At 44.6% G+C, this 144,179-nt stretch overlaps 5 protein-coding genes and 1 long non-coding RNA gene across 7 annotated transcripts in view; 4 read left to right on the top strand and 2 right to left on the bottom strand.

Annotated features, from left to right (window-relative positions):
* Positions 1-13,441, bottom strand: part of LOC126527082 (uncharacterized) — a 19,013-nt gene extending 5,572 nt beyond the window's left edge. Inside the window, exon 1 of the long non-coding RNA XR_007598722.3 lies at positions 13,176-13,441. This is a non-coding gene — a long non-coding RNA (uncharacterized lncRNA). The remainder of the gene's footprint in view (positions 1-13,175) is intronic.
* A 262-nt stretch (positions 13,442-13,703) lies between these two features.
* Positions 13,704-44,794, top strand: LOC126527081 (F-box/LRR-repeat protein 5-like). The gene is made up of 9 exons (XM_050174799.3): positions 13,704-13,914; positions 14,901-15,038; positions 17,314-17,511; positions 21,560-21,701; positions 22,655-22,849; positions 24,562-24,821; positions 30,582-30,664; positions 31,768-32,232; positions 35,126-44,794. Exons 1-9 carry the CDS (start codon positions 13,831-13,833, stop codon positions 35,352-35,354), a joined length of 1,794 nt encoding a protein of 597 aa, XP_050030756.1. The 5' UTR covers positions 13,704-13,830; the 3' UTR covers positions 35,355-44,794.
* A 9,324-nt stretch (positions 44,795-54,118) lies between these two features.
* Positions 54,119-57,095, top strand: LOC129383699 (uncharacterized). Of its 2 annotated transcripts, none has more exons than XM_055068368.1 (2): positions 54,119-55,470; positions 56,204-57,095. In XM_055068368.1, the coding sequence occupies exons 1-2, from the start codon at positions 54,485-54,487 to the stop codon at positions 56,778-56,780; spliced, it is 1,563 nt and encodes a 520-aa protein (XP_054924343.1). In that variant the 5' UTR covers positions 54,119-54,484; the 3' UTR covers positions 56,781-57,095. The 2 variants fall into 2 exon arrangements, with proteins under 2 accessions (XP_054924343.1, XP_054924344.1); XM_055068369.1 differs by having other exon boundaries at positions 54,120-55,470; positions 56,312-57,095.
* Positions 57,096-60,997: 3,902 nt separating this feature from the next.
* Positions 60,998-87,560, bottom strand: LOC126527080 (alpha-1,6-mannosyl-glycoprotein 2-beta-N-acetylglucosaminyltransferase-like). The gene is made up of 10 exons (XM_055068548.2): positions 86,909-87,560; positions 85,084-85,173; positions 84,164-84,373; positions 78,985-79,082; positions 78,540-78,639; positions 73,587-73,717; positions 71,360-71,435; positions 69,000-69,089; positions 63,776-63,900; positions 60,998-61,756 (listed from the first exon to the last, which is right to left on the bottom strand). The coding sequence occupies exons 1-10, from the start codon at positions 87,233-87,235 to the stop codon at positions 61,549-61,551; spliced, it is 1,455 nt and encodes a 484-aa protein (XP_054924523.1). The 5' UTR covers positions 87,236-87,560; the 3' UTR covers positions 60,998-61,548.
* A 1,614-nt stretch (positions 87,561-89,174) lies between these two features.
* On the top strand, positions 89,175-116,372 carry LOC126527539 (uncharacterized). Its single transcript, XM_055068547.2, has 6 exons — positions 89,175-89,585; positions 93,517-93,616; positions 94,751-94,812; positions 97,993-98,121; positions 105,511-105,627; positions 115,836-116,372. The coding sequence occupies exons 1-6, from the start codon at positions 89,574-89,576 to the stop codon at positions 115,860-115,862; spliced, it is 447 nt and encodes a 148-aa protein (XP_054924522.1). The 5' UTR covers positions 89,175-89,573; the 3' UTR covers positions 115,863-116,372.
* An 11,269-nt stretch (positions 116,373-127,641) lies between these two features.
* The window catches only part of fw (CUB and Sushi multiple domains furrowed), a 252,255-nt gene continuing 235,717 nt past the window's right edge, over positions 127,642-144,179 (top strand). Inside the window, exon 1 of the mRNA XM_050174796.2 lies at positions 127,642-129,199. Within this exon, the coding sequence (XP_050030753.1) occupies positions 129,094-129,199 (106 nt within the window). The 5' untranslated portion in view covers positions 127,642-129,093. The remainder of the gene's footprint in view (positions 129,200-144,179) is intronic.

Raw genomic sequence — 144,179 nt, 5'->3', positions numbered from 1 at the left:
CACATGCACGCATGCGCACGGACATCGTGCAACAACATATACAGCGTTCCGAACTTTCATTCTAACAAAGCCAAAGGAAGTTTTCTCGTTCACTGCTGATTCGTCATGGCTCAGATTTCGCAGCAAGATTAGACTCTTTAATTTAATAAAGCACTTTAAGTGTTTCTTTACCTGGTTCGTCGAAATAAATGGAATACCAACGTTACATGCGCATATATCAATGGGAGAACTGAACTTCGGCACGGGCTGGTCTCGCCCCTGGAGGCGAATAAAAGCACTGACAAACCAGGTAAAACAGCGACGTGCGCCAAGTCTTTTGCTGAAAAATGCTCAGCAATAAATGCAATCTTGTTCGAGCAATCTGAGAGATCACCAAGCAGCGGTATATGCTGGGCGCAATATTCTCTCATAATAGTTCTAGAAAAAAAAAAGGTAAGAAATATTGAGAAACGAAGGTCACATTGCACGTAGCATGCGTTGTTATGTAGCATAAATTCCCATATATACCTAAATACATCTTCCACACAGTGTAGCCAAGAAGAATGCGACCTCCACGCCTTTTCTTATCTTTCTCTTTCTCGCTTTGCGTACTTTTTTTTTTACTGCCATGGCATGAAAAATCGCACACATTTGTTGTTAAACGAGCAAACAGCCACACTTATTCTAAACACTGCCCTCAGCCTCCACATCTTCGACCTCGTCGGGCACTTCACATAACTTATGCCATTAATACTGCATGCATCCCTGTTCGACAAGCATTCCGAAAAATTCGGAGTGGCCCATGATATGGCCTCCTCGGCTTACCCTAGTTCTTAGTTGCATCTGCGTAAATGTAATGCACACTTCCAGACGTTAAAAGCAAGATAAATAAATAAATAAAATTATGGGGTTTTACGTGCCAAAACCACTTTCTGATTATGAGGCACGCCGTAGTGGAGGACTCCGGAAATTTCGACCACCTGGGGTTCTTTAACGTGCACCTAAATCTAAGTACACGGGTGTTTTCGCATTTCGCCCCCATCGAAATGCGGCCGCCGTGGCCGGGATTCGATCCCGCGACCTTATGCTCAGCAGCCTAACACCATAGCCACTGAGCAACAGCGGCGGGTATAAATAAATAAATAAATAAATAAATAAATAAATAAATAAATAATAGAAAGAAAGCGAACAGATAAATCTAACTCTTAAAAGTAAAGCTTTGAAAGATAAGATCTAGCGACTGTTCCAGTCCAAAGTACTCCCTTCCCGGCTTTTCAATAACACATTACAGGAGAGGTAGCACCAGTCCCTCCTCATCACATGACAAACAAAATGAAATCCCCAAAAGCGCGAAGACCGAATACAACCAAGGACAATGAACTCATACAAAATTTTGGGCACTAGTCCAGGAGGCCGCATACGATATAGTACAGAAAAATACCACACAGTTTAATAAATAAATACTTGAAATACTTAAAATTGTCTATTAAAACACACAGTTCACAGTTCTCCAGACGAGCGGGCAATAATTACATAGCATACTACATAGCTGCATAACACCGTATGACTAAAAAAAAAAAAAAATTCATGACGCATATATATAATCTGTAGCTGGTACACTTTTGTCCGGTTCATCAATGTATGTAGAAACCACGCGGTAAGCGACCGAAGCGGTTATATATATATATACCCTTGCATTCGGCGGTGTCCGCCATCTCACGTTCTCCTGCTCATTCAGTCGTCCCTGTTCTACCCGCGAGGGACTTTCGATCGCACATTCTTCGGCATCGGATTTTTTCCACTCGCCTTTCCGATGAGACGTGATATCCTGGACATTTCTTAGCACCCGAACCCCTTCGAGCAGGAATGATAAAACCTACATGTGCGGTTTACCAAGTTGAGCTTACTGATCAATTCATTCATTCATTCATTCATTCATTCATTCATTCATTCATTCATATGCGTTTACTTTTGCCCTCATTGTGAGTTTCTATCTGACTCGCGAACTGCTTCTGGGACGACGGAGATGGTTAGACGGAGATCAGTGTAATTTAATGAATTATTAACTGATAAAGAAAGGAATGAGTGAATGAGTAAGTCAGTCATTCGGTGCTTTAAACACTGTTATTCTTGTTCTTGCCTATGCGTATCGACGTGTGGACTTGAATTCGAATAGAAAGTTTCAGCTGTAGCAGTGCTTGTTAGCCTTCAGTTCTGACACAAAAGTAAAATGAGAACTTTTGGTACGGTGGCTTTGTGCAATATATACTAAGAAAAGTTCGCCGAAAGAATCTGAACCCCGAAAAGCTTCAAAGAAAGAAGGAAAGAAACAAAGAAAGAAAGAAAGCTGTGCGGCGAGAATTCATGTGGCAATTATTCCGCAGGGAGGCTCACAAACTCTACTTTGCTTTAGCGTTAATCTATACAGCCCTAATCTGTAGTCGTAACCTACCTTGCTTCATAGCATGCGTGCAAATATAACCCACTGATAAGAAATGTGTCCATTGTTTTCGATATAGAAGGGCCACAAATAAGGCGTAATGACGCGTGAGGTTGTGCAAAGTTATCTAGCAGCTTTGCAGGGTATTAGACAAAGGTCAGAAGATGACGTACCACCTAATTTCTGTGCCATTTCAACCATATCCTCTCCACCACCCGTTCACAAACTAATAATCATAAGGAACAATAAAGGTTGTTCAGGCGACAATTGTGTGTATAATTCTCTGGGGCTGCTTTGGAGGAAATTATCATTCTTGCTGGGCGAAATTGACAGCAGATGGAGGACATCGAAATTTGTGCCTGCAAGCTCTTCAGTAGACTACATTTTATTAAGTAATTTTCCACAATTAGTATAGCGAAAATATTGAAGTTGCGGGATTGAGGCAGGTCAGTGCTAAAGACACGTATACGTGGCTTTGGAATTCTGATGCCACTTTAGTACTCGCAATTGCAGTATGTCTTGTACAGTTATAAATTTAAGAGATAATTCATGATATATGGCGAATAAATAGCTTTATGACTATTGTTGCCCGATTTTTTATGTACTCCACTGCTGTGAATTTTCAGCCAAGAGAAGAAAAAGGTACGCGTAAGGGGAAAATCGTCATTGACCTGGTAGTCATAGCCACTGCTTCTTATCACCTACATTTAATGACTGGAGATGGCCTTCCCTGAAGCACTCTGTATACTGAGTTTCGTAGTATGTTCACGTCGGATTTACTGTGCCACATGCAGTTTATGCTTCCTTTCTTGACGCGAAAGCGTCAAATGGCCCACTGAGCGAAAACTTCCTATTTGGCTGCGACGCCACGTCACAAGCGCGCCTCGCGACGCTGGCTCGTGCTTGCTGGCTCGGGCCTCGGCGGAGAACAGGGAGTGGAAGGGCACACCTGCTTCCGCGGTATTGCGTGAGGGGAGAGAGCATCGCCGCGACGCCACGTCACCTTCGCTCTCGGAGGCCTGCGTTATCCGCGCGTTCATTGCACGCGCAAGCTCTCGCCTGCGTTCCAACTGTGCCTCGGTAAGGCCGGATCGAAGCGCGCCAAGCGACTCAACGCGCTCGCTTGCTCGCGAGGAATCCATAACTCGAACGACCGCTCAGCGGCGTTCAATTGGACATTAATGCTTCCGCATCTACAAAAACTCATAAGAAGTGCTTAGGTGTCCTCGGATATTATTTTTTTACATTCATTCAGTAGTCAAGTTGAGATGCACAAATTCATATGATCACCCGCCATGGTGACTCTCAGGGAAATGGCGTTCTATGCTAAACTCGAGGACGCGGGCTAAATTTTCGGCCGTGGATTCCGCATTCCCATCCACTGTACGCTCGTGCAGCGTGCGTTGGGTGAATACATAAGACTACCCAGAAGGTCAAAATTAATCCGATACCCTCCACGATCCAGCTGTTCTTGCTTTGGAGTGGTAAACCTCCTGAATCAATCGACCAGAATTAAGAGGAAGCTTTAGCTCGGGCCCAACTCCGACACGGCCTATTCAAATACATGTAAAACACAAAAACGTTTTTTCTGAGACAACCCCTGGACTGATTTTAATGAAATTTGTTGTATTTGCGAGAGAAGGTGATATTCCAGTGACTGTTGAAGCGGAATTTCGATTTAGGGCCTGAATTTTATGAAAATGATTTTCAAAAATTCGAAAGTTTGAAAAAAGTAGAGGCATGAAGTTCGTAAATTAATAGCTCTGCATCAAAAACCGATATCGCGGTACTGTAAACGGCATCCATTAGATCATTCAAAGCGGCCAAATTCAGGACGTCAATTTATATCTTAGGTGAATTTATTACGTTGTGTACAAGGGTTTTGCAAAAGGTATATTTCCATATTACTCCATTTTTTTAGATTCATGTGTAACATATTAATTTTGTCCGCTTTAGACGTACTATCAGACGCAATTCACAGAATTGTGATATGATTTTTTCTTACTGAGTTAGAGAGATGTAAACTTGATAGTTTCGTTTTCTGGAAAGTTTCAATTTTTACCAATTTTTCATAAAAAGTAGACGTTTTAAATCGAAAATTCGAAACCAACAGTCACTAGATTTTAAGTTTTTCTTTTAAATGCAACAAACCTGGCCAAATTTGGTGCTCTGGTCGCCGAGAAAAACGAATTCTCCTTTCACATGTATTTATATACGAGCACCTCTTAACGATTTAGAACGTGAGAATGACATAAAAGAGAAACTTGTTTTTCTCGATCACGTGGTGCGAGTTTGACTGTCATCAAAGGAGCGCACTGCTAACAAAGTCAGTTGGCCTATAATTGGTGGGACATTGCGAGTAAATACAGCACGCTGCGAGTACAATGCGCCATAAAATTTTCCGGGGGGCATCATTTGCGAGAAAAAAAACTGAATTGCTAGAATGGGCAACTACCCTGAAATTAAATGTTTCCACCACTATAATAGCTTTAGTGGCCTACATGGATTGGAAAAGCGGCTGTGACAGTGATACACGTACCACGCAAGAGTGATGGACTCTAACGGACGATGTGTGTGCTGTGCTATGTGCTCTTTCTCTCTCTCTCTCTCCTTTCCCCATCTTTCATCCCCCCATCCCGCTCCCATGTGTAGGGTAGCAAACCGGTTAAGATAAACTGGTTAACCTCCCTGCCTTTCCTTCTCCCCTTTTTCCTTCCTTCCTTCCTTCCTTCCTTACATGACCATCTATTGGAAACGTCATGCTTTCACCGAGGAGAAATTCCCCTTTTCGTAGAGGCTGTATGCCGTAATCTTTTGGCCGATTGTGCATGTTCTCGCTGTGTGTATACACAGTGCACTCCCTTTAATTCGACCCTTGCGGGACCGCAAGATGTCGTCGAATTATCCGAGAGTTAAAATTAAGAAAAACGGTGGCAAAATGAACCATCATAAATGGATTTTATTGCTTGAAGTAGTCTGTAATGTCTTTCTGCTTCTTGCTGTTGTACTAGAAAAAAATAGTTCTCGCAAGAAAGCTCCTACTGGATGCGAACTCACGCTTTATACCCCAAGCCGCCGGACGTACACCTCTGTGCGTCTTGTATGCAAATCTAGTCTCGCCGATGTAAGGCTATGTGGTTTGCTTTCCCAATGAAAGGGGCGAAGCTTCCACAAACGCAAAACGAGGCGGCAGCACTAGCGAGACAGATAAGCGGGTGCTGATAAATACGACGGTGACCAGCCTCAAAGAGGAACCGGCGACAAATAGGGCCTCATGGTTCTCTTCGAGCGGGAGGAGAGGGTGAGTCGGGGCCTCCGCTGCTATATTCAGCAACCAACGATCGACGACTTCCGCGTACATGTAACGAGAGATAACGCATGCACGCGGCGTCTTCTTCGCTCGGAAAGAGGTCAGGACTGAACACGATACGGGAGACTATACGCCATATAAGTGCCTGGTTAACGCGTGTTTTCCGCATCTGGCTGATAAAGCGACGTATAGTGCCGCACTTCCTGTCACGGGTTTCACGAAGGAGTATTACCAGCGAAAAGCGCGAATATATATAGTGTACTATATATTCGCACTTTCGTGAGTTTCGCTGCTAGGCCCCTGGAGTCAATATCGACATTTTCGATTTATTATTGTTTAGTGTTTAATGAAAGCACACACCCTCTAAACGTTACAAAGTATAGCGGCAAGTGCAGGAGCGCCTTGTATAATTTAGTTCAGCCCCTACCAGGTGGCGAGTGTGTCATGACGTCACGTGCTTGCTCGTTCTTGTGATGATCGTTGCGGCTGATACGCGAGCGCAGTCATAAGAAACGCGCGCGGTGCTCTTCCTTATTTTTTTATGAGCAACGTCATCATAGCTAGCCTTATTTATACTTGACGTCATTAAATATTGCTCTGTGTCAATACGTGACTATACTTAAATTAATTCAAAATGGAATGCTGGGGTTTTAGGTGCCAAACTCCCGATCCGATTGCAAAGCACGCAGTATAGTGGGGGACTCGGGAATAATTTTTCACCAGCTGGGGATCTTTAAGGCTCCTTCTTTGACCCTGTTGATTCGTTCGCGCTGTAAGAAACAATACTGGTGTACCGAATCGCTCCAGCCAGCTACCGTAATTCTTTAAGGTGCACCTAAACCTAAGTAAACGAGCATTTTACGTATCGTCCCCACCGTAAAGCCTGTTCGACATGCAAGCGATTTCGGCCTAGAAACGGCGCGGTGGCCGTCGCGGGAACCAACCTCCTCGCCCATAACCTGTTTTGGCGAGGAGCTTTTGGTGTCGGTGTCGGACGTCATTTCGCCAAAAGGTTTTTCGAACCACCCAAACTCAGGCCCTCCATGTGGCGCAAGGAAATTACTGAAACAATTGTATTTCTCAAGCTAAAATATGTAGAAAAATCGTAAAGTACGACTTACACACAACCTACAAAAATGATAGCGTCGGATTGTAATTTTAATATACGAGAAAACATAATTACGTTACGCGAAAACTCAAACAAAACCTTTTTCCAGCGTTTCTACCATGCGTAGACCAGCCACGGCGTCCGCCATTTGCGCGCGCCGGCGCGTAAATATCTCGGAGTCCACGGAGCGGCACGCCCGTTTTCTTGAAACACTTCCAGATGGCGCTCGCGTTCACCGCATTGCGAAGAAGAAGCAAGAAGAAGCATGTGCTTGCTGCGGTAAGGCTAGAGAAACGATGGAGCAGGTTTTATTAGAATGTGAAGACATCCGCCTAGCGGTTGATATAGGCACCACTGGCCTCCTTGAAGCCATTGGGTTTATCAAGAGCAGGGGAAAAGCAAACATGTCCGCAATAGAGAATAGTAAGAGGCGATTGGAAGATTAGTGGAAGTAGGGAAACGACAAAAAACGGAGACGTACAAAAACAAAGTTCGCAATAGGGGGTCAGAAAACTTGGTTGTGGGAGTTCATAGTGTATTTTGTATTGATGTTATTTTTCTTTTTTAACCTAGGTAGGACATTAGGCAGTATAACAGCGAGAGCTTGGTGGCGCAACCCACCGCCTCGTTTAAAAGGGGACGCTCATAACATCCATCCATCCATCCATCCGTCGCGACCAACGCAAGAGGCCGCTTTTCTACCAAAGCCCGCCTTTGTGCACAGCGTTCACCGCGAGCGTTTCCCGGTAAACATTATGGTTACATACGTTGGAGTTGCCGGGAAGCGTGAGAAGCAGCTAGGGATATTTTATGATATCGCGTTTTTTAAAGGCGAAGCGCGTCGTACAAATGTTTTTAGCGGTGCGCGCGGCTGCGATCAAGATGGCGACAGTGGCGCCCAATGGTGGAGCGTCCGCAAGCAGTGAGCACGTGGCAGGGGCGGTGACGGCGCGCGGAGGAGCTCGCGCGCTCGAGCTGGCGACGCTTTTACTAGCAGACGACAATCAATGGCGTACTTGCAGCAGTCGCGGCCGGGATCGACCCCGCGACTTCGAGCTCAACAGCACAACGCACGGCACGTCACGACACTGTCGATGACGCCAAGGCCAGCATTTTACGACAGCCAGCTTTTATACTCGCTTAAAGTAGAAGCGTTCTGCGAGAAGCGTGTTGTAGAGTTTCTACAATTTCGAAAACATGTCTCACTGCTACTTTAGAAGTCGTCAAAGTATGGTGTTTATCTAGGACTTGCTAGCCTATTTGGTACGAGTGCATTTTTGAAGTATTGACACAAAAGAAGACTTTTCTCTTATTAGAGTTTGTTCTGAACACACACCGACCACTTGTGGGATATATACGCACTATTAGCTTTATTAGCGAATAAGCGACCTTTATACGCAGCAAACTTGGAACAGCTCAAACTGACAAGCAACGCACTGTCTTTTTTTTTATCTTGCGCTGACAAACAAGTGCCTACCTATCGGTACCTCGAGCCTGGCGGATTATAGGTCCTATAAGCGTCCCCCCCCCCCCTGCCTGCAGCTCGGCGAGCCTTTCAACGTCAACGAGGTCAGGGAAGTTCTCTAGAACCTCAATGGCTGATTTACGCCGGGCCCCCACGGCATCTCCAACTTTGAAACCGAGAAGACGGCTCCATCGAATCCCTCACTGAAAAAAACCAACCGCATCTGGGAACAGGATTCCGTCCCAGAATCCTGGAAGACGGCGTCGGTCGTCCTCATCCCCAAGCCGGGTCGGCCTCCGGTGCTGGCTAACCTCAGACCCATCTCCCTCACGTCATTCGTGGGCACGGTGGCAGAGTACGTTATACACAACCACATCTCAAGGCACATCGAGGGGAAGAATTTGTTCCCGTGCAACATGATCGTTTTCCGCCCGTTCCTGTCGACGCAGGGCGCGATGTAGTTACTCAAGCCCCAAATTATTAATAAGAACACGAGGGATGTCAGGGCCATCCTAGGACTCGATTTGGAAAAAGCCGTCGACAACATCACCCACGCGCAGATCCTGCACTCCATTTCGGAGCTCGGGCTGGGCGAGAAGTTTCATAAGTTTGTCAGTTCGTTTCTACGATCCAGGAAAGCCACGCTCAAGATTGGCGATCTCAAGTACGACCCGGTTGAGCTGGGCCCGAGAGGTGCGCTGCAGGGTGCGGTAATCTCTCCGCTTTTATTAAGCATTGCCATATGCAAGCTATCCAAATCACTCTCCAGAGCCGAATGCATCAACCGCACTCTCTGCGCCGACGACATCACCATCCGGTGGGCCGGCGGCAGCGAGGGCGAGGTCCAAACTGCGCTTCAGGAAGCCGTTGATCAAATAGAACGTTTTCTCACCAACACGGGCCTTAAGCGCTCTTGGCGCAAGTCGCAGCTCCTCCTATACAGGCCTGCCAGGAGGGGGCCCAAACCCAAGGGCTGTATGCCGCTGTCGGCAGTCGACATAAACATCCGCGCGAGTAACGGTAATCCCATTCCCAGGGTGGACTTCCTTAGATTTCTCGGCATGCTGATATAGTCGAACGGCTGTAACGGTCAAACGATCAACAAAATCCTCACGAAGATGGAGAACATGACCAGACTAACCAACAAAGTCTCCGACAGGCGGGTAAGTCCCAGAGAAGACAACCTCCTGAGGCTCTTTCCCGCCTTCCTCGTGAGCCACATCACGTATGTGGTGGCCATACACTGCTGGCACGGCCACGAGAAGAAGAAGCTGGATACGCTAATTCGAAAGAGCATAAAGAGCATGCAAGCCAGCATCGAGCGACTCAGGCAGCTGTGGGTTAACAATACCCGGAAAGAGATCATCGATGCACAGGAATCTGCCTAGGTAGCTCCGCTGTCGCCTACGCCGGCCGGAAGGGAGATTTTGGCCGTATACTCGGCCTCAACCCCACGCTCGTTGGGGAGCGGCGTCATAGCTCTCTGACACCCAAAGGGCCAGCATTCAAAAAAATTATGGGGTTTTACGTGCCAAAACCACTTTCTGATTATGAGGCACGCCGTACTGAGGGACTCCTGAAATTTCGACCACCTGGGGTTCTTTAACGTGCACACGGGTGTTTTCGCATTTCGCCCCCCTCGAAATGCGGCCGCCGTGGCCGGGATTCGATCCCGCGACCTCGTGCTCAGCAGCCTAACACCATAGCCACTGAGCAACCACGGCGGCTAAAGGGCCAGCATTCAGGCTTCTCCTTTTCATCGTTACGTTCATCCACAGCACAACGTCGACAGGCGCAGGGCCAGGGTCGTCGTGCTTCTCAGACACGTTAGGGACGAACCTCGCTCGGTTTGTTTCGTAGATGCCGCCCAGTATGGCCGCTCGACCAGGTTCGTTGCCGTTGTCATCGATCACAAGGGTCCAATCCTCAATTCCGCATGTTTCAAAGATTCTATTCCCTCGAGGGCCAAGCAGGCGGCCATAGCTCTCGCCTTCCTGGACGATAATAGATCGCAAATATGTTGCAAGTTAGCGCTCTCTTTCTCTATTCTTTCCCCTCTGCTGTCCTTGCGCTGTTATTCAAACTTTAAAGCGTGTTTCACCAATAAGCCCAACCCTACAGAAGAAGATAAACTGTTGGAGGTTAGTGCTCTGTTCTATCTTCTGTCCCCTTTGCTGTCCTTGTGCTGTTATCCAAACATTAAAGCACGTTTCACCAACAAGCCCAATCTTACAAGTTGTCCAATTGAACGTCCAACGTCGTGCGGAACAACGCATCCATCTGCTAAGAAATCGTGTTTGTTTCTTAGCAAACGGGGCTGACTTCGACCAAAGTTGAAGATTGCAAAATACCTTGATTTTTCAAACTTGATTTTCTGGCCCCCACAAGGAAACTTTGCCCACAATTCAAACAAAAGCTTCCGCGTGTCGACCGAAAGGGCAGCTTTTTCGTAATTTGGTCGGTGTCCGTTTCATTTCATCGTGTTTCTAAGTGACGAGGCGAGATTTTGTCAGACTCTGGTCTTTGTGTTTCTCTCACCAAAAAGGAACGAAGCGTCCACGTTCCAATGGAGACAGTTTTGTGTGAGGAGGAGGAGGAAAAATGAAGAGAGAGGAAAACGGGCAGGAGAGCCGCGTGGTGTGCGGACATTATGCGAAAGAAAATTAAGCGAAAGACGAAAGAAAAAAAAAAAAGGAAGAGAAAACAGATGAGAAAAGGAGTTCATATTCTAATCGAATTCTTTCTCCGTTGGTAGGATCACGTGTCCGTAACGCCTGGTATTCCTTCCTCGGCAAATTTTGTTCCGGGGCGTCAGCCCTGCGAGAATGGAGAATTTCAGGTACCTGGATGCCCCCGCAGGCCCCGGATGCAGTTACAGCGTCACAGACGCAGTAATAATGCACGCATCGGTAGAGTGTCAGAATGCTAACGACATCAGAACTTAAGACATTAAAAGATGAATAAATTCTAGGGTTTTAAAAAGCCAAAACCGCGATCTGATTGCGAAGCACGCTGTAGTGAAGCACTCACGATTAATTGTGACACTGTCTTGCTCTTTAACGTTCACGTAAATATAAGTACGCGAACGTATTTTCATTTTTCCCTCACTGCAATTTAAACCACGACCCCGAGCTCAGTAGCGCAACGACCCCCTGCGCGACCGCAGCGAGGATTATATATGTATATATATATATATATATATATATATATATATATATATATATCAGAGTTACTGTACACACACACACACACATTTCACACACTATTTCGTGAAGTAAGAAAATATTCGCATTTTATTCGAAACTCACTATTTGCACCAACGACAAAATGAAAAGAAGAAGAAAATAAAAAGAAAGCAGGACACCAAACAAAACAGAATTATGAACCAAGTGCATGTTCTCGCTAATGGAAAGCTGTCTCTCTCTATATGTACATATATTGTGCAACATCTGCGATGAGGGCACGAAAGCTCGCTTTGCGCTAAGCCTCATGTTCCGTGAAATCCATACCAGTTGCACGCGCCGAAAGGCAACAAACGTCGCCATGACAACGTCGGAACCGATATAGGCCCACGCTCTTTATTAATGAGACGTGACCACCTTTGACGGGCGAGTCAGCGTCCTTATCATAGACGACCCTTGCATGTGCATGGGAAGTAAGGATTTCTGAAAAGCTCGAAGCGAGCTGAATGTTCAACGCGGGTGGCTTGTTTCTTGTGGATTTAATATCATCTGCGCGCCAGCCAATGGTGAAAGAACTGTATGCATAGCGTTTTCATTTTGCTGAAGGCAACCCGCCTAGGGCAAGATGATCGCAAAGAGAATAACTAAAATAAGACAACTTGGGCAGCAACAAAGACTAAACGTGGATTAATGCCTTGGCTTTGCAACTGCTTTGTAGTTCATCCTGCATGCGTTTCTTTCCAATCCATTCTTTTTACTTTGTCTGATAGCGCACAAAGGAGATGACACGTATTTTTGCTCTCAAGTATATAAAGCGAAGTCAACGATCCCACTTTTTGTACATATCACCACACGCACGGACTTGTGGGAATTAAATGTTAATAATAAAATTATGGTTGCATTCATTTGTTTAGTGCGTTGGAAACTGCATATGTACTGTACAAATTCTTAATGTTTAGCCAATTTCGAACCAATCAATACAGGTCAGCAACCACTGCGTGAGAGTGTTCGTAACTACTGCATGAAACTTTCTTAACCATGTGAGCAAAAAGTAGGTAGATTTACAATCGGTTTTACTTCGGCCATGTTGCCTTTGTGATGGACGTGATATGTACGAACATTAAGTATTTCTATACACATTATATATAGTTTCAGGCAGAGATAACTGTGTCCTTCCTTGAAGGGATAATCCTAACTATGTTTTATTGATTTTTTTAACGGTGTCGACACCACCAAAACAGCAGAAGGCGTTCGAAACGCGTGCACTACACTAATGTTGGTGCTGGCACTGGTAAGTGTTCCGAGTTATTTCTTATGTATTACTCTCCAAGGAACTTGTACGCTATTTCGATGTCATCGCACATTTTTTAAATACATTGATAATGCATCTAAGCTACGTTGTATCGCGAGAGAATTCTGAATGCCCATAATGCGGTATCAAGAATGAAGGTCATTAGCGATTTATAATCATAACTAATGAACAAAAGAAAAAGAGCCTCGCAAGTTGCATGTTGGGTTGTTATAGTTATTTAGCAATCCTTTGAAAGCATATCGCGAAACGCAGCTGTATATCATCCGTGATTAATGATCCTCGCATTTTCCTTGTGCGCACACCACATATTTCAAGCGTGGAATCTAGAATAAGCATTGCGAATTTGTCCATTATTAGCTTGTAAGAAACATTAACTTACCTGCATGGCTGTTTCAGGCCCGTATTTGAGTAGTACACCTTGTGACTCCACTTTCGAACTAGTTCGTGCGCCGGTGAGGTCGGTCGCGACCTCAGGGTTTTCAAAATCGAACCGACAATACGTCCTTGGACCCGAATAGCCTTTCATGCATCAGTGCACAATCGATAAAGCCACACAGGCTCGTCAAACTCCGCACGACTGATGTTCTCCGCACTTAACCTATTTTGCCAATGTTATAACGAAATCGTCGAGAAGCGGCGGCAGCAAGGCGCGCGCGCGCGTTGCCGAAACAGAAACCGTCTCTGTCTGTTGCTATGGCGACAGCTTTGTACTGGTGTCGCCATCCCTCGACGATTTGCGGCAAATCGAAAGTGCGTGTGCGTGCGCCGCGGCTGCTTCAATGAAACGGCCAGCTGTCGTCTCTCTACAAGCGCTTCCGTTCGTCTCATTCGCAATACTGCAGTGTCTCGAGCTTTGCACAAGAAATCTGACCTGCTCGAGCATAAAGCCAGGACTGTGATCACTGTGATCTCTCCGAGCACCCATCGACACGTCCGGTGGCCGCCGGCAAGCCTGTCGCGAAGCGAATCTGCATCAAGGTTGTTTGGCGCGCATCGAAACACAAGAAACCCCGCATCTTTTGCGGACGGTCAAGATGGCGCCTTTTCCAGAAGAAGTAGATGTGTTTTCGGTACCGCATTCGAGGATGAAGCGGCTCGTCGAAGTGTATAACGAGAAGGTAGGGTGCATACACTTGCATGTTACGTGCCGCCTGTTCTCGCTTGTCACGCCAGTGAGCTTCGATTCGCCACTTGGCAACGCGCGCACTGTAGTCGCCTTGGTGGGTGAGCCGTGTGCCGAACACAGATTCCGTTTGAAAGCTCTCAGAATGGGAAACGGTTCCATAAACATTCTGTTCGTGCGTTTGAATACGTGTAATGCCGCGCGCGTGTGATCTCCGCAGCTTCGTCCCTTTGGCGAGTCCCGCAGGTCGTAGCTCAAGCGCTCGCTTATGCGGCGTGCAATCGTTGAAAAACTTGAGCATAGTGCCGAAATTCACTGCTGCAGTCTGCGTAGCTTCACGCTGATCCTTCTTGAGCATCCCCTACTCATCACACTGCTGGTCTGTACGGGAATTAAATCTGCCGTCTTGCTTTACCATTGTGCCGGTGCCGAAAATCGTTCACCGCTTTCGGTTACAGAATCCGAATTTGCAGTTTGTCCAACACAATATATTGCAACCTTTTACATCTGTCAACATCGAATTTCTGGTGTCACTACACGCACAGCCTTGAATCGAGGTCTTAAACAGCCTGAAACCTGCTCATCCCAACCTACACGCGCCGTACGCGCATGCTTGTAGAGGTATATCGCCGCACCGTTAAGTCAAGCGTTTACGTAGTCTCCTAATTCGGTCTTTCCGCCTTGGATGTATGCAGTGTTTGGGCCATGGTTCGCGGAAGCGTGCCGTTGTGCAATCGCCTAAATTACCCGGTCGTTCCTGGCGAAGCGTCTGCGTAGGCGTGCCGACTTGGCAGCACCATAGGCAAGCGCAGTTCGAACAGGCCTTCGAGGTTTTTTTTTTTTTTTCTTCGTCCCCCCACCCTTTTATTCAGTAAGCGTGCGTCGGGGCACGTACCGTAGCTCATCAGACGCGCTTTTTTTTTCTTCTTCGTGTCTTTGTCAAGTGAGGTTTTGAACGTTTAACGTCGTCTTTCTCCGCAGCTGGGCTGCACGGACTTTGCCGACTACAGCGCTCTGGAGTCGCTCTTGCACGAGTTGTACCAGACGTTCCGCGAGTTCCGGTGCCACGAGCAGATCGAGAACCAACTCATCATGACCAAGTTGAAGAAGAAGCTGAAGGTGTGATAGGCCAATTTCATCAGCCTAATTTCATCCAAATCTTGGCCAATCCCCCACAGTGGGTGTGCGCCATCGCATAAGGAGTACCATACCATACCATACCATACTGTCATATTCTTGCCTGTTTGCCTGTAGTATTCGTGGCCATTATCCCACTGTGGGCTTGTGCCGCGGGCAGTAACAACAACAGGAACAACAACAACATTATTTGTGCCACCCATATTTTTTTTTTCCATTTCCCCACTGTGATGACATGCCATCTCTGCAAAATAGACCACATGTAGTGTGTTATGTGTGCTACATAGACAGGGCAATTACTCATAGTAATGTGCTCTTACTGTTTATGAAGACAGCCGTAACAGGAATGTAGCCTATTTTAGGCATGCCATCTGGTGCACTGTTAACAATTCTTGTTTTGCGGTTCTTAAGGGGTTTGACTGTAACTGCATCAGATGTGGCAGTATGATGAACCTGATGGAACTTGAGATAATGAAAATGCAATCCCGGATGTCTGCAGTAAACAGCAGACAGCTCTTTGATGACACGTTAGACTGTATGCCAAGACTGTTGGGTCAACTACATTTCACACGCAGAGACCTTGTGCTATGAGCAACTTGAAAGATTCTCTCTCAATAAATAATGCCCTTGCTGTTTGCTTCACATAAGGCACATGTCATTCCAATTTCCATAGGGTTAATTTCGAAATACTATTACCAGTGTTTCTGACGTCAAAGAAAGCCAGACATCTTCACAGAATTTTAATTTCTGGAAAATTCTGGGAGAAAGCAGGATTTTCACCTCGGTTTCGTTGAATCAGGGAAATTGTGACCCAAGACAAAAGTACAGATTGTTATTGCAAGCACAGATGTTTGCAGAAAGTATACTTTTATGGTTCCTTGTACAGAACACACAATAAAGCCACGTAATACAGGCACATAAAAGCAGTGGACACATTGTAAAATAAATTTCTATTCAACACTCATCACACTTCCTAAAATAGATGTGTGCGGGCTGTAGCTTTCTCCGCTTTCTCTGTGCTAAGGTATGAAATCAGAATAGTTACTTTGGGAGCCACATTATGATAGTGCGTCATCCAATCTGTATTGTTTCCCTTGGGTGCCTTTTGCTTTATAAACTGCATTATTTTTCGCTTTCTGTTTGTTGTTTTTTAGGAAAGCAATAAACTTGAAGGAGATACGGCATGTTAAAAACCACGCGGTTATGTAATGCACTAGAAACATAGCTGGCCAGTGAAAACCTTCAGAATTGCTTTGACCTATCTGAATGACAGATTGTGTGTTTGTATGAATGTTCTTTTAGCGAGTGGCCCCCTGCAGTTACTTTTGATAACACCGTCATTTTATTTGGTAACGCTCCCAAATACAAGTTTTTGTGTGTCGCCATGGTGCTATTGGTGTTGAGCTCAGGTGCTCAGTTGTAGCTTGATTATGTTGTGGTTTTGCATTTGTACCTTAGTTTTATGTGCTGCTAACATATAGAAATAAAGTGGACAGGGCAGACGGTGGTGTGTCTTATGGATGCTGGCCTATGTCAGTCCTGCCCATTATTTTCCTATGTGTTTGCATTGTCATCTGGTACAAATACTGAATATATAATGCTCCTTGTATTGCCGTAATAACACATTAGCTTCTCTTACTTCTGTTTTGCATCAGCCAGATGTAGAAGTCTTAAAATCCACTCATCACTTAGCCTATTTCAGTTTCAACGAGCAGTGTTGATCTTTCTGCTGTGATGGCTGCATGAAAAAATTTGAAGGAGACACAACACTGGCTGTGTGTCAGCAATGTAAATTTTTTTGGTCTGATGTCTTTTGTAGTATCAAGCTTTATTTGCTTCTTGAGGATATGTGCCTGCCTCTTTTGTCAATGCCTTTGCTAACCTGTCATCTGTAAGTTCGCATTGATGTCCGCCCTCTGAATGATCAACTCGTAGGTAGTACCACGTTGCACATCCGAGGCACTGTTTCTAGGTGGTTGGATATAAAGTTGCATTTTAATATCGATGTTGGCAACTTAGTGAGAAAGCTGAAAAATTCGATGAGCTTTTGGTCAACTTATTGACAACTTTACCTCTTTGGAGTCATTAGCTACTTATGACATCATAACTTAATGACTTAGCTGAAAATGGAGTATTTTGGGTTGCGGCCTGGCAACTCTGTTCAAGAGCAATGTTTGCGATGGTGCTGAAAATGAAAACAAAAGCAGTGCCTGCATCTTTTTCTTTTTGGACCTGTAGAAATCTTTGTTCGTTGCAGGCGCTCTCTATTCACGATTCGGCCGTCTGCAACTGCCACAGCGACAACCGTCTGTCAGATATTCTGGCGTTGGTTCGTGATGGCTACTCTTGCACCAACAAGTCAGCAACGGAACGTGTCAACTATGGCCTGAAGCTTCAGCATGCCCTCATTGAGTTCACCGAGAAATTCTTGCCGCACATGAAAGAAGAAGAGGAGGTGAGTTTTCATTTTATAATACACACGTACAGATTGTATGATGAAGGTGGGACTGTAAAACTCCTTCCATTACATCGACAACCTAGATATGGACACTAAAGGCACTCATGGTACAAAATATCAGGCATGCAGACACGAACACAAAGCTCTGCTCTCCTTTTCCTTCTTTTGCCTTCTTCAGTACTGCATACCAACATGCTGAACTTACAGTCGTTTGAAAAGGAATTATTTAAGATTGATGTTGCAGTGGATTAATTGCGCATACTTGAACTATGATGGCTTTCCCATAAGTTCTCAGCTGGCACAGAAGCACATGCAAGGGCACGGGACTGTCTTCATTTACAGGCACTCTTCAGATGCTGCATTCTAAAATGCGGAGCGTTCTGGTTGTACAGTTTGATTGCAGTGGCCTTGGACGGGTGGCGGTGCACACAGTCTAGCTATAATGAAGAAAGGATGAAGTGCTTATGGTCGTATAATTTTTTACCAATGAAGGCTCAGAAATGTTGGGTTTTGATAATTCTTCAAGCTTTCTCAAACTTAATTCAGTTTGTTGTTTGCAGCCAGGCAGATCTCTTCGAAATGTTCGCCTTTAAGCAGTATTTATATTGAACTTTATGGTTTTCGACACAAGAGGTAAAGTCTTATCAATGCAGGCACAAAATGTTTCTTGTCTATCAGAAAAGGCAATCTTGGCGTCTTTTGGCAACAAGGGCAAAGTGATGGCCACTTTTGTCTAAATTTCAAGAAGCATGTTGCTCAATGATTATCTACGAACTGAAAGGCCACTGTAAAACAGTACATTGTAATTGATTCGCTGTCTATAGGTTGCTACCAAAAGTATCCAGCATGTGAGCATGGGCAAGAAGAAAGCCCTTCTGTGTTAGCATTGGGACAAGGAATTTTTTTAATTTAAAGATTGCAGGAGGAACTTCTGTCTGCTCCAGTGGATTTTTTATCGTAAGCCTTGTAGCACACTGAGCAGTCTGTGTCAATCAGGCATATCAAGGTTCCCTGAGATTAAAAAAATGGCCGTCTGCTATAGTGACAATAATCAGTATGCTCACACTCCAAAGCTACGGCTTGTCTATGAAGGATGCTGTAGTGGAGGCCTCGGAATCAGTGTTGATGACGAGTTTTTTTTAAGGGGTACTGAAACGCTTTTCTAGCACTATAAAAAAAACATTTCTGATCTGTACTCAATGCTGCTGTTAACATGCTAACCAACCATTATGCTGCTGCGTACAGCAGCAATTTAAAGTCTTGCGAAATTGATCGCTTGCTCTCTCCAGCGACATTCCTAAGCTACACCTTTCTTCTGCCTTAGACAACTCGGAAATGACATTATATGATGTGTAATAACCCTTAGATGCCAGTCATAAGGCACGTGTGGACACCCTTTTTGATTTTCAACAAAGTGGCAGTTATTAAAGGGACACTAAAAAGAAAAATAATTTGAGCTGTGCTAATAAGTTACCCTTTTGCCTTTCTGCAATACAAAAAAGTCACTGTTACCATAAGAGGAGGCTTGGTATGCCAGAAAAGTTACAAAAACAAAATACATGTGGCCTTGAAGTTCCCGTGCCTGATCACCATGATGTTATTGATTCTGACGGCATCTGCTCTGCCCTAGTTAAATTTTTATTGGTAAAGGTGTGCTGCTCTGTATTCTAAATATTCTAAAAGGGACAAAGTCTGAACTTGGCAAGCTTCATGAATGGTTACTGAGCCAATATGGCCCAAATATGAAAAAAAGAAGAAAGTCCGAAATCTGTCACATCACACTGATGTACTGGCACTGGAGTTTTGGTGTGAAACTTAAAAATTTAAACTTTGACTTTCCTATTGTCTTCTAGTAATCAACTTGCAACTGTAAAACTTATGAAAATAGAGTTTTGAACAAATAATGTATTAGTCTCAACAGATTTAGCATTTCTCTTTAGTGTCCATGTAATGCCATTTAGGGACCCTGAGGTGCTTTTGTCAGATACTGTATTGCACAAAGAAGAAAAGAAAGAAATGACTGACAGGCAGGGCACTCCTACTGGGAGTGCTCCATTGAGAGAATTCATTGAGTTGAGGGGTAATGAGTATAGTAAACATTGCACTTTTTATACTTCCATTCATACTAGGTTCCTTTCAAAAATTTCCTTAAAACGCGTCGCACTCATTCTAGTGTGTCACTCAATTGCAAGAAAAGGCGTAGCAGAGCCTCCCCACCCCTCTTTATGTTCACCTACGTGATCTTTTAATGAGATAGCATTATAGGCAGAGTTCACCTATTTTGGACGTGTCACATTCCTCTGATGAAGAATATGGGCTGATGCATTCTAACACAGCATCTCGAAGCACTACCTCTCACAAGGGAAGAATCTGAGAAATTGGCATGTGACGCACATGTCAGGCGTTTTGAAGAGAGACTTTGACATGAGAAAAGCATGTGTGCAATCGTGGCCTAATGGTTAGAGCCTTAAGCTGCAGCACTGGAAGACAGGTTCGATCCCACCATCGATCACTCATTTCCCTATGGCTTTACATGTGGACTTTGCTCACTTTGGAGGTATCTAAACAAAACTCAAGGTATGCTGAGCATACGCGAGCGAGTCAGTGTTTACAAAATTGCAAGTTTGTAAGAGATACGAGGCACACAAACGCCACTTTGATAAAGGAGAGTGTGTGAAATTGGCTGTGACGCACACATACACCACTGTCAAGACATCACAATCGTCACATGTTGCATCTCGGTATGTCCCCACTTATTTAATGCCTTCGGGCCCTTAAGGAGAAATGAATGAATAGATGAATGAATGAATCAATCAATCAGTCAATCACATTGGAAGTATGTGATAATACTTCGAGAGTTAGCGATGCTAAGGTCTGGCTTAGTTTGTTGCTCTCTACCTTCATCAGGATGTGGATACTGCAGCTGTAGTCGAACATGCAACCTTGTGCTTAATGAGGGCGGCAAGGCCACTAAGCCGCCATGCCTACAGTGGCTAACTTTCCAGCCTACACTTTTATATTTCTGACAGTGTGATTGAAGCTGTGATTGTTATTTTTTTCTGGACTAAGTTTTCAACCTTTTTTTCTACAGTGATTCAAGTGCTCAAGCATCATGGGGCTAAATGTGTGGACATTGAAGAAGGCCACAGCAAAAAGTAACATTAGTTTATTTGCCTTCACAACTTCACTCCGAGTTGGGCCGAGAACTTATGGGAATACCTTCATAGAAAGCTTTGCAGCTTTTAATGAAAATGAAGTCTCGGTGACAAAAACAGTATTGTAATTATGGCATGGGTGTTGACTGCTCATTCTTCTAGAGTGTGGGCGATGACACGATAAGTCTTTGCATTTGGATTTGTGGAGGCTTGATTGTAAGCAACGGAAAATAACTACATGAAACAAATAAGCAAAACGAACAAAATTTTGCTTTTAATTTGATGTCTTCAAGTATCTGTTGTTCATGTGGGTGCTCACTTGTGCGTACATGAGTTCTGTGTTGGGCCACCTTATATTGTGCTCTAATATTATGAATTATTGTTTAGCGTAAGCAGTGGTAATATTTCCTTATATACCCAATGTAGTAGTATTAAAGTGTTGTGCATTCATGTAGAACGGTTAGCATCTTCAAGAGACCGAACGTGTAGTGCCGATCTTCCGTACGGCATGCTTCCTTTCAATGCTTTCAGTTAGCTAAAGCTGCCTTGATTGACTGGGACTGCTGCATGTACACGGAGACCTGTGTCAAATGCACTTCACAGACATACTATTTAGACATTCAGGCACACTACTGGGATGAATTGACGATTGCTGTCACCCGTAACATACCATCATGTATACTGTATCTCTGTCCAGATCCTCTAAATGCAGCACTTTTCTATGACATCTTTACACTCAAAATTATTTCTATTTGTGTCTACTGTGACATCTTGTTTTCATCTGGAAGTCTTGTGCTGAGTCATGACCAACGGCAATCATAGAAGCGCGACATCTATTGCTTTGACTGCTCACATGCCACAGTGAATGACACACCTTGTTCGTGTACCAGGTCTTTCAGCCCATGCTGATACAGTACTTTGGGTATGAAGAGCTCAAGTTGCTGAAGGAGCGAGTGATTCGTGAGCACACCAAGTGGCAGCAACAGTGTTCACAGGAGAAATGCCATGTGGAACTTGAGAACATCGACCAGAGTGAGTTTGTTAATTTGCCTTTATTAATGCAGCAGACAGCATTGTACTGTAATGTACTGGGCAGAAAAAGACCTCCCCAGGGCTGTAATACACGGTATGGAGTGTGCTGAAGACCTAACACTCTTACATTATTATCACGTTTCATTTGTTTGCTGCTATGCATTAAAGGTCAGTAAGTTCCAACGTGGAAAGAATGAACCACTCTAGATAAATTATATGTTTGTATGTGCAGGGAAGAAAATGCAAACCAAACAGTGCAGTAACATTTTAGGATGGAGCAAATGCTAATGTAACTACTGAAGATTAAAATTAAAAAATTACCGCCAACACTCTGGAATCGAGTGGAGTTTGAACTTCACATCACATCATACTCATTATATCTCTGTTTGTAGTATCTCTCTGAAATTTCTTCAGAAATATATTCCTTGAATGGCATTCCACTAACTCCACCCTGTTGATCAGGTTTCAAAAAAAAGTATTAGGGCCTCTTTAAAGGCCAACTTCAACAAAATTTCACCTTAGCTAAGTTGGTTACAAATGAGTAGTGTATGTTAGTGAAGTAATATTGGCAGAGCTGCGGGGTTGGTAATCTTATAAGTTTATCACTAGCAGCCTTCCAAACAGCACCTAAGCAGACTACATGTGCTACATGTGCAGACTACATGCGCAGGAAGTCACGGGCAACAACCAATCCCGGTGACTTTCCTGCAAGTGCTAATGACAGCATTTTCTTCAGTTTTCGTCTGAAAAAAATGTGCTTTTGCGAGTCTTTTGTGACTTATCCACTCATATTTCACATTTGAAATTTTGCACGAAGGCTGCTCTATGTCTACACTGTCTGAAACTAGGCTGTTTACACAGCCCAAAGTTTTGCTGTAGTTGGCCTTTAACATTGTGTAATGAAAGGGAAAGAGCCGGCTCATTATAAAGCATCTTTTGTGTATTGTACACAGAAGCGGACAGCGATGAAGACGACTCTGACGATCTCCCATCATGGGCTGACATGCCTCAGGAGATTTTGCTCGACATCTTCGCACGCCTGAACGCCCGCGACCGCTCGGTCTGCGGCGGCGTTTGCAAGAGCTGGTACAGCATCTCTCGGGAGCCGGCCCTCTGGAAGGACCTGATGCCCGTCCACTGGGCTCTGGGTAAGCTGTGCCATTGGCTCTAGAATATTGGTTGTACTGCTTCTTCACAATACTGCACATAATAATCATTCACCACAAGTTATGACTTGGAATCTGCTGCTGCTGATAACTTATGATGGGATATTTTTAAAGCTGGTTTTTAGCTTTCAGAGCTGTTGAACCTTATCGTGTGCTTTATTGCAGTGTCGTGTTGCAAGACGTGAAGAAATCCTATGACACCTCAAAGAATTAGTTTCTTGACTGCATGGAAATGGCACAGAAAGATGCAGGCACTGTGGTTCGAAGTGCTGAAAAGTTGGCAGTGAGATGTCTGTATTATTTTATCATTCTTTAAAGGAGTATGGCACAAGAATACTGTGTCCTGCTTTTCCCTTTCTTTTTGTAGAAACTACCTGTCAACTCTATAATTACGGTATGCAGCCTAAATTTCTTGAAAGCACCACACATAATTAATTGCATCACCTTTTATGCAACTAGCGCAAAACTCAGAACAAATGCAATGCACCTTCAAACATAAAGCAAGGAATTGTACACCTCTTTCGGAAACACAGGGTAACTCACTCTCCCCTCTTGTTCCCTTATGTGCTGATTGTAATACGACGGTCATAGTGTGTGTCTTCTTGCATGTGTGGGCATGCACTCACACGCAGTGAAGTCTGGTACCACGAGAATGTCACATCAGGCTTTGGTTATGTGAATAGTTTCCTGGCTCATGTAAGAAGCCACGCTGTACTTGGTGTAGATTTTAAACTGTTCTCATCAAAAGGTAACAAAATTAATTATTTGGCAACTTCCCTTCTGAAATTGATGTTCCGTAGTGTAAATACTCAGTCGAAATCTGTACAATACAGATGCAAAAATGAGACAATTTTTGTGCCAATACTCTTTTGACACCTTAATAGGCCAATCTCACCACGAGTTGTGCTACGCCACTGCAGCCATGGTGCACTAGGGTTGCGAACCGTCCGAATTTCGAGTAAATGTTGAAGTCCTGGCTTAGCATAGGAGGTATAAGGGATGAGGGTGGCATGACAGTCGGACTTCAACGTAATGAACAGGGATATAAGGAATGAAGGTGCAGGCTCGAACAGCACCAATTTCTAGAGATTTTGGTGTGGTGACTGGTACGTTGCACTTGGCCATGTAAACATCGCTCACCTCGAGTCGCTCCGTGGTCACAGGTTGCAGTTGGCTGTGTGACTTTTGTCAATTGCTCGCATGAATGCATCCTAAGGTGGCATTTATAGCGCCAATTGAAAAAGGTTGCTTGACCGACCGCGACTTGTGGCCAACGAGTACCTTGAGGCAAAAGATGTTAATACAGCCAAGTGTGACCTGCCCATCGCCATACCGAAATGTCTAGATTCGTGCCGTTCAAGTCTGCTCGCACGACCATCGCCACATAATATAACTCTCAGCGAATTCCGATGTCCGGCTTCTCTGACGCTGATTGGTTCAGCAGCATTGACATTCCAGCTGCGCAGCAGAAAAATCAAGCAGTGAGTAATTGAGCCAGTACAGTCACTTCTTGACCAAACTGACCCTCTACGACTGTCACTTCGCAACCAGCATGGTTGCGGGATTTCTGGGACTCGCCAGCATGAATGTTGCCTAACACTTAGTGGCAGGGTTGTGGTTGATAGCACTTGACTGGCTTGTGTAGTGCGAGCTTTTGCTGATATTTGAAAGGGGTACCTAATGTTTACTTCCAGGGTTATGGGACCACGTACCACTGTGGCCAGACCCTTATTACGAAAGCAAGCACAGCAAAGAGCATGCTGATGAAGACGCAGATTTTGACGAATCCGGCGGGAGCTCCTCCGATGAGGATTCGCCTTCAAGTTCATCTGCAGACACCTTGAGGCGGGAGGCGAATGTGCTGAACTGTCTGGTCAAGCACCTGCTGCCCATCGTTGGCAGTGGAGTCCGAAAAGTTGTACTTGCCACTTCTCATGCCCTCAACAGCCGCTTGGTAGGTGGCTCTTGCATAAGCCATATGCAGAGTGTTTTATTTTACCAATAACAGAATTTTTAAATATTATTCAGGACATGTAGCAGAATTCTACTTTCTGATCTAGATTACTCTCAGAAACAGACATTATTTCCAGAATAAATGAAAGTGAATATTTGACTAACTGCAAGTTTCTTGCTAATTAACATTTAAACTAATTGCTTCATGCCATATGTTGCAGTTTACAAATTCTAGCTGGTGACTTTTGAAGTTGTATCTACTTTGAAAGAAGTTTGAGGATGACACCAGTTTTGAGGTATGCATTCCCAAAGATTGCAGCAATATGCATTGGTGTACCAGTTACTTTTGAGCTTGAGTGCTTAAAAAGGTGCTTTGTTACAAAAGTAAGTACAACAACAGTGTATTTTTACAGCAAGTTTGACTGTGCTTATTTCAAAACTGGTGCTGGTCCTGAAATTCATTCCAAGTGGATGTGCCTTGTGAATTCACTGGCTTCAATTCCTGTACAGCAGATGGGTACTTAATCAGTTGAAAACTTAATTACTGTATATTTATTAATTAGTCAGTTAGGTATGTTGATTTCCAGTGTAAATATTGTATATCTCTCCGAGCATTCCAGCTAATTAAGTAAATTTGTGCTAATGGAACAGGCAATTTTTAAAAATGATGTTAATGTTAAAATAAAGCACCCTATGTGCACTAACTCAAGTTAATTCTCTCTTGAAGACTGTGTTGTGTTAGAATTATACGAAGGTTGAATTATTCAAATTTTATTGAATTATCAAGCTAATATAGAGCAGTGTGACGTCTTCATATAGCTTGACCATTGCAACAATCTTTCAGCTTTATGGTATAGCAACACAACACGGGCAGCTGCTCAGAAGTCTTCAGATGCCTAACAAGCCTCCAATCCATTGACTCCGCAGTGGCATCATTCAGCGACGTCCACATTGGCCATGCTTTTCTCAGGATAGGCGATTCTGGCATTAGCATCCGTTTTGCAGAGCATCATTGATGGCGCCCTTCACTACGTAGCGCAGCCAAATGAGGCCAGGCATGGAGGCAAACTCCATGTCTCCAAGCGGGGAGTAGTAGTCATGTCACCCACCACAGCCACATGAGACCCGGTGCCTATGCTGCACCAAATCTGGTGAAAACCGGTGGTATCATTGGCATTTGTTCTCGCTGGTCGGGTTTTACACTACTAGTACGTCCCCTATTCATGGAGCACTGCTGTCCTTCCTGTGAAACGCTTGCTCACTAAGAACAACTTCGCTTTTTAATTTTGATAGCGATTCTGTGGACTGCTCGCAGGCATTCCGATTGGTCGGTTTGTCATCAAAGATGGGCCTCTCGGGAAACCTTCATTTTAGGAGAGAGAGAAGAAAGAAGATCCTTATCCCTGATATGCTTCGAACTTACAGCCAGCTCAAAGCCAGCTCTCTAACACTGCACCATGGCAGTTCCATTGAACTTGCAGAATAACAGCAGCAGGTCGTGTAGCAATGCACATGTATGCAGAGGCAACGAGATACCTCACATTGCACACACTTCACAGAGTACTAGAGCCTGGCATTGCAATAATTGGAACACTGTGTGCTACAGTGAAAAGGCATGTTTCTTTATGTATGCAGCAAGTTTGCTCATGTGGTGGATAACTAACTAGAGAGATTTGTCAGGGAAAACATGTGTGAGCGAGCAGTGTGCCCACGTTAATATACTGTCCATGCCATTGACAACAGATCCGCATACAACATAATGTATTTACTTGCATAATAATCACACTCGCGTAATGACCTCACCCCCGAACTTTGTTGTCAAAATCAGTTTTTTTCTTTCCCGCATAATGATTGCACCCCGAACGTGTTGCAGCGATACGTTGTGTGCCAGGTCTAGCTAATGATGATCGCGCTTACCCTCTGTTGAACACTACGCAAACGACTCTTCAAAACATACCAAGCGGTCTGTACACACCAAACAGATTCTTAAGCAGATGCCCCATTTCATCCCCTTCATCACTTTCCGCATTTCCACGAAAAAAAAAAAATCTACAACCAAACTTGCCTTAGCTTTATTATGTGTAAGCTTTATAATAGTTGTGGTCAACAATAAAAACAACAAAAAAAGGCGCCTTTTGATTCCTCTTGTCAGCATTCGTGGGCACGCAACAAATCGCGAGCGGCAACGATAGTAGCCACGTTTGCATTGATACATTAGAAGTGTACCCTACTCATGCGCCGACGCTTGTAACACAGCTAAAATATTCGCCCACCCTTAGCGGAGACATGCCGTATTAGGGTAGTAGTGAAGATAAATGCCGCAGTTTTTGCAGCATGCCTGCCATGTGTTTATGTCTCTGGTAGCTAAGTGCGCCCATCTCTGTTTCTGTCCCCTCAAAGTGGGCATGCTTATGTTATTGCCGCAAACTTGCCAACATTAACAGTATTATTCATTACTGATATGGAAGAAACTGTTTCAATGCACTCACGAGATGAAAATGTACTCACAAGAAGAAAAAAAATCATGTTAGGCTTGGTCCACCGGCCGCCATTTTTGTTTTGGTGCTCCGCACTGTTATAGCAGCAACCACCTGTTTGCTGCTGTTGTCATCCCACAGCAAACGAGGGATGAAAAAATTTATTTTCTTTTTGCAGAAAATTTAACCAACATAATGATTGCGCCCCTGAATATACATCAATTTTTTTGAGAAAAAGTGTGATCATTACGCGAGTAAATACGGCATTTCTGTATATAACAGACTATTTCTGCTCACTTAGTTTAATCTGCCTATATTATCAATGCAACCAAATCTGCTTGCTGTTAACGGAACCGGCTATAAAGGACTATCTGCTACAACAGACAAGTTTCTTGGGAAGCTTTCTCTACATGGTGTAAATACAACTTACTTTGATGCGGCTACATGGGCATGCGGCAGTGCAATGCACTGCATGCATCCAATGCGTGGGGCAGTACGCTGCCTGCAACTATTTTCGGCCGCTTGTGGAGTTTAATGCACCTATTCTTAAGCAACAAAGACACTAGTAGCAAGCTTCCCACAACAGCATGCCATGCAGTGTCCCGCTGGCGGAGAGTTTTTGTGTTGACCACCCAAGCGGACCACAGCTGCCTACCAGCCGGCTCAGCGCCGTGCAAATGCCGACGGTTCCACCAGGCCTAACCAGCTACTAAGCACAGCCGTAGCACATGATGCTTGAAAAACAACTGCCCACGATCGGAAAATTCACTGCTTGGAGAATGATTTATTTATAATCGAATTCATTTGCACATAAGCAACTTGGGATGCGCTTGAACTTCACCTTTATGACTGGAATGCGATAGCGTTATAGTTTTCAGTTGACGTCGACATCGACATTGGATATTCTGCAATGCAGGGCCCGATAGAAAACAATGGTGGGCCTATCTTGGTGGCAGTGCAAGGCAGAACAATGTCTCATACCCCTGTAAGGCAGAGGCTACAAGCAGTGAGTTATCAATGGTCCGTAACCCCGTAAGCAAGGAAAGAGGGGTTTGTGTCTGAGTTTCCGTGTAACAGAATTATGTTTTCTTGTACACTCAATTTATTTTCACATACATTCAAATTACAATCCGATGCCATCACGTTGGCAGGTTGCGTGTATGTCGGACTTGACAAATTTTTTTATGCATTTTACTTTAAGAAATTCCATTAGTTCAGTTCCATTCCATTAGTTCCACTAGTTCTTCTATTAACACTCTCGTGTTAATAGAAGATATGCGGCTATTCGCAGCGTCCAGACTTCAAGGTGCGGGATCCGGCCAAGCCGCATCCCAGGCACTGCAGCAACGGCCAGATGCAGGCTCCAAGTTGAACTTGCCTTGTACTGCGGCTTTCCTTCGTGCAACACATCTGACAGTGGTCGTCACTTGTTTCAAAAGATAAAATTAAGACATAGGTTTATACTACAGGTCACTGATTTGCGTGAACTACAAACTCTAGCTGTCATTTGTGTCATCGGCAGTGGCACCACGCTCGGGCTGGGCGATCTGCACATCAGCGCTGGCGAACCAACTCCCCGCTGTTGCGCCGGCTGTTCTTGCTGTTGTGCAAGTGTATTATGCTCTAGTACGAGGAAACTGCGATTTGACTGACAGGAAGGCGCCATGCCGCGTGGTTGTTCGATTACCATGTAAACCTGTTTATATATAGTTGACTTTTTTTATTTCCGATGTTTTTATCATTTTTGCTCTTGCTTACGTGTTAGACAGTGGTATCACGAAGTTTCGTCACTTCACGACACGCTGTGAACCTAATTTTGGATAGAGCTCACTTTGGATGTAATGAACATTTTTCGCTGGATTATTACGGTCCGTTGCAATGAGCGTCAGCTTTAGGGGTAACATAGTGTAAATTAATAAATGCATTATTAAGTGCTCGTGTAAGTGAATGTTTATCAATTGAAAATGTGCACGCCCCTCAGCTATCACCAGTAAATCATGTTTCGCACTAAACTCGATGCCTGATAGTGTTCTCTTCTTTTCTTGCCCTTGTTTTCTTTGTACCACATACACACATAACACCTGTGGCACAACAGGGACAGCAGGCACTCTTTTCCCTATTGTGCATTGTGAGTCATCTCTCTGGCCGGCTACTGTCAACGTAATAATATACTGATCTGGCAGCTCTGTCTACGTTCTTAATTTTTTTCCATTTCAGTGTTTGATGTAATTCTGCACTGAAATCAGCCATGGATTATTGTAGTAAATTATTGTCCTATTGTCCAAATTCATGGCACACCGGTGCATGCAAACACTGAGAAACACGTTATTTGGCAACCGAGCTCCTCTCTTGTGCTTCCTTCTGGACACGCTGCACCATCTAGTGGTGCTGGTGGTAGGTTCATTGAAAAGTGGCCCATACCCAGCGGTGCAGCCTGCAAAAGCTTCAGGTTGCTGTACTCGAGGAACCCTTGTGAATTGGGTTTGATTCTGCTGAGCATCAAAAAAATTTAAGATATCTTTTTCGTCATTGTAGAGCAGCCGCACACCTGCTGGTACATACTCCATGACCCAAGTTGAGATCAAAGAGGTTCGTTGAAGACCAGCACAGACCGAAAGGCACATACTGCGCTCTAAAGTCAGCGTGAAAGAGTTTCATTGAACAGTGGTACCTATCCAGTCCTGTATCGACAGTGACCCTTGTCGGTGTGAAAGAGGCTTGTTGAAGAGCGGCACATATGTACACAATACCACATACTCGGTGACCCAAGTTGATCGGATGGTTAGTTTCGAACCCTGTTACATCAGCATTGCAGCCCGATGTACTGCCCATTCGACCGCGGACTACCAAGTGACAGGTAGCTGAGAAAACAGTTCGAGACGAATGTACACTCGTACATAGACAGACAGATAGCCCTCGGAAAGTATGTGAAGTACCCTAAGAATGCTAGCACATTAAAAGTGCAAGCACTATGCGAATAAATATTGTGGTATGTATTCCTTCTCTTGGCACAAATAGGGTTAGTACTGTGGTAGACCATTGAGCATCTGTTTAATACTTTACTGGCCACATGGGCATCCGCAAGGGGGGCTGCATAAAAAATCACACATTTTATTTTTTATGAACCTTTCAGTCTTTTTATGTCTAAAAGTCACTAATAATTTTTCATTTTCGTTGCTTGTCGTTGTCTAGTAAAAAAGGGAATGCTTGTGTTTTTGAGCCATACTCTTGAAACCAGCTGCTTTTACATGTTAATAAATGATGCAAATTGTGTTTGTTTGCAGTTAAGATCCATTCTGAAGCTTTGTCCCAAGGTTTGCCACCTGGACCTTTCTTACACCGACATTGGGGACACGTCTTTCAAAGGGTGGGTGCTTTTTGCATTATTTCAGTGTACGACATTAGTGAATAACTTCATTGTACATTTTGATTTGTAAATAATTTTATTGTACATTTTGAATAATAAACATTGTTGTACTGTCAGTGATTCATATTCAAGCATTTTTTGGAATGAGTCAATTTTTTCTCAGTGCTGTTAGACTTGATGGAGTAAAGTAGGCTTTTAACATTCTTGCCTTTGGAACAACTCTGCGTGCCAGCTTCCCAGCAGGCTAAGTTGTATCATTTCAAGATACTGCAGGTTTATTTTTTCGCAACCACTGGAGCTTTTTCTTGAAAGAAAATTACTTTCTGCGATAATGTTTTTAGATATTTTTAAATGCCAGTACTACGCCTGCACCTCCTGTAAGCACACTTCCTTCTAGGGTTCCATTGTCACTTCACCATTTTCACCAATACTTTCACTGGAGATAACAGCTATATCACGATGCCTTGCTGTAGTCTCAAGCATCTGTTGACCTCGTAGTGTTTAGGTTTAACAGCTATGTGATGTAACTGTTGGTGGGGAGTGTACAGTGCTGAGTGATTCAAATGTGATAATCGGTCCGTATGGTGGCCAGCGCTTCTTACGCCACTGGTGGACGTTGGTGACACCAAACTGATGCTTTGTAGTATACGATGAAAGCTAGCTCCTTCGTGATGCGTTGTGACTGCATTTGGCCCTCCAGCGATTACCCAACACTTTCTGGTGCTGAAAAATTGCCCGCCTGCCATGTAGGCTGATTATCACATTTGAATCACTAAGTACTGTACAGTTGAAGTGTAGCAAGACTCTTTCATAATGTCCATTTCTACTCATTTAGTCAGTTGGTGTGAACTGAAAGCAACATCCCCAGAAGTGAGGATCGAGTGCAAATGTTGCTTATGTTATACAGTTGAACACAGATATAATGAATGGTGCTTATTGCTAATATCAGCATGTAAGGAATATTTGCGTGTAGTGAATGTTGGATATAATGAAGGTATTTTCATGTCATATGAAACTTTGTTATAAGGAAGTTCTACCACACAGTGCACTACACGTTTGGTGAAAGCAAATGTTGAGGTGTCTCTGGCATGTCCTTGTTGCAGGCTCGAAGAGCATGGTGCCTGCTCCCAGCTTGAACACATTGACCTGTCTGGTTGCTCTTGGCTGACAGACGTTGGCCTGTCCCGGCTGGCACGGTGTCTGCTCCAGCGGCGGAGAGCGTTGTTGGACGGGTGTTCCGCAAGTTGTGACCAGTACAGCACCAGTTCACTTTCCTCAAATCTGTCCTGGAATTCCCTGGATGCATGGGATGACCCTGCAGCAGATGTGAATCGGTGCACCCCTGTCGTCGTTCATGGCAGGAGTCGCTTTTGTGATGCTTGCCCATTCCGGAGCCATTGCAGTGGCATCGTTAACCTCTTGTCGGAGCCGGATCTCTCCGAGTCTGGGGTAGTGTCGCTCAACGCATCAGCAAATCGAGATCTCACACAGGAAGGCTCAAGCGGTGTCGGAGGATTGAGACATCTGAATCTTTCAGGGTGCTTCAGCATCACAGACAGTGGGCTACTGTAAGTTTTTCATTTTGTGTGTGGCCTTGCGAGTGAAAGTAGATGTCAACTGTTTTCTTTGTATGAGGGAATAACCACTCAAGATAGGAACAAAAAAGTTATCATTGGGAAACATTAGTATGGAAAATAATTTACTGCAGATGCTGACCTCTCTCTAATATTTTTGGCCACCTGTATAACTTTCTTTCTTCTAATGTTTAGGTGCAATCAAAAAGTAGATTTTAGTTATTCTACATTTTTTAAAGGAACCTACTGCAATTTCTAAAGTGTGGCATGGTAGCATTGCATGTCACTTGCCAAACATTCAGGCACATGTGTAGTTGTAAAACAACATTTTAATTATAAGGTAGAATTGACCATGAGACGAGAAGGGTGCCTGTTAGAGCACTCTGCATTGAACTGTCTATGCTATACAATTTGTGGTGCTTTGTGCAGAGTACTTTATAGTAAAAAATAAAAGCAAAAATTAAAGAAAGCTAAGGCCTCCTATGGCGCATTAGTGTACCAAGTGGTTCATTTAGCCCATACTACCTTCGAGAGTGGCCCATATTTTTCGTTTAGTAAAGCTACACTTCTGGTTCCTGTTCTAGACAAGCGCTGTTTGAATGAGCATATCCAGGTTTAATTATGGTCTTTGTGCACTGATTATGCATTACAATCGCCGACTGATTTTTTGGCAAAAATTCGGACCTGCTCGATTATTTGGTCTGCTTCGCGGTACCGCCATTCTCCTCATAGACCATAATGTATAACAACCACCGAAAGTACGGACACCTTGCAACCTCTCGTCTGATTTTTCGGACACTCCTTGTGCCAACTATATCGAGAGCACCATGCACCGACTCTGACTGGTGCGTGGTTCGGCTTGCTGAACGCCATTTTTGTTTTGAACGGAGCCTCCTTGCTGCCCCACGAAGTGGCGCTACGGCAAATCCTCGCTCATCATCTTCGTTTCTGCCTGGTTCGATAGAGTGGCTACAGCAGTTCCGGTCTCAGCTTAGTAAGCCATGTCAAGACAATCCAGCAGCTTGTTTCTTTCTTCGTGCACGATGCTGCAAGTAGGCCGCGTTTTTCATTCGTGCGACTGCACTCTTAGACAAAAGTACACCCTTTGGGGTGTATATCTGCCACACAACAGTAATTCTCATCTGCCTTGCTTGCGTTTCCTTTCTTGAAAACACCGCGCCTGCCACTTTCCTGTCGGGAATGCTAAGTCATGCTGATAACGCGCTTGCCGTTTGTTACTGGTAAGTACCGGGCTTGCAGTGTTAAAGAAAGGAAATGCGGACAAGACAGATGACGTTTGTTGTTGTATGGCAAAAGGGTGTAATCTTGTTTCAGAGCGTGGTGACGGCGTGGTGGTGTTTGCTTTGTGTGCTGTGTCGAGGTTGCGGTGATGCAACGCGGCATACGGAAATATCTTGTCAAGTGTCTAATGGTGCCGACAGTGCCTGCGAAGACTGCGCTGGGGAATGCTGGCAAGCAGGTGCCGGGAGGCCTAGGATTTGTCGCCTTCCGATGTGCTCCCTACTGACGCCAAAAATGTTCTGCCGAGACCTGCGCAGTGGTTGCATTGCGATTGCAGACACCGTCTCATTTGACAGTTTCACAGGACACTGCTGTACTGACATGGGCAGAACTCTACGACGACGAGATCATTTGTCAGATTTCTGCTGCACCACTGGACCATGTGCTACGCTGCCGTCACATGCGGAGAGTGTACAAGCAGTGACCGTACGACCATCTCCGAGATTCAGGCTTATCTGATTGCATGTAAACGGAACAGCGTGCAACGGCGCATTCATGATTTCTTCAAGCCTACTGCCGAGACCGAATAAGTGCGTGGAAATAAAGGATTTTCTTTTTCTTAATCTGCTTTTTTGGACACCTGTTTATTCGGACATTTCTGCAATCCCCGTGAGGTCCGAATAAACGGTCGGCGACTGTATTACTGCTTTGTACGTACTTATTTCTACACTAACTTGGTGTGCATATTTTTCATTACAGTCTTCATTTAAACGCCTTTTTCGTTGTTCTGTGTGCACTAGAAGACCTCAAATTATTAAATTTATGAGACGAAAGTGGCCAGAGACCCAGATGCCATGAACATCAAATCAATCTGAAGTCGCCGAAGAAAACCTTGTCTTCAAAAGCACAAATGCAACAGGCAGGCATATAAATAAATAGTCAATATGACCACTTACTCACAACTAGATATTTGGTGAAAGTAGTACATAGTACATGCAAGTGTAGAAACCAGGTCGGCAGAAGTATATAAGAAAGCAACATGGTCACAAGAAGGCAATGCCAGGATGTCCTATTCATTCAAGAAAACGAACTTGTTTGTTGAGCTGTTTGCTTTTGTTGCCAGTTAAACTAGTTTCTGTGTGACTGCATATAGACAAGCTGTAAAGCTTGCCGTCGCAAAGACTCGGGGGTGCCGCGGTCACAGTTAGTGCTGGCAAAAAAAAAACAAGATAGGCCAGTGAGCTTATTGCTTGAACTTTATCTGAAGGAAAGAATAGTAAAACATGCATGTGGCTGAGTCCTCTAGTAGCTAGTACTTTGCAAATTGTTCACGTCGATGACCAGCAAATAAGAAAAGTGGCGTCAATGTCATTGACTGCTATTTTTTTCCAACACTGCACCCCTTTGTGTACAAGCATGTCTTGTTTACATTTTGCATTAGTTTTGATGACTACATTTAGTTGTGGCAGAAGCATTCGCTTTGTCTGTTTCTTCCCATCCCTCTATGTTCCATTCATGCTGTTGACCTTTTTCGCTATGACACCTTACCAAGTCAACCATCCTCTTATACTGCCAGTGTTCTCTTAGTGTCCAAAACTACTTGCATTCTTTTAATGCCGAGCTACATCTATGATTGCTGGTACAGGTTCCTGGCTAACTGGGACCTGCTCAGTCACCTCGAGTACCTTGACGTTTCCGGATGTTTCCAGCTGACTGGCGAAGGCCTGAGGGAACTCATGTTGGGCACACCACGTCTGCAGCCCACGAATCTCTTCTACTGTGACTACGTTGATAATGGCCCGTTTCAGGACTCAGCGAACGGCTGCCAGAACTTGCAATGCTTTTCGCGAGCCTGCTGTCAATCGGGAGAGTAGCCTACTGCGAAGCACTTCCCTGGAAACAATCATCTGTCCTTACCAAAGCTTTACATGTGATGCGGAAAACCTGAATATTAACCGATGTGGCGTAACCTCGAAATGGCACTTGCAGGTAGGCGAGGGTGATGAACAACTTTTAGAGTTCTAAACGAATGACAAAGTGGGATAGTATGCATATGTATGATATAGAAGATGTGTGCAAAACAAAGTATGTGTTAGAAAATGTGGACACTGAACATGTGCTGACTGGCAGCTGAGCATAAAAGCAGTATTGTGTGCATATTGTACCCAGACGTGCACTCAATATTGCTTCGCTTTATGTTCTTACACAAGGAAACATACAAAAAAATTATGAACTGCTCAAACCTTCATGGTGTTACATGAGAGTGATTTTAACCATTTCGGGCGCCAATCAATTTTGTCCATTGAAAACTTAGTATCACCACATTCTTTGCGCCTTCACAGTCATTAAAAGCATATTGCGGCAGAACAGATTAAGAATTTTCGATAATTCAGTAAGTTCTGTGAAGTTTACAAAATATAGGATTCATGTGTGAGCCCTCCACAAAATTATAACATCCGACATGTGAACGTCAACCATTACATGTCCAGCAAACTTGGAAAATACCCATCCAGCCACTTGTATAATATGCCTGATTTAAATCATTGTATGGAACAGCGAGAGGAGTTAACCACTGCTTGATATACTGGCACAATTGTGTGCACTGCGCCTGAAGTGGTTAAGCTTTTAGGCACCTTAACATTTGGTCAGATAAACATTTGACTAGGTGCATCGAATGAGGCATATAAACATTACATGCCCATGTGGTGCACGCACATGCTTTTCTGTACTCCTTCTATAGCATTTTGCACGTTTTTAGGAACCTGCAGTTGTTACTCGGCACATGTGTCCCGTCTTTTCCACTTTGCCGTTTGTTCCTTTGCTATTTCCACACAGAATCGGAAAGTTCACTTGCAAGTTTTTGACACGACCAAGGCTTTCGTATAGGGGAACTAAAAGGCTGAGCTAGATGGTGCTAGTTCGTTCCGCTAAAAGTCAAAGGAAAATTACAAGGACCAACAAGGGCTGTAGAAAGGTGCTGACCTTTGCCGGGAAGACATCCAGTTTGAATACAGGCATGCGCGAGAAAAGTTGTAAGAAGTCTCTCGCTTGATTTATTTGCGAAGTATTTTTGCTCATGCACATATACCGGATAAATTCGTGTAAGGGCTGCATTCATGTAAGGGCCGAAATTTTTTTGTGCTGTGTACTTCCGCGTTTCGCTACTAGGTGGCGAGAGCTGCACATTGACCTCTGATGCAGTGGCACACCCGGGAATCCGGGATGTGTACAAGTCACCGGCTGTGCCGGAGCCAGTTTGAGTGAATTGTTTGGTGTTTCTTAAGGGCCACACCTCGTCAAAATTGTGAAAGTGCGGCCCTTACATGACTCTACGGTGATGTGAGATGGGCATCTTTCCTGTACAAGCTCGCTTCACAGTCGGTGTTTGTATTGAGTTCTTATTTGACCTTTTCTTTTCTTTTTTCATGCTATGGTTGTTTTGTAACCAAGAGGCCTTGAGCAATGGTGTAGCCAGGATTTTTTTTGGGGGGGGGGGGGGGGTAGGGGAGGCGGGCAGGGGCAAGCAGGTGTTGTCACATGTCGTTTTAGACCAAGTATCGGTGTACATGAGATTTCAGAAGGGGTATGCGTGTCCGGTGTGCTTACCCCTGCTGGCTACACCCCTGGCAAAACAAGGAGGTGAATCAGACAAATTGGTGGCATTTGACAGTTGTGGCAATGTAGAGACATAAAAACCAGTTGACAGATATACATTTTTAGCGCTCCTCACATGTGTATTCTGGGCGTAACAACGAACAGTTAAGGATGTTATGTAGAGGCAGCTTTCTGAGGTTGGAGCTTTTCTAAAAGCATTGGCAAAATTTTAGCATTGTTTCATAGTCATGGGTGCATGTGGTTGAGAAGTGCAGTTGCTTTGACTCCCTTTGTTTCCTTGTGGAAGTCCGCGTTGGGGTGCCAGGCTATACTGTTGATCTTGCCCCTTCCGCAGTCAACTGTAAATAGGTACTGTATTGACAGAAGGTAGATATTCAACCACCTCCCCATCTACTCGATGGGGAGCGCAACATACGATGATGTGGTGTTCTCGTCAGCTCGTGTTGTCACGTGAACACTCCCAGCAAGTGGGTATCATTTGTTCAAGAAACGTGAAAGCTCCCTTTGGCTAATGAGTGATTAGCTGCTGGGATTTTCGTGGGTGCATTGTTATGGTAATGTCCTGGGACTTTGCTTATTGTGGTGTAGGGGATGAGCATGTTACTGGAAATGACGTCGCAGTAACCCCATCACTCCCTTCAGCAAGGTTGAGATTTTGTCGAGAGGGTTTCGATCCATACTGAAGTAGCATGACAGATAGGGACAAAGAAAGTATTGACATCACGAACGCTTGGGTTATTCGTAATATCTATTGAAGTGTTTGGGGTGTCAAGTCTTTCTTTGACTTTGCCTGTTGTGCTACCCCACCTCGCAGCGCCAACCTCCTTTGATTCCTGGATAAGCCCCTGTGTGAATACCCCTTAGTCTACCTGAATATTCAGATTATAATGCAAGGAGCTAAACTTAAAGCAACAAAAGGTCCTTCAAACTTAAGGTGGCTTGTCTGGCAGGTTTCTTTCTGAACAAATCCTGGAGTTGGGAGCATGAGGCCCCAGTTTCTACTTTTACTCTACATTGTAGGATACTTCAAAACACTAGGCCTTTCTTGAAACTTGGGGCACTGTTGTTTTAATGACAGGCTCGAAGCGGGCTGTGGGAAATAGTACGTAAAAAGGATGACATTGTATATACTGTATGTGTATTTTGTGTGCCTGGAGATGCACATAGCAAGTGTGGCTTCTCTGCTAAGCTTTCTGGTCATTAGTGATGTTACTCAGCATTACTGAACTTCAAGGAAATGATACTTCTTTGAAACTCCCCTCTTCTGTACATATCAGTCATTTCTGCAGTGCAGTAGCTTTGCTAGAGAGATTGCTAAATGAAATGAGATAGCTTACAGTAAAGAAAAAATTTCAAGGCTATGCATGCCATTGGCATATAACATGAAATAGCATACATAGTGGGCTTACATAAGGAATGGACCTAATGTAGTATCTTGAATTGGTGACCACATTCCAAATGTACAGTTGGTCACAGAATATTACAGGACTTGGGTTCCACGATAAATGTGAATTGCTGCTCTGTTGAGGCATGGCACATTTATGGATCACTGTGTAGGTTGCAAAAGCTTCTAGAGATTGAAATTTTCTATTGGAGACAACATGCACAAGCATTGCATGAATTCAGCCTTTTCTAATCCCAAGCCTTATAAACATTTGTGGTGGACTGTAGCTAATTCAGAAGAAAGGTTCTCAACAATATTTTGTTGGTGAATATGAATTGTTTAAAAATATTGGCAAAATACACATTTAGGGTTTATCAATATTTGCTGTTGCCATTTCATTATGGCCTGTATATATATACCCTCTAAAGAAACACATTTAGCATGTGTGTGCTGCAGTGTTTGATAATAGACAAGTATCATAGCCAGGTCAGTGCGGCTTTTATATGATGTCACGAGTGAGCATACAAGTGCAAGCATGTTGCTTGGCTTCCTTTCCAAATATTATCGCTCCAGTCTTCGCATTTTTAGTCTCAACCAATATCTCGCTTTTGTGCCTGGTCATTATCTGTAACTGTTTATTTGGTGGGCCTATGTATGCTGTGGGAATGCCCAAGATTTTAGGGGGACAATCATTCAGATTTAGGCAATCGTTCAGAATTTTGCATTAAATGTGCAAGTTAATCCGCAAGTTTTGTCTGCACCTGGGCAATGGAGGGAAGAAGTGAATATTATTATTACTGCATCAGCATGACGGTGCTGGCGGTTTGTATTGGTCAGCTCAAAAGATTTAATAGCTACTTCACTGTTGTTTATGTGTCATAGGCCACTTTAGTTAGTTTTTCTGAAGAGGTTGTGCTGTGCACCAAAGTTTTCCTGTTGCGTGGTTAAGTGGGCCTCGAAGTACTAGTATATATTGCAGCTTTTTCTTTTGTGTCTGGGACATTGCCCTTGCATCATTTAGCATCATTTCACTTCTTTTACTATACTGCTTATCTGAACACAAGAACAGAATGACAGGGAGGGGACACACACTAAGCGTTTGTGTCTTGTGGCTTTTATACTTGCCTTTCAGCATTAATATATATTTGACATCATTAAACCAGCTCATCCATTTTCCCACCTCAACCTGTTATCTCTCTTCGCTGATGCTAATTTTAGCATACTGTAATGTTGTTGCAAAAAGTTGCAGTTACTAGTGGCTATCCATTTGAAGAAAGATTATGAAGAATGGTTGTGCAGAAAGCAATGGACAGTGGTGCTTCGGGGCCCCCTGTGTATACAGGCTACATTACATTTACGTCTTCATAGTTGTGCTGTTGTTTGTACAACTTTGTTCAGTTGACGCTAGCATAGCATATAAAATTTCTCAGTTTCGTCGAAGATAGCCATTTTTAAGTCGCAAGCATTGGCGACCTTTGTTCTGGCCCAATCTGATCTCTTGAAAATACAGGCATTTTTAACTGTAGCATGAAGGTAGGTTTAGACTTGTCATCCTGAACAGCGGTATTGAATAGAGCCCTTGTGTAGAGTAAGTATTGCAAGGCAATCATTGATAATTTTTCTCAGTAATAAAGATCTTAATGTAGCTTCAGTGAACAGTGTCGCCAAGAGTGCTGGACATCCATGCGACACCCATGAACTCCTTGTAGAAACACTTTTAAAAACCTTTCATTGTGGTGTTGTCACTTCTTATTTTCTTCTCTTGATGGCTACTGGGATATGACATGCATTGTTCTATATGCACTATGCATTTGTGCTATTGTAGTGTAACTTTGTTTTTATATAATCTATTTTAGTGTCATGCATTGTGCTGCAGGCCACTGGTAACTCAATGCAAGTGAGACTTGTTGGTTTATAGCTTGGCTAACAATGGGTATTTATAAGGAAGATTTTTTATATCAGTGAATATCGATGTAGAGAAGCAAACACATAAAAGGCAGCGTAGGTGACCGTGGCTATTATAATTCAGCTTCCTTGTCTTCTGAACATAGGAAGGCATATTTGCCCCGATAAATAGTAAAATTCTGATGTCATTTGACTGTGTTTCGAGTTCAATTCAAGGCTTATCAGTGGTCTGCAGGAGTTTTCACCTTCTAGCACTTGTATTGTGCTTGTCCTCACATTTATAACATGGAAATGTTTAGTAACTCGCAGAAGTGTCGCTCTAGTCTGTGGTAGTGAAAGATTTCTCTTTCTGAAGTGTGTTTTATGAAGAGCTCATGACCAAACTTTTCTAACCTTGCCGTGCTGGTCTGAAAGTGTTTTTTTTTTTGCTGTACATAGTGTACATAGCAGTGCTGATGCGTTATGAGCTATCTTCTGAGTCTTTATGTTTGACGCATAATCTTGAGTATTTTCTGTGATCTGTTAGCACAGTTCTTGCTACAAGTATCTCTTGTCTTATCTCCCCTCTCTCCCTGCTTTTTTTTTTTACTAATTCAACTTGGTTTAGAATGCTGCTTCCTGTAGTGCCACTTGGGCCCATTTACATCATATCTAATTTTCATGAATATAATGCGAGTCTCTATTATATGCCACAGCCTTAAAAGCACCTCATGCTTTTTAGAAATGCACTCCTGTTAAGACGTCATATTCTCCTTTTCCTCCAGTTTCATGCTTAAATGTGCCATGCTGTGGTGCCACTAGGGTGGCAGGAAAGGCAACCTCACAGTAGTGGGTGGGGAATATCGAGAGGTGAATGGGGATGCAGACTTATGGCATAAAGGGGTTCCAGCCACAGGGAAAAAAAGTTTTTTTTAGGGATTATAAACACACACACACACACACACACACACACACACACACACACACACACACATATATATATATATATATATATATATGTCAATAACCTGATCACTGTATCAGCAATGTACACCCACAATGTGTACATGTGGGTGTACATTGGGTGTATAGCAAACGCAGTTGTCTCGGTGCTTGCATTTAAGACCCTCGTTCAAGGGCACTGCACTCCTTTTGGGTTATTTCAGCTTAATTGATGGGTTATCTGTTGCTACACTGTGTGCCAGCTGGGGCACCAGCGCATACATAGTAATGGATCATGGTATAATGAATTGCCTGTCCTGTAGTATAACAGGCACCTTTGTAAGTTGACCAATATGGCTGCATTGTACTCTTCATTGTTCAGCATTATAATCTTATTTCTTCATTTTGTTAGTGAGCTAAAGTGCTTGTTTCACATTGTATTCGTGGTTGCATTTTATTTGGGAAAATGTAGTGCTTAAGCTGTTCAGTGCTCGGGACTTCGAGCTTTGCAGTGTTGGCCAAAAAAATGGAACCTAGTGTATAAGTTACTGGTGAGCAGTCACATTGCTGTAGTCCGCTGAGGGAGTGTTTGGCATGGCTCAAGCGGCACCGCTGACTGATATCGCCATACGCGGTTTAACCCCTAAACTGCTGGGACAAAATTCGAAAATTTTTTTAGAAGTGCAGAATTTTCTTTTAGACATGCATATTTAGCATCAGTTCTTTCTAAAATAATATAATACGAGACATGTCTATTGTATATTTTACCGGTGTTATTGAAAAAAGAAAGCAAAAGTCATTGCGTATTATTTATTTGTCACTTCAAAATTAGAAGAAATTCCACATATATGCATGTGGAGCAATTGCAGAAAGTTCATGACGAGTTAACCCATCATTAGTACCAGAGGACGCTCAATGTGACAATGAGTTACCTCGTCATTGGTAGTTAAGGGTTTAATGTCTCATTGAAGTGTCATGTAGGGACACATATTCTGCGAGTTGTTGGATCCTGCAGCAATCTGTTTTTTTTTTTTTTTTGCTGCCACCATTTATTATCATTGGCTCACATTGCTGCTAACATATGTTAACTCCGATGTTGCTCCCGTCACTTTGACCTATCTTGTCCTCTTCAACCTGATTTCTGTCAGGCCTATGTATGATAAAGGAAATGTCTATCAGATAAATTTTTGAATTGGCTAATCCAAAATAATGCTACAAAACTTCAGAATAAAAATAAAAATTGTTGTAGATTGATAGGATAGAAACAGCTTGAGGTAGGTGTTGTTGTCGTACTGCTGTTAAGGAATACCGAGGTATTGGTAGCTATGGGGCATAGCCAACACATATTGCTGTCTTTGACCGAGTGATGGAGAAATCTTATTGCGATGTAAACTGATCTGTTTACCAGTAAATGTAAAGGTTTTGGCATGAGTGAATCATTGCAGTACTGTTATTTTTTCTAGTTTTCATTCAAGAACAGTTGTGCAACACATGACTTCTCATGCATTATGGTTGAATGCAGGCTTCCAAGAAATTACCTGTAGTGCTGTGGCTCACCTGTATTGGCATTAATACTTCATTGGTGATGTTTGCATAGTGTACTTGCTGATACCTTTCTGTTGGCTAGAGAAAGGGTGCGACATTGTTTGTACGTGACAGTTCAGCTTCTTTTGTTCTGCCTTATTTCTTGTTGCTCTGCTACAATGGCCATTGCCGTAATATGAAGTTCACCAATTGCAATGGGGCTGCACGCTCATGTTTTAAATGAATACACTGCTTATACAGCCCTGTGCATCTATGCAAAAGCACTGTGAAACATCGTTCCAGCACACAAATAAACACGGACGAGCAGAGATGGACAACAAGAACAAAAACCTCCTCTGCTCGTCCATGTTTATTTGTGCACTGGAATCATGCTTTATAATGCTATTCACAGCCAACTAGTCCAGCTGTCCACAATTGGCATCTATGGAAAAGCACTGCAGTGTCGTGTTGAGATCTTTCGTGATGCTCACCAAGACAGTGCTGTGGTATGGGCTGTTCAACTTGTGTTTTTATTGGCTTCTTTGTCGTATTAGGCTGCGGTTGTTCTTTACTTGCAGTATTTGTGCCATTGCTTCATTTATGCATTGGATACAGTTGATCCTGTGAAAGGCTTGCGATGATCAGGAAGCTCCTGGCTAAGTCATTGTAACTCTGGGTGCATTAAAGGCCCATTGCAATGAAATTTTGCTTTGGTTAAATTGGTTATAAATGGGTAGTATATACCACTAAAGCAATCTTGGCAATGCTGAAGGCTGGTAATTCTGTAATTTTCTTATTACCAGCCCTTGAAAAGTACCTAAGCAGATGGTGCTTGTACCTCGTGGTCAGTATCCATGAAGGAAGTTCCAGCACATCGCCTCCGAGATTTCTTGGTGCACCGCGGACACCCTCTGATCTTGGAGTTCATGCCGAAGAGCTGTGCATTGTAGGTCATGCATCACTTTTGGCAAGCTATAATGGTGCCATTATTTTTTCGTTTTTTTTTTAATGCTTTCACTCATACTTTAAACGTCATATTTTGCATGGAGGCTCTTCCATACGTACACTTATCTTAAACTAGGCTTTTTTTAGGTCCAATATTTCATTGCAGTTGGTCTTTTATAGAAAGTTCTGTTAATGTTTAGCAGCAGCTCTTTTCTTGTATTTTCTTGCATAACTTACTGCTTGTGTGGCTAGTTAGCAGAGAAAGACGTGATATTTTCATCTTATTTTGCGGAGCACTTTAATTCCTGTATATTGTTGGCATGTATATGGGTTGTACTTTGCTCATTTCGCTGCTTCATTTTTCCTGTTTTATTGTTTCTGGGTCTTGTATATGCACCACTGAGTTTCGCAGTATGTAAAGACACTACACTGCTACACTGTTAGTAATCCACCGTACCTTTTACAGATGGCTTCATTTTCTGTGCATTGTGTAGAGGGTGTTGTAAACACAGAGTCCCATCATTGACTATATTCCAGACTGTACTAGATTGTGTTTGCCTGCCTTATTAGACAGAGAAGCACATCTTTTTTAGGAAATCTGCTGGATCACTATCACATTATGATGTACACTTTCATATCCTGAATGTGGGTCTGCCAAGGCCTTTTAATGTGCTTTGCAGAGAGTATATTGACACAACACGAGACATGGTTGAACTGGGACATGAAGAGAAGTGTGGCGTGGAATTTGCGCTGAGGTGTTACAGACTTGGACTGAGCTCAAAACGAAGTAGAAATTTCGTTCTTGGGCTTTGGATTTAGCGACACCTACTGCTAGCTATGTTTGCTGGACACTGTATGCAGAATCCGTTTGTAATGACACAGAGTTTGATGCTGGTTGCAACGTGTTGTTGGTATAAGTTACAGGGGGCTTTGTTGTAAAGCTGCTTTATGAGTCCTTGTATACTTTTTATGAGTTTCTTGACCTGTTGCAATAAAATCAAAACTTCTAATGAGCAATAACTGATGTATTGTGAAGCGAGCAATATCTGACAGCTGGAGCAGATGGCTTCGTACACTCTGTGCTAATGGTGTGACGAAATGTACAGGCATACTTAGCATTAGGCCCTCTGAAATGAAATGGAAGGGACCATATAATGCAACAACTCCGTCACATAATGTTATAGTTATTCCACATGCTGACAGATAATTTTGGTATTAAGTTTGAGAAGGTGGTGATATGTGTATAACAAAGAACCTCATAGTCTGTCTTGCATGCAGAACACGTTGCACAAGAACTGATGATATGGCTCAAAAGGAACACTGAGCTCTATTTCACACTTTGTTTCTTTGATTCCATAGTGTATGACTTGCTAGCTCATTCATATCTGAGGATTTATTTTTGTGTAGAAAATGGGGGTTGAGAATAGGATGTGTGCATAATCTGCATCTATGAGGATTTGTAATGTTATACATAAAGTACAGTGAACAAGCTGCCGGTGATATTTTTTGGAGTAAGTGTTAAAGGAGCGCCATTAAGGTTTCTCTGCTTATTTAGCCCCATTACATTGGCTTGGCTAGCTTTCTAAGCTAGGAAACACAAGCTGCTTTTTGTTCAATATGAATGTGATTAGCTAAATGTACAAAATGTCTGGATTTCAGTGAACATACTGGCTGCCAGATCACATTATGTCCTTGTTCTAGCATGTACGAATGCAGACTTCTGTGTGCCTTCCTCCATGGCGTGGCTTGTTACATGATTTCTAATTTCTCTCTGGATGGGAAGTAGCTGAAAAGAATGCGTATTTATGTCTAGGTTGAGGATCGGATTAGTTGGTATTGCATTCTAAAACTGATACAGCGCAACATAGAAAGGAAGAAACAAGCCGAGCCGGCTAGATGAAAGAACAAAGCACTGTTCAAAAAAAAAAAAAAGAAAGAAAGAAAGAAAGGAAAAAAGTCGGAGGAAAAAAGTCAGTGCTCTGTTCTGTCATCTGGCTGGCTTGGCTTGTTTCTTCCTTTCTGTGTTGCGCTGTACCAGTTTTAGGAGTTGTGTCGGCGTCTATAGGCCGGACTGTGCACCACAGGAGACAGTACTTAAAAATAAAGTCCAGGTCAAGTTCAAAATGATAATGATGCTCAGCGCGTTACGTTGGAGAGCTAACAATACTAAGTTTTCCTTTTTGGACATACATTATCACCTGTAAGCCTGGCAAGAACAGTTTCTATAAAATGCCCTGAAGCACAATTGTACTGAACGTCGGCCTAGTTGTCAAAAGAAATGACAGAAATCAGTCGCGTGTGTTTCATTTGCTCGTAGGTCGCGGCATTTGACTCGAGTGCTGACGGAGCCGCCAGAATTCTTTATTTTTATGTTTCATAAATAAATTATAGCTGTGAACTTGCCAGATTGGTGCGCGGACCTAGAAAAAAGCTCCTTGACCTATAGACAACGTGTCCTACAGCCCAGTGGTGCAAGACTACCGATATGTAACAGAGAAAGGCGGGCTAGTTGGTGGTCGATATTTCAATGCGTAATGTAACTGCGCAAATGACAACAGACGTAGAAGGAAGCATACTGCGCTTGTCCGCGCTTGTCCAGTGTGCTTCCTTCTTCGTCCGTTGTCGTTTGCGCGGTTACATTACGCATTCAAATTTCGACTATCAATAATTGAGTCATTATTGCAATATTGCTAATACAAAAACCATCGACAGCACATTAGGTTATCTATAGACTTGCCATACAGTAACATGGCACTGTTAAAACTCTAGTGTAAAATCACATGACCGTAGGTAAAAATTGCTACAAGAAGTTGGCAACGTTTCCCTGCTACCAGTTGCATAAACCGAATATTGCCGATGGACAGCTATAGCAAAATTTCTGGTAGTATCACTAGCCAATAATTGGAAAACACGATCACGCTGTCAATAACAAAATATCACAATTGTACCGATAGCCTAGTTTTTTATTACACTGTCAATAGTTTCATAGCGAAATGTCGCAATACTATCGATAGTCAATGCAATGATAATTTTCATTGTATAATTAATTTAATTAATGATAATTTCAGCAATACTAGAATACGAATACTATAATTTAGCTGTTTAGAGTACTTTGTACGCGGTGGCTGCAGATCACTGGCACCGCAGATGATTCTGTGCACAGTAAACGGATAGGATTCCATTGTTATTCAGTTCGCGTTTCTCGAGATGCCCAGCAAGGTGCCGTCGAAAGCGGCGTGAAGAAGCGGGTTGTTACAGTGCGTGAAATATGCGGCAGTGACGCACGTGGAACGCTTAAGTGCGTGCCAAGTGCATTGGAGAGCAGAAGGGATATGCCCGATAAGGCATTTCATTGGCATTTATATAATGCTACGGATCTGTGCGCAGCTTGCTGAAAGCGTCCCGTCAAGCTGGCCTCTCCACACTGGAAGGCATCATGTGGAGAAGCTCACTTCACTCGGCGACTTCGTTTTATCCGCGGAAGTCTGTCCAGTATTTGCGAGGTGTGTGGACGGCGACCGCCTCGACTCTGTGACTGGCGATGAAGGAGATGGCACTTTCTGGCCACCTGAGAGCAGCGTGCGATTGGTGGCGCAAGCCACCGCCCCGTTCCAAAGGGGACGCTCGTAACATCCATCCATCCATCCATCCATGCGTCTCGTGACGTAGCATGCGGCTTGCGTTGGATTGCTCATCACTGGGGCGTCCAGTACTGGAGAACTGAGACACGACGCGCGCGAGCAGCAGTGAAAAATAGAATTCCAACCCGCATGCTGCAGTCCGTGTGCCGCGAAGCTTCGGGGAAACTGTTAAAATGCTGTACAGCTAACGGAGATGCGTACAGGTGTGTTTACTTTCCTCCTATGCAACGTGCAATCCCGCTAAATGAATGTTTATGCACCGCAAAGGTCACAACTTCTTTAACTTTTTGTCTCACATTGGCACATACATATAAGTACAGTTTTGTTTTCCTTTCGTCACTATGGTAACCGCTTGGCGAATTACGTGGGTACGTTGAACAATTGGTCCCGTTACTATAGCCAGCCAGGCTATGGAACCAAACAAATTTTGCGAAGTTTTCTCTAATGTAAAGATCCAAGTTGACACACACACACACAAAAAAAGAGGCTTCTGTACCCCTGGAGGATTTGCCAAGAATTAATAGGCACACACACGGTGTCACATATAGCAAATCAAAGAAATCAAAGAAGGCGTCGAATATAATACGCTATTCCATTAAGATGTCGGTGTGCTTTAGAGGTGCCTAAGAGCGCACATTATGTCTTACAGTTTTACATAGGAATTCACCATTTTCGTATTGCACGCAACGCAAATGCGCTTATTCGCACTATGTCTGTCAGCATACGTGATTTATGCAAACCCGTTTGCTGGACTTTGCATTCGGAGCACATATACGTTTTCTGTATATGCATCCATAAATATACCCGGCAAGGAAACGCCGAACGCCAAACCCCTCGGAAGAGACAGAGGAAACCTCACATAAAATAAAAAATAATACATACGTGCAGTTAAAGACAACCGCAATAAAATTTTGCTTTGGCTAAATTCGTCGTGAATGAGTAGTATATGCTATTAAAACTGTCTTGGCAGCCTGGTAAGTGCCTCATTTGGTTATTAGCAGCTTTTTATAGCACCTAACCAGACGACGCGTGCACCTGGTGGTTAGCGGTATGATATAAATCCCAGGCCATGGCCTCCGAGATTTGCAGCTCCCCGCGGTCGTCGTCTGATTTCGGTGGACATGCTAAAGAACTGCGCTGCGTTGTCAACGTTTTCGGCTGTGCGTTATCTCCGGCAAGGGGTAACAGGCGACATTTTTTTCCTATTTATCAAGAACGCCTATTTTTGCGAGCTTTTCGACATTTACTACATTTACGAAGTGTGAAACTAAGTGGGTTTTTTGTAAGCGTCCACCTAGTGGACATTCTTACTTCGCCTGCTGCTGAAGTTCTGATTGGCTGGGGGTGCCTGTCTTATTTTCGATCACGCGTACCCTAGCCCAGCCAATCAGAACTTCAGCAGCAGACGAAAGGGACACGTCCTCTAGGTTAGGTGGACGCTTACAGTATGACGCCCACTGCCTCCCGAGGCTTCTTAAGTGGTCTAGAATTTCTGCCATCACTTTCATACAGGAGCTGCTCATCATTTATGATGTCGTACGTACAAAGCGCATGACTTCCCGAAAATAGAAAAATATTCGCTAGAATTACTTTAATCATAAAAACGTAAAGAGGCAGGCACGTGTCCGAGAATTCCGTATTGAGATTCAGCGGCCAAAACAATTTACAGAACATTAAACAAAATACGTGACACTAAATACAATATTTACTTTAACTCTGTGCTGGTGGTGGTGGTGATAAACTTTATTGAAAGGGGGAAGGGTAAAGAGGGACGTGGCTGAGGGTTAGGGCTCAAGTAAGGCCCTGGGCCTGCTTGGCCTTTTCCGCCCAGTCCACCAGTTCAAGTTGTCGGTCGACGTCCCCGGAACTGAGCCAGGCTGTGTATCTCTGTGTAACTCTGTGTTTGTAACTCTGTGTATCAGTAAGTAATCCTCCTACAATGCCAAAAAAAAAGGAAAAGAAACAAGAAGCTCGCTTTTGCTGTGAGAAGAGTCCTCCTAAGCTAGACAAGACGCTTTAAATGAAAGACTGCTGGTGACGCCGTCTTCAAGTTTCGACACTAGTACGCCGTGATGTCACGGATTTTTGATGTCTGCTTGAGGCTCATACATTTTTTATCGGTATCCTAAAGTGTGTATCCTAAAGCACCCATAGACTGAATTTAGCAAGATTCAAGAACTTTTACTCAGCCGCAGTGCCCCAAACGCAACCAAATACTCTGAAATGTCCGACATCACACAGACGTGCCGGCGCTGGGATACCGGTGCGAAATTCAAATAAACTTTAACCTTCGTTTTCTCTTTTAATCAACACGTTACCGCGAAATTAACTTGGATAGGGTTTTAAAGAATACTTTATCAGTCTAAGTTGATTTCTATTTCCTCTTTACTGTGCCTTTAAGCCCTTAACTGTCATAAAAATATTACAAAAACTAATGAAAAATGCTGATCTTATTTAAAACCTGTATTAAGCCTGTTTCACCTAAATATATGGTACGAGGAATGACTGTATAGCGCTTTTACTGCTGTTGTAAAAAAAAAAAAGAGCAAGAGACTATTATTTATGTGTCAGAATTAGAAGGTAGACGCACCTTTGTCATGACGGGTTAACTCGCCATCGGCAGTTAAACGCTTAAACTTGAACGCTTCTACACCGCTGGCAGAGTATGAAGGAACTCGAGCAGGGTTCTGCTTATTTTAACGGACTGAAAGAGCAACGTGTCTCGCCTGATATTACGCGCATGATAAGAGGGTAACTGGAGCCGATAGAACATGTTATGGATCTCTGATGACGAAGTGTAATACTGCGTAGACGATTCAGCGGCTGATCACTCACGTGTCGTATCTTCCAGGTTTATGACTGTTATATCGTGCATATTATTCAGTACGACAGCAATGGAGGCATTACTCATTCTCTGCCTTTATTCCACCCTCTTTTTCCTCCCCCTTGGGCGGCTCCAAGCACGCGCCTTCTCATGGCGCTGTGGTATATAGGCAGCGACGCCTTATATAACATATCCCCTCTTGAAAAAAAAAAATGGCTGTGGCTTAGCTAAGGTTAAGCCCAGGATGCGAAGCATACTAGCCTTTATTTTAGTTGTTGAACCACTGTTTAGCCTGGTGAACTGCTGTTGCTTGGCTATATTTGGTTCGGCTAGACGAAGAAACAACTCATGCGTTACTCTGCTTCGCCTTCAAGAGTGGAACGCGACAGCGTTCCCGTCGACCCGCCAAGGGGTGTAAGACAATGGGCTACGGCGCAGCGACTACGCGCCCCGCATTGGACGCGGTGAGCGTCGAGCAACGCAGCGTTCGGCGCGGCAACGAAATGTGCGCCTGAGCAAGCGACGCACGCCTGAGCCTTAGAAACAGCTCGTTTCTAAGGCAACACCGCATTCACTAGAGGCGCTTTTGTACCGCTTTGAAGCATCGTACTCGTGGCTCAGTGGTAGCGCCTCCGTCTCACACTCCGGAGACCCTGGTTCGATTCCCACCCAGCCTATCTCTCAAGAGTTGAGCCAAAGCCACGTAGAAACAAGCGCAGCTGCTTATATACCGCCGCGACGCCGCGAGCGACGGCGCGAGTTGGAGCCCCGATTCTCCTCTGTCGTGACGTCACGGTGTCACGTGGTCAGCCTTGAAGGCGACGCCGCGAGCGACGGCGCGAGTTGGAGCCCCGTTTCTCCTCTGTCGTGACGTCACGGTGTCACGTGGTATGGCATGGGGTCACTAAAGGTCATTGAAGGCGACATCGCTGCGCCTGAGGAGCTGGGTTGAGCTCTAGTAATATGCTTCGCATAAAAAATGGTTGTCCATTACTTCCTGATGTAGTCCTGCAGCTTCTTCGGTGTCTTCTTGTTGCGGGTGCTTCTCCTCGCGCGCTCTTCGTATCTTGGCAAATTAAATGAAGCTCGTGCAGGGTTCAGGGGTGCATTATCTGCGCTTGATGTGTCAGGTTGGGACGAATGGCTTACAGCCGCACTAGTTGAATGATCGGACGCCGGTGAACAGTTCATGACAGCAGTAGTACCTAATTGTAGGTGATGGTGCCTTGGTTATCGCTTCGATAGATGACATCAGTGGGAACAACCCTAGCTGACAACATGGCCGAGGAAAGTCAACTCTGCGACGTCAAAAACACATATATAGTTGAGCCGGATGCCAGCGTCAGAGAGCCGTTTCAAAACAGTGCGCAAATTGGCCAAGTGATCCTCTCTGGATCCATACACGATTATGTCGTCAATGTAAAACAAGACGCATTTGCATCCTTGGAGGATCATATGCATCATTTTCTGAAACGCTGCCATGCTGCCGATGCCAGCCCGAAGCAAACCCTCTTAAAGCGAAATAGTCCGTCGTGCGTTATAAGATCACGACTCTCTGGACTTAGTGGTAACTGATGGTATGTAGAAGCTAAACCTAGCTTGGAGAATCGCTGTGCACCAGCCAAGCTGTTCAAAAGTTCAATTTGTGGCAGGGGAAAACTGTCCACTACTACAGCTTTGTTTGGCTCTCGTAGGTCTACGCACATGCTAATCGAGCCATCCTTTTTTCTGGCTATACGACAATTGGTGAGACCCACTCTGAAGAATCGACGCGCTCAATGATGTCCTGAGCTTCTAATTTTTGTACTTCTGTCGAGACTTGCTCACGAATGACGAGTGGTAGTCGTCTCAGTTTGCTGGCCACTGGTTGGACAGATGCGCGAACTCTGACCTTGTGAGTGAAACCTTTGACAGTTCCTAGCTTCTTTTCAAACAAGTGCTCGAACTCGGAACGTAATTCAGGAGGGAGCGAGTTTCTTGCCTCATTAGCAGACACCTGAGAGGTGACCCTTGAATCCTTATATCCAGAGCCGCGATACCATATAAACGAAGAATGGTTGTTCCTCCCGACACAACGTACAGAAGGACAGAAGTGCATCGGCCATGAAATGAAACTGGAGCAATGAAACATCCTTATATAGGAATTGCTGACTTAATAATCGAGGAGCTGGACGGATGTTGATGTCAGAGGAAATACAGTATGGAAATGACGTCGGTAAAGTTCTTCGGCTAGGATTGAAACCGATGATCCAGTGTCAATCAGGAACGACACAGAAATTCCTTCAATTTCCAACACTGCATAAATTCCCTTCTTACGGCTCCAGATGTGACAAACACTTATGTGATCGTCCGTATCAGCTGTATCAGTGTCGTCTTCTGTGACATGCTGAATTTTTTTGTCAGACTTTCGGAAAGACTTGGTCACCCTTTCCAGATGGCCAGTCTTGCCACATCTGCGACACTGATGTGTCTTAGCTTTGCAGTGAGGACAATTCGCCAGATGGTCCAAAGAGTCACAACGATAACATTCTTGCTCTTTCAGAGCTCGACGACTTTCAGTTGGCGTCGTATAGCATGTGCGCGTGCCACAGTGCTTTTCCCTCATATTTGACGTGTTTGTATTTTTAACGTGCTGCACTTGTGCTTCATGTCGTGCAAGTTCTCTCGCTTCTCCAGCCGCCTGATCATGCTGCCTCGCAATGGTAAGGGCCCGGGAAAGCGTAAGAGACTCTTCCAGTAAAAGACGTTCACGCAAGTATTCGCTAGTAGTTTTTTCTATAAGCTGGTCGCGCATCATGTCGTCCGCCAAGTCACCGAAGTTGCACGCTCTTATGAGACTTCGTAGAGCGGTGACGTAATCGACCACAGTCTCAACTGGGGCTTGTGCACGTCGACGGAAACGGTGACGCGCTGCGGTGACATTGACAGAGCTCTTGTAGTGACTTTCAAGCGTCGCAATAGCTCAGTCGAACTCATCTGGGGCAGGAGTCGTCAACGTCCCTCCGGTGGCGCTCGAAGCCAAAAAGCGCGGGTCGTCCTCCGACGTAAGAGTCTGGAAGATACGTTGTCCTTCCAAGCCCAAGCAGTTGAGCAGAATCGCCTTCCGACGCCTGGCAGGTAGATCAGAGGCGCCCGACGCCACCATGTACTTCTTGAACGCTTGAATCCATTGCTCCCATGGGATGACCGGTTGTCCAGGTGACGACAGGAACGGGGGTGGCGGTTGTAGCCCCGAAATACTCATCGTAGAGGATGATATGCAGTAATCGACGGCACAGATGAAGGGCAAGGCGGTAGCACATGGGTTGTTAAATTCTCATCGCCAAATATGTTATATCGTGCATATTACTCAGTACGAAAGCAATGGAGGCATTACTCATTCTCTGCCTTTATTCCATCCTCTTTTTCCTCCCCTTTGGGCGGTTCCAAGCATACGCCTTCTCTTGGCGCTGTGGTAGGCAGCGACGCCTTATTTAACAATGACCATACGTGAGCAGAGCACATCAGGCACAGTGCTTAGTAAACGGTTCCCTGGCGACGTATCTTGCTGCCTGAAGCTCATACTTATCTCTTGAGGTTTAGGCTGGGGCTTGTCTTAAACTGTTTACGTTCCAGATGAGGTCGCTACTTGGCTTCCGAAGAGGATGAAGAAGGAAGCGCAGTCATAGATCGTTAAATAAAGAAAGATGGGCTATTTTATCATCTTGCGTTTTGTATTACTGTTCCGAATTATCGTTTGAAGCTTTAAAGTTTGGCCGCAGCCACAAGGCAATTTTCGATGATCTTCATAATTTTGCAGAAGCACCGGACAGGTTACATTACTGATGGTGCCGGTTCTGCTTCGATTCCTTTTTTGTCACATGGCTTTTTTATTACAACTTACTTTTAATCTTGTAATGCCACAGCAGCTGCCGATTTTATTTTGTTGTAGATATTGAGATTTAATTGCAGTTATAGTTATTTAATTTCTCAGTGACTGGTAGATGCTTCTTGTGGGTATGTGCCGTGTGTTAAAAAATCGATATCAGCATGGGCAACGGGCTCGCGCCTCGAAGAGAATGACGGGCGCCTAAAAGATTCTTCCGGGCTACAGGAGGGGCCAGATTCAGGGGCCCCCCGGACTAAATTACGTTAGACCATCCAAAATTTGTCGCACGCAACGTGGCGAGTAAGTGCGACGCGCGACGGGTGTCCAGGCAGAGTGTCAGAATCTTCTGATAGCTGTCGAACCAAGCAAGCGAAGAGATGGCGTTCAATCAGGCGCGACGCGAAGAGATCTGCCGCCTGGCGCGCCAGATCAGCTGCCAGTCTCTTCAGCTCAAGGACATCGTCGACAGCATCTACCAGCGCGGCCAGAGTCCCGCGAGGCCCTCTTCGGCGGCCGCGACCTTCCCGAGCAATCCTCCGGATTTCACGGTACAACAGTCGGTGGCAGGAGGCAGCAGGGGTAGCGGCCGCAAGGTCTCAGTCATGCCTCAGATCGGCAAAGACTTCTCTGTGAACAGCAAGGTCACGACCGGCGCTCCGGGGCGCAGTGGTTCTGCGACGCACTTCTTGACGGTCCAGGTGCCCGTCTCTATGGCGTCGCAGTTCGTGGCCGCGCAGAAGTTCAACGACGGCGAGATCAGCGCGCGCCAGACCGTGTCCGGCTCGCTGGGCTCGGACGAAGGCCTCAAGCTTCCCACGACTAGCCACATATCTCGGAGACCCAAGCCTCCGCCGCCTCCCAAGCCCAAAGCGGAGGAACCGGAGCCCGAGCATCCGCGGCCCTACGAGGACGACCCGATCTGGGAGGTGTGGGAAGGCAACATGCTGCGCTTGATCCAGCTGCTGAAGATGCTGCTGCAGGAGCTGCGCACCGTGTCCGATTACACCAAGATCGACGAACCGACGCTAATGGCGGCCGCGAACGTGGCTGGGAGCGGCGTGCCATTGGCCGAGGCCATGGCCTCAGACGCGTTCGCCTCCAAGGTCGCGGCCAGCAACATCATCGGCGGCATGCACAACCGAGAGAACGTGAGCAACGCGCTCAGCCACCCGGCGCCGTTCCCGCAGCTGTACGCGCCGCCGCCTAAGGTGGAGTCGGTCGAGCAGCTGTCCTCGGAACCGGTCCGCGAACACATAGACCTGAGCGTCTACTTCCACAAGCTGGCATCGCAGATGGACGCGCTCACACAGTCGCTTAAGCCTAACCCTTTTCCACCGCACGCCGGAGCTCCCATGGCGAGTAGGTACGTTGTCAAAAAAATTTGCAGGCTTGTAGTATCATGCAACATATTTTTTACTAGTGTCGCTCTTTCATCATATCCCATTCAGTCGCATATTATCTTATATATTAGTTAAACGTATCGAATTTACATATATTTTTAATGTGGCCCTGGGGAGACTACCTTGAAAGCAAGTCGAGGTGTTGGGATGGTGCTTTGTGGATTTTATAGTGAGCCGATATCCGCAATTACGGACTACTTAAATGTTTATTTGTTGTGAAGTCAGCCAACGCTGCGTTTCTGTATACAAAGAATTTAATTGCCGGCTAAATATATCTACGCATCAGCTAATTATTAGGTGTAAGCATTACCAGATTGGAAAAATAAATAGCCTTTCGTCATTGCTAACGGAACACGGCATGTCGAACGCCCCGTGAAGAATGGCAGTGCCTTCAGCAAAGAGGTCATCCGTAGCAATACCTTGCACTTTGAAGTGAAATATTTATAAATTTCGGCAGAACCCATCTGCAGATGGCTGTCTTTAATTGTTAACCGAGCATTATCCGGAAAAGCTAGAGCATAGAGGAGGGGAGGATTTGGTTCATTTTGCCAAACACGTCCGTGGTTTCTCCAAAAAATAAATAAATAAATAAATAAATAAATAAATAAATAAATAAATAAATAAATAAAAATAAAAACAACTTAATGTGACGTTTAGGCCCCTCCTTTATTTTTTCCCTTCCTCCGTGCTTCGTAGGCTGATCCCTCTTGAGGAAAATCTCGGCCGGCTCGCGCACAATATCGCGGGTGTCTCGAGGGCCATCGCGAGACCCGTTGACCCACTCGATGTCCTGATGTCCTCCAGGGCGGCGGAGGCCAGGACTGGAAGCCCGACCGGACAGCAGATGCAAGTCCGCGCCCAGGCGGCGATGGACAACGGCGAGGGCCTCATATCCATGGCGAACCGGGCCAACGTGAGCTTCCAGATCGACAAGTCGCCCACGCAGCCGTCTAGTTCGGGAACCAGCGGCAGGGGCAGAGCAGGCGTTCAGTGTGACACCATGGCACCGCTCGTGGCGAGCGTCAACCAGCTGACGGCTCACATGAGCGAAGTGCAGGACTTGTTCCGGCGCGCCATGGGTGCCAGGCCGCTGCCCAAGAGGAAAGAAGGCCTGAGCATCTCCGAGGAAGAGGACCTGCGATACTGCATCACCAAGCTCACGGACAACATGGCCAACATGTCGCGCGATCTGAAGAAGGCTCTAGACGAGCACACCGTGGTGCCCGTAAGCCGGCTCATCGATGAACTGGATGACGAAGAAGAGGATTGCTAAGGCCTGCCCGGTGCAGGTTTTACTGTTTAAGTAGGCACAGGGAAGTGCTAGAACTGATTTGCCCATCGGCTGCTGGGCTGTCAGTGTTGTACGGACTGAATCGACGTGAACGATCACCGCCTTGCTGAACTGTATTTCTTTCCCTCACTGCCCTAATTGTTGTAGCTAAAGCTTCAAAATTGGCAAGATGTACCGCGAGGTCAGAAGCTTAGTGATCGACCGCTGCCTGTACGGAAATTCACAGAGCGACTAGTCTCCAGCGTCAAATGGTCAGCAGCGGGATCATGTTGATTAAAATATTTGGGCGAGTCTGGACGGTGCAGCTTAAAAAGATCGATCGCTCAGTATGTGGGTTGCCCATAAGCGGGGCGCCTTACGTTTACTGCTCTCTCACTTTACACTATCAACACACACAATGATGTGGGTGTTGTGAAATCGTTCCCTTAAGCATTAGGACTTGTTAATTTACATAGTTAGCTTCTCTGAGACGTCCTATTTTCATTTAACCTGGTTATGAGTGATTATCGTGCGCTCAGTACACGGAGTCTTGTTTATCTTCGCCGCCGCACATGTATATTGGAGATTCTTTCTGCACAGAGCGCAACGCCACGTACTGCACAGGAGATATTATAGGGATGTGCAGTTTTCGAAAAACGACGGCAGAGGGCGCTGGCAACAATACTGCTGGAGAATCAACCGCGTACTTATTGGAATTTGGCAAAAGTTGCCCAAATCAAGGGGTGTGCGAATATTCGAAATTTTGAATACGAATTGAATAGTTCTTTCTATTTGGTTCGTATTCCAGAATTCACTATTCCAAATAGTTGAATATTCGTTTATTTTCGAATGTAAGGGGACAGAACAACACTCAATGTGTACAGGGTTAGATACCATGCAAGGGGGGCTATTCCGGATAGTGCTAGTGCAGGGGAGCGGCGATTGTTGTGCACGTATCAAAATTCCTGAGCGATTTCTTAACTTCGAAGCTGCTCAGTAATTTACAGTTTTTCAGGAAGAAGTATCCAATTTTAGTCAGTTTAGCCAGTCTAGACATTTGGGGTTTCGACTCGGGCAAATCAATCACGATTTTTCGGTCTCACCAAGTGTGTGTCCAAACAGTAAGCGTTATTGTAGAATTACATTTAGCTTCTTCAGCGAACGTAACACTAACACTCGAAGTGCATCATGTGAGTCGTTTTTTATTGGAGTAGCGTTGTCCTGATGCACCAGATGCTATCTCCTTTGAGTTGTTCCTCATTTACACTCTCCCCTTGTACATTGTATATTGTACAATACTTTCGATCATATTTAAAATTAAGCGAGAAGTGATTACGGGAGTTATCTATCCAGGATATTAAGCCAGATGCCTGACAAATTGCATGTATGAAAGTTTAATGTGATTCTCGACACCGGATTTCGCAACAATTCACATTGATTTTATGTAGCGTGCTGCATTGTCACAGACGACGAAAAGCACCTGTGAAGTACGTTTCGAACACTGCAATATGAGAAGAAAATTGAGGATGTAACACTGACATGCGGAGCGGCTTTCGCCTTAACGAACACGAGGAATCGGACAAGTTTCTCTACGTACATGAAAGTAGTGCTTTCAGCACCCAACAATGGTACATACACAATTTCTTTTAAATTTCGTAACATGTTGGACCCACTTGACATGCTTAATGTCGTAAGAACCGACTTAAAAAAATTAAATTCTGAGTTCTTTCGTGTCAAAACCACGATATGATTATGAGGCACGCCGTACAGTGAGGACCTCCGGGTTAATTCTGACCACCTGGTTCTTTAACGTGCACCAAATGCACGGTACACGGGTGTTTTGAGATTTTGGCCCTATCGAAATGTGGCCGCCGCGGCCGGGATTCGATCCCACAACCTCGCGCTTAGTACCTCAACACCAAAGCCACTACGCCACCACGGCGGGTGAACCAACTTGAAAAGTGATTATTTCTGTACTTCTACATCGCAGCCGTAGGTGATAGCATGCAGTGTGTGCACCTGCACGATCTGTCGCAATCCGTTGATCCTATCAGCGCATGATGAGTGCGGTACGACAAGTGGTGGGACCTTGAGCACTCGTGTCAGCATTGAGAGCGTCCACTTTTGATCACGAGTGGCGTACCTTTACAACAACTAGGCGTAAAGTTGCTTTCATGGTAACGGGTACGCACATTCTTATGACACGCTGGGTATCGCCAGTAAAGCGAATGAAATGGCAGAAGCGCGCTTTTACTCTCAAAACAGCTCATTGCGGAGAACCATGCTTTAGAGGGGCTTGCGACACACTGACTCATTAAAAGCACGCCGTGGTTCGCACGTTCAAGCTGGTACTTGCAGGATGCCCGAGCGTAACGCTTGAAACGTAGGATTTCACTGAAAAGTGTCAGTGGAGAGTGCCTATACGACCTCGCAGAACGGATGCCTGGGCGATAACGTGCACATACACCACTGTCGCCGGATAGCTTAACTAAAGCTTTCATAAGCTGGTCCGCAAAGAAATCCCACAAAACACACAAAGAAGTTTACAGACTTTTGGGCTAGTTGGTGTGATACAGTTATTGGGACCATAGCGTTTAGGTGGCGCGGAAAAGGCAGAACGGCAAGGACGGGATTTCTTTCCAAGCCTGAAAGAAGCCCGCAAAATCAGGCGAAAAATCGGCTTGCGTACGCATGAACTAGGGGCGAGGGTACTGCGCACGCGCAGATGGTTCTGCGCATGCGCATTGCCGTGGCCCCTAGTTCTTGGGCACGCAAGCCGCTTGCGTCCCCTAAACTAAAACTCCCTATTAGAGAATTTTAGTTTTGGGGACGCAAGGCGTAGGGGCCCCTAGCGCTTGGGTGCGTTAGCGTACGCAAGCAGAAACAGGTTATAGGTTAGCGGCCCCAAACGCAAGCCGCAGTGAGGTCGCATGCGCTCGCAGTGTCATCAACGTCTGATCGTTGCTGCGTTATCATTCTTTAAAATATGAAATCAAGCATATGAAGTAAAGCACAATAAACCATATTTATTAAAAGCAGTTAATAGAGAGGTTTAGCGTCTCCGGTATTTGGGTAAACGCAGGCGGACGTTGGGGTGGAGCCGTACACGGGAGCGCCCTGCATTGTGCCGCCACCTGGTGGCGCGAAGCACAGACGGACAAGAACAGCTAATATTGGAATAACCAAGTGTATTTTACTCTGCTGCGGGTGTAAATTTTTGGCAGCAACATGATTACGCCAGTGCCGAAAATTTACCTTCCTCCACGGGGCAGCGATGTTTTCGGCCGCCCCAACAACCCAATGACGCAAGTAGACGTAGCGGTCTGCGCATGCGCAGTACCGTCGCCCCTAGTTTTTGCGTACGCAAGCCGCTTGCGTCCCCTAAACTAAAGCTCTATTGAGATCCACTGGGCTGGACGCACGGCTTTACAGAGGCCACAACTCTGTGAATTTGTATATACGCATCTCTTCCTTAATTATACCATCATCATTCATCAGTCCTTTCCCTCCCCGTCCCTCTTCCCCAGTGCAGAGTAGTAGGCCAGAGCAAGTTATAGCTCAGGCCGACCTCTCTGCCTTTCTGTAAATAAATTTCTCTCTCTCTATTGAGACTGCAGCGCTTAGGTGGTGCGTTCAAGGCAGAACGACAACCTTTACATCCATTTGGATGGATAGTTCGGCGTGTTGGTTAAGCATGATCTGAAGTGAAGGCGCTAAAACGACGGTGGACAAAGAAAGAACACACAAACACAGGGCGCCCTGTGTGTGTGTGTTTTCTTCGTCGACCGTCGTTTTAGCGCCTTCGCTTCAGATCATTTTACATCCATGTAATGAAGGGGAAAGAAGGCAGAATGGCTGAGAGATAAAACCACTGATTACTACTCTATGGGACCTGAGTTTTAATCCAATTTGGGCACTTTTCTTTTCAAAATAAATATCTCGCAAAGCACGTTGGAATTCCTGCGACGGACGCCGGGGGATATCAAAATGACTAGGGAAGTGGGCCGTCGATAACAGCTATCGCTGCAAGAGGAAACAAATCTGGTACGTAGATTTTGTGGCAGTTTACATGGCCTCATTTTGCGGGTGAAACGGAAATTTTTGTAATTTCTAAAGCTTAACGTTGTAGCAGACAAAGAAGTAACGAAGACAACGCAACAGACGCGTGCTTCGCTCCTTCTATCAGCTCCTATCAGCCGTGTCGACGGTTATGCTTTTTATTGAAATATTTTTCCTCGTATGGTGAGGGCATGCATATTTTTCGGTATATCAACCAGTTTCCGAAATAACGCAATCTTGCGCTGTTCCCTGCAAGAGTGCGCGCAGAAACAAGATGTAAAAGACACCACGCGAAATATTTATGACGCAGGGAACGATATTGTTTAGAAACAAACCAGAAGTTAAAACGAAGCGATAAGAAGTATGTGCATAACAAAACAATCGTCCCGTTTTACGACAGAGCTGTGTCTTCCTTGTGCTCAGACGATGAGATCATGCTCATATAAAAAAAAAGAAGCCATGTCCTCAGTATTTACCCCAATGTCCAAAAGGATGGTTACGATACCACATGTTGAATATGGGAGGTCATACGATTGTGATATCGATAACTCATGACCATGATGTTCATTCGAACGTATGAAAAAGAATGAAAATGAATATGATCGTATGTGGTTCTATGTAAGACTTCACATGATCACAGCGAATTATTGGATATGGGGGTCATGAGACTTATGACTGTTCTTTTTTTTTTAAGTTAGGGTTGGATGGGTGCCTAAGATCCCCACAGCGTCATCTTGACGCAGAGCTGGTGATCTCGGACGTCGGCCCATCCTCCGCTGATTTTGGGCAGCCTGACGACGCGTGGCTTGATGGGTCGCAGATGGCGGATGTGCTCGGACCCAAAGCCTTCCTTGGGAATCACCAGGCGAGCCTTGCGGAGCAGCACCTCTCGACACTGTTTGGGACGACGGTGCACACCACTGCGACACGCGCGCAAGGTTACGTCACGTTAAAACAGTTACGTGCGGGCAACGTCGTCTAACTCTCAATTTATTTTCGTCGTTAGGTTTCTACATTTGAGAATCAAACGTAACCTGATATAAGGTGCACTGATGTTCTGCACTGCTTTTCGTCATCCGTATTGGGTTGCGGTACATACTAAATTTGAATGAATGAATGAATGATCAGTACATATTTTCGCACGTTTACAAAAACATTGTTGCAATAAGACCTGGGCCGTTAGCACCACGTGACCCTTAGCAATACTGTCAGTTCTCGGCGCATCAATTAATAGAAAGCATCATCGCTACTCGGGTTTAAAAGTAATGCGAATTCAAATTTTTAGGTTCTAACAAAATAAACAAAATTGTCATTCCACAGAAGAAAAAAAAAGGACCAACAAATGACAAAACACATACACTACTATATACATTATTCGTTCCCTTCCTTTTTGTACCTGCTTATGCTTTGTAGTCGCGTATGCATTGTTCTTTCTCACGTACTGTTCTTTTTGTTCCAGAATACTTGCAGCATTTATTACTTGTCTTTATAATGTATACGTGTCAACTGCGCTGTACTGCGTATGCAGACGGGGCCTGTCAAGATGGTTTCCGTAAGTTCTTTTCCTGTGAAACACAGCTCTTATCATTTACTAACGATCTCTTTGCAATTTCTGATCTAGGTACCCACATTGACTGCGTATTTCTTGATTTGGCCAAAGCCTTTGACTTTGTGACCCATGATTTACTTCTGCTTAAGCTGACTGAACTTAACTTGGACGTAAATGTACTCGAGTGGATAAAAAATTTTCTTTCTAACAGGACTCAGTTTCTAAACACTAATAACTGTAATTCTAGGTTTTCTAACGTACCAGCAGGTGTTCCTCAAGGGTCAGTCCTGGGTCCACTTCTCTCTCTAATCTATATTAACGATCTTCCGAACTGCGTTCTTTCCTCTTCCATAAAGCTTTTCGCGGATGACTGTGTTCTTTACCGTAAAATTACTAATCCTTCAGATTCCCAAGAGCTGCAGGACGACCTTAACCGCGTAATTGAGTGGTGTTCTAATTGGTGCATGCAACTAAATTCATATAAATGCAAGGCCATGCGTATATCTCGTAACACTGCCACACACACGTACTTTATTAATGGTGCACCTGTGACGTCAGTTACCTCTTACAAGTACCTCGACCTTCAAATATCAAATAACCTTTCTTGGCACTCGCATATTGACTATGTTACTAAAAACGCTAATCGCATGCTTGGTTACTTGCGCCGTAATTTTAGCTGTGCCCCTTCTTCCCTGAAGCTAACTCTTTATAAAACTTTAGTTCGCTCCAAATTGGAATATGCTTCAGCCATTTGGGATCCGACTCAGTCTTCATTAGTTTCTGCTCTTGAAAGTATTCAAAACCGCGGTGCACGCTTTGTCTTATCTAATTATTCTCGCTATGCAAGTATCTCTTCAATGAAACGAACTCTTAACTTACCTGATCTTTCGTCACGCCGCAAATCTTCCCGTCTCTCCCTTTTTCACAAAGTTTTTCACTTGAACCCCCCTTTAAAAGAAACCCTTCTTGCCCCTGCGTTTTATATTTCGGCCCGCACTGACCACAGCCTTAAAATCGGGGTGCCCTTGTGCCGGACAAACCGGTACACGGACTGGAATCGCCTTCCGGCATCAATCGCACTCATCACCCACCCTACTAACTTCAAGACCGCCGTTCAGCAGGCCTTTTGTTAATATTTTTTGTTGATACTTTTTGTTTGTATTTTTACTGTATTACTTCTTGTTTTGACTCCACTCCTTTCTGTAACGCCTTCGGGCGTTGAAAGTACGTGAAATAAATAAATAAATAAATAAATAAATAAATAAATAAATAAATAAATAAATAAATAAATAAATAAATAAACTGTAGAAGTGAGGATTGTGTGCAACATTTGCGTACAATGGAGGGACATTGTTCATCCACGGTTTAAGGGAACGCGCAATGCACTCACCACTCTCCAATGTGGAAGACCCTGCTGACCCTCAAGCTGACGGTCAGGCTGCCGGCAGGGAGACACTTGTTCGCCACCGCAGTCAGCGTCAGGTCCCAGTTGTAGTCGTCGTGCATGCAGAATTCCTGCGCATGGGTGGGAGGGGACCAGGAGGGGTATGGACAGTGCGGCTGGACTGAGCGCTTCCGACTGTTAGATATTTTATTTATTTGCTCTAGTTACCCGTAAATGTCCTCCGGTTGAGGTATTACATAGGGGTTTGGTACAAACAAAGGTATAGCACTGTGAATACGGTTCCAAGCAAACGAGAATTCACAAATTAACAGTGCAGGCCTATAAAAAATTAGGTACAAAGTTCGGTAACGAATAAAGTACAGAGCAAGAGTCTAAAGCACAGCACATTGAATAAAAGTGCAAAATACAATTAAACATATAGAAGAGCGAACTAGTTATTTAATACATACTGGGAGAAGAACGAACCAGTGGAGTAATAATCAGGGGTGGTTGCCTATACGTTATCGTGAATGAAGTTTGCTGATGTTAGTTTCTGCAGCGATGTGCAATGACAACTGGTTCCAATCTTTATTGTGCTCGGTATGAAAGATTCAGCGTAGTGTCTTGAGCGGCACGTTATCTGTTTTACTTTATTAGGATAGTCCCGGCGAGAAAAAAAATATAGCTGCTAGTTGCAGAAAAGCTCGTCATGCAGGCATGTGTGATGATAAAGTTTATGGAAAAATGATAAGCGAGCATACTTACGACGAGGCTAAAGCTCTTGCAAATGAGCGCTATTCACTAGAGAAAGGTGAGCACTAGAGAAAGGTGAGTATTCAGAGTAGCTGAAGTGAACAGTACGGTTTTTAAGGTCTTAAGGATCTATAAGGATCCAGTGTCTATAAGGATCCCAAATGGCAGATGCATATTCAATTTTAGGTCGGCTTAACGTGGTGTAAGCAAGTTTACGAAATTGAATACGGGCTTGCCTCATGTTAAGTTTAATACGGCTGAGAGAACGATTAGCGGAAGCAAGGGTTGCTTTAATGTGGTAATCGCATGATAATTTGTATTGTAAATAAAGGGCCAAGCTACTTGTACGTTGATGTCAGTTCAAGAGAGCTATCGTTTAATTTGTAAGACAATGTTACACGGAAAACCCGATTAGTAAATGACATATAGGCTTTGTTTTACTATGGTTAAGTGGCATTAGCGGAGATGAGCACCTTGAACTTATCGTGTTCAGGTCGGATTGTAATGTCAACTGGTCGGTGCCGCACTGCAGGATACGTTACTATACAGAGTGCCCCAGCTATCATGCACCAAGATTTAAGAATATGCAAATGCCACGTAACTGGACAGAACCAAGATAATGTTATTTGTCGTCGCTTGGAAATAGTCAGATTACTTTTTGCATACCGTCTAATTATATAATTACTCATTAATTTATCAACTTCTGAACTATTATAATTAGATGAAAATTGTAGAGCAACATGAAAAACTCCGACACAGCTTTTTGTTGCTCAATACGTGCTACATAAAACTTTTTTCCGAGTGCGAAAGAAGCCCGCGAATGCACGCAAAATTGTCGCGTGACTGGCCGCTTGAGGCACGCAGGACAGAACGTTAGCGTTCTTCCTGTGTGCTTTTCGCTGTCGTCCGTTGTTTTTTCGCGCTAGTTAACGATGTCTCACGTCTGTAATAAGCACCAAGTAGCCCAAATGTAAGTTATTAGTAAGCATAGATGACAGGTCGTCGTTAAAAAAATGGCGTTGGGTGGTTCTGAACAACAACTGATACTCTTTATCGCATGCTTTGTAATGCTTCCGCGAATCAGAAAGTTGGTGCTTGTCTGACTGCCAGTATAATCTTTTTTCTTATTAAGGCGCCGTAGTTTAAGTATAAATCATGGCACACTTTGGCGCTTTTCTATGTGTGGATAGTACTGGTATGAACTTATCGAGTAGATTGGTTAAGACCTACTAGATTTTTAAATAACATTAAAAAATCATTAAGTAAATTCCAGTTTTTGTCAACAGTGCGCGTTAGATGTCCAGTGAGGAAACTGTCGGAAAAACGAGAGAGTTCAGAATTGGGTCCAGTAATCCGGAAACAAAGGCGCCAGTGCAAAATATCCTAAACCTGCCGCGGTGGCTTAGCGGCTGTGCTGTTGCGCTGCCTAAGCACGAGGTCGCGGGATCAAATCCTGGCCGCGGCTGCCGCATTTCGACGGGGGCGAAATGCAAGAACGTCTGTGTCATGTGCACCAGCTGGGGGCACGTTAAACATCCCCCGGTGGTCAAATTAATCCGGAGTCCCTAACTACGGCGTGCCTCAATCAAATGGTGGTTTTAGCATGTAAAACCCCAGAATTCAATTCAAAATATCGTAAGCCAGCTTTTCCACACATCCTGCCCTAACACAGGTGGCTCCATTGCCGCTATTTTCACCGATAAAGCGGAGACATACGTTTCGAAAGCTTGGAAGAAGCTGGGTATGGAAAGCTGCAGGAAGGATGTAACCAGTCCCCATGTAGACCCTTATAAAAAGAAGCTTTAGCGCGGGGTCAATTCCCATACCGCCTATTCAAATACACGTAAAACGTAGAATAGCTTTTATGATACAACTCCAAGACCAATGTAAATGAAACTTCTTGCATTTGAGAGGAAAAGATATTCTAGTGACTGCAGGAAGTAATATTTTGAATAATGGTCCGAAAGGTTTTACAAAAATCGTCGGAAATTGGTTTCAAATGAATAGGAGCACAAATACAACTCCGTAACTCTGCAACAAAAACCTATATTGCAGTTCTGTAAACGGTATCCGTTCGATCATCTAAAGCGGACCAATTTCATTTATGAATTTACCTCCTACGAGAACCTTTTACAATCTTCACAAAAGAAGTCCTACTCACGTATTAGTGGTCTTCAGTATATAATTTTTGTCTGCTTTAGACGTATTATAGGTGCAGCTTACATAATTGTAATATCGCTTTTTATTGGTCAGTTGCAAAGTTATAAACTTGATAGTTCCGTTTTTCGAAATTTTGAAATTATCGAACAATTCTTGTAAAAAGAAATACGATGATTTAAATAAAGAATATACTCGTTGCAGACACTAGATTTTAAAATTTTCTTTCAGATGAACAAACCTCGTGAAATTTGGTGCAATGGTAGCCAAGAAAAACGATGTCTCCTTTCCCTTATATTTTGATAGGAGCCCCTAGCTAAATTTTACTCTTAATATTTAGGCCATGGTCCGCCATCTTGTTTAGGTGAGCCAAGGTGTGTAAAGAAGCGCACTTGCGGGCTTTGTATATTGTATGCTGTTCCAGCTTTGACAATGCAAGGAGACAAAAGCTTCAACTGGGGGAACAATTGCTCTGTTTTCACTCATGTTTCCTGTTCACGCAGCACCAAATGACCGCAACACTTTAGATGCTCTAACAGATGTAGTTTACAAATCTTCAGTCTCCCTTTTTGGTGCAGAATTAACGAACTTGTAAATTTCATTTTCAATGCTTTTTTGCATTATCAAATATTGGCATTTTTTTCTAAAGCACATGAGGTCATAAACAATGTTACTTGGTACAGTTGCTAAAATTAAATTTATTTCTCTATTGCAACAAGTTTCATTCAACTCGGTTGAGCGATTGTTTCATGGGAGCACTTCTGCATTTTGCATGTGTTTGAAAAGAGAACATTGGAGTTCGCCCCAAGCTAAAGGTTCCTCTTAAGATGACTGCGTTAAAATAAAACGTGGTGGAAAGCTGGAGATACAAGTGCGGTAACGTTTTTGCGTCTGAAGTGGAAGTGAATAGCATCCTGTAGATGGCGCCACGTCATGTTTGCATTTTTTGGGCCCCTGATGAGGCACACGCGGTAGTGGTGGCCGTTTCACATCTGATGCGGCCAAGCCGTTTTTTTCGTCGCTTCAGGAACTCGACCCTGATTTATTTTATGCCTGTACGGACGCATTGATGTAATACAGATTGAAGAAATCTTTGGTCAGCTAGCTGATTACATGGAGGATTAATCTTTACCTGTGTCTGAACGAGGTAATGCGTACCCGTATACCTATGGATAAAGTTATCTAACAGAGCTAGTTACATCACTTTTGAGCCACCCTTATTTTGTCCCAGTGTAGTATGGCAAACCTGCGGTTCGCGTCATTCAATCGGTAGACAGGTTCGTTCTTTCTCTGTTGCTAATTTTTCCGGATGCCATGTCGGCTAACTAGAAGGATAAGCAGAAGCTTGATGTGGGCGAGTTGGTTTTGCATACTTGATGAAAAGAGCGCTACGAAGACGCGGACTAAAAGAAGAACATGTACGACGGACAAGGCGCTACTTCCAACTAAATCTTTTTTTGAAGAAACAGGACTTTAAATAGATGCAACCAAGAATGGCACATCGTGATGGAGGTCGTGATGTCACGATGGGCCATTCTTGGTTGCATCTATTTAAAGTCCCGTTTCTTCAAAAAAAAAAAAAACACATTTAGTTGGAAGTCGCGCCTTGTCCGTCGTACATGTTGTTCTTTTATTCGGCGTCTTCGTCGAGCTCTTTTCATCAAGTAGAAGGATAAGAGGTGAACACCGGGCGAGCCTTCGGTGCCTTTCAGGAGGCGTGCGGCTATAGTTCTTGTTCTTGGTTGGCTGACGCGATATATTGCTTCGGTTACAATGTACGGTGGTAATGTGACGTAGTAGATGGTCAGTAATTGTTACACGACACGTCACTCAGCTGTGACGCGTTGCATTTTCTTTGTGTCTGACACCTGGAGGCTCTGGTCACAAGCCTGGCTCCTGAATACCGAGTGTTGCCCTGCACGTCTAATAGTCTAACAACAGAGTTCGTACTCGAAAGCCAAGAAATTCTCTCCAGAAAACCAAGTGAAAGGGTCACACTGACCAGATTAATTTTTGGGTAATTCTAATCGCGATTCAGTCATCGAACGTCGATCGTAAAGAAAAGCTGGCTATCTTCTTACTAAATTTAGAATAAAGACCATGTGAGGTTGGCGCAAAAAAAAAAAAAAAAAAAAGCGAAATGCAAAAAAAAAGAAAAAAAAAGGATTGCGTGAAGTGTCCGTTGTATGCATGTGCAACAACGACACGAGACTAGAAAGTCACTTTGCATCGATCAAATACGGGATCTCAAGGCGGCTGTGTTTGCAAGGTGCGCTCGGAGAGAGAGAGAGAGAGAGAGAGAGAGAGAGAGAGGACTGACGCTGAAGCATGCCCGGATGTCCTTCCACAAGTCACGTGTCATGATGATGCCGAGATTGTTGGTGCTCTTGTTCCAGGGACGGATTTCCACCTGCGTAGGACCAAACTAATTTAACTGCTGGCAGTTACTTGCAGCGGCACTCAGTTTCAAAACTATGTGTCACCAGAGTGGAAGGTATCGGCTGGCGTCGCACAATCATGAACGCGATAATATTGGCACGCGTGCCTACGCCACACGTCTGCTGGCGTCAAATCGTTGTCTTCTCAGCCCGTAATGGAGCATCGCGTGCCAGAGCGCAAGTATACCTCAACTAAAAAAAAAGAAATACAGGAAACAAAAACAAAAGCGACATAAAAACAAAACGAAAACGCGTGTTTGGCCTACTCACAAGTCACCGCAGAGTAATTATACCTTATCTCTAAGGGATAACAACGTGGCTTGACGCACTCTAAACATGACACGAATCTGGACTCAGTAACGGTAACGGTCTGATTAGTGTTAAGGCGGTCACACTGAAACGGATGGAAAAATGGGAGGTCGACAGTGGCTGGTCTGCGGGGCTACACAAGTTGACGTGTACGCTTGCCCGCGACCCACTGCGGTGGCTTAACGGCTATGGTGTAGTGCTGCTAAGCACTAGGTTGTGGGATCGAATTCCGGCCGCGGCGGCGGCCGCATTTCGATGGGGGCGAAATGCAAAAACGCCCGTGGTCCCGTGCATCGAGGTACGTTGAAGTTCCCCTGGTTGTCAAATTAAACCGGAGTCCGCCACTACGGCGTGCCTCATAATGAAATCGTGGTTTTGGCACGTAAAACTACAGAATCCAATTCGCTTGCCCGAGCTTTGTGCGACACTATATTAAATACAGCTTCACCTCAACAAAAACAACGCGTAATCTAACATCATGGCTGGGCGGATATGGGCATCACTCGGGCATTGTTTGGATGTTTTATGCCCAGTAAAGATGACAGTTGTGCGACTAACCTCCGCATATGTTTGCATCCCGTTAGTTGCCGGTTAAGACATCGTACATTGCTTCTAATGTTCTTTCGGTAGGGACGTACGAATATTCGAGATGTCGAATGCGAATTCAATAAACTTTGATATTCCATTCGTGTTCGGTTAAAGAATTTGCTCTTTGAAGTTGTCAAATATTTGTTTCTGTTCGAAGACGAAGGATAAGAATTCTTATTGGAGTCTACAGGGAGAAAGCCAGATGTCTGTTTCGAGTGACTTTGATAAAATAGCCACGATTTCTTCGCATAAGGCACCTGTTTCATAGCGAACGCATTCAGTAGTTCACTTCTGCTCAGTAATTTCTAGCCATTTAATAAAAATGCCTCTCCTTTACGCAATCCATACAAATTTATTTCTCGGTTTTGGCAAAAAAATTATCATCTGGGCAATCTCACCATGTCTACATCAATTAAAAACAGCCGGTTTTGAGAACAAAATATGGGTACAAAAGCAGGTGAAGATTCAACTGGGAAGCGGGGAATGTTGGGCGGGTTGGCAAAGTTACATGGTGTTTGAGATAGCTAGGATAAGAATGATATACACTTATATTACATGTATGCTTCTGAGTAAATGTTGGTTTGAAGTCAGCGCATGTTACGTCTACCTTTGTGCTCGTCTTTTTTGGGCGCCGTTTTACAGTCACCCTGCACAGATGAAGAGAGACACAATCGAAAAGTTCCAGCTATTGTGTCTCTCTTTACTTGTTTGTGTCCCCTGGCTTGTGCGCAAAGCCTTACGTCATGCATTACAGATACCAACTCGCTCAAACCAGTAACTTAATTACCCTTAAAAACGACTGCGCACTGTTCTAGTGCTACACTTCGTTCCTTCAGCATATGTTGACGTGCTGCTCCCGTGTTTCATTGCGGTCATTGTCATGGTGCCCCAGATGCGATCACCGCTCAGTTTTTTCTCGTTTAGCAACTTCCCTTTTCACCAGAAGCCCAGGTGTGAATGCAATTACATGTACCAATTAAAGTAAATAGGCCTGAGATTGTTTTTTAATGAAATGGTAGCCCGCAGCCTCATTAGTTCACATTTGTTTAGAAACGAGCACATTAAAAAGAATATTGCGTAACGAATCTAGGATTTTGGGATAGCAGGCTCTGGCGCAGCCTACCTACCCATGCTTCTGCAACTGAAAAAAAAAATCATCTTTAGTATTGGACTCCATATTTGAATGTCATTTTTATGGAATATTCGCATCCGATTCAAGTAAGAAATTTTTGCTATTGGGACACACCTACAACAAAGTAAAACGACTGTAGCAGCGTCGCTATCGGTCGCACCAAAGAGCGCGCCAAATGAGAGGCAGAACAACAACAACAACAACAACACTTACGGCGTCAGTGAGTGGCTTTTTGACATTGTAGTCGTTGTTTCCCACCATGCAAAGGCACGTGCTTGTTCCGCAAAGGCTGCAGAAAATTTATTTGGGCGTTTATGTTATGAATGCGGCCAGCTAGAGGTTGACAAGAATCGGGCTCTCAAAATGGGAGGCCTTCGGATACACTTTGCAGCAAAGTTGTAAATATTCGGGGCGTGTAAGGGCACCTAGTCTCAAATTTTCCAGTGGAACAAGTATTCTTTTAATCGTTTCCCCGGCACTTCTGAAACCTAACGTCTCCTCTGTTGTGTCCTATAGAAGTTGCCATTAAATTTGGTTTTCAATTCAATTCAAATCAGTCTTTTATTTTTCTTTCTGGTGAAAGAAAGGAGCCACCACAAAGAGCGACTACACTCGGCGACTTGACGAGGTGGCTGCTCCCGCCAAATGGGAGCAACAGATAGTTTCGCGATGGTGTTAACGGAATTGGCATGCGTAGAATATCAAGCCCACTTTGATGCGCTGCTATGTAACCATTGTCGCTTGAGAACTTGGGTCACTGGGTATGTGTGGTCATACTTGGTCAACACCTCAGGATAGGTATGTACCAGAATAGGCAAACCGAACAAGAGCATTCAGCGGCACTGGGTTATTTATGTGCCACTGAATAAGTGTACTATTAGGCAACTTGTGTCAATGAGTATGGACTACTGGGCATGTGCCATGCCTGGAAGATGTCCCATGCCTGGCAAAGGTCCCAGAATGGTTCCAGTAGACAAGCAGGACAGCGGCATTCATTAGCCCTAGGTTATGTGCCACTGAATATGTGCCCCAATAAATGAATTCGGCATGTGCCCAGTCTTGGTCAATGCCTCAGAATGGCTATGTACTCGAATAGACAACCAGGGCAATAGGCAAGAAATGAAGTCAACAAAAGCAGCCGATTGTGAAAGAATTATCGAAGGGAACAAACTGGGACTTCAGCGTGCATTGAGTGAGTAAGTGCTGAGCTATGGAGAAGGGAAGAGGTCGCCAACAGAAAATTCGAGAAGCCGGCTGCAGTGAAGTGTGTAAAAATACACTCCATATGCGTCATCATGTACAAACATTTCCGCCATTAGCGTTTAGTTTTGCATACAAATTTACATTTAACATTCGCGCTAACATCAAAGAAAGGTTTGCTTAACACAGATTTCCACATAGGCGTGGGATCCGTGCTATTGGTAATGAACCCGCAGCGATGAAAATTTTAGGATGACCACTACAAATTATAAAAACATGCATCTTCAGCAATGGATTTCCTGAATGCTAATCGTATTAGCGTCACTAGCCATCGTGGGAGGGGTTCTGTCGGAATTTTTTGCTGTTTACCATGAATCCCTACCAGCTTAACTTCGTCTTATTAAAATTTCAAGAATATTTTTTTTTTTGCTTTTACGTAAGTAATTGGGAGTGTTTGAGGATTTCGGTTTTAATTCGTGCTTTTCTTTATTATCATTGCTATAAATGCATCTCTCTTTACATATACAGAGAGTAAAATTTGGTTGCATTTCTTGCTGCACTTGTTAGTGATGAATGCGGAAGTGCTGTCGATACACTAGGCAAATCCTTCCATAGAGATGAGCCAGTGCAATCTGCCGCAAAGCTGCACTTCTTCAGACATGCCACATAGGGAAATTGGCTCATGCCATGCTTATACATACGTTCCCTTTAACAATGAACTTACCAACGCATAACGCAATTACTTCAGAGGCGGCTGGCGGTCGCCACTTGTCCCTTAATACAGGCTGACACGCACTGCAGCTATATATTACATCCAGCAACTTAGTGGCGGCTAAACCCCATGTTTTTAGAGCCTTCCTCAACTTGACACGTGCACTCAACTAAAGAAAGCAGATGACCACGCCGCCCCGTGACCTGAAGTGGTCATTGCCGCGTTTTGTTTTTGCTAGTTGCTTCACATTTTCACCAACCAGGTGCTCTCGGTGGCTACTCGAATGCACAGGAGTCAAGGTTGTGTTTCACAAGCAAATCATCGCCACAGAAACCAAAAAGCGTGGTTACGTGACCTCCCAGATTGCAGTATAGGGCGCCGGTGCGACTTCGGATGCCACAGTTATTGAAGCGCATTATGTTCTTCGGTCGAGCCACTGGACAGCTCGTAATAGAGGCCTCTTTGGGGATACGGTGGTCAGAGCCCGCTCCCTAGTGACACGTCTCCATTTGATGAGGGGCTACTCACGCGTGCCTGTTTGCGAGGAGTAACCTGACGGCGTCGATGTAGTCCGGGGCCACGTAGTAGTCTTCCTCCAGCAGCATGATGGGGCCCTCGTGGCTGCGCGTGAGGTTCAGGCTCTCCATTACGACGTTGATCTGCGTATATTCGTTGTGGTACGTTTTGCACCACAGAACATCTCAAGAGGACGTGCATTTGATCATGCCATGCTGGACTGTGGTTCTGGACTTCTGGCTGAAATTGTAATCGGATTTCTCGCTTGTCCCTGAATGCGACGTATGATCGATTAATGGGTTACCGTCATTTCTGCGCATTGATATGTCGACAATTAGATTAAATTGCATTATTAACCACTGGACGGCAGCTTCAATGCCAGGTCACCGACACCAGTGAGGTTGAGATGGATGCGCGTCGTACGGTGTTTACCAACGAGGCGCTCTATTGTTGGTCGTCGCTGGCTGTAAAGAAATTTGTCATTCGAATCGCTGCATTCTTATCTACAAAACAGCATGTGCCCCCGTAACCTCGCTGCAGCCATGAACCGCATGTGGTCATATGAGGTCACACGATTTTTTTTTATCTAGGATGTCATAGGACTTATGCCAATATTTCACTTTTAGGGTCTGGAGCGCACGTATTTTTGCTCAAAACGGATATCCTTAGCGTGTGCCAGCGAAAAAAAAAAAAGAAATGCCTCCGAGGGCGCTTGCGCGTGGTAACTTAACGATGGGTAAATTTGCCCATGACAATACGTCGCCACCCAGTAGTGCCGAGTGACGAAGGAGTGACACTGGGGCGAAACGTTTTACCCGGATGTAAACTTAGTTATGGCTAATGTGTATATTAAAAAAACCCAATTTCCCATAATTTGACCTCATAACATGCAATGAACATCCAGTGAAGAACCTGTAACAAACTATAATTTAGTCGCGGGTGAAAAAACAAAAGCAAAACACAGCCGATCGAAAAGCAAATAATCGCGGGCATTATATCGCCTATTACTTAATCTTGGTGTATATATATATATATATATATATATATATATATATATATATATATATAGTTAATCTTTTAACCAATCAGTTACCTCACCGGATCGGAAGAAATTACGAAGCTTATAGTGGATATAATGTAGTGACAGACAATCAAAAGCCGGTGATATATATATATATATATATATATATATATATGTCACTACATTAAATCCACTACAAGCTTCGTAATTTCTTCCGATCCGGTGAGGTAACTGATTGGTTAAAAGATTAACTTACTAATAGCTACCAGTTTCTTGATTTCAAAGGAGAGACGTTCGATCTCGAAGGGATGGTATCGGGAGTGCCCCAGGGCACATTCCTGGCACGTTTTTTTTCTAATCTATATTGATGATTTAGCTAATGAAAATAACGCTTCCGTACGTATGTTTGCAGATGACTGCGTAATTTATAAGGAAGTTATTAACTACAATGACCACGTTTCACTTGTAAAATCTATTGAGGAGGTTGCAGAGTGGGTCCGAACATGGCAGGTGGAACTTAACCGCGGGAAGACTGTTTGCACGACATATACTAGAAAGAAAGCGGCTCATATTCTCTTATAAATTCCGGCACAGAGAAGTACGGAGGGTTGAGGTATACAAGTAACTTGGCGCTATTATTTCATCTGACTATTAACTAATAAGTTCATTCAGTCCTGTCTCTTCCGATCGTTCAACGCAAAACACGTTCAACGCAAAATATTACAATGCGTTTTCAGCAAGTATAGTCGTCACAATTTACCCACAGAACTTCTGAGAAGAGCAGGTATATCAGCAATTGGGCACTAGAACAATGTTCCTACGTCTCCAAGCTTATCTTTCCTCAATGTATTTCATACCTTCGACCTCTAGAAACACAAGAACCAAACACAGCAAGCATCCTACAGAAAATAAATTTAATAGCGATTCTTTCCGATCGGACAGGCCTGTAAGGGTGTGGAAAAGGCTGTAATGAAGTGGAACTTACTCCCACATGTCCTTGCGAATAGTGCCTCTTTAAATTGTTTTCTTTCTGGCATTGTCAATACTATTTAGTATTCTACTAATCGTGACATTGGCTTGCCATAGTTTGTTACTTTTTTTCTTTGCATGGCGGTTTACTATGTGGAGTGGCTGAGTTTATTTACAAAGCCATTTCAACATATGAAATCATCGTACTATCTACATGCCTCGGATTATTCCTTGTAGTATGTTCAAGCTATTCTTGCCTTTGAAATCTGTTATCAGGCCTCACAATTAATGTGTCGCTATGTATTATGGTAATGTTATTTTCGTTTTTCTTTCCTGTAATCAGATTTTGAGTTTTGTTGAACATTGTGAACAAAAATTATATATGTTACCTCTTTCAATGTCCCGATTCCTGCCAGAGCTTACAAATACTAGAGTAGTATGTTTAAATAATCTTCGGACCTTTTAAGAGGAAGCTTTAGCTCGGGTCCAACTCCGATGCCGCGTATTAAAAAATATGCAACACGCAGAAACGCTTTTCTGAGACATTCACTGGGCCGATTTTAATGAAGTTTGTTACATTTGCGAGAGAAAGCTAAATTCTAGTGACTGTTGGAAGCAGAATTTCGATTTAGAGCCTGAATTCTGTTAAAAGAATTTTCAAAAATTCGAAAGTGCGAAAAAGATAGAAGCACGAAGTTTACAAATTAAGAGCTGCGTATCAAGAACAGATGTTGCGGTTCTGTAAATGGAATCCAGAAGATCATTCAAATTGGAAAAATTCGATATGTCAATTTGTATCTTACGTGAATTCGTTACGCTGTGCACGAGGGGTCTGCAAAAGCTGTATTTCCATGTAACGAAAATGTTTTACATTCATATGTAGCAAATTTATTTTCTCCACTTTGGATGCGCTATTAGATGCAATTCACAGAATTAGGATATCATTTTTCATTGCCGAGTTCAGAGTTGCAAATTTCATAGTTTCGTTTTCAGAAAATTTGCGATTTTAGCAATTTTTAATAAAAGATTGAAAGCTTAAATCAAAAATTCAAAACCAGCAGTCACTAGATTTCAAGTTTTTCTTTTAAATGCGACAAACCTCGTCAAATTGGTGAGGTGCTTGTCAAGAAAAACGAATTGTCCTTTTACGTGTATTGACATAGGAGCACCCGAGCTAAAGATTCCTATTAATATAGGATAACAAAGAAATCGTTTTCTTGGCAACCACTGCACCAATTTCGATGAGGTTTGTTGCATATGAAAGAAAAGTTAAATTATAATTATTGTAGCATGCAGTTACTTTATTTAGACCGTCATCTTGAAGTACTGATGAATATTTCAAAACTGAACATAACTCATGCAGTATGTTTTCCACTCTCTAACTCTGCAATTAAACAGAAACGATGTCACAATTTTATTAACTGCACCTAATAATGCGCCGAAAGCTGAAAAATTTGTTGTATTATACGCTGCTCCTAAATGTACCCTTCAATTGTGAGTAAGACTTCTTTCAAAACCATCGCAAACATTGCAACAGGTTCACGTAAGCTGCAAATTCATACGCTGCTCTGAAATATACCCTTAAATTGTGAGTAAGACTTCTTTTCAAAACCATCGCAAACCTTGCAACAGGTTCACGTAAGCTGTAAATTCATGAATCAAGTTTGCACGCTTTAGATGCTCTAACAGATGCAGTTTAAAAAACTGTGATATCGTTTTTCGGTGCAGAGCAACGAATTTGTAAACATTCTTCTTATATATTCTTAAGCTGACGAATTTTAGGTAATTTTTGCGCAATATTCGATGCCTAAATTGTTGTTCTGCTTCTGGAGTATTAGAATTTAGATTTATTACTTGAATACAACAAATTTCATTCAAATCAGTTTAGCGGTTGTCTATTAACACATTTCTGCGTCTTCCATGTATTTGCGCAAATAAGTCGTATTTCTGTGTGTGTGTGTGTGTGTGTGTGTTTGTGTGTGTGTGTGTGTGTGTGTGTGTGTGTGTGTGTGTGTGTGTGTGTGTGTGTGTGTGTGTGTGTGTGTGTGTGTGTGTGTGTGTGTGTGTGTGTGTGTGTGTGTGTGTGTGTGTGTGTGTGTGTGTGTGTGTGTGTGTGTGTGTGTGTGTGTGTGTGTGTGTGTGTGTGTGTGTGTGTGTGTGTGTGTGTGTGTGTGTGTGTGTGTTTGTGTGTGTGGAGGGGGAGGGGGCGAGCTGAGGCTTCCTCTTAAAGGGACACTAAAGCGAAACAATAAATTAGTTCGGACTAATGAAGCATTGTTTGAGAACCCTGCAGGCAGTCATTTCAAAAAAATAGATTATTAGATGAGAAAATGAAGGTCCAAGTATCACTATTTGAATGTCGCGCCGGAACCCCAGCGCCGGTACGCCAGCGTGACGTCAGGGATTCCAAAGTATGTTTTCGCATTTGGGCCGCGCTGGCTGAATAAAGGTTCCCGAAACTTGCCATGTTTAATATTTGGTACCTTTAGAACAATCTGTACCGGTATATACAATTAGTAGGCCCTAGAAAATGCCATCAAAATCCAAGACGTCACAGCCCCCAGGTGCGGGAACTTAAGTAGGCGTTGCCACCGGTATTTCGTTCTTGCGTTTTTTCTGGCTTACCAAACGTCTTATCGTTGTAAGAGTGGTACTTTTGGTGTTGTAGAACGGTAATTTACTGATGCAGAAAAAATCGTTGTTCACTTTAGTGTCCCTTTAAGCCACCGCGGTGGCCAGCTACTAGGGGCTAGCGAATATTAGAAAGTTCAAATGCATACCAAGTATACTGTTCAACTCGAATTCGAATTGGGTTCAATGCGCTGGTATTCAAACTTTCCGACAAAACAATATCTCCAGCGTCCCACCACGTCCATTCGTTCGGCGAATACACTTATTACACGAACTTTGAAGCTGTATATACTTTGTGGGATACTTCTTTCTTCCTTATCGCCACGCAAGTGGGACGTACTCACCTTCCACCACCAGTGATGCTTAATCTGGGTGAACTTGCTCTCCCTGTAGTGGCCATACTGGTCGGGATAATCGGCGTTGTTGCATTTTATCTTACGAGCCCTGTAGAGAGTAAATATCAAGCACACACTACGTGAAACAAAGACAAAACACAGACATAGAACACACAAATATAAAGTATAAAGGAAACATAAGGTATTGGGTTCGATAATTCCACGCCAAACTTTCTTTAATACGGCATCTGTATTAGATTCGACAACAGATTTCACTATTCGAACAAATCTACAATAAGGAAATTGAAAACTTTGATACCCGATTATACCAGGCAAATGAGCTTTGACGTTTCACGAAAAACACGGTATGCGGAGATTTCCGGAATAATGCAAATAAAAAATAAAAAAATAAGAAAAACATAATCTCGCCGCTGCAGTCACTGCGGGCACTTACTGTTCGAAATGGATATTCCTCGGACAGTCGTTCGGGTGGACGCCTGGAAACTCGTGCGGGTAAATTTGAGTGGAATAGGGAAAGAATATCTGCATCACCTGCAAAGCGCAATTGAAAGCCATGTTCTTTAATGGCACATTTTTCGATTTTTGTTTTTGTTTTCCTAAAATACGAACCGTATGGATATCTCTCAGCTCGATCAGCCAAGCGGCTGCTTGCGAGCCACCCCGCTCGAGTTCTTTTTTTTTTTCTTTTCTTTATGAATACCGTAATTCTTCGAACATATCCGACAAAATATAGGTGTTATAATAGCTGTTTTGCGGCTGTGCAGGAGAGCTACAATAAGGAGGGCTCATTGTGCAATTTCTTGAAAAAAAAAAACAGCGCTAATGGACGAGACCACAAGAAAAGAAAAGAATGGACAGACATGGCGCTGACAGCGCCGTGTCTTTCTATTGTTTTCTTTTCTTGTGGTCCCCCTTCCGTCAGCGCTGCCTTTTCAAGATGAGGAATTGTTAACTCGTAGAATTAATGACCTTGTTGAACTGCACTGCGTAAAGTTCTGTTTTGGCTGGGCAAGTGGTCACCGAGCGTGCGCAGCAAAAAATTAATCTTTACGAGCGACGCGCAAGGTTTTATCAACGAAAGCGCTCATTTATCTTGGGATCCAAAAGTGGAACTACCGCACAGAGTGGCTGCAATGTGCACTGCAGAAAATGTGGCATACGTGATCATTTAAACGGGATGCTTTGTGCGCTTTACTGTAATATATGGAGTGATTTACGGTAATATAAGGAGTGATCATTTTTTAAGTTTCACGGAAGTAAAAAAAATTGCCTGTGGCAGACAGCATGATTCTTGTCCTTGAACGGGATTATTCGAATAAGCGTACATTACTAGCTGGAGAAATCAAAAGGCATATTCAGCTATTTAACGAAAGCTCATCAGTTAGCATCTTCATTGCTTTACGGTACAAATTACAATTTACGAATTGTAGCCAGTGAGATTGCAAGGCGTATCCACTTGAAATGAATCTCCAGGAAGATACCAGTTTTATATATTATTTACCAATATACATGGACGCTTCACTTACTTTTGGGCTTCAATCCGTAAAAGAGTGTTTTGTTAAAGAAGGAAGTGGAACAACAGTGTATTTTTAGGTGAGGTTGATGGTGCATGTCTCCAGACTGGTGTTATTCTGGAAATGCATGCGTATCGGGTACGCCTTGCGGACTCTCCGTCTACAATTCGTAAATTGCAATACGGGCCATCAAGTAATGAATGAAGAAGTTAGTTATTAAATTTTCGATAATGAGTTTAATGTGTTTCGATATTTATTGCAAGTTATGTCCACCTTATTGAATACTCCAGTCCATGGACTAGAACTATGTTATCTGCAATAGGCGAGTTTCAAAAATTACATAAAACTTAAAAATGACCACCCCGCAGATTTTAGGCTTATTAGAACGCCCGTTACCATCTACAGAATAACGCGTTACCAGAGACGATGCCGGAGTTGTAGAATATGGTAGCTCCATATTGTGGCGCAGGGTTTAAGAGGAAGCTTTAGCTCGGGTGCGCCTATCTAAATACACGTAGAAGGAGAATTCGTTTTTCTCGGAAACCACTGGACCAAATTGGACGAGGTTTGTTGCATTTAAAAGAAAGCTTAAAATATAGTGACTGCTGGTTTCGAATTTTCGATTTAGGTAGCCAATTTTTTACTAAAAATTGGCAAAAATTGAAAATTTTTAAAAAGCGGAATTACCAATTTTACAACTCTCTAACTCAGCAAAAAGAAATGATATCACAATTATGTGAATGGCATCTGACAGTACATCTAAAGCGGACAAAATTGATATGTTACACATGAATCTAAAAAAATTCTGTAATATGAAAATATAGCTTTTGTAGAATCCTTGTACACAACGTAACAAATTCACGTAAGATATAAATTAACATATCTAATTTGTCCGCTTTGATTGATCTAATGGATTCCGTTCACAGAACCGCGGTATCTGTTCTTGATGCAGATCTATTAACTTATGAACTTTGTGCGTCCATTTTTTCGTACTTTCGAGTTTCAGACAGTTTTTTCACAAAATTCAAGCCCTAAATCGAAATTTCGCTTCACCAGTCACTATATTTTAACTTTCTCTCTCAAATGCAACAAACTTCATTAAAATCGGTACAGTAGTTATCTCAAAAAAGCGTTTTTGCTTTTACGTGTATTTTAATAGACCGCGTCGGAGTTGGGCCCGAGCTAAAGCTTCCTTTTAACCAGCGAGTGTATATTATGCTTAGTCGCTGGTGTAAGGCGCCGGCAGTGACAAGATTGCGAACACATGCCCCCTTTTTTTTTCCTTCGGCGAGAACAACCACGAAACAGAAAAATTTTCTTATAATTTCTAACAGTGTAATTACGGTCCACATGAATGTAGCTAAAGTTAGAAAAGTTGAAAACTATGAGCCGATTTCAGTCTTTTCTTTATAGGAGATTCCAGAAAAGCATTTACTTTTCACTGTGAGTACCCGCTGTGGTGGCTTAGCGGTTATTGCGCTGCGCTGATAAGGGCAATGTCGTGGGACCAAATGCCGGCCGCGTGTGCTGCAATTTGGTCGGGACCAAACGCAAGAACGTTCATGTACGCGCATTGGGTAATCGTAAAAGATCACCAAGAGGTCAGGATTAATCCGAAAGCCCCCACAACAACCTGTCTCATAATCAGATCATGATTTTGGCGCGTAAAACCCGGGAATTTTTTTTGCACTATGACTACAGCTTCTTAAATGTGCATGGCATCATGTCTTAATCCGACTACGGCTTCCTTTGTGGTAAAGGCAAACAGTCATTGCTAGATTTCTTAAATGCGTTAAATCTGACTTTTGAGCACAACGTAGTCTGTACGCTGTTCCTCGATATCAACAATGCCTTCGAGCTTGTTCGCCCTAGCTATATTTTATTAAATTGTTAAGTGTTTGGGCCTCCTTCTGGCGTAAAGGAACATTCTGTAAGACAAACAGCAATTCGTTGCTCTTGGCCAAGGTCGCACTAACCTCTTAGCGATAACAGCTGGTTTATGCATCTCGAGGTTCTATATTGAGTGCCGTATTATTTAACGTTTTATTGCGGTAGAAATAATATGGACACTCCAAGCGCATTCATATTGCCGACGTCGGCGTCGCCGTGAGGTTTCATGTAAAGTCCAAGGCGATGAAATCGTCGCCGCGTGCCGTATGCGGCATGTGCGGATAAAAGCTTGCGAGGGTGAGCCGGCGATCGGGGCTCAATCTCGCGCACGAAAGGAGGGAAAGTGAGGAACAAGCGCGCCGTCTTTCGTCACGCGCAAGGCTCCGGGGTGAGGGTAAGGAGGGGTGGGGGGCATTTTCGTTTCGGGGCGGCCCGTACGCCCGCGCGCGCCTTCCTGGGCCGCTGTATCTTGAAAGCCGTCTTCGACGGGTACAGAGTCCGCCGCGCGCTGTGCTTTCGCGGCTTAGTTCGCGTTGATGCGAGCGGCAGCACGAAGGTCAATTCGCTCGCTGTTGCTGCCGCGTTTCCTCACTGCAGCGTCTTGAGAGCGAGTTTCTGCGGTCATCAAGTGAGATGTGTTCATGTTTACTTGTCTGCGAGTGACACCATGCTTGCTAATTTAGTTAGTATGTCTATGTTTACAACTTTACAAGACCGATAAAACTACTATCGTTACTTAGTAGAGTTGTCCACTAATTTGATATGGCAATCGATGCTTCGCCTTTCGGGCGAAACTTCGACTTTTTTTATAAACAATATCTCCATGGCTGTTTCGGTTTCATTGTTCCAGTAGGCCGATGACACTGTCATGCTATCGCAATCGAGGCGTCATTCAGATGCGATTTCTGCACTGCACGAAGCATCCGAGAGAGATGGATTGGCTTTATGTTAACCTAATCAATGTACACATGACTAAAACCAATATCATTTGTTACCCCCCGTAGCTGCTCAGTGGCTATGGTGTTGGACTGCTGAGCACGAGGTCGCGGGATCGAATCCCGGCCACGGCGGCCGCATTTCGATGGGGGCGAAATGCGAAAACACCCATCTACTTAGATTTAGGTGCACGTTAAAGAACCCAAGGTGGTCAAAATTTCCGGAGTCCTCCACTACGGCGTGCCTCATAATCAGAAAGTGACTTTGGCACGTAAAATCCTATAACTTATTTTTTATTTAACATCATTTGTTTTCATTATCCATAGAAATGGGTTATTCTAGACCGTCTGCACCTACATAGATCGTTAAAGAAGCACGAGCTGTACATAAACGAAAGAGGCACTTATATGTAAACAGACACTACAACACAGACAACACGTAAACACATACACGCACAACACAGCGTCTGTGTATATGTGCCTTTTTCTTTTTCGTCCGTGTCCAGTTAGCGCTCTTTAGGTTCCTATGAACTACTAACGTGCGCAAGCTGCCGCTTTGGTGAATCTACTGAGATGTCATTGTTTCTCACGTAGATGCAAAGCTTTTAAACGCACTCAGTCTGTAAAATACCTCGGCTTACATTTTGATAGTGATTTCGCGTGGCACTAACATTTAGGTTATACCTGTCAAAAGCTTCGATCAGTGTCTTGTCTCTTATTTTTGTTTGTACGAGTGAGTGAGGGGAGTTTAAAGAGAAAAGAGAATATCATTGAACACAATAACCGCTTGTAGCACCTAAATGTCGATCGAAACGTCACAGGAGACCGTTATCAATGCTGTTGTTCCTTGGATTGATATTCCACGTCTCCGCTATCCCATTAGCGGGACCGTGTTATCATGATAGGAACAAGCAGGTGGAAAGAGTCAGCATTAGAGAGCTTTAGTTTACGTTCAGTAAATTACTTACTGTAAATTACGATAAATTAGCGCTTGTCCTGTCTCGACTTGTCCTTCGTCCTTACTACGCTATGTTACTTTCATTACGGTGAATAACGAACATGCTGAAACTTATTCCCTTCTGAGGTAAATTACTGCTAGCGACGACACACTACGGCGGGGCATTTGACTATAGTATCTATTAAAATGATAGTTGTGGAACTGAACAATAGGCTTTATGACGATCAGGTCGCTCACTTCGCGAACATTGAGCTCACGTTACTTCAGCAGCCTGAAACCTGCGTGCCAGGCTATCGACAGGGAGTACAGGCGTACCCTGCAGAAGGTCACCGTCCTTGGCAGGTGGAGCATGTGCGTGTCGTAGTGGTCGTGGCTGAACACGAGCAACGCGCGTTCGATACCCCGCACTTGGGACAGGCTGTGCAGCAGGTACTGCAGGTAGCGCCACCTGTTGTGAACCTGCACAACTATGACCGGGTCCGAGGGCTCCAGGGTGGCGCCGAACTTCTCCTCGTGGTGCACCTGCTGCGCTCCCAATCAATCAATCAATCAATCAATCAATCAATCAATCAATCAATCAATCAATCAATCAATCAATCAATCAATCAATCAATCAATCAATCAATCAATCAATCAATCAATCAATCAATCAATGAACGAGTAAACTTATTACATCCAGAATCTGTCCATCGGTGAGCAGAGCTGAGCTGAACGGGTTCTACTTTGAAGCCGATTTTAACAGCCAGGTACATAAATTATTGGCATGCTGCTGTAGTTAGTTTGAATTCTTGCGTTGATTCTAGGCGATAATTCAGGCCTCGAATGTGTGAAAGAAAACTGAGAAACTGATCATTGTTTCTTCGAATTGGCCTGGCTCATTACTTCTTCCGCCTGCTAGGTCCCTCTCATAAGTGTAATTAAGCAGGCCAAGAAACACTTCTTGTGGAGTTGTCTAATACTGCGCTCATCAAGGCACCACTACCTGTCTAAAGCAGGGCTACAACCAAGCGGCTGACCCGAGTGCCATCTGTGGACCTATGGCTCACGGTATAAATTCCAGCTGGGCTTCAATGAACATAATTATACCTGTACGTATAGCGTGCTTCACTCGTTTTTTGCAGCAGAGCAATCTTTCAAATAAGAAAAAGAAGTCCACGACACATTTCTGGTGAGTCGCCAGCTTATTAGGCAGTGGATGTGCTATTATACTCGCCGCAGCATAGGTTTCCGCTTACCTGCCTCTTGTTGAGGTTGAACGCGAAGATCCGCAAATCCTCCACGTTCACCTGAGCGACTACCTGTTCCGTCACCGGCTCAAGTGGTATCTGCGCAGACGAGCAACAGGAGACAAACGGCACATACTTTTAGTAGTGGGTTAATATTCTAATACGAACCGAATTTGCTTTTCAATTCGTACGCGGCTCGAGAATTCACTACAGAAATTATCCAACAGTAATTTTTGTCCGAATATAAGAGATAATAACATTTGCTGGGATCTCGGGGAAGAAAGGCCAATACAGATAAAGAGTGTTGGGAGTTATTCTGCTCAGTAGAGTTATACGGTTGTCGCACAAAGGGACCAATTCCTCAGCGAGCATGCCCTTGGCAGATAACATCTGCTCAATAAGTTCCCGTCACTTAATAAGAATACCTCGTGCTGGCGTCACGCGTATAAACGGATCTCTTCTCCACGTGTTCATGACGTTCGCAGAAGAGCATCGTTTGCCTGCACGAAGGCTTAGCGTGAATACAAATGGTGCCTCTTGATAAGCGCGCGAATAACCACAGTAGTAGAACGCGCCACTCGAGAGCTTTTCACCTGTAGCCGTCTTGCTACGAACGCTTTTCGCGTGATTACTGGACTCGCTCTGATTCACTCTTCGAGGAGGGACGCTTTGCATGCGAGCGTTAGGATCACGCGCACAGGCGCCTTAGCTGAAGTGCACGTTTGTTGCTGTGGCCCCGCTAGAAATGGAGCAATGGGTGGTACAAGTCATATGTCGAGCAGTCACTTCATCCGCATTGCAAAGGGAATGACTTTAGCAATATTGGTACACGGGGCAGATGTCAGAATTTCGAAAGGCCTTCCGGAAAAGGACCGCTATTTTGTAGCGATGGCGTTTTTCATGCTAATGCCTTTTCGCGCTTTTAACATTCGTGACTCGTCGCATTCGACACTACGCACAGGGTGGAGTGTCACTCTGACCACTTAGGAATGCCAAAAGCGCAAAATGTCACACTCAAAGCATAGCGGCGGTAGAAAACATTGCCAACCACCCTATGTCGTGCGGGAAGTATTATGGTATAGATAGGTTGTTAAAGCACATATATAGGACTAAGTAAGGTGTACCTAGGACGCCCTTTACGATTAAAGCTATAAGGTCAAAGCCATTTAAGATGCGGAGGATGAAAAGTGTGGAGAAACACGAATATGCAAAAGTGCATGCCCTTTCCCTCGAATGGTGCAACAAATGTTGCTCATGCTGCACCTGCACCTGCTGATTAAACGTGCTGAGCGCCTGTTCATATCTCCCCTTTGCCTTTTGACCACCCGTTCTTAGTTTCCAAAACTCATTCACCACAGCCCTCCAATGCAACAGAGAAGTGAGTAAACATTTTAGCAACAACAATCACATTTGTAGCGATGACACTTTCTGGAGGGCGAAGACAAGCCACCTCGACCTACTCAAACCGTCGTGAGAGTGACAGCCATAAGCGACGCCTTTTACACCTATTCTGCGCGTGCCGATCGCTCGTCGTTGCAGCGTTCATTTAGTAGCGTGCGATGACCGCGTCGCAGTTACGACAAAATGCATTCCCTGCGGTGCAACGGAAAAGCACAGATCATGACAGGTAATGTCACAAAGCGACAAACGGGCTACAAGAAACGTCCATCTAGATGACCGCGGAAACCACATGACGCGCATTTCGGCTAGGAGAGAGAGATAGGGAAATAAATTGGTGCGATTAGTGCGCGGCACAAAATATAGGCGCGCGGACGCCTTAAGTAGGCGCTAAAAGCGTCCCATGCAGTTGCCGCTTTATACTCTTTCTGCTCGCCTGCTGGAAAGCGCCATTAGACGACTGTGGAGAGCCCTTGATGGCGGCAGCCACTTGCTGTCCGCCCCAGGGCACCGTTCTGCCTGTTACCGGTGTGGCTCCGCCGCGCGACCAGTAGTCGCTGAAGGTGTAGAACAGGAACACCAGGAAGCAGAGACAGCCAGTGAACAAGGAGGGCCGCTGCCGCAGGCGCAGAAGAATCCTCTTGATCCACATTGTTCTTCCGTCAGCGACGCCGCTCGAAGCACGCGTCTTCCAATCGAACGTTCTTCTTCCTCTTCTTTCCTGTGCGATGCACCCGCAGGAAGGGTCGCTCCTATAGATCATTCTTACACGACTTTATTTAAATAATTGGGAGAGTGTACCGTTGGAATAGTTGAGTTGACATTCGTTAAGTGGGGTAAAGTGATAAATAGAGCATAATTAAAAAAACATTCCGGCAGAAGCCATCTCACCATGAATGTCAAGGTGAATGCGCTTAGCACTCAAGCAATGTAGCGACACGCCACATTGCCGTCGCCGCAGAAGACCGTTATGCATGAGGCGTTTGTGCTGCAGCCTAGCTCCTCTCTCGCTCTTCCCACTGAACACGCTGCGCCATGTAGCAGAGATGCCGCGAAGTACGCGTGTGACGCTTATATATATATATAGATATATATATATATATATATATTCAGAATAGCTTTTCTGAGTATATATGACGCGGGTTAGATTCCGCCCTGCACTGGAGAAACTGTTGATGTTCTTTTTTCTTTTGTTTTTTTCCAATGAAGAGCGGTACATGTCCAGTGAGCCAAGTTGGTCCGGTTGGTTTCGAGCCCTGTTCCCTCAGCTCAGCAGCCCGATGCTGTACCCATTAGACCACGAACTATCGAGTGACCCAAGTTGGTGGGAAAACGGTTAGATATAAAGTCCCATGAAAGTGCGCGAAGTTCCCAAAGACTGCTAACCGCCAAAATAAAATAATTCTATAAAATTTTGTCGGTACCACTATGTATAACGGAGAAATACGTTGATAATCAGAACTCGCGCCTATAATTAGATGTACTGTGTTTATTGCGGCATAGGATGCCTGGAAAAAACTGTAGTGATAGCAAGTAGATGAACTCCATTATATTCGAGGCGCGTTGGTGTAGCCGCCGCGGAGTTCACCGCCGTTCTGTTTGTGAATCTCAGGCGCAGGCGCAGCCCGCCCGTGAAGGTCTGCAGAGACGCGCAGTTTGTTTTGCTGCAAAAACGACGAAGCCAAGTGTACCCACCCACACGCTCCTCTCGATCGGCTCTGTGGCGGAGTCGGTACAGCGTTATTCGGCACTCCGCTGTGGGCATGAGCGTCGTGCACACAAACACTAGCATTCCTGCTTAGCTACAATGTTCATATTACATAGTGGTGCACACACTGGACTCAGCAGAACAGGTAGTAAAGTGGAACGGAATCTTTCTGGTACTTTCAATGGGCGCTGACAAACGCCGACGAATTTCCGTCGGTCTCATCTTACGCGGCGATCCTCTGTCCGAGCCCAGGGGGGGATTTCTGTAATATTCCGCCTAGTGGACTGTCGATCTCGGCCGCTGCTGATTGGATGCAACTGTACGAGCGAGAAGGATACGAGCGGCCCCAGCCAATCAGCAGCGGCCGAAATGGACAGTCCACTAGGTGGACTTCTACAGAATACCTCCCCAGGTGTGGCTGGCCCTTATTCGGCGAGCATGAGCAGTGGCGGCAGCCATTGGGGCCCTTCTGAAAGGGCCTCAATCACATCAATTATTTCACTTTATAATAAAGTTTCTTTCCTTCTTCTTCTTCTTCTGCTGCTGCTGCTGCTGCTGCTGCTGCTGCTGCTGCTTCACGCGCACTCGATCGAGGTGCGACGCTAGTAACGCCGCTGGCGGCGTTCATCGCTCCCGCGTTGTGACACACCTGGTGTGGTCGCTGTTCCTGCTGCGCTGCCGCAGTTGTCTTCCGTGCTGCGTCGCGCCATGCCGCTTGCGCGCATTGTTAGAACACCGCCCCAGGGGCTATAGAGTGCAACGCTAAACCTTGCTATCGTCATATGTTATCGTTTTCGATGCTACGCCTTCGGGCAGAACTGCCATTTTCTTTATATATATAGGCTCCATCACTGCGGCATTCCGCTTCTGCCACAGCGCAACGCGTCATAATTTCGGAGCTCATGCTTTTGCGTGCTGCGATGTCGGCGTTTTAATCTCAGGCTATCGATGACGATATGTCCAGTGCTCTTTTTACGGTGTACTGTCCCCTGTTAAAGCGATCACATGACCAGCAGAAGGAACGCACCTCGGTGCCCTACGTTAAACCAACGCTCTGTGTCGGCGCGCTGTGCCTTCAAAGGGAGCGGTCCATCGATCAGCGAAGAGCGACGAAGCACGTGAAGCTGCTTTAGTTGGAATATGGGGCGGTCGACAGCGGCGAGAGGCAGATGAGTAGGTCGAACAGCAAGGAGCTTCGCCTAATTCGGCAGTAATGGTCGAGAGTTTTTTTTTTTTTAAGTAATCCTGCAAACGGTAATGTTCGGCGGTGAAATCTTTCCCCTCCGGTGCCTGTGTTTGGCCTTTCGAATATGATGAAGAAGAAGAATGTGCCATGGAAGGGTCCCGCAGGTGAAGCGAATCAGGCTCTCACGCCGGACATCAGCTGCCGGATATGAACGAAATTGTAAGTATGCGAATCGCAGTGTAACCTCAAGACGTCTGACTTCACAGCATGAGGACCAGCTTGAGTAACTGATAGCCACGTAACCAACTTCTACTCTTCTTTACATCTCCGAAGTAACGTCAACTAACTGTAATACTAGCTATATAGTCGCGCAAGAGCTGTAATAGTATCGACAAAGGGAGACTTCGTCTATCCGCCTTGGTGACTCTGAGGATTGGGTGTTTTGCTGCTGACCGTGAGACCGACGGCTTGATTTCCGGCCTCGGCAGCCATTTTATGATAGGAGGAGCGGAATTAAAAGAAAAGTAAGTGTTCATCTACCAAGCTTTATGTGTACGTTAAACAAACCGCAGTTTAAGGCATAGGGTTCTGGTTTCAGGTTTATTGAAGCTTTCATGTGCAAATGTCACGTACACATACGTTCATTCTGAGGAGGTCCTAAAGTCCCACTATGTGGGGAGCGTCCTGTTACAGAGTTTACAAAGAAGAAAAAGATGAAAGCAGCGAAGCATAGAGCAGTAAATTAGAAGCAAAGAAGGAGTAGACACTCAAATATGCATAATACCGGCTCAACTCATTTTTAATAGCCATGGTAGTTAGCCAAATGAAGTTGGGAAAACAAGAACTGTGGAGGATGATTATATGGCCACACTAAACTGTTGAACTATTTACTATAATGAGAATACGCGACTGCGCGGCTGAAGCCCCGCGAGTGCGTCTGTTCCCCTCGGTATAGCGTCTGGTCTGCTCCACGGGCCCGCGTGTAGCCTGGTCCAATGTTTATTTTACTCGCGACCTCCGGCCCAGACCGCTCGTGGTTGCCAGAAGCCGGAGGCAAAGCCGAAACTGTGTGCTATTCATAACAACACATGGAGCATTACCGATTTAAGAGTTTAACGAATCAGCAAACATTCGAATTCTTAACACTCACTGAGGCAATACTTGCATACAAAACAATATACACATTACGATGTCGCCAGATCAAAACAAGAATGGTTACAGGAAAACACGAACAAAAAAATAATCAGTGCCAAATAGAAGTCATAAATACCCAGTTATATGTTATTGGCTGTCAACAAAGATTCTTTCAGGTTACAACAGAGCGCGTAATTAGAGTAAAATGACTTTGCATATTGTGGTAACGAATTTCAAAATGAAATGACCACGGAAAGCTCTTTAATATTGCGCGTACAATAATTTCTGTTCACTTTGTGGAGCAAAACATTTTTCTCCCTGAGAGACTTGTCGTGTTTGTATACATGAGGTGCAAGGGGGCAAAAATCCTACAGAGGATGTAGCGATGCGACTTCGAAAAAGAACTATAGACGTAACCTAAGTTTTAGTAAAAAGTTTATCCTTAACATATTGAGGTCACGGTTTAGGGGAGGTACGTATGCTCTGCAGTGATCAAACGTAATTGTTCGGACAGCCCAGTTTTGAAGACGAGCGAGGGCTGTTTAAATAGCTAAGTAGATATTACCATAATGTGCGATGCCACAGGTAAGATGGCTGTGAATAAAAAGCGGAGTAAGGTGGTCTGAGGATATGCTGCCGCCGAAAATAGTTCCTTGTCGGGATTTGCGCTTGTAGGCCGAATGTTATCTTGAGGACATTTCCAACTTGGGAATGGTACTTCAATTGTGGATGACATTCAACGCCGATGGAAGTGACTATATCTGATGGTAAAATTACATGCTTGCCGGTATTAAGGTTTGGGCTGCTGGTAATCTGCCTTCGAATGTGATGAGATAAGGTGAACCCTCCATAGGTGTTGTTCGCTTGTGGAAGCTAATAAGGCGCCCCATAACATTTAGCAGGGACAGGTGGAGCTGTCGAAGTTGCCGCCCGGGCCCGCGTAAAGCAGCTGTTCTCAATCCCGGTAGATGGCCGCAGAGGCTACGTCAGGCGCCGTCACTACGCCGCATGAGACTTGGCACGAACCCGACAGGCGGCAGCAAACGTTTAGCGAGTGCAGAGTCCTTCCGAGTGTTAAAGGCCTCAATATGCATACGAAACTCGGCGTAACACCGATAGGTAACCGTGGAATCTACAGAAGCCTTGTTCAGTCCTCAAGCTTGAAAATGTGCTGCTCCAACGTGCAGATGACAGTCCCGTACGACGTCCAAGTTACGTGTCCCAGACGACGTCGGACGCGGACGTAATTTCGTGGAAGAAAATTATCGCTTCTACGCTGCCTCTCCTGTGGCGATATATTTGCCAGCAGGCATGTCTTTCATTAGCATGAAAATAAAATAAATAGTTGTCGTCACCCCGCGATGGAGACGGACACTCCTCTTCACATATTAGTAACAAAAGCTCTAAGATAAGAAGAAACAACGTCATAGGGTCGGAAACCCTAGAATACACAGTTCTACACAAACACGAATATGCAGAGATAAAGCTTGACGACAAGTTGCACAACAATGAGGTTTATTTTTGATGGCGGCGAGCCCGTGCAAGCATCTATCTACAGGTTGATGTGAATGCGGGTTATGGAAATTCACTGCGTATTAAACAATGTGCAAGTTTCTTCAATCGGCAAAATTGGCCAACTCAACTCATGCAAATCTTGATTGAATGTTCTGGAGGTATAATAATTTGGTCTGGTATACGAAATACTACCGGATATTATACGTCCAAGAAAAAGAATTATAAGAAAATCACATCATATATTCGCCTTTCATGAAGCTGCGGCGACTGCCCTATAGTGAACATATGCTTTATTTGAAAACTATTCCTGGCAGACAAATAAATAAATAAATAAATAAATAAATAAATAAATAAATAAATAAATAAATAAATAAATAAATAAATAAATAAATAAATAAATAAACGTCCTTCAGTGCATTGCATGGAGCTCGGCACACCTATCATGTGTATATGCACATGATAGGTGTGCATATACACATGTGTACATATGTGAGTGCGTATGTGGCTTCATATGGTTGTGATCAACAAATGTCGGGCCATTCGGTTTCCATTCTTCTCGTTCATTGTGTACAAATATGTCTCATTGATCATGTGAACAAAAACAAATTACTCGAATTCCGTGCAGTAAGCTTTATCACATGATATTAGGCTTGCTACCCTTAGAACGCGGAACAACCATCGTAAAGAAAGACTGCGTCGTAATAATTGCGTTAAGTAAACAGTGGGTGAGTACTAACCTAATTTAGTGTGGCCGCTACAAGAAAACTACGGATGTTAGTAGGCCAGCATAAAAGAAAGGAAAAGAAAGAAAGAAAGAAAGAAAGAAAGAAATAATGTTTTCAGCGGGTAGGGAGCTTCTACGCATCTCGGTCACCAATCTACAGATTCTGCCGCAGAACACTGAGCCCGCGTCTATGTTCGTAGAACGTACACCCGCATTTACAGAATTTTCTTACATTCTGATAAAACAGGCGCTCACACACAATTAGTGCCACTTTTTTTAAGAAGTGTCGAGAACAAAGTTGGGTCACTCGCCAAGTAAAAAAAAAAAAAAATAATGTTCTAACGTTTCGAGTTCACTACGAAGCCGTAATTCGCAATGATACCCGTATCAAATGAAACCTTTTTGTATGTTTCAGTGTGCGACAAAGTAAATTTGCATAAGAAGTTAAGAGGACCCAGGCTATAGCTACAGCTGTAAGCGATTGAACGTTTACTCCGGCAGATTTAGATTTCGCTCGGTGGCCACAACATCAGTTGGCCTCCACCTCAATAATGTCGCAGGTACACATAATCTATTATATGCAGGGTTTGGTGCCGCGAAGAATTCGAAATATCGCGAAAGAATCGGGACAAGACAAGAACACAAGTGACAAAGCGTTTTGTCGTTTGTATTCTAATCTCGTCGCGTTCTTTCGCATTGTTTCGGCTCCGGTATGTACCAGAACTGACGTCTGTGCTCTCGCTTGTAAAGAATTATTTTTTTTTTCTTTCGACGCAGAACGTTCGGGCCCCCCTTTTCGGGCTGCTGTGTTTCCTCGCTGCTTACGGGACGAGCGCCAAGGGCCAGGATGTCTCCCAGCTTGTGACGCAACTGTGCAGTACGTGACGTCCACGCTTTCAGCCCACATGCAAGATTCTCGGCACGTGATTTTTTCGGGGCGATTGTAACAGCGAAATCCTACGTACAGGGAGGAAAGGCTAGCGCAGTCGATGAACTCGACGCGGTGACTCGATGACTATAGCGGTCTGTTGCCGCAGCCGCGAATGCGGGCTTGAACCTCGGCCACTGGGACCGCATTCCGATGGGACGGGGAAGCCCGCGTGCTTACATTTCTGTGCATACTGAATGATACCACGTTCAATAGATTGATCCATCTGATGCAAAACGATATCCAGCACTCCACGAAGGCGTGCCTCGCAGCCACAGTGTTTCTTTGTAACATTAAACCCTACGAGTCGAATCAAACGTAACCAATCTCGCTTTCGTTGGTAAAAAAAACAAAAAAAAACGCAAGTAATATGAATCAAATATGCAATGATGACTGACTGACTGCACAGGGCTACTACGAATGTTTTAGGCTGGCTCCCTCGCAAAATGGCCCGCCAGCCGCTTAGAGTGTCAATTGTAAGCCAACCAGAAACTGAGGTGAACACACATTTGTTAATATTGAAGCCGTTCCATTCTTTTTTTGATTTGCAACAACTTTCGTCTTCATTCTGCCCTTCTGATGTAATTTTCAAAAGAAAAAAATCTATTATCGATACAATTTGGCAGAAGAGGCCGGTAGTTTTCGAATATACCAACTTGATTCGATAAAGAAAATACCATTCCAAGTTTCCAACACACTGTGCCTTCTCTTAGAAAAGACATGGGAAGGGGGGGGGGGGGGGTTGTCTAGGCTCAAGCGAGGTTTCTTCTTTCTTTACGTTAAAGCTAGGCCTAGACCAGTGAGAAGTTATAAATATCAAGCCTGAAGCGGTTGAAACGAGCTGTCTCTTTGCCCTCTTTCTCTTGGTAAATGAAATTAGAAACGCCGCAGTGACAGGCGTAGAAACCTAGTGAGTATAGGTTTGTCTTCGTACGATGTCTTTGGCTACAAAAAATAGCTACCAGTCGTTACGCAGCTTTTATTCCACCATTCTCTGACCCTTATGTACATTGTAACGTGCATCCCAATGCGGTAAAAAAAAGTATGCTCATTGAACTTTATCGTCGCTTGATTTGTTTGCAGGCCAGAGACACCAGCGCCGCCTGGATGCTGTCACGTGCATCGGGTCTCAGACAAAATCAGGGGTAAATCATTAACTCAATGACGAGCAGCACGAGATCAGAGCGTGTTATGTCTACTGAGCGCTTTTTTTCTCTAACTTCCTGCCAAGGAGTCCAGCAGGACATAAATATAAATCAACCTATATAAGACCTTTTTCTTCATTATAAGGTGTAGATATGCGGGTAATTTGCATTGAGGAGCGCCTGTACGCGGGCACCCCGACGAAGACGACGAACGCTCTCTAGCCCTCGAGCTGTCGGCTGAACTGTCCAGCGCTGCATTATCCTTTGCAAATATATATTGTACATAGTCTCTAGTTCTTAATCCTTCGTTCGCGTAACAATATAAAGCTCGGCCACAATTATTGATTTCTTTCTTTTAAGTTTTATATTATTTTGTGCACGGTGGAGGGTAGCAACAGCAGAACGAGTCGCTCGTGTGTGGCAATTTGCGCGAGGAAGCACCCATATCACAGTGGCCTGAACCAAAGGGGCCTACTCGTGTAACGTGAAACGATGTGGAGCTGTTCACTATGTCTGGAAAGGCTTCGTGATGCGAGAAATCTGGCGCCTGCTCTTTACTGCTATGACGTCACTAATACAAGACCTGCTTTAAGCCCCAACGATGAAAGAGTGCCCCCCACCAAGCCTGAAATAAGTGGTTGAAAGGTAGCGAGCGGTCCTTCAAGATTACGACGCAAAGAAGAGCAGATGAAGCCAGATTGAAGCTTTTCTGCTCGACTGCATCCATAGATATGGTGAGGCCACGTCACTTCTGCGTCATGGGGCTGTGGTGACGCCCAGGTTTTGTGTGGTGACTTCAAGGTCGCTGGAGTAAAGTGGCTACTTAGAGCAGACGATAGCTGCCTTTCCCTGCCACCATCACCGTCAAGAAGGAACGGGAGGTGCTGGGGGCAGTAGTATATCAATGTATGCTTGTGTCACGTTGGGATGATTAATCCTTAGATGCTTTCCTAAATATACGTAGTTCTTATGACGTAGTGACACCAATTAGTTCTACGTCGCCTTGTTGTCTACATCCATATGAGCAGCAGGAGTCATTGACTGCAGCGACACCTTCGATGTATAGTAATTACAATTTCTTCTACACTCCACAACATCCGCAGCACTGCACACATACTCAGAGCCACCAGCTTATAGACGCAGGGCGTTTCCTGTATAAACCCTATCTTAATTTAAAGCGCCCTTTGTTATTATTGTTATTATTATTTTTCACAGCCAACTGCAACCGCTATAGTTGTCCTTCACAATACTTTCTCCTGGTGGCGCCTCAACATGTAATTATGTGTTACCTAACGCCGCCCGGTGGGCACACAGGGAAGCCTATGCACCGAGATGCCAAAATTACATCGGCTCGCATTAACATATCGAGGCGCACGCATGCGAGCGCACAAAAAAGTACGCACGAACAGAACCGGACCGCCTAAACGGGGTTTCAATTACCGGGTATTACGTGCCGAACACATAAACGCTTCTCAATAGCGCATTGCTGTGCTCCACGTTGGGCCGGTCTTTCTCTCTGCCTGCTCGAACAGCTGCATTGCGTGAGAATGGAATCAGTGCCTCACAACGGCGTTGGCGCTCGGCATAGCAATAAGGAAAACTGGCGTCCGCTTTGCAGCGTAGACGGGAAAGGCAGTCAAGCCTTTGCACCCCAGGAAATTAGAACGGACGTCGTCTCGTTCCATTATATACATCCGACCTTATACAGCAGTGCTGATACTGTATGCCTAAGGCTGATCTGATTAGGCGCGATTAGATACGTGCGCACAAAGTTGCTCGCCTTGCATCAAGTGTACCGCTTTCGTCGTAGTTGTTTTTGGACCATTTGCGTGTATATTATTTTTGTTGTTTTGTTTATTTACAAGCATATGGGCGCGACGAAAACGCTTCCGGCATGCCCCTCCCCCCTTTTTTATTTTGTATTTTTGCTACATTTATCCTGTTGCACGTTATGTGCACATCTTCAATGTGCTAATTGAGCAGTGCCCTTCATATATTGACGAGCTCAGATACACTTGGCATCCTAATTCCGTGCATTATTGCGAGTGCTGCTTCTGTATTTTGCCCAATCGGAAGAGAACGCGAGGGAGAACGCGTCCAAACACTCGGCTGCCTTCCGCAACTTTTCTTTAAATATGATCTAGCATAATCCCCATTCTGCTTAACCGAACGTGGGAAGGTGGAGTTGGGAGAGTTAATCCTCCGGAAGCAATCAAGTACTCCGTACTTGCATCCAGTTTGAAATTACCTGTAGGTTCGGCGCTGGCTGTTTAATTAAAACCAACCGCATTCGAGAAAAGCTGATTTACATCTAATAAGCTTTCGCAGCCGTGGTATCGCCCTGCGAAGCTCGTCAAAGTGAAGCCATAGCAACAGGGAAACTTCAAGGTAGGCGTGCCTGCCGAAGTTTGCGCAGAGAAATTAACTGGCCGAAAGGTTGCTTCCACGTGAAGCCCCTTCGATAGCGTAGGAGAGCAACCTTGCGCATAAGTTAACGCTGGCCTCTGCGACCGCGTTCTATACGTGCAACACACCGCAGTGGAGGGCTCCGGATTCATATTGACCCCCTATAGTTTAGTACACGAGCGTGGTTGCTGCCGCCGCCGCCGCCGGGGTTCGAACCCGCTACCTCGTGCTCACCCGCAGATTCCCATTACAACTGAGCCACTATACGGAGGGCGCCAAAGGAAAGACACCGATAACGATAGCGGCACGCAAAGGCTCGCATAAATTACGAGATCGTCTGTTGCCGGTCAGCTTAAGGTAATGCGTTTGCGAAACGCTTCTTATATAGTTCGACTTACTTCGAGTTGCACCCCTGTGCGTTGAATACTGATAGTCGCGACGTCGCAAAGCCATCCGAACGCGCGTTACGTGTACGCTTTGCCTGCGCTCGGAAGCAGTCTGCCGGCCTTAGCACGCTCTCAGCCAACGTCGCGCTGCGCGCACGTTACGCGTGCATGCGCATACTGTAATGTCAGTTGCAGGCGCGTGACAGCTGAATTATTAAACGAGTCAAAAAACAATGCCGCGCCGCTTGCGCGCTCTCATTTTTCGGTCGTTGGTCCACGGTGTGCGGGCTCTGCGCGCGCCATGCACTTTGTCCAAAGTATCTGCGGCATATGCTTTCGCGGGGCCCCAGCGCCAGAGTGATTAAGCGACCACTCGATCGCGTGCAAGTTCCCAGGCAACCTGGCCAAGTGCGTTCGGGCCAGTTTCAAGGCTGAACGCCAGCTGAAGGACTTCGGCCTCGGTGCGTTGTGCGGCGGCCCAGCGCTCGCCGCCGAAGGAGTCGACCGAGCCGCCCCGGTGAGCAATGCAAGTTTCTTGCTGCTTGCAATTTCTTGCCTCCTGGGTCTCGTTATTTTTTGTTTGGTAATTTGTTTCTGGTCGTATTATTCCTCGGTTGCTGCTTCGTGCGCAGCTACGACACGCTGTCGCGCCTCTTACCGATGCTGATCGCCGTCTCCTGCGCTCTACGGGAGAAAAAACAGCGCGTTTCTATATGTTTTTGTGCCTGAAACTTGGTGAACGCGCTTGAAAGACGTGTGTCTACAGAGATCGATGGGCTTTTGCGATACGAGCGACGAAGGGCAATAGGTCTGGAGCGTACTTGATCTTGTTGTACTGTTTTCATTTTATGCAACGACACATCCAATGCCCGTAAAACGGATTGCATGTGTATGTACGAGCTGCGATGAGCGTCGGATACGGGAGACGAAAGGGGGGCGGTTGGTCTTGGCACTAGAGAGACGAATTAAAAAAAAAAAAGTAAGAAGAAGGAAAAGAATAAGAAAAGTTCAGCGTGTTGGAAGCAGTGTGAGTGCCTTGTAACTGATTCCATGGCTCCTGGCGATAATTTCGGGCTAGGACAAGCAGACTGCTGCCCCGAGGCTTGTTTCAATACATGTCGCTGACTGTCTGGCGCATGAATTTAGGCTGGACCTTGTGCGTATTCAGGACGCATTGTCTGAGCTAGGGGGTTGATATTGAACTTCATCAATTACGTGCCAGCTGGCTTAATCACTTTGAGACCGGGACACAGTATATAGAAGCTGCTAAAGTTATCCTGCCTCATGGTGCATACCCGGATTAATACGTAAGATTAATCGCTTCGAAGAAGAACCTCATATATAAGCATAAATGTGGCAGTTTGTAGATTGTCCACAGACTTCTTCTAGAGCAATTTGCCTTGTTACTGACTTGACCTTTAGCTTAGTCTGCTGTGCTCATAGGCTATCGAACGGGTTGTTCGCGAAACTCTGGAAGCATTATTGAAAGGTATGCGTAGTAAAGACGTATGTACCCAAGATGCGTAGAGACAATCTATGCAGTAGATAGAACGGTGTCTTTAAACGTTCTGTAGAAAATCTAGATTATGTTTTGTGACGTCGGGAATGGGTTAGGGCGGGGGCAAACGTTGCAGTTGCGCAGGTTCAACATCCTTCCTTTCCCATTGTTTCTAAAGTTACAGCTTTTTTCTTTTCTTTTAAGGCGGGTGGGAATGCCTTTCTTAATCACGCTGGAGGGATTTAGATACGCACACTGGCATGAATATCTAATTGGCGCATTCCACGTGTGATTTCGGAGCGCCTCGACGGTGCTACTAAGGTCGCGCAAGACAGTTTTAAAAACCCTATTGCGAGAATAAGCACCTCAAATTGCATTAGTTGTTAATAATCGCCAATATAGTTAACCTGCTTGCTTGAGCTTAGTTGCTGTCTGACAAGTCCTCTCAAGTGCTGAACAACCATTCGAATGCGTCATAAAATAGGGCGATGAAAAACAAATTGTGGCGTCTAACGTCCTGGAACGTCACAGTCGAGGATTTCGCATTAGTTTCGACCACGTGGAGTTTCTCAACGTGCTCCTAAGTACGCGAGCGTTCTTGCATTTCGCACCCATCGAAATGCGGCCTCCACGGCCCGGGAATCGAACCCGATACCTTTCCTCAAGAGCAAAACGCCATAGCCACAAAGCCACCGCATTAACTCGGTGTTAAGATATTGGGCGGCATCGCTTTTGGCTGGCGTCGATTTTCCCGATCGATTGAGCTTAGGGCTCATCGAAGCGCGTCGAATGGAATGCCGCGTATAACTATCGCCCGCAAGAGGAAAAAAAACAAGTTGAGCTGGCAAGCGTGCGGGCCAGTGCGTGTCTCCAGATGTCGCGAAAAAAAAAAAAAAGGAAACTGTTCGACCAGATGAGAATCAGCGCGAAACCCACTGGACTGCGTTTTCCCGCGCGGGATCAACCGAGCACGGCATGAGACCCAGATATGCGGCATTCCATCGCGCTGACACGGGAGGAGGCGTCGCGTTTCTTCTGGCACGATGCCCGATTTCCTCTGTCCGAAAAGCAAGAGGCGCGAAGACAGAAAATAATAATAATAAAAGACGAAGACGTTGTTTCCTCATGCAGTTTATGGGGTAGCGTAGCCAGCGTAGCTCCGTCCAGATATACGCCGTATATTGGCTAACGTTGCTTTGTTGTGCGGTGGCAACGTGTACAACGTTGCGTGTTCTCTGACCGCACTGCTTGCCGCCTGTTGCCGTGCTCATCAGATTGAAGAACGCGATATTATAGGAACAGTAGACAAAATGGCATCGCGGCTGAAAACAGGACGCACGAAAAAGAAAAGAAAAAATAAAGAGAACGCGCTGGGAACTGCTTCCTATGGCACAATAATTTTCTCTTGATTTATGACATCGGTGGACTAGCGTAGGTAGTGCTGAACTGCAGGCTTTAAAGACGAATGATGTCACGCATGCAAACCTAAACGGCACTCGTGTGTTCGGGGATGGAGCCTTTAAATGTAATCTTGTGCTCTACAGCTGGGAATAATTAATTAATTAATTAATTATACTATTTGAGTGACGTTTATAAGGGCCAAAAGTATTACTTCATTCAATGGAAAATTCATCTGTATGAGTTTACCGCTTATAAAACCAGCACATATAGTTTCTAAGTTGAGCTGACAAACGTGCGGGCCAATGCGTGTCACCTGTTGTCACACACACACACACACACACAAAAAAAAAAAACTGTTCGACCAGATAAAAATTATTACGAAAAGACATTTGATTCAGTAGACATACCAGAAGTCATAGAGGCATTACGTAATCAAGGAGTACACACCGCCTACGTAAATACCTGGGAAAATATCTACAGAGATTCTACAGCTACCTTAATTCTACACAAGTAGGAAGATACACCTATAAAGAAAGGGGTCAGACAAGGCGACACAATCTCTCCAATGATATTCACTGTGTACTTGGAGGAAATATTCAAGCTATTAAACTGGGAAGGTTTAGGAATAAGGATCGACGGCGAATATCTCAGCAACCTTCTGTTTACCGTTGACATTTTTCTGTTCAGCAACACTGCAGACGAGTTACAACAAATAATTGAGGACCTTAACAAGGAGATTGTAAGAGGGGGGTTGAAGATTAATATGCATAAGACAAAGATAACGGTGAATAGATTGGCAAGGGGACAAGAGTTCAGGATCGCCAGTCAGCCTCTAGAGTCTGTGAAGGAGTACGTTTACCTACGTCACTTACTCACAGGGAACCCTGGTCATGACAGGGAAATTCGTAGAAGAACAAAGATGGGTTGGATCGCATACGACAGACATTGTCAGCTCCCGACTGGAAGCTTACTATTATCATCGAAAAGGAAAGTGTACAATCAGTGCATTTTACCAGTGCTGACACATGGGGCAAAGACTTGGAGGCTGACAAAGAAGCTTGAGGCCAGGTTAAGGACCGCTCAAAGAACGATGGAACGAAGATTGCTAGGCATAACTTTAAGAGACAGAAAGAGAGCGGTGTGGATCAGAGAGCAAACGGGTATCGCCGATATTCTAATTGACATAAAGAAAAAAAAATGGAGCTGGGGAGGCCATGTAACGCGCAGATTAGATAACCGTTGTACCATTATGGTCACAAAATGGGTACCAAGAGAAGGGAAACGCAATCGAGGACGACAAAAGATTGGGTGGAGCGATGAAATTAGGAAATTCACGGGCGCTTGGAATCGGGGTTGGCGCAGGACAGGGTTATTTGGAGATCGCAGGGACAGGCTTTCTTCCTGCAGTGGACATAAAAGATGATGATCATGATGATGATGATGATAGTTTCTAAAAATTAAGGCATGTAAGCCGTGTTGTGCTGCCGGTTGCATGTTACATGTTTACTTCAGGCTAGTAAAAAAGGCAGTATGCGATTGCAGTCTCTTTTTTTTCATTGACCACAACGCGATAGAAATACATACAACAAAATACTCGAAAACTTAGTGGAACACTGTACAGCGCAGGACAGTTCAGTGCACCAGAACACAGAATAATAAAGCTAATCACGACAGACTGCAATACAGTTTCATAGAACCTCAAACACACAAGGCTTGTCAAGAAAGGGCTAGTGCGCTGCGGGCCATGTACGCGGCGAGTTTCGGTACCTACTCTGTAGGTCACTACAATATCGCCCGTGGCGCCAAATTGTGTGTGAAAAAGCGTCCCTTCGAAATGGCTTTGACTGCAGCGCCTGAGCATTAAGTAGTTGTTGGCAGTTAATGGCGGACTGTGCGCAGCCAAGAATGCCCCCGTGGCACTCAAGGAGAAGGGGTGAACACAACACGGTAAAGAGTCATCGCCTGTAAGCAGGCGTTTCCTACATGGCAGACTCACTTTTTCGCAGCAGAACTGGACGTAAAATAACACGATTCTTAAAGAGTTGGAAAACGAGCAATAATAATAATAATAATAATAATAATAATAATAATAATAATAATAATAATAATAATAATAATAATAATAATAATAATAATAAATAGCGCTATATAAAAAGTGGATGAGATAGTTAAAGAAACTGAGTTCTATCAAAAGATGTTCGGGTAAGCATAGGAGGTGCAAGTGTGAAAAATTAAAGTATCGAGTACGAATGGTATATGTCTTGTCGAAAGTTGAGAGAGGAAAAAAGAAAGAGAAAGGCGTCGACCAAATATTGAGTAACCTTAAAAAATCAAGACTAGACAATAAAATTCGACTAGTAATGCAAATAAATTAATTTCAATAGAATTCGCTCTATTAATATTAATTATGAACGAATAACTAATTATATTAAACTTGTTGAAATTAGTTTTATAATATGTTCTACAATATCTAACAGCTAAAGTTTGTACGTTCCGCACTTAAAAGGATTTCATAAAGGAAATCGGAATGAAGCACGGAAAGAATTGGAAATAAGGCCTCAAATGCACGCAACATTGGTGCGCGACTGGCCGCTTGAGGTACATTGCGTATTCGCGGGATTCTTTCACGCTCAGAAAAAACACTTTTATGTAGCACATATTGAGCAACAGACAGCTGTATCGGGAGTTTTTCATGTTGCTTTGCAATTTTCTCTTTGACACTTTTCACCTAATTATAATATTTGAGAAGTTGATCAATTAATTAAGACTAATGTAATTAGGCGGAATGCAAAAGATAGTCATCTGTGTAACCACAAGCGACGGCAAACAACATTACCTTGGTTCTGTCCAGCTATGTAGCATTTGCGTATTTTTAAATCTTGATGAATGACAGCTGGGACACCCTGGATATGTGTACAGATTAGGGGCTCATTAATTTACACTTATAATGATTATGCTTTTTAACTTTCAAACTTGTTCTTTCGACGGGGTCGGCCAGGATAACTAAAAGAAGGGAACGAGAACGAATTGTTTCTTGCGTTTAGTGTAACTTTGTTTTACTTAACACTAATGATATTGTGCGTTACTTGCCGTTTATTGTTGTTATTTGTGTACTCAACATCTACTTCCCGTATCTTGCATTTTTTTGTTGAAATAGTGCCTTGAAATTTCCTGTACACCCTTCCCCTCACCCCGAACCAGATACAAAAGAAAAAGTTAATAGAATACACCCGAATTTTGAATCAGTTAGGATGTTAAAAAGAAGCAACGAAAACGTGAAGCCAGGAGTAAATGTAAGGACTTTGTCGTGCGAAAAGGGAACTTAATATCTTTGCCCTTCCTGTATGAAAAAGGGACAAAAAAACCTTATACAGCAAGGATACCTTCCGGATTCGGTTCGTCTGCAACCCCCATGACAGGGCCGCGCCGTTATTCACAGAGGAGAAGATAAAAAGAGAAAGAAATAAAGAAAATAAATATAGCCAACTTTTCTTTTATTTGCAGTACGACTTGACACCTTCGTCCTCGTTATAACAACATCATAAAAATAAGTTGTCATCGTGGGCAAAAAAAAAAAAAAAGAAAAGAATAAAGAAAAAAAAAAGCGCTCTCCGCAAGTTGCCGGAAGAAGCCCATGTGGCCCCTTTGAGGTGTAATCGCCAGAAATACCCCCCCCCCCCCCCCCCTGCACTGCTTGCGTTTCGTTTTCGATGCAAACTACTCTTATTCTTTTCCGCTGTGGTTAGTGGTATAACTCGGTTTCGTAAACAACACCCTGCATGTGACAACGATAATACCATTGATATCTAAAGCTCAAACCCGCTTCAAAATGCCAGGGTCGTTTCTATGATGTGCACATACGTCTGCAAATAAAAAAAAATGCTTGAGGCGGTTTCAACAAAAGTTTCACAATATGTCCGCCATAAGATTCGTTACTTTGGCTCTTGGGTGCGAATAATGCGTTACAGTTTTTTATCACGTCTCGGTTATCCGCACGAATACACATTTCCCGGAGAAGTGCCTCCGGCTTCTTGTTGTATCGGTGACCAAGAAAGGGCTGTTTTTGTTTAAGCTGTCAGTCAAAATTTAAAGCAGACATCGGAGAAAGGGAAAAACTGCTGTGCAAGCTGGAACAGACAGGAGTAATGGCGATGTTTAGACGAAGTTAACAAAACGCAAGGTTTACGTGTGGAGGGGGTGATGGGGGGGGGAGAGAATAAGAGGAACCCAGATCTAAATTTTTGTTGTTTACCGAGAAATCAAGCAAACGGACAATGGAGGCAGGGAGAAGCGCCAGAGACGTATGCTGTTTAGTTGCGGGGCTTAGCCGTAATATACTTAGATATATACAATAAATGCACGCATTGCATTAAGTTGTATGGCATTTAGTTAACCACTTCGTGTCCGGATTTTATCGCTGGAGTGAGAACCCTATATTTTGGCCATTTGAATGAGATAATACGGGCAAAAATAGAAAGAAAAACCTAACTGCAGTTTTTAGCAACATATGGAGAGCTTTCCTCACGAAATGCCAACAAATCGAGACATTCGAGGCAGTGTATGAGGTTCTTTTAACTTACTTCGCAATCATAATGCTGTCAATCACGGCCACAATATATTTGGAGACCATTTTTGTGCAACCCAATGTAAGTGATAAGTCGTACGTTTTAGATAGCAAGCTCCTCAGATACTGCACAGAGGCCTAACCTTACCTTGATGCGGCGGTTAGACGTCTACAATATAATATTGCAAATCACGCTTATATTCGGCACAATATTAACAAGGTATACAATTAGAGTACCTGACGCCCAGAATCTTAGGATTAGTTATGGTGTTTGTTTTTCACCATGTCGTATATTTGTTGCAAAGCATTACGATTCCCCCCGTGAGTCATTGGACCAGAAAGATTTAACACCTTAACTAGAGAGCTTCGCCTCGCCTAGATTCCAACATGTGCGTTGGATCTGCATATTTCTATTTTTTTCTTTTATTTTGCGCAAAACGCAGATTCTCGCAGATATTGGGATTGCTCGGAGGAACCTTTCGCCGCCGGCGCTCAAAGCCATGGCATGCGCTCTGTCCTACTCTGGCGTCAAGCTGTCCCAGATTAAGAACCTAATTGAGGTAAGTACGTCTTAATCCCATAAGTTATTCATGTCCTGGTGCTGTGTTAAATGTAAGAGCAAAATAAAAAGAAGGGTCGATAAAACTAAGAACAAAACAGACTGCGCGTGCCACCACAGTCGGACGCTCACCAAGACCTCTACCATATCATAGTTTTTCACCCACGTAAAACAAAGTAAGCTTTGCCCTGTTAACTTGATACCAGAGTCGGGAAGAAATAGCGAAGCTGTCGCCGGCATCTCGTGGCATTGTTTTAGGTAAGGCGCGTGGAAATTTTATTTAAAAGAATATATACCGTGTCCTACTCAGCTGCTGGCTGGAAAGGCACTGTGAGTGAAATTGTAAAAAGAAGAAAGATGTCTGGTTGATTTTCTCGCGCCGAAAGGAGTCTTGCAAGACATAAATGATTCTAACATGCTGTATAGTGGTAAATGCATAATACTACAATTGTTGTTATCCTTGCCTGCATTTATGATTTCAGGGAGAGCGCTACTTTGTACACAAAGTGTACTAAAACTCTATAATAATGCATTCAGCGAACGGTATCTAAGAGGGGAATTGAAGCAAAAAAACATGCAAATCAAGGAAGGAAACAATGCGCGCTTCCCTCTTTCTGGGAACAGAAAAAAATTATTGCCAGAAAATGAGGTAAACATTAGAATATTTACCTCGTTTACCAGTGCATACGCACAAGGTGGGTTGAGCATGCCACGTTCTAGTTCGAAAAAGGGACATTCTTTCAGACCAGATGTAGCGAAAAGAAATTACATTTTAGTGATTATCCAACAATGAAAGGAACAGTTACCGTGAGCGGAATCCGACTTCTGTGGCATCACACATTTCACCGCAACGCCTACTGTTTAGGCAGGAAGCTTTAAAGGAAATTCTGTTCCGTCTTTTATCACGTGTCATGTTTCGTTTTAATATTATTCGATGTTGCTAGGGACAACCGAAAGCAACCGAAGCTTCGCCTGCATGGCGACAGTTTACAGTACGAAGGACAGGAAAGTGGTTGAGTACCATAGAAAATGGATTGGAAAGCGGCGCCGCGATAGCTCAATTGTTAAGAGCATCGCACACATAGTGTGAAGACGTGGGTTCGTATCCCACCTGCGGCCGGTTGCATTTTTTCTTCCACTATTATTTTCATTTATCTATAATTTCTTTAATTCAGCTGATAACTAGAAGTGATTACTTCTGTGCTGTCCTTGGTGTCATTGTTTGTTGGGAAGAAATAGCGAAGCTGTCGGCGGCATCTTGTGGCATTGTTTTAGCCAAGGCGTGTCGAAATGCCTTAGAACACGCACTTATAAAGCAAGATGCACTTATGCATCGCGTCGAAATGCCTTAGAACACGCACTTATAAAGCAAAATGCACTTATGCACATAAACAAGATGCACTTATAAAGCAAGGAAGAAGAAGCATCTGCTTGCTGCGGTAAAGCTAGGGCAACGATGGAGCATGTTTTATTAGAATGCGAAAATATATGCCCAGCGGTCAATTCAGGCATCTCTGGCCTCCTTGAAGCCCTTAGGTTCACCGAGAGCAGAGGGAAATGGAACATGTTTGCAATAGAGATTAGCAGGATGCGATTGGAAGATTAGTAGAATAACTGTAGGGAAATGTCCAAAAAACGGAGACGTACAAAAACAAAGTTGACAATAGGATGTCAGAAAATTTGGTTATGGGAATTCTTCGTCGGTTTTCTTTCATTTTTTCTTTTTTTCACATAGTTGGAGGCGTTGCACAGAAAGCAGGCAAAAAAAAAAAAGCGTAGTTGTCCCAGGATGAAGTAGCCAGAAAATGTGAAATACACTTGGAGAAACCGATCTATAATTCAAATTCTTGTGCAAGCAAAGATAAAAGATGAAAGTGAACGTTGGTTGCCAGAAATACGTGAGAAAAAGGACGCCGCACCTAGAATATTTTGGAACCACATAAAATTATTAGGCAGGAAGTCAACAGCAATACAACATATCCTAGACGAAGATGGAAACAAACTGGAAGAGGACGCGCCATTAAATTACATTCGAAAAATAGCAACCGAATCTTTCCAAGGCAATTACGAGGTTGTATTTGAGGAAAAAAAAGAGCATGAAAGAGAACCAGATGAAAAATGAGCTGGTGCTGAAAAATTTCAACTGGAAGAAAGCGGAAGAGAAAATTCCGAAGCGCACAGCCGCAGGGCTAGGCAGGTTCTCGTTAGGCTGATTAATAAACTAGGACCAAAAAGTAAGGAAGCTCTTTTGAAAGCATATATAGAACAAACCATATAATATTGACGAATACCAGACTGTTGGTGAAGGAGTAGAATTAATTCAATTTATAAAGACAAGGCGTAGAAAGATAGAATTCATTCATATAGACCGTTGACGGCAATGCACAGGTTAGCAATGCAGGCAATTAAATTAAAGCTGCAAGCATGGGCAGAGAATAATGACATTTTGGGAGAACTTCAGTATGGCTTCAGAATCAGTAGGCGTCTGGATAACTTTTTTGTCCTTAGTCAGTGTATTGAAATATCCAAAGTAGAAAGGAAACCGTTACATGTGGTATTCTTAGACATTACAGGAGCATCACACCGAAGACCTCAACATTTTGTGGGATACTCTGGAAGGGGAAGACTTAGGCGATGATTGCATACGACTTTTGAGAGAGATTTACCTAGAAAATACCGTTTGCGTTGAATGGGAAGGGATGAGGAGTGAGGAGAAAATTGATATCAACAAGCGAATGAGGAAGGGATGCTCTTTATGCAAACTGCTCTTTATGATGTACATGGTGAGGATGGAAAGGGCGCTAGAGGGAAGTAATATCGGGTTTAATCTCTCATACAAACAGGCGGGTACAGTAGTAGAGCAGTAGCTGCCAGGTTTGTTTTATGCGGACGACAACGTGTTGTTAGCTAACAAGCAAAGTGATATTCAGCGTCTGGCTAATATCTGTGGCCAGGAAGGCGAGAATTTCGGTCTGAAATTTAGCGTTAAAAATCAGGTGTTATGATATTCAGTGAAAACAGTGAACAGACAGTGTTAGTGCAGGGCCAGGAAATACCTTGCGTGAAAGAAAGTAAGTGCCTTGGTATATGCATAAACGAAGGCAATAAACATATGGAGACACAGGAAAAAAACAATAGCAGTAAAGGGGAAGAAAAATGCGGCCATAATGAAAAACAGAGCGCTATGTGGATACAATAGGCACGAGGTGCTCCGAAGTATGTGGAAAGGTGTAATGGTTTCAGCACTTACATTTGGAAATGGGGTTGTTTGCTTGAAGTCAGGGATACAATCAGGATTCGATGGCAACCAAAGGTCAGTGGGACGTCTCGAATTCGGCGCTCACGGGAAGACTACAAATGAAGCTGTGTAGGGTGATATGGGCTAGACAAGTTTTAAAATGAGGGAATCTCAGTGTAAATTTGGTTATGAAGAACGACTGAGGGATATGGAAGAAAGTAAACGGGCTGGGAGAGTGTTCAGATATTCGTGTAGGAAGAACATTGATTCACAGTAGCGGAAAAGAACTAGGAAGCTTACCAGCAAGTATGCGACAAGTATGGTGAGCAACATGGCAACAAAGAACGTCAGGCGGAAAGTCAGAGAGGCTGAGATAATCTCGTGGATGGCGGCAATGGAAAAGAAAGCTGCTATGAGTAACTACTTAAGAGGAAAAAAAACGAAATGAGGAAAGAAACAATTTGTGATAACTCAAAGGGAAGCTCATTACTTTTCGAAGCGAGATCAGGATGCCTTAGAACACGCACTTTAAAGCGAGATATAAGAAGGAAGAAGAAGCATGTGCTTGCTGCGGTAAAGGTAGGAAAACGATGGAGCATGTTTTATTAGAATGCGAAAATATCCGCCCAGCGGTCGATTTAGACATCTCTGGCCTCCTTGAAGCCCTTAGGTTCAGCGAGAGCAGGGGGAAAGGAAACGTGTCCACCATAGAGATTAGGAAAATGCGATTGGAAGATTGGTGGAATAAAAGTAGCAAAAAGAAAAACAGCGGAGGCGTACAAAAATAAGTTCCCAATAGGGGTTCAGGAAGTGTAGTGATGGGAATTATTCGTGGGTTTTCTTTTCTTTTTCTAACACACCTAGCATATTAGGCAATATAGTAACGAAAGCTTCTTGGCGCAACCCACCGCGCCGTTCCAAAGGGGACGCTCAAAGCCTCCATCCATCCAGCCGCCATTGCAGGACGTATGGGTTTCTATGGGAGCTTCGCTACCATGCACACATGCACCTTGCATTTTGCAACTAAACGCATTCATCGTCTACCGAGCGTAGCTATAACGCGAGAACTTCGGGGCCATCACAGGTTTATATGTTGTGGGGCAGCGCTGTGGAAGGGCAGCTCTCCTTTCGCCGCACTCTCTCCATGTAGCCCCTGTGAGAGAGAGCTGTGGCGGTGTAAGAGGAAGATGGCAGCTGTGGCCCACGCCGCCACTCGCGCCACTGGGGACAGCACACATGACGAATAAGTTTACATGTATGGCCACCTAGACCACCACTACAGTTGCGCTGGTTGACTTCTCTGCTTTCTACGCAATCACGTAATGAAATGGCAAACGCTACCTAAATACCTTCACTGTAACAAATATCTGCCTCCAAGCGCATCATTCCTTTAATTATGCGAGTAGCTTTCTAGAAGCGTTCGACCATTCGCTTACATTGACAATCATCGTTGATAATGCTTTTTCTTTTTTACTTGTATCTCCTGGAGACGGGAACGACGTGCAGGGCGGCTTAGCATCGAACGACGCGCAGCGCGGCTTAGCTACAGTAACCCAAATAGGCAATAGAGAAATAGTGGAGCCATTCGGGCAGCCTTGAATAAAGCCGATAATCCCATGCTGCCTGAACCGCAATACTTGCAGCTTCTCTAAACGGTAGCGCCAGAGTTTCCTTTAATTATTTTTGTGTAGGATAATCTATTGTAGTGGCTCCGTGTGGCTAGAGAGTTCCAGGTGAGTCCTCGTTGATCGGCTTTTTCCACGTCGACCGCTATCATTCCGTTGAAAAGTCGAGTAACATCGGAAAGCCCGGCGCAGGCCGAGAGATGCCTTGTCTGCGCAACAGTTCTCGCACACGTTGTGCTTCCAGCCTGAGTGCTTTCGAGGAAACGGAACTTTGCACTCACATCGCTCTCTTCTAAAAGAAAGGCGTCTCGTTTCTTCTACAGCGATTCACAAAAAAAGAACTACAGTCAGAAATTCGTTGGTGCGCCGAATTCCCCAGAGCTCTCTGCTTCCGTCCTTCGGGAATGCCGGATGATGCTTTCCCATTGCTTTCCGTTATGAAAAGCCTTTGTCGTCGCGCGCACTCTTCTTCATCAAGGTCGAACTGCACTCCCTTTGCAGGAAGCTCCCTTCGCGCTTTGTTAAAAAGAAAGAAAAAAAAGGAAGAAAGACAAAGCTTCGCTGATGCCACGTACTGTAGAAGTTGCCATATTTATCCTTCAATTAAGAGCAAGAACAATCATATGTGCTTGCTGGCTTGCATTCTTGAATTAGGATGAATTAGGATGTTTTGAAGGGTCTCCGGATTTTCGCTGCAGCAGACGCATGCCTCATCTTTGTGTGAGTATATTTGTCATTAGTCAACTGACTCGAGCATCCAATAACAAGGCACTTCCCTTCGTGTTATCGTACAGATTTTCGCTTCTGATTTCTCTCTTGCGATTCATGTGAATTTTTATGGTCTTTTTTGTTTCCATTCCTTGCATACAATTTGATGTCTCTTTTCTTTCTCACTTTCTTTTTGATGACCCCTCGTTGTCTGTTTACACTTTAAATTACCCTGCGCTTGGTTGCCAACTTTCTTGACCTCTTCCTCCATTCTGTGTCCACGCGTTTCGAATACAGATACTTGTGCATTTTAGCTGCCTATTTATTTTCGTCCATTTTTTATTCTTTCTTCAAAACCAATTATGTTGTGCGCTTCTCTGACTTCAAAAGAGGCCTAACCTGTGTCACGCCGCACTGCATCATTTGTGGTTTTAAGCCCGAACCCCATGAGAGCGATTTTGTCCATGACGGGGACGAGCGACGGCTTTGAGCGACGAAACGGGCCGTCGCGCCGACAGATCGCTAGTTCTTCTCGCTCGATCGCTCGGTTCTGGAAATCTAGAATTCATCGCTCGTCTTCCGGAAGTTAATTAATTAATTAATTAATTTATGGGGTTTTACGTGCCAAAACCACTTTCTGATTATGAGGCACGCCGTAGTGGAGGACTCCGGAAATTTCGACCACCTGGGGTTCTTTAGCGTGCACTTAAATCTAAGTACACCGGTGTTTTCGCATTTCGCCCCCATCGAAATGCGGCCGCCGTGGCCGGGATTCGATCCCGCGACCTCGTGCTCAGCAGCCTAACACCATAGCCACTGAGCAACCACGGCGGGTCTTCCGGAAGTGCTATGAGCGGTTATAACCAATAGGGTGCGAAACCGGAACTGAATGTACATCAGTCAAGTACTACCAATTGTCGCAGGGAACGAGCAAACGACTAAGTTTTGATACGTGCAATGATAGCGACCTACTGCATGACGTTCAGAAATATTTTAAGCTGCTCCTTACAGTAACTCACATCAACTTAAACTAATAACGCACGCCTCACGCTAGTTCCGGCGTGTATTTTCTGCCCTCATACCGGTAACACTGGGGAGTCGTCGCTCAACGTTGTCGCTCGTATGGGGTACGAGTGAACGCGACAGCGATCTCCATCGCGTCGCTTGTCGCCGTCGCGCGCAAGATCGCTCGCATGCGGTTTACATTTGGTTTATATATACTTGGTTTATACTTGGGTTATACATGGGGTTTATACGTGGGCTCCCAAAGCCAATCGGCCTACCGATTTTTGGTTAATTTCCAACCCCGACAAGATATCCGATTTTAAGCACATCATGGCATTCGCGAACGTTAGCGCTTGCACAATTACTACTCCTTTCTATATTTTAAACACCACCTCATGCTTATTGTAGTCCCAAAGTGATCCGATTTATTATTGCTGCGTTCCCCTTGCGCTTTATGTTCAGATTATCGTGGTGCGTGCTTGACTAAGTCTTTCCTTCGTTTATGTATACGTCGAGGTGTTTATATTGCTTGACTATGCTTATTACTTGCTGTTGAATCGACACCACGTAATTACTCGTCTCTTCATTAGAGGTCATAATTCCCAATTTTTCAGTGCGAAACCCATTTGTCGCTGCATTGCCACCGATATTCGCAAGTGCCTGTAGAGTTTTTGCATTGTCCCCCAGTGAAGCGTCACTGGCAACGCCCTTTAGGTGTTCTCACCATTCCATGCATGATCCTTTGCTTCTCGTGTCCTCAACGTATCGAGTCGTTCTCTAAAACGTGCTCGCCATTATGTCGTAAACTTTGCTTTGGGCAGGTTTCCCACCAGATAGAGCTCTGAAAACTGAATATAAGCTGAAGAACAAGCTGCATCACTTCGGAAATTGGACAGACGGGCGTGTCTTCAGCGGTATTTCACAAGGAGCCTGTGGAAGTAGTTCGCCGCTTTTCTCCACCCAGTTCGTGTGGCGCTGAAATCTATTAGAGCGCCGTCGCTGAGGCAGTAAATTGGAAAAGCTGATACAAATCGCATTGCCGCAACGTGTTTATTACGTTTGGATCAATGCGCCCCGCTCGTAGCCTACCCTCCCCCTCCCCCCAAAAAATAAACAATGACCAAAAATGCAAAAACAGAAAGAAACGGCGTGTAAGTCCGGCGTGCCCCGTTTCCCTCGTCTATCACGAACGAAAACTGAGCAGCCACAACGGTATTTCTCAAAAGTAAACGGAAGAGAGAGAAAGAGAAAACAAAGAAAGTGAATCGAATGAAGCGCGCACACACTCTGTAGTGAGCTAATAGACGTAATGATGGAAGGGGATTGCCTTTATGTGCTTTGAAGTAGGCTGTTACGCAACGGTAGAGTCATTACCGAGGCGAGAGAAAACACGACTAAGATCTGCGTTCTTCTTTTCTTTCGTTCTTGCTTTTTTTTTCGAGTTGTTGCTTTACTAAAGCGTGCGTAACAGCTGCTAGCTCCTCTATACGGAAGCTGGAGTGGCATCCGGAAGCGCCCGAGAGAAGAAAAATAATACCGGTCCTGGAAAGAGAAAAAGAAACCCAGAGGCCGGTGCCCAGAGCATCGCGCTCTCGTGGAGAACACGCCGCAAAAGGAAGCAGCTGTTGAGAAGTTGGGGGGGGGGGGGGGGGGGGGGAATGTCAAAATAGAGACAAAAGACACGTCGGTCAGCCATACCTCCCATTTTCCTGCTGCCACTTTCGTCTCGCTTTGAGCTTTTAGTTTTATTTTCGTCCGAGTTTCTTTTCGCGTCGCTTTGTTTCTTCTTCGCCACGTGTTCCATGATGTATACATACAAAGAGAGAGAGAGAGAGTGAGTGAGTGAGTGAGTGAGTGAGTGAAATGAGAGGTATTATGCCAACTGTAGTGATATTTGATTAAGTCTAGGATGAAGAACGCAACACATTTAGTTTCTAGCTGGGGGCGGCCTATATACAGGGTGTCTCAACTATCGTGCACCAATACTTAAAAAAAAAAAAAAAAAAAACCTGGTTGCATTATTCCAAGAAAACCTAGTGCATATTGTTTATAGTATAGTGGAGTAGCCGCCAGTAATATTTTCGTTACTGAGATTTAATTATTTAATTGTAATGAATTATGTAACTATAGAAGTACTGTGCCATTTATCAAAGTGTCAATGAGGCATTTGTAGGCACCCCAAAATGACATCTAACTGCTATTTTCAGCGACGTACTATTTGTGTACTATTTTTTTCCGAACGGTAAAGAAACCCATCGATATATAAAAAATACCACGTGACTGCGCTCCCACCCGCATCATAAAGCAGAGCCCTCAAATAAGCTGATTAAAAGCAACTGCTTTGCCTGTCGCGAACCCGAAGAGAAAGCGCATAACCTTGATAATGGTACGGAAGGTGCACCAACAGCAGGTTTCGCGGCTTCGTAGTTATTCCTTTCTCTCATCTCTACGTCACACTTATTATCCGTCTCTCAAGGTCGACTGATCACATTAATGACAAAAGCCCCTTGTTAACGCTGCCGAAGTGCCGTTTTGACCCCGCACGAAACGTGAAAAGCAATGGAATAGGCATAGAATGTTTCAAAATCCCGGCTCTGCTCGAACCGCATCGAAAGACTGCGCACGCAGCTGTATTTCGAGCCAGAAACATGCTTCGGACCAGAGCCAAATTAAGCTGACGGTTTTCTTTTTCACGAGAGTGTTCGCATGCAGCAAAAATAGGTTCATGGCAAAAATAAAAGCGAAATAAACAGACCGGGAAGCGACTCACGTGTAAAGAAAAGGCAAAATCGATGCGTTCAAGAAAGTAAACGCACCACTTCAAAATTTGCCGAATTGGCAATCGGGACGTCTGCCCCCAAAAATAAAAATAAAACAAGAACATATTTCAGTGTGCCCTTATTATATGTGCACTAGTAAGCGCTGTTGAACAGCTGCCGCCTAGAGTATGTGTTCGAATAAATCTCGCTCTGCAGTTACGCGGTATTCAGTCCGCTTTATCACATCTTCAGTGGCTTTCTTGATGACAAACGCTGGAATTCTACGGCATACAATCGTTATCCTTGCCTTGAGCTCATTTGATGTCGTCGTCTCGATCATGTAAACACGATCTTTCACATAACCTCAAAGAAAAAAAATCGAGTGCAGAGAGGTCAGGTGACCTAGCCGGCCAGTTTACAGGCTTGTGCCTTCTAATCCACTGCGCATCTTTTTTTCCCGACGAGTGTAGAAAAAACACCAAGATAACGCTAACAAACATCACCAAATGACAAGATGAAATAACTAGCGAATAAAACGTAGATATTACAAGAAAAACGAGATGAAGAGAAAAGAGAGAAACTACAAAAGGTAAAAAATACGCATTGATAAATAACTGAGAACAAATAAGAAGCAATGCTCATCATACCATGCTCTCCATATACCTAATCTCTCAAGAGTTGGTTGACATCAGCTCTCACAAGCAGATGAGCGTAAGAGCTTTTTTTTTTCTTCTTTTTTTGTGTGTGAATAGGGACCATTTTGAGAAATTCACCCCTGTTCACTCATTTCTTGATTCAGCTTCTGAATTGAAGCACCGTTCTTCCGCGACACAATCGAATTGAACTCTACGTTGTACGCCTTTCTGTCTCGCAGAACTGCCAGTTGCTACCCTGGCCTTGAAAGAGGACCACACAGCATGGCTTCCCGTAACGGGAGAAGGAAGGTGTGAAAAGCGCTGTGAAATATAAACGTATACCCTAGCATTTCTCGTGGTAGACGTAGAGCACTAGTCATAATGCGATCGACACACTTGATCCGGTGTAAGAGAGATGGTCACTCTTTTGTAATCGAGCTGACCGGACATTGAGACCTCTCGGACAGGCTGGACGACGTTTCGAGTAATCAACTTGTCGTTGTGAGTAGATTGTCATCATTCTGAGCGTTGTTTACGCCTTGTGGTTTTTGTCTTACGTTCGTGGCGCTGCTTGTAACGTGTTGGTGCTCTCTTACTCCACTACAAGCTAAACTACTGAGGTCACCTCGATTATGCCGTGTAGCCAACAGGCTTGATTCATATTTCATTTCATTCATTTCACCTCACCTCAAAGACCTGAAGGCAACACATAAGAGAAGGGAATGATATATGTTATTGTTACAAAGTTACGGATTTGTAAATTTTGTGGTTTTTGAGGTCTATCTGGAACCTACCGATTTTGCCTAAGTATCATTAAAAAAATTGGAGGCTGTATATAAAAAGCTTCCTTGCTAATCAGTCGTTTTCTCAGTCGTTTTCTCTTAAGTACAGAAAATGTTATTCAAACAGGTTTAACAGTTGTCTAACGAAAAGATTTCTGCGTTTTGCGCGTACTTGAGTATGGAAACCGGAGTTTGCCCCGAAATAACGCGTCCTCTTAATTGATGCAGCGTCAGGTCACAACCACGAAAGAAACACACTTAGATACACGTCACGTGCTCTAGTCGCCTATGTCCGCTTGCCTTTAGCTCGTGGTTGTGCCTTCGCGCGGCATTATTTCTGCCCTTAAGACGGAACCAACTAGCCTAACCACTGCAATAAGTTTGTTCGCCCACAAGATGTCGGCCTGCATCTCTGAGGCATCCCACTGTGGTTCGGCCACACCTGCACGCAGTGCGTTCTAGTTAGTTACTCTCCAGCAGTGCCGCACCTCAGAAAATACAGGCCTAGTGGCACCAGTATAGCGACTACAAAGTGAAGATGTACAGTCAACCGCGAAAGTTTACGGGACGCAGGATCTGACAAGAAGCTGAATTCTCGCGAAGCATGGTCACACAGCCTCGAATTAAATGTTGCAGCATGTAGTAGCCTTCGCCACCTAGACAAGGATTCATTAAATACGAAGTGTCATGCCTTAACACGGCAGGAATTCACATTTGAAGGGGAAACCGCATCCCGTAAACTTTTGCTGTTGACTGTACATTACGCAGTTGTCGATCGACCCTAACACAGACGATGTACTTGTGTGTGCGTGCCTTTGATTGTTTGTTTGTTAGTACACACCTTTTTAACACCAACTTGAGTCACATGATATATGACACTTGGCATGCGCCCCTCTTCAACAAACCCCTTTGATGCCAACTTGGGCCATTGGCTATGTTACACTTTTAAGAATATTATTATATAAAACACATCATCAACAAGCACGCACTAAGCATCAGATCGATTCTAATAGCATTAATGTTGCCAGTCGTCGCTAAAGGGATGGATGAACCACTAATATTTTTCTCGTTATTTCACCTTCCAATAGCTATAAGCAACCTTCGAATAGTTGGCTGTAACGCCTCCATTCAGGAATTACGATGTACTGTCGCCAAATGTGCCAGAGCTACATAATTCTATTCGAAGGTGCTGCTGACCCTCTCGAAAGAAAGCCCAGGTGGTTGGCTGAAGCTTTGTGCATTTTCTTGTGAGTGCTAGTTATTACATAGTAAACAGACATTGATTTATTGTACAGGCAAAGTTGTCGAATCATATCATTAAAATTGAATCACCGGCTCGGAACACATGCAAGCGTCACGAGGAAAACAAGAATTTATATTCTTTCGTCAATCGTTACAAACGCGACACTTGGAATATGCGGTAATGCATGATAGTACTTTGAGCAGCAGCAGTACTCGGCGCGTTTAAATATAATGAAGCCATTTTGAATACGCAGGGTGTCTCACTTTACCGGAAACTCAATATGTGTGGGTTTTTGCTTGCAAACTGTTGGAAACAGCTCCCAAAAGCAAGTCATGTACAAAAATGTGTCCACCTTGACATAAGGGGTTAAACTTCCCTCAAGGAGGGCGCATCGTCAGTACTCTGTAATCAGCACTTTCCCTTGCTGAAGTCTATTTGGCGAGGCGCTGTTGTACTTCGAGTTCTAAAGCTCGACAATCTGACTTTTGGCCATCGTCTTATGCGACAGGAAAGCGGCTTGCATCTGCAGTGACGACCGCTGTATCAGATGAAAGCCAGGATGACATACGTTCGAATTCTCTCAAGTAACTAATACGTGCTCCTAGGCTAGTTTAATCATAATTAAAGCTTAAGAATAGCTCGAAATAGGACAGGGAAGTGAAGGACAGCACAAGCGCCATGTCTACGCTTTGTCTTAGCGCTTGTCCTGTCCTTCTTGTGCTTGTCCTATTTTGCGTTATTAAGGGTTTTGACGTAAGTTCCCGCAGTACGCCACTGTAGCCACAGTCATGGCAGGGTGCTTATGATTGTCTTTCGCTTTAGATTTATCACAGTTGAGTAATTCCATGTCAGTTCCACGCCTTGCTCTTTTAAATGGCTCGACGGCCAACAGTGACACGACGAAAACAATTTAGGCTCTTCTATTACGCAAGCTAATAACGAGAATACATTGCGACGAAGTGGTCCTACTCGAACTTCCTCTAAACTTCACTATATCTGCAGCAATAAAATTGCATGCTCAAACTAATTTTTGGAAATTTTAAGGAGTTTGAAGGTGCGTATTGTGAATAGAGTGGAGTGCATACGTGTGGACCGCGCGGAGTTGAGATTTAGGTTGCATTTGTCTTCTGTATTGTACTTATCTGTTGATGTATAATATACTGTTGGAGGAAACCTTAATGTGTGGTAGACGCAGGTTGTCTGTTGTGAAGCTAGCCACTCAACATTCTAATGAACACCTTGTTTAACGAACTACAGCCTGCGGGCTATACATGTTGAAGTGTGAAGTTTATACGCTGTGCGTACTATACAGATGTGTGGACCATGTAGCACTTTTGCTTTCAAGTCTGCTGGTGAGTTATACTGGTCAGTTGCATACCCAACGCTTAACGAAGGTCTTTGACTCGATTTGCGGGCACAACAATCATTGCTAAACAGAAAAAAAAAGCTGTTGGTTAAAAGTCAGCACGTGACCTCTATAACGAAGGCGCGGAGGTATGCTGATAACTATTGCAGCCATCGCAATATAATGCTTTAGATTTGTGGGGTACGTAATACGTCTCCGTGGTAAATTAGGCCCACCGCGCATGCGTCACTTCACCGGGGTGCCAGGGTAGACAAGCCGACAGCTCAACGTTTTAGCCCGTACCGTAATCGCGTATCCCGGATATAGCCTAATGTAAAGTTATGATGCAGAGAAGAAAAGCTTTAGAGCGTCTGTTATTGCTACTGCATCACGAATGATGATGATGAGGATGCTTTATTGGTAGACCTTTTGAAACAATACGGTGACATATAGTCACCTAGCCTGCTTGAGCTGAACAGGTATGCTATACATGCTTATCGGTATAGCATGTTGCCTCTCTCTCTTTAGCCTTTTCTCTGCATTAAAACTTCTATATCTATAATGTGCAGTTACCCAGTACTGTTACAATTTCAGCTCTATGAGCCTCTTCTCTGCTTCTTTTTTCTACAAATACTCTAAACGTATCTCGCTTACCCCTGCTGCTGACCAGTTAATGCTTCCATCCGCTTTGAATTCCAACGATTGTGGAAGGTGGGCGTTGCCTACGCTCCTTGCTGGGCGAATATCTTGGCATTCCATTGCAACCTGTTCAGTCGTCACCGGATTTTCGTTACTAGCAGACACCTGTATCACCTTGTTGCGAATATATCTACTCCTGAATGTTTTTTTTTTCCCCCTCAGGCTGCGGGCTTGGGCCTCCAGTTGCAAGGCACTGCCATTTGTGTATGAATGCCAGTGCTGTGGCGCAATCTGCAAAGTATAAATCAAAACACTTCCCGGGCTTGGGGCCGTGTAACATTGTCAGGCCTAGCATTGCCGAAACAAACAACTTATCTTCATTCTGGAAAAACATAGCTATTACGTTGACCTGGGCGTAATAGTAGACTAAGCACTAGCTTACTGTGCCATTCGTTTCGCATTTTAACAACACAAAGACGAAGTAGCAAGCGCGAATTCGGATCGAAGCGGGTGGACTGGGTACTGTCGTGTTGGTATGGCATTGGCGGTAACTGGTGGTCAGGGTTGGGCAAGGATACTTTGTAATTGCATGATGATACGATAGAAAATACTGGTACAACAAGTCAAACAATTTGATAACAACAAGTATCAAACAATTTTGATAACGTAATTTTCACTACTTTACGCTTTATATGCATCAATTGCGGCTGTTTGGTGCATGTTACTCTGTAAGAGTTTTTATTGAACCACCGAGTAGGCCGACTTTATTTGATCCTTCTATAGCCGTTGATATAGAGAAGCTTAATTTCATTTTGTTTCATTGTAGCAGTCAAAACAGACGTTTGTAGTAATACGATGTATACCATCAGCATAATTTTAAGCGCGAACAGGAAATAACTGCAAGGAAGGACGCTTGTTGCGTGTAATTACTTGGGAGTGTGACTCGTAATCGTCTGTAACTGGTTTCAAGCATGGAGTAGTCCAATTTTTATGTTTAGGACTCTGAATTAAGCCGCTGTTACAAATGCATGTGAACCTGGTAGCGGATAATGCATTATAGTAGTTGTGGAATGGTTCGCGTTTAAATTTGTGCTGATATAATACTTGTCAAAGGGCTCGCAGCAAGGTTGACATGAAATCAAAAAGCGAAACAACGGGGTCTCCGAAGGGAGGGGAGGGGGAAAGGGAGAGGCAACGACGTGGTGATAGGTATTTGAGAGATACAGTGGTGTAGGTCACATTCCCGAGAGCATCAATCTTCATCGACGTTTGGTGATAGCCTCCCACTTTTCTCTTACGGTGCAGCGTGACTGCATAAAACCCGACATCAACCGAGGTCGCCACGGAAGAAAACTTGATTTGAATGTAGTGAAAAGTGATGTCACCGAATTAAATATTGGAAGTAGCGCCGGCAGCAGAAACGTGCAAGCAAACAAGCTTCCCTTCTTTTTAAGCATGAACCGAATAAGGTTACTACTGCCGCATTTTCTTGTGTTTGTAACACTATCTTCGAGTACAGGCCTTTGTTGCAGAACCATCACATTACCAAAGTTACATTAAGGTGACATAAACATATCAAGACTTTAGGGCAAAATTTTGCGTATAACTAAAGTATCACCCTGCCCACCACTGTTCTTTCTTTTCCAAGCCTTTGGCTATAGGTTCTTGCTAATAAACAAAAATAGAAGTATCAGTTTTTAACCTCGCCATGTACGCTATCTGGTCTCAGGTAATCTGAAACCGTATATCCATATATTTTTATCATGTATCCAGAAAGGTTTTCTAGATGGACAGAAAAGCGGACAAGGCACTTTCTTTTCTTTTTTTTTTAGTATAACGTACAAACTAGGTTATTGCACGCGAGCCTAGATTATGTTCTTGCCTGGCCGGTTTCGTGCCTGAAGCACTGTAGCTGGAACGTTAAGTAATTACGTCTATCACGCATACGTTTAGTGACCTCATTTACAAGGAGGTGGTTACGTTAACTCTTCACTTCCATCGTACTCTATAGTACTCTATAGATTCGGTTAGGGTAAGCTGTATGGTAAAGAAGAACGAAGACGTTGCCTTGTGTATACTGAGGACATTGCGAGGGGAAGAGAGAATGTTTATGGAACGTGTTTGTCGTCTTCGTAAACTAGCTAAACTACTTCTAGCGCATAAGCTTGTTCCTGCGAATAACATGACTATTAATAAAGAATTGCGTGGGTTACACTAAACAAGCGCTGTTGAATGAGAGACGAAATTTGTTTCACGGGATCTGTGAAGACAAGATGCGACAACTCGAAGCGATCGAAATTTGCACGTCATCAATCCTACACGTGTCGTTGAAAAAACATAGTGTGAAATAAAAAGGCAGAAAATGTATTGGAAAAATGGTATAATTTATTTATATAACTTTCCGTTTTCTCTCCTTTTCTGTATTTTCACTAACATTCTGTTAATGGCTTTCTACCGTCATTTCACATAGTTCACTTCCTGACGGGAGTAACTTTTACACGCCCTCGGACTGTAGTTTTCAGGAAGTACGGAAAAGGGAAATGCTGTTATGCGGTTGTAACAAATCGTGTAAGTATTGTTAGGATTGGGGGCTCAATCCCATCGCTCGTAATCAGTTGTCAAGATTGAAGTCGGGCATGAATTAGAAGGTAGCTGGCCCATGCCGTCGTCCAACTTATCCACGCTGAGGACGTTGTTGAAGGGAAGGTCTGCTTCTCATCGAGAACGAGGAATATGGGTTTATTTACAGTATCTACATGCAGTTCATCAGTCTAGCATGACTGAGAGAGAAAAGTACATCAGTCTAAGGACGGCTTACATACGCATACTTCCACACAGGTTCACGGTTCGGAGCCGACGTCAGACGGACTTCGTAGAACTCGGGGCTTGTGTCAGGAAAGGTGTCTTTTATTCCCCGAGCTGACCACCGCAGCGCGGCCGGGTGCCCATTGTCTTGCGTCTTGGACGGCGCGTGGGAAGGAGCCTCGGACTACGTTCCCGCGAGCACTCCCCCGCTCGCGGCAGACCAGGGCGGCGGTGGCGTATCAGTAACAATAGTTGGTCCGCCGAACGCATTCCGTCACAACGGCGACGAGGCTAGAGCGTAATGGTGGCGTTCCCAGAAAAGTTGCCGCCACTGTCGCAACTGGCTGGCAAAACTTGCACCTCAGCTGGGCCGTTCTTAACAGTATAAATGACCACCCTATCTAGTAGTTCCAAGCCATTAGGTCTTAATTTTGCTGTTTTCGATATTCGTGTCTCTTTGGTTGACCTGTTACTATGCGACACATTCAAACATTAACTCTACGAGTGTATACAGCCACTCTGAGTGGCGTGACTGGCCCAGTGAGCAGATGTATCATGTTATTAAAGACTAATTGGCTGGCGCTTGTGAGATCTCATCATCATTATCATTATTATTATTATTATTATTATTATTATCATGAGCGTACTTTATGTGAACTGCAGGACAATTTGCATGTAAGACGTGTCTGCCTACAGTTACGTGCGTGGCGAAGGTGCACACAAATGGCAATTGCAAATAGTAAAGAAACTAACAAAACTCCTTTCAATCGCAGTATTCAGGAAGAAATTTTAATTTTACTTAATTCCCTTAAAATAAAAAAAAAACTTTCTTTTAGCGTAATTAAAAAAAAGCTTTTTTTAATGAAAGAATCTGTGTAGTTTCCATTAAAAAAAAAAAAAAAACGTTTTATGCAGTAGATTCAAGAAATGATATTGTCTGAGCATGAGGTCGCGGGATCAAATCCCGGCCACGGCGGCCGCATTTCGATGGGGCCGAAGTGCGAAAACACCTCTATACTTAGATTTAGGTGCACGTTAAAGAACCCCAGGTGGCCGAAATTGTCGGAGTCCTCCACTACGGTCTGCCTCATAATTGGCACGTTAAACCCCATAATATATATATATATATATATATATATATATATATATATATATATATCTATATATCTATATATATATATATATATATATATATATATATATATATATATATAACCCTGATGAAGATCGGTCCACCGATCGAAACTGTCGAAATTAAATACTTGTTCTGTTTACCTTGTAGCACCACTCAAGTTCTTTACGTTTGAAAGGTAGCCTGAAGAATCCCTCTTTGCCTACTATATATATATATATATATATATATATATATATATATATATATATATATATATATAGATGATCGATTAAAGGCGAGTATGTTCACTCATATCTGCCGACAACAACACGTGCGCAACCTGCTGCTTTCATTTCTGCTGACATTTAGTTCGGCTAGCAACGTCCAGCACACTCGCATCCGACACAGCTTCGATGCAGAGTCCGTTCACAGTTTCGTAGAAGGTAGATGCCGCTTAATACGCAATCCTACATCACGCGCTCTGAACACTAAGGCAGGTACGACGGTGTATCCGAAAACAAACGTGGACGCGAGACACGTGACACTCTGGCGCCGCACACAGCGAGCCTTCGTTGTGTCTGACGGCTGCACACCAAGGAAGATGAGTGGGCGTGGAGTTTTACCGTGTACGTATAGTATTGATTGAGTGCGTGTGCCGGCGAAGTCTTTCGGTAAAACGGGAACCTGGACCCGGGTACTATCTTGCGGAAGTGGCCAGCGCCTCCAACCCACTGGCAGAGGAACAATCCATGCGCATTCCGTTTACGGTTCTTCCTTTATTCCTTTTAGATTGCGCTGGCACGAAAGCAGAGCTGCGCGTGGGTGTTTGCACCCGTGTCCGCGTAATGGAGATGAATGTCCGCGCAATAAAACTGCGCGTCTCCGAGTTGGTGCGCTTTCAGGTAGTTTCTTTTAGTGGAGGGGGAAGAGAGAGGGCAGATAGCGCTGTTTTTGTTCCCGAATTCTGCCCGTGGGCCGACGGACTTTGCCGCGTACAACGGTGCACTTGGATTTCGCTACTTTTGCAGGACAATTTTCTCGGGCTCGTTTGATGCGCGAGAGGCAGGGATTGCGAACGTACGCAAAAAGGAATGAAAATGGAGTCAGCGTTGGCTAAAAGAGGAGTCAGTGGTGTATGGAAAGAGAGTCAGCGTGTGTGCGTTACGGTCATGGCTGTTTAGTGTCTCCTGGCAAAATACCATGTGTCGTTGGATTCGACAGTTACCTGTTATTCAGTTCGCGTACTACACACGATGCCGGAGGTAAACAGAACGTTCCACATTTGCCACCATGGACGTCAGCGGCGCTGGAAAACCCTCCCAGGGTTAGATTTACTGCACAATCACAAATATTGAAAAAAGCGGACGGGGCTATTCCTCGCCACAGGAGCTCGATTGGTGGAAAATCGCATGGATTTGTTTCGACCATCGGGAATCCATTGATCATCGTCGTCATTTTTATGTACACTGCAGGACGAAGACGCCTATACGAGTGATCTGGAATCACCAATGTCTCGTATCAGCAGACACACTGCTATGCCTAAACATTTCCTCGTTTCATCGCACTACCTTGTTCGCTGCCGTCTTCGGCTGCGCTTCCCTTCCCATGGTGCCGGTTCTGCGAACGTACTAGACCCCCGTCTATGCGTGCTATGCATTACGTGTACTGCCCAACTCAATTTCTTCGTCTTAATGTCAACTTGAATATAGTAACCCCTTGTGCTCTCTAGAATAAAACAAGATCTTGCATTTCAGTCATTAGAAGATCGCCGCGTCATTGCTCTTTTATGTCTGTTTCAAAGGTACATTTAGAGTAATAACATTCACTGTTTGCCGCCTTATGCTCCTGTGCGCACATCTCTTTGCATTCACAATTGCAATTAGTTTCATGCGCATTCATGGTGAAACACAGGCATTTAACTCATAACCACTGGCAACAGCTATTGTACATTGGAACAGTCTCCCGGATCACATTGCATCCATCTCCAATCGTGAAACATTCCGTGATAATCTGAATTCGTTGCGTGTTAATATTGTATAATGACGTTGCACTTTGCTATTTTTGTTATGTAATTACTGTTGCCCCCTTACTCAATGCCCTTCAATGGGCCTGTAAGGTAATGCGAATAAATAAATAAATAAATAAATAAATAAATAAATAAATAAATAAATAAATAAATAAATAAATAAATAAATAATCCACACTGCAGTCTTCCCGCCTGAAACGTTTATCCTGTCGTGTTCCGTCGAGGCGAAAGACGTAATACACTCTTCTACATCGTCCGTCCGATGGAGGCTGGCCGAGCAGCCAGAGGGGAGCGCAACACAATCGCGAAAAAATAGGTGGGCGGAGAAAACGGGACGTCTTCAAGCAGCTGCTCCGCAGTTTTGCCCGAAGAATGCACTTTGAAAGATTATATCTTTCGCCTGTTGTGATTCGCAGTCACAACGGCTGTTTTCTTTTCCTTGCTTTTCTTTGTTGAGGAGTCCACGCTCTCGAGTGGGCATTTCGGGCGAAGACATCGTCCTTACGACCGGCCGTCGTTGAACGGAAGAGCGAACAGCGTCGTTCATCGCCAGATAAAAAGTGGAGCCGTGCCGCGTAAAACAAGTCGAACGAATGCGCGGTCGTTTGCCTGCTCTTAGCTAAGCGCAGGGAAACCCACTTGGGGTAATGTATTCCGTAGATTTGCTAAACCGTGGCGCGTGCTCATGTAAACAGGGCGCCGATTACAGTGTCTACGCGTTTTGCATATTGACACACAGTTTCGTACGGCCGTCTGTCTCGCATAATGGCATCAGCTTGATTGCATTTATTAGTGTAGCGTTCGCATTCCTGCGAACTTCGAAGCGGCTTGTTAGTATTTTGACAGAGTCGCTTTATGAACTACATATTTTTAAACAGTAACAATGCGTATTGATAATGAAAGCAGAGAAACTGCACAAAGTAGTATAGAGAAATCCAAACGAAAAATGCGATTTCTTCCATGACTTGGAAGTCAATACGAGGCCGTCAAAGCTGTTCTAGAATTCTTTTCAGCCACGGGACTGGACTCGCGACTTTGTAATGCTTCTCCTCTGTCTGTTTGAGGTGGTTTTCTTCCCTTTCTCATTCCATTCCTCCTCTCCAAGTATGCCGGCTTTGTGTCGTTTTCAGGACAGTTTCTTCTCTTCCTATTTGCCTGGTGTCCACACGTCTACGGAAAATAAGAACGGCAAATCTTACGACACAACACGTTGGCCCAAGCCTGAGAGGACGAAGGAGCGGCGTTGCAAATACAAAGAGCTTTATTTGTTTCTTTCTTTCTTAACTTTAATACTTCCGCTTTTCGTCAGTTTTTTAGAAGTTGGAGATTTGTGTAAAAGCGAAGTGATGATGATAAAAAAGTCAGTTTACTGCAATCGGTAGATTCTAAGGTATTTATTTTAAATGCAAAACGCCTTATTAATGTCGGTGCAGTAGATGCCCAGCAATGCGATTTTTAGCTTCTTAAATATATTCATTATATAAATACATAAGAAGACCACAGGTAGACTTGATAAGCGTGGAAGTTCGGCATTAAGACATACTTAGGATTGCAACTTGCAAAACTTTCCACTTTTCTTGCATTTTTTATGTACTATAGTGCGTACATAACATCTTTGCTTCCACATCAGTGTGATATGCATGCGTGTAAATATGTACCTGTCTCTGCTAAATCCTTGGTGGAAGGAAGCACCTGCGTGTGTCCATCTTGCTGGTCGCCTCTGTCACTGCATGCGCTTAAACAATTATGTGTATTCGTAGTTAAAGCTCCGTGTTTTTTACCACACGGTACAGAAATGCGACTGCATGTTACAACGCTCTCGACGCGTATTCTAATATGGATGTGCCAATTTCCGGCCTTAGAATGCGTAAAAAGAGAAACGACTCATGTGGTCGCCGTTTCAGAGAAGGGAATAACCCCGATTAGTTCATGGCATGTCAATCAGGCAAATGCGCAAGAAGCCATGGACGAAGATTTGCTGCTCTCCTTACAATACTGGGAGCTTCCAGGGGACAGGGCCGCTTTACAAAGGTTGGGCTTAGTGCCTTTCCTGTCTTAGAAGGTGACGGCTGCTCCCCCAAATAATTTGGCCGGCTTCCACGAGTAAAAAATTGACTTCCGAAATGGGGAGGGTAACAGATAAACGTGAAAAATAAAAGAAACACAGTGCAGGAATTTATGACCACGGTTAGTCAGGTTATTATAAATGAAGTTAAATGTTGATTGATCCCACAATTAATTGCAGAGGAGAATTATCAAAGCAGGTCACCAAAACCACTCACAGATTTTTGTGAGTGGGTACATATAGATTAATATAAAATCAATCATTCACTTTCTGAGGCTCGACCTCGGTTGTTGCATCTACTTCTAAGCTTGAACAGGAGGTGCGTTTCTCACCGCAACACGCACATGAAACTCACGCGGCTAAGCACACACGGCCGACCGTCGCAGAGTAACGACGCCAAAAGCGAGGCACTTAGCGAAGAGCTTCCCGGCTATAAGGGTGCACAGGCATGGGGAGCACTTCGCGCGAACGTTTTCCCCGTCTAAGGCGAGGAAATATTTAATAAGCCATTTCGCGGCCTCTCACGAAAGCGCCGAAAAAAAAAAAGAAAAAGGTTAGCGGTTCTTGACGTTGCCGTTCTATGCTCCCCTCCAGACAGAGGTTGGCGGAAGAAACCGGTGCCATCAAGCACCGAGTCAGTCTTCCTTTTTCGAAACGAACTCTTTTCAAGACGAGGGCTGACCCCTTGGCCCCGCGCCAGCTGCGGAGCAAGGTAAAGCACACCCGGTGCGGGCGCCATCCAGGAAAGTAGCTCGGCAAAGAACGAGATGGATTCCGTGTGTCTCAATAAAAACCAAGAGCGAACGGGTCGGGTCCAGCAGTGGAATGGCACGACGACGACGGAACGGCGGCGGTGGCTGGGAGGTCTGGGAGGGGGAGAACGGAGAGCAGAAAGGGACGAGCCGAAACGTCACCGCCGTGCGTCCTCCGTGCAACGTCACGCCGCCGAGGCACAAGAAAAGGAGGAGGCTGAGGGAAGAGGACGGGGCTGGGATGCCGCAAGGGAAAGAGGGAGAGTCACGTGATTGCAGCCAGTGAGCCACCCCAACCTGTTCCTTTTTTCTTCTTTTTTGTTTTCGAGACCAACGGACGTCGGCGGCCCGGTTCGCGCCGAAACGCGAGGCGCCAGCTCAGTCGCTCGCGTGGTGGTTTGCCGTGCTGTCGCTTGCCGCGGGAACTGGGTTGCGCGCTGCGTTGCTCGTGCGTTTGCAGCTGCTCGAGGTTCCGATGACGACCGCATCCGGCAGCGGCGCAGCGCGGCTTTCAGCGGGCCCGACCCGCGGCTGGGTGTGACGTCATCGAAGAACCACGTGACTCGCGCGAGGAGAGCGTGACGTCCACCTTGAGGTTCACAGCCAGGGGTCCAGGATACTGGTGGTGTTCGATTCTTTTTCTTTTTAATTTTCTTCTCCGTGATTTTATGTGCGCGTGTGTGAGTGCGTGATCGTTAGTTTCTTCGGGTGTCTTGGGAAGCAACAATGAAACTGACAATGGAGAGTGATAAACTTCGGCGTTTGTGGCAGTGTCTTATGTGCCCTGTGGGATACCTGCTCTTGTTGGCCGGACTTCCTCCAAGTATTTCGGGTGAGTTCAACTTGGGAGGTTGTTTGTCCAGACCTTCTTTTTTTGATGTGCTTGGTGAACTTCATTTTGCGAGATTTCTTGTCATGACACGGTCACAATGGCTGGGCCAGTATGTACTTTAATGTTACCTTATGGAACAGTATATACTTGATGCTTCTGGTCTTCGGTCATGATTGGCGCGTGGAGTAAATCCCCAGCCAAGAGCATTGGTGACAAGTGCGTTTACTCTTTCAAATATACCTTACTTATGCTGTGAAACGAACGTAGCCATTAACGGGCTTTTGCGTGTAGAAATGGAAAGTGGACGTGCTTATGGACAAATGGGCACCATAAGACCTCTTGAAGATTGACCAACAGGAAGCCATGAGAACCGATCGGGGAAAGCGCGTGCGCATATATCCCTACTACATTTTTTTGAGGGACAGAGTTCTGAGGTTGGTCAAAGCAGTATTGCCTTCTGGTCATCTTAAGGTTGTCCGTTATACCAAATCTTATCGCAGTTTTTATTTGGTTAAGGATTTATATGTCTATGAGTGCTTTTGTCTGGCTGGAAACCCGGCCTATATATTAGTGATGCAGAAAAAACAAAATGTCTTTCCATGTCAGGTAATAAGCGTTATACGGCCCATTTAGCCCAGGAAACGCTAAGCAGGTAGCTTCCGGATGAGCAAGCTTTAAATACTAGAGCAGTTGGATTATGCAATATCAACTACACTCTTTCCCGTGGCATGAGTTCTGATACTTAAGCGAGCCAGATTTGAAGAAAGCAAATGAGCAAAGAGGAAAGAAAAGAAAGTAGAAAGCCCATGCTTGCATTAAGTGGCTAGAAGTCGAGCTAATCGTGACAGGTACGGCCTTGCGTCTGCAATAGCGCGCAGGCCACTGAAAGCATACCAAGTCTTCGACGTGGCACGTTTTCTCTGAACGGCGACGGGGCCGTGCTGCTTCCGTGAGAAGCTCGCGCATCAATATTAAATGATATTTCATTGACTCGTCACGAAAAAACATTGCCCCAGAATGTGTGGCGATCGCAAATTTCCACTGCGCTTGATCGTTGTCGCTTCGAACGTACCCCCCCCCCCCCCCCCAAAAAAAAGAAAACAATAACAAAAAAACAAAGGTGGAATCTTTGGACATTCATAACGACATGGGTAACGTCAAAAAAAAAATCTGAAAAAATATTTTCAGGAAGGACATCGCACCTCTACGCCACTGGTAATGAGAGTTATACGGAATGTATTAAGCAAGAAAACTGTCCCCTAACATTACAGCACCCACAGAAAGTGGAACATACGTCTACAAACAATTTATAGAACTAGTATACCATCTTAGACTGCTGAAGGAGTTGTCGCCCTGCAAATGCAGTGAGCCCTCTCATTTTGCCACATCGCGTGGCCAGCTTCCAGTGCTCGCTCAATCCAGCCTCGTGCCCCATTTATGTCCGGCGAGCGTACGTAAGCCCCGGAACACCTTTAATCGTGGCTCTCGCGTCACTTCTAGACATCGGTTGAGGGAGTAGGAAACGGGCAGCGACCGAAGACGGCCGAAACAGGGTCAAAGCCTTCGAGCTTTCCGCCAGAGTGAAAAGCGAGAGCGACCGCGTCTGGGCCACAAAACTCGCCCGGCCGCTTTGATAACGCGGTTTCTGTCAGCAGAAACAAAAGCAGTCAGCGGCAAGCGTTGCCCCACCATCCACGCAAAGGCAGTCATGCGCCGGGCACACCCCCGCTACGCGATGCCGCTTTCGACAGACAAACATTCCTGGCTTCCCACGACAGGAAGCCATGCGAAGCGCCTAGCAGCGGTCGAACGCTGTTCCTCCGGCAACAAACGCACGTTTGCATCTGCGAGAGAAACGCTTAAGATACTCGCAAGGCCTGCAGTATCGGCTCTTTTGTACTTGGCGAGCATTATAGGTCGGTTTTCACCACGAATGGCGGTCGTTCGCGATCGCGTGCGCGGCCTGACGTTGATGTATGTCCTCTTCCATAATCGCCGTTGCTTGCTTTTTCGAAGTATGCACCAACGCGTCCACATTCATCACCATATGTTCGTACTAAGCATACGCCGTTAAGTGGGAGATAACCACAAAATACCTGAAAATGTTCGCGTAAGCAGTCCTCAGCTGATGCTTAAGTTTTCCCGGGGACCACTGAAAGCTGCTGACGTCTACATGGAGGTCGCTTGAAAGATTGAGATGGCTCGCCCCCGGTCGACGCATACATGCTCTGCTGAGGTTCAATGCCACTTTTTTTAATGGAGGGCTTCGGGGTATTACGACAGGCTAGTCATCATTCTTGAAGGGCGCAACAAAATAATCGGTGGCGACAAAGTATTGAAAAGAGCGCTGTGCACCCTTCTCTTCCCTGTGCTCATTTTGTTGTGCTGATTGCCGAGACACTTAAGCTACGAACCAGATACACCCTTCAGCTCTACTTATTTTCGCCTCGATGCGCTTTCTGGTCTGTGAGAATCGATCGTGACAATCGATTGTTTGATGTTTGCCCGTATGCCTTCGCTCCAGGAATGTGCACGATTTCAACACCAGACGATATGTCACGTGCTCGAGCCTTGCGGGGACGCCCGAGATGGCAGATAGGACGGGAGGGTGTAGGACTGGGCGTGACTTTATATATGGCGTAAACGTCGCTTAGATGACACGCCAAGAGGAACCAACGCGTAGGTACAAAACGGACGCGTACCCTGAGCTGTGCAGTTGCAAGGGTCACGTCCGTTTCGTGTTTACATGTCAGTGTCTTTGTATGTGTCACCTAAGTAGCGCAATCTATACAAGTTACCCAATAATAACGTGCCACAGCAACTAAACCCCGTCTAAGCACTTCTAAACGACAGGATAGTTTATCTCTGAAATTGTGCTGTGTGAGGTACTGCCGTACAAGCCTTATGATGCTTGGGCAGACCTGAGCTATGTTTTATGTCGTGTACCCCGAATAAACTACTATAATACAAATAATATGAGAACGACTAAAACTGTTAAGTGTTGCACAATCTTCTGGAAATGGCCGCACCTCCACATAAAATAGGTAGATGTGCGCGTCTAGATTTTTCCTCGTGTGAGGTTGGTATCGAACGCTATGGGGGAAGGCAGTCCTTCACGGCCGCCGGCCTTCGAGTACTGTTCGCTGGCGTCGCCGAAAGGTCACACGTCGGCGCCCGCCGGCAAAGTATGTATACCTATACGCGGAGCACCATAATCACCCGAACGGAGCGGTCCCTATTCCTGCCGGACAGCGGACAAAGGCTGAAGCCGATGGTACGATTTGTAGATGCAAATTCGCAGAACGCCGCTATAAAGCGCTCTTGCCTCGTTTGTGCTCGACAGCAGGCCAAAGTGAGATGTACAGATAATACCGTGTCCTTGCATTAAGCAGAAAAAGAAAGAACGTTGATCGGCGCATGGCAACAATTGTCCGGATAATATGACCCGTTAGTATGGGGAGGCAGATACTGGTCTGCGTGAGACAAATAAAAAAAAAAAGTAAACGCGCCACGCTCTCGTCAGCGAACTCGCATAACGGGTTTTCTTTTAGAAGAAAGTCTAACGAAAGCGGGGAAATTGGTATTTTACTTGCACTCACTTTTGCTGATGGGTCCGATCTTTAGGTTCGAAGACCTCAAATAAAGATAAAGTTGGCGCCCTAAGGTGGCTACAATATCGCTTTTGAGGGCGCGATTGTACAGAACAGACTGGAACTGCTGGAACTTCATTGTTCTAAGTAGTCTTGGTTTGTAATGATTCTGTGCAATTGCGTTCTCAAAAGTGATGATGTGGCCACCTTATATACAACTGCACTAAGCGCTTTGATTCGTCATCTTAGCACTTAACAATCGAAGTCAGTCTCCTTGTTTCGGGGCTGAGTTATGTTCAAGTGCTACGGATGCATTAAATTAGTGGTATTTTATTTACTCTGGGAAGCATATTCACAGCATTTATTGTAAAAAAGGAAAATAGACAACAGCGAGAACGTTGTGTGAGCAGTTACCAGGGCAACCGTACATAAATAATGTAAAATATCGTATGAAATGTGTGCAACCCGCATATGCAGACGCTTGAGCACTAATAGTTGTGCAGTTGTATATCATAAAATGTTCTGCACAGACAGAATCTTTTTTGCAGTATCTCAAAGGATTGTCTCGAAGACGACAAGGCATGTGGCAGCAATCTGCTGCGGTTGTGCAGTGGCTGAGGTACTCTACTGCCGAGTGTGAGGTCGGGGTTCGGACTTCCACCCGAGATGGACACATTTCGAAAAATTGATGAAATGCCAGAATGCTCGCACACGTAAATTAGGCGCAGGTTAATGTACAACCATGATGGCCAACTTAATGCGCTGCGTTGTCTCCTAACCATAGTGTTGCATTCAGGCATATTATACTGCGTCGTTCATCCAGTTATATGCACACATATATCGCGGCTCAGACAGTACAGGTTTTCTGTCCAACAGCGTCGTCCATATTCAAACCGAGCATTTACGACATCGCTTGCACTTTATAGGCGTGGAGCCCATATGTAGGCCATAGATGAGCAAAAGATGCTGGGGGAACGAAGCATTTCCTGTACGTCCTATGGAACGTTACTTGTATGCTGAGCACATCGGCGGACTTTCGAGGTCCTTGTTGTTGCCAAAAAAATGTGGGTGGCACAAGGAAGGCAAACAAGAGAGAGAACAGAAAAGTGCGATGTGTTGTACTACAGCCTTCGCAGAAGGCATCGCACTGACGCCATGGCGCCGGCGCGTGCTGCGTTTACAAATACGATGGAATAACGACTGTTTCGATGAATACGCGATGCTCATTGGCGGCGCATTAGGCGGATAAGCAGGGGCAAAGGCGTGGCTGCAGAAACACGCGCTTCCGAGTCGTGTTGTTGTTGCTGTTATTCCGAGGCCGATCTGGTCCTTTCTTCTTCTTTCCCAATCGTATACACACTTGTACCTGGCGCTCTGCCTCAGTTTTTTTTTTTACTTCTTTCCACGAGGCAACATCGTCAAAGGCAGCTCCACGCAAGCGTGAAAGGAAATGCAGAGCAAGCGGGAGAATTTCGCAAAAGGCTGCACATTTTCGAGTTCTGATCAACACCACCTTGAGTTTAAAAAGGTATTCCTACTGTGGCATAGTGATCCCTCTCAATTGCGACCATTCCTGCTCGGATTCCACCGAGCAACACCGTTCCGAACGCCGCGCGTGAGGGTAAACTTGGCTCCGTTTGCGTCATGCGTGTCGTGACAATGACGCATCTGCGCACGTGACACATGCATGGTCGAGTAATGGCTTCTTTCTTCTACACAACTATACTAAGGTAAGATAAGTGGGTAGTGTAGTTGAAAATATATAAGCAATAATATTATAACGCATTTTCGTTACATCCCTTGCAGCAAGCGACCCCCTCTGACCGTTGTTAAATACGTTACACGTGATAAAAAGAAAGGAAGATGGAAGTGTCAAGGAGCGATGAATTTGTGCACGTGACAGCATACATAGCGCTCTTCAAACACGCAGCACCTCAGTCCGCATAGTTTACCTTCACAATTTTGAAATAAATAAATAAACAAATGAATAAGTAAATTGTAATGAGAAAGATGTAGTTGTAATCCAGATGGGGCCATGTTTTGAGGCAGCAACAACAGCAATGACATCACTCGCGCTGTATAGATCGGGCGAGTTTGGATATTCTATAGCTGTGGGAGTCAGCCAATGGCAGATAGCGCTTATGAACGAAAAACATATTGAATTCGGCCCTGGATCCCTAGGTCATAGGATTTCCAGGTCACTGCTCTTTCCGCACTTGTTTCATTGCGTATCAGCTCCTCCTCCCTTTCGATGTCATTTAGTTTGCGTTTTTACTGGAGCAGCAGAAGCTTGATGTGTGCGAGTTGGTTTAACATACTTGAAGAAATGAGCGCTACAAAAACGCGGACTAAGAGAAGAACATGTGCGACGGACGTGAAGTCACGGTTATGCTTTTCTTGTTCCTATCTATATAAATCGTCATCATCATCATCAGCCTGGTTACGCCCACTGTAGGGCAAAGGCCCCTCCCATACTTCTCCAACGACCCCGGTCATGTACTAATTGTGGCCATGTTGTCCCTGCAAACTTCTTAATGTCATCCGCCCACCTAACTTTCTGCCACCCCCTGCTACGCTTCCCTTCCCTTGAAATCCAGTCCGTAACCCTTAATGACCATCGGTTATCTTCCCTCCTCATTACATGTCCTGCCCATGCCCATTTCTTTTTCTTGATTTCAACTAAGATGTCATTAACTCGCTTTTGTTCCCTCACCCAATCTGCTATTTTCTTATCCCTTAACGTTACACCTATCATTTTTCTTTCCATAGCTCGTTGCGTCGTCCTCAATTTGAGCAGAACCCTTTTCGTAAGCCTCCAGGTTTCTGCCCCGTACGTGAGTACTGGTAAGGCACAGCTGTTATATACTTTTCTCTTGAGGGATAGTGGCAACCTGCTGTTCATGATTTGAGAATGCCTGCCAAACGCACCCCAGCCCATTCTTATTCTTCTGATTATTTCAGTCTCATGATCCGGATCCGCGGTCACTACCTGTCCTAAGTAGATGTATCCCCTTACCACTTCCAGTGCCTTACTACCTATTGTAAACTGCTGTTCCCTTCCGAGGCTGTTAACCATTACTTTAGTTTTCTGCAGATTAATTTTTAGACCCACCCTTCTGCTTTGCCTCTCTAGGTCAGTGAGCATGCATTGCAGTTTGTCCCCTGAGCTACTAAGCAAGGCAATATCATCAGAGAATCGCAAGTTACTTAGGTATTCTCCATTAACTCTTATCCCCAATTCTTCCCACTCCAGGTCTCTGAATACCTCCTGTAAACACGCTGTGAATAGCATTGGAGAGATCGTATCTCCCTGCCTGACGCCTTTCTTTATTAGGATTTTGTTGCTTTCTTTATGGAGGACTACGGTGGATGTGGAGCCGCTATAGATATGTTTCAGTATTTTTACATATGGCTCGTCTACACCCTGATTCCGTAGTGCCTCCATGACTGCTGAGGTTTCGACCGAACCAAACACATTTTCGTAATCAATGAAAGCTATATATAAGGGTTGGTTATATTCCGCACATTTCTCTATCACCTGATTGATAGTGTGAAATCATGTTTCTTCAAATAAACGTTTAGTTGGAAGTTAGCGCCTGTCCGTCATACATGTTCTTCTCTTAGTCCCCTCTCCGTCTTTGTAGCGCTCATTTCTTTTCTTCAAGTATTCTTGCCGGCTACGTCAGGCAGGAAAAAGAAAAGAAAAAAACACCGCGGAATGTCCGGCTTCATTGTCACGATGAAAGTATGCCCCAAGTGCAGAACAAAACAAGCTAGTTGAGTCGAGTGACGTGCCGGCCTGCAGATACGAGGCACACAGTCGAACGCGCAGTTCGTGCGCCGCATGCCCCACGGGGCGCCCTTCTTCATGCGCCTCACAACAGAACCCAGCTAAAACGAGGCACACACATCGCCGGCCGGTCAGTCGACAGGGCCCCGCTCCTCAGTTTCTATAAAAGCGCCGCGTTCAGTCGCGGTCTTCGACGAGCGTTGTCTCCGGGCGGCTGGGCGTCGTCCTCTCCGCGAGGAAGTCCGACGGCGGCGGCATCGGCCGCACGAGCCAGCTGCCGTTTCGTATACGCGCTCAGCTAACGGGCAGCGGGACGGGCGAGGAAGGGGAGGTGGCGAGGCTCAAGGCGGCAAGGCGATGTCGGCTGTATAGGCCTCGAGGTGTACAGAGGAAGGTGCGCGTTGCAGCTAGAGAGAAAGGGTGCAAGCGGCGGAGGTGCACGGCGCATAGCGCAAGGACGACCGCTCGCGAAACTTGTCCGCATCCATCGGGAGTCGGCTGCCTTTCGCCGACGCCGCAGCCGCCGCCGCCGCCGCGGTAACAAGTTTCCTTTTCTTGCCGTTGTGATCTTTTCTCTCCTCGCTTCACCGTTACGCACGTAGCGGAAAAGCCGGTGGCCGCTTTCCTCTGCCGCGTACATAGGACCGCTCGCGGCCGTCGTCAGATGTTCCTCCACGTGTTCTCCTTGCTTTTGTCCTCCCGCGGAGGAATCGAAGTGGTTCCTTCGCAGTGGCTCAGCGGCTACGGCGTTTTGATGCTGAGCATGATGTCGCAGGTTCGATTACTGGCCGTGCCGGCCGCCTCTCGATGGAGGCGCATTGCTGGAAAAGAACGCTCGTGTATCCCGCTTTTGGTGCAAGCTATAATGAACCCAGGTGGTCAAAATTAATCCAGGGTTCTCCACTAAGGCGTCCTCCATAACCCACTGTGCAATTTCCGGAAGTTAAACACTTTTCTTTTTTCGTGAATTGTCAATGTAGGTGCAATGTTTTTCGTTGTGTAAGCAATGTCGCCCCCGTGTCACAGAAGCGTATAGGCCCATGTAAGCCCAACGCTCGGTTTACCAATCTAAAGAAATAGTAGTCGTTCATCCATAACTTGAAGATCGCAGCGCAATAAAAAGATTGAAGACAAGCGTCGGAAGTCAGAGTTTGTGGCCATTTCACTCTCGTTTCGTCCTTGTCCGCTTGTGCGCTGTAGTTTTCAATCGAGGTTTTTACGTCGAGCTTATATCGGCCATTATTGTCGTGCTGCGGGAGCCCCTGCCATCACTTCAGAATGAGAATAATTTCATTTCGCATGCAGTACTAAACATAGATGGTGTATTTAGCATGCAGGATGATTTATAGGGACACTTAAGGCAAAAATATTAAGTAAAGCTAAAATGATAGATTAGTGCTCAATTACGTCTAAGGCGTCAATATTGTCGCGATCAGAGCTTTAGTAATCGATAAATTTAGGTAAATGAAGGACATGGTTGGAGACTCCCCTGGGACGTTCGAGTACGAGCCCGATGACGCAGGCACTCCTCATTATAATTGTGCCACTAGTACTCAACCTCTCGTAATAAAAAAGAGCATTGCATTACATTATAAAACGAAAGGAAATTCTACTTGTCCAGTTTCATTTGATCTTTAGAAAAACAGAACGCCCTGACTTGGCTTGGTTTCTCCATGCCGGCGCGTTTTACTTACCGATGGCATTAAAGGGAGGGAATGGCATATGCAACGTCACGACTCCACCGCTCGAGGGTGGGCGATTTGAATTACGCTAAGGAAACTTATGCGGACCCTACAGACACGATTCCCACTTAAACTAAGTCTACTCAAGGCACGAACCAAACACTACGAGGTTTCACGAATGGTATTATAACAGTCCACGTCGAGTTAGTATTTGCCTTTAGTGCCCATCTAAAGTGCAAGACAGAAAAAGGGACCATGCGGTGCCAGCGGTGTAAATAACAGAGTATGATACCAGTGGACAAATCGGGAATGGCACAGTCGGGGGCAAATGCGAATGTTCTCTTTAAATACGGTAAAGATGCACAGTTCCTTAAAGATTGACGATAATAAATTGCATTATTAAGAAACAGGGAACTTAGCGAAAAATTAACATCAACAGGAGAGTTGCAGGAGCCACGACATTAATCAAGAAAATGGATAAAGGGGGCAGAGGAGCCTGCTTTATTGATTCGACTGCCTACAAGGATCGAACTAAGTTCGCGGCGGCGGTAGTGGATCATCAGGGCAAATGCACCAACTGCGCCACGGTCTACACTAGCAAACCAGAAGTCGCTGAACAAGTTGCCATTGCATTGGCACTAACAGACGATAGATTTGCAGAAATATATAGTGACTCGAAAACAGCTATTAGAGCTTTCAATAGGGCAAAGATTGCCCCACAGGCTGCGAGAATAATTAACCAAATGCAAACAAATTTTGCACGTTACATTTATTGGTTCCCGGCAAACCTTGGTTCACTTAAAGACATTCCTGTCAATCCAAGTGAATCGGCCAACAGCGTCGCCCGCGACCTTACAGACCGGGCCGCTTTTACATATGGTTTTGATTCTGCTGGATTGGAGAACCTGCAGAGAGAGACGCTCATTACGTAGAATAAAATTACAAAACATTACTACATGGGAAGGAGGGAGTTTCCACCCCCTCACTATAGGCTAAACAGAGCACAAGCAGTTCCACTTAGGCAATTACAAACGGAGTCTTATTATTCACCTGCACAAATAAAGGAATGGTATGACATTGCAGACATAAATATTATATGCAAAGCATGCAAAAAGAAGATATGCACGCTTGAACATCTGCTCTGGGAGTGTGCGTCTCTCGGCCCTGGCATTTCCCGGAATCGGTTTTTAGGAATGATCAGGTCTACAGATCATATCCCTCAAGTCCTGGCTGTCCAGTGCGCCCGTGATAGGGCTAGGAGGCTTGACCTCCCGGTCCAACATGGGACTAGCCAGTCAGGTGGCAACACCTTGTACAGGACCAGAATAAAGTTTTTTCCTCCTCCCCTTCCTTGTCGGAGATGGTTTGGGCCTATAGGAAGCAAGTCGCTATTGCTGAAGCAGAACGAGTTGACGGGGAATGTGGATGGTGCATGGCTTACGACATTTAGTGGACAAAAAGAAAATGCGTTGACGAATTTGCGTGTTAGTGTACGTAGGGAGTATTTGTGAACCTTGTGCACCAAAACAGTCTGTAGGTATGCAAAAGGCAAGAACGGTTTGACGTATAGAATCGCTGATCGGTGTCATCCGTTGTGCTTGGAGCACAGATTTCGCGGGGTTGTTGACTGGAGCGGGTAAAATCAGAGGTGGCACGGGGCTATTTGCAGAGATCGGCATAGGATTGCCCGTGACATTTAGAAATAGGGCGCGTGGCCGTTGAGACGTTAGTGCAGGCGTTAGTAATTGTTTGATGCCCGTGACATAACGCACCCAGTATTGACTTTTTAGCATCAGTGCACGAGCATCAATACATGTCTAGCTCTTAGCACTTATCTTGCGCGTTCACATTTTTTGGGAGCTTGTGGCGCTTGCTATTGTGCGTAGCGTTTTCGCTTACTTATTTTGTTTTTGTTTTGGATGTAGCGTTGTTTAATTAGAAGTGGGTACTGATATCCTGCACTAAAGAAGGGGGCCTTTCAATTTATTCATTCATTTAGTAAATACCTCCACCCACTCAAAATGACAAGCGGAACTGTAGTGATATTCATAAAGTTACCTAAAGCAGCTTGCGCGCAGTGTTTTTGCACAGCGTTCTTACTAGAGGCAAGAGGGCGGTAAGTCGACTTAAGCTAATACTGAAAGGTTACGCTTGTAAAATTTCTTCAGCCCATTGTATCAATAAAGAAATAAATTTTTACATGAGGAAACCACGGATGTAGCGCGAAGGTTAATTTGTCTGAGTCTCCGACGTTGCCACCGCGATACTTACGAGGAAACTTTAGCTTTGGGCCAACCACAATTTTCCTATCCAAATATAAGGTAAAACGCAGACTAAGCTGTTGCGCGATTACCACTTGACCGATTTATGTGAAATTTGTTGCATTTGAGAGAGGAAGGTAAATTCTAGCAACTGTACGATGCAGACTTTTGATTTTGCACCTTGACTTTGATACAAAGATTTCCGAGAATTGGCAATTTTAAGGAAACAATCAGGTAAGCTGTATCGGGGACAACGCCACAGTGTGGTATGTGAAACGTCTTGTGCCTGCTTCTGAAGGTGTATGGGCTCTACGGTCCTGAAAGAACGTAACCATATTACTATTATAATTGTTATTATTATTATTATTATTATTATTATTATTATTTTAAAACATATGTACACTTGGCAAGAAAGGAAAAGCGAGTAGCAGGCTGGCAACTGCCACAGGAAGGGGCACAACGCCTGCCTACTCTTCAGAAAGGACAAGACAGAAACATAGAAATGGAAAATAGGAAGAAGGGGAGGAAAGAGGAAAGAAAGAACAAGATCACAAGGCTCAAAGAGTGAAGCAGAACACACAGTACAGGTCACGCATAGCTGGGCCGGTCACTGCAGGTCGTGGTGCTAAAGAATGTTAAAATAGAAGAAATAGTGTATGCGGCCCTGTCATTTGAAAAACAGAAATATGCTACAAACGTGAGCATAAATTAGTTACTTGTAGGAAAGTAAGCAGAGCGCGATGAGCCCGATTGCGTCGAGATGCACAACCACTGGGGTACAAAAATTCGTCGAGTGTCTTCACCACACGCTAAGGAGATGATAGTCCCAATAGCGACGCGCGATGTGCATTTGAAAGCGGGACACTACAATACCAGGGGACGAAGTGTCTCGCACCAACAGCAAGACGTACGCGATAAACTGGCCACACGTCCCTGTCGGTATAAACATTCGAACACGTCCACACAGAAAAGCCCTTAGCTTGAGTAGTTGTGCTTCAGCGCGACGAGGCAAGTCTCGACAGCGAACACGGGGCGGGAACGTTCCATTTGCGATGCGCTGGTCTGAATGCTGCTAGAATTGGTGGCGGCGAATTAGCAAACGAGTGTCATCAAGCTTTCACAAAATTTCGGGGCAGACACAGTCGTTATGAGCACAAGTTGAAGCCAGTCGATCAGCCTCTTCATGTCCGGCGATCCCTACGTGTGCAACGAGTGATACCTCCCGTCATACAGTTTTTTGGCAGAGTCAGTAATGCTGAGCAAAACTGGAAATCAATGTGACTGCGTTGTAACCTGCTAAGGGCAGCGCGGGAGTGAGTAAACAAGGCAATCTTCGATTGAGTTGAGTCCCCTTGCACGTATTTCAGTGCAAGATTCATCGCTGCTAGCTCCGCAGTTGTTGACGAGGCTGGATGGGGGTATATGAAAAATACGTCGTACTTGAGTCGAAGCTGCAGAGGCGCCTTGATCGTCTTTTACAAGTAGCATTTATTCACGCATTATAAAGCTTACATGCTTTACTTGTGATACAGCTAGTGAGGCATTTATACGGTATAATCTTGCAATCGTGCTCGCTCCCTATTCGTAGTGGGCCCGGCGTGTTCAAAGGTGGTGGGCGCCAATGAGCTCCCCCTGTTCTGCTGCCGGAGTCACTTCACGCCATTTCTGGACCCTACGTGTCGAACGCGGAGGTGCCATAGCCGAGCAACCGTCAAATTTCCGAAACAAATTACACGCTTGTAAGCCTCATAACTATACTGATGAGCACAGGTATGAGTTTAATTGGCTGAATGAAATCTTCCAGACGCGACCACTTCGGCTCAGATCGACAAACGTACGGCCGAGCCACGCCTCTCTGAACGCCTAGCCAGAGGTTAAATTTGGCTCAGATTCAGTCATGCGTTGCGCGACAACAGCGCCATCTGCGCATGCGACTCATGCATGATTGAGTAATGATCTTTGTCTTCTATACAACGATATCAAAGTAAAGCGTGTGTATAGTACGCTTGCAAAGATATAAGTGATAACAGTATTAGATGTTTTCGTAGCATGCGCTTGTAGCAAGGCCCCCTATGCTGACCGAACTGAAAGACGATTCACCTCAAACTCACAGTTCCTAGCTCCTGATCTTTTCTTTCAAATGCAGCAGATCTAGTCAAATTCGTTGGAGACGGTGCTGAGCACTGCAATTTCAGCGTTCCCATGCGTTAAGATAGGAACTCCCGACCTAGCGCTTCTTTACGACATTCTGAAACAGGAAGTGGATATCCGTCTGAAAGAAAACCTACGTCAGCTCCTCAGAAAGGCAGGTTCCCTGGAAACTAACGAGTCCTTCCGCTATGCGGATTTCCGAAATTTTTTTTTCTAATTCAATGTTTCCATGATTGGAGTTGTCGATTATTTCTCTTTCGCCACAGCATCCGCTAGACCTATGGTTACAGTTAGCTGCATGACTATACCGGAAAACCGGCAGTATCAGGAGTTGCTGCGTTTGATCTCCGGACCAGAATGAAATTTTCTCAACTGGAAAGCTTTCTTCCCGAGGAAGCAGTGTGCGGTTTACTTTGTAATTTCGTGCTGCTTTCAGACGGTTGCTCCGTTGCTTTCCGTTGTTTCCGTTGCTTGCGACTAGATTGTGCTTTCCGCGCTGGTACCGGTGGCATTCTTTGCGCGCTTGTATACGTATGTATATCGTGCTTTTTGATATTTTTTCTTGGCTTTTCTTTGTTATTGTTATTTGAGGAACGAATTTGTGACTTCGGGACAAGCGGCTCTTACGTAGCCCACTTTCCCATGTTTTTACATCTACGAAGGTTCTTTAGTAAAGAGTGAAACTGATACTCTGATGTCCTTATTTCTGAAAGTTATTCATCGGCTCTTTTATCCCTTTCTCTATGTTCCCCAGTAAGTGAAATGCATGCGTACCACCACCAACCTAGATAAGACGAGTGAAGCCATCTCTGGCCACCTTCTTAAAAATCGCCTTCAATGTCTTAACGATGCTTTGTTAGATGTCAAAGCAGTTGCCTTTTTTACCGAGGTACATGAAGAAATGGAAGAGTGCAGCATCTGGACTTTAGAACGGATAAGGGAATCATTGCGATGCTTCAGGGAACGGTAAAAAAACGAAATTGCTTCGGCATGGAACAAGACAGGGAACAAGGAGTAGCTAAAACATTCGATACAATTTTTAAGAAGGTAGCAAAGTATGGTTTCACTTCTGCTATCTAGGCTTGGTAGAAGCAGTAAGACGAGCGCATTTCACTTACTAGGGAGCATATAGAAAGGTATAAAAGTGCCGATGGATAACTTTCAGAAATGAAAACGCCAGGGCATTAGTCTGTCTTTATTGAGCGGCCCTTCTATCCAAAGACAACATTAAAAATGACTTTGTCTATATTGCGTATTTCAGGTGAAATCATTGTTTAACAACAAAAGCTACTGCTACTACAATTACAACAACAGTCTTTAAGGAAGGTCCTAGAGTGTCCAGTGAGAGCAAGAGAAGTTATAAAATTTGAGAGAGAGAAAGAGAGATGGTTTAATTCTGAGATGTTGAGACTCTTTGCAATCGGTTCACAATGAAAAAGGACCCGGCATACGTGTTGAAAAACATCACATAATAGTTTTTGATTCAGTCGGCCTTAATGTTTCATC

This window comes from Dermacentor andersoni, chromosome 9 (genome assembly GCF_023375885.2).
Source record: "Dermacentor andersoni chromosome 9, qqDerAnde1_hic_scaffold, whole genome shotgun sequence".
NCBI lineage: Eukaryota > Metazoa > Arthropoda > Arachnida > Ixodida > Ixodidae > Dermacentor > Dermacentor andersoni.
Note: the sequence above shows the minus strand (reverse complement) of the source record. Positions and strands in the feature narration are given on the sequence as shown.

Coding starts and splice junctions, on each gene's coding strand:
- LOC129383699 (XM_055068368.1), top strand. CDS start 54,485: ATGGCGTTCAATCAGGCGCGACGCGAAGAGATCTGCCGCCTGGCGCGC. Junction 55,471..56,203: donor GGAGCTCCCATGGCGAGTAG/GTACGTTGTCAA, acceptor CGTGCTTCGTAG/GCTGATCCCTCTTGAGGAAA.
- LOC126527539 (XM_055068547.2), top strand. Junction 94,813..97,992: donor GGTCTCAGACAAAATCAGGG/GTAAATCATTAA, acceptor ATCGCGTGCAAG/TTCCCAGGCAACCTGGCCAA. Junction 98,122..105,510: donor GAGTCGACCGAGCCGCCCCG/GTGAGCAATGCA, acceptor CGCAAAACGCAG/ATTCTCGCAGATATTGGGAT.
- LOC126527080 (XM_055068548.2), bottom strand. CDS start 87,235: ATGATCTATAGGAGCGACCCTTCCTGCGGGTGCATCGCACAGGAAAGA. Junction 84,374..85,083: donor TCAACCTCAACAAGAGGCAG/GTAAGCGGAAAC, acceptor TTGGGAGCGCAG/CAGGTGCACCACGAGGAGAA. Junction 71,436..73,586: donor CTCCTCGCAAACAGGCACGC/GTGAGTAGCCCC, acceptor AATTTTCTGCAG/CCTTTGCGGAACAAGCACGT.
- LOC126527081 (XM_050174799.3), top strand. CDS start 13,831: ATGGCGCCTTTTCCAGAAGAAGTAGATGTGTTTTCGGTACCGCATTCG. Junction 17,512..21,559: donor ACATGAAAGAAGAAGAGGAG/GTGAGTTTTCAT, acceptor TTCGTGTACCAG/GTCTTTCAGCCCATGCTGAT. Junction 32,233..35,125: donor ATCACAGACAGTGGGCTACT/GTAAGTTTTTCA, acceptor TTGCTGGTACAG/GTTCCTGGCTAACTGGGACC.